Source organism: Grus americana, chromosome 1 (assembly GCF_028858705.1).
Source record: "Grus americana isolate bGruAme1 chromosome 1, bGruAme1.mat, whole genome shotgun sequence".
NCBI classification, from domain to species: domain Eukaryota; kingdom Metazoa; phylum Chordata; class Aves; order Gruiformes; family Gruidae; genus Grus; species Grus americana.
The window spans coordinates 103,019,460-103,160,519 of NC_072852.1; the positions used below are offsets into that span (position 1 = coordinate 103,019,460).

At 46.9% G+C, this 141,060-nt stretch overlaps 4 protein-coding genes across 27 annotated transcripts in view; 2 read left to right on the forward strand and 2 right to left on the reverse strand.

Annotated features, from left to right (window-relative positions):
* Positions 1-1,346: 1,346 nt before the first annotated feature.
* On the forward strand, positions 1,347-61,824 carry BCL9 (BCL9 transcription coactivator). Of its 13 annotated transcripts, XM_054844237.1 has the most exons (10): positions 1,347-1,588; positions 47,208-47,290; positions 50,289-50,595; positions 51,180-51,362; positions 52,176-52,489; positions 53,394-53,583; positions 54,131-54,230; positions 54,669-56,892; positions 58,046-58,306; positions 59,657-61,824. In XM_054844237.1, exons 5-10 carry the CDS (start codon positions 52,198-52,200, stop codon positions 60,772-60,774), a joined length of 4,185 nt encoding a protein of 1,394 aa, XP_054700212.1. In that variant the 5' UTR covers positions 1,347-1,588; positions 47,208-47,290; positions 50,289-50,595; positions 51,180-51,362; positions 52,176-52,197; the 3' UTR covers positions 60,775-61,824. The 13 variants fall into 13 exon arrangements, with proteins under 13 accessions (XP_054700212.1, XP_054700154.1, XP_054700204.1 ...); XM_054844179.1 differs by lacking the exon at positions 51,180-51,362 and having other exon boundaries at positions 52,173-52,489; XM_054844229.1 differs by lacking the exon at positions 51,180-51,362.
* Positions 61,825-67,373: 5,549 nt separating this feature from the next.
* Positions 67,374-75,397, reverse strand: ACP6 (acid phosphatase 6, lysophosphatidic). Of its 4 annotated transcripts, none has more exons than XM_054807981.1 (10): positions 75,158-75,397; positions 74,195-74,323; positions 73,972-74,102; positions 73,241-73,320; positions 72,361-72,448; positions 70,642-70,774; positions 69,807-69,907; positions 68,362-68,457; positions 67,883-68,048; positions 67,374-67,552 (listed from the first exon to the last, which is right to left on the reverse strand). In XM_054807981.1, the coding sequence occupies exons 1-10, from the start codon at positions 75,350-75,352 to the stop codon at positions 67,412-67,414; spliced, it is 1,260 nt and encodes a 419-aa protein (XP_054663956.1). In that variant the 5' UTR covers positions 75,353-75,397; the 3' UTR covers positions 67,374-67,411. The 4 variants fall into 4 exon arrangements, with proteins under 4 accessions (XP_054663956.1, XP_054663947.1, XP_054663964.1 ...); XM_054807972.1 differs by having other exon boundaries at positions 74,195-74,326; XM_054807989.1 differs by lacking the exons at positions 72,361-72,448; positions 73,241-73,320 and having other exon boundaries at positions 74,195-74,326.
* Positions 75,398-91,928: 16,531 nt separating this feature from the next.
* GJA5 (gap junction protein alpha 5) lies at positions 91,929-111,169 on the reverse strand. 3 transcript variants are annotated; one of them, XR_008579269.1, is made up of 3 exons: positions 110,870-111,169; positions 93,216-94,841; positions 91,929-93,058 (listed from the first exon to the last, which is right to left on the reverse strand). XR_008579269.1 is itself a non-coding variant. In XM_054841666.1 (2 exons), the coding sequence occupies exon 2, from the start codon at positions 94,786-94,788 to the stop codon at positions 93,679-93,681; it is 1,110 nt and encodes a 369-aa protein (XP_054697641.1). In that variant the 5' UTR covers positions 94,789-94,841; positions 110,870-111,169; the 3' UTR covers positions 91,929-93,678. The 3 variants fall into 3 exon arrangements, 2 of the variants coding, with proteins under 2 accessions (XP_054697641.1, XP_054697652.1); XM_054841666.1 differs by having other exon boundaries at positions 91,929-94,841; XM_054841677.1 differs by lacking the exon at positions 110,870-111,169 and adding an exon at positions 105,592-105,812 and having other exon boundaries at positions 91,929-94,841.
* Positions 102,985-141,060, forward strand: part of GJA8 (gap junction protein alpha 8) — a 47,582-nt gene continuing 9,506 nt past the window's right edge. For 2 of the 7 annotated variants that reach the window (XM_054841643.1, XM_054841651.1), the window contains exon 1: positions 140,641-141,060. This exon is cut by the window's right edge. The gene's annotated coding sequence lies outside the window, so the exon portion shown is untranslated. The other 5 variants (XM_054841607.1, XM_054841615.1, XM_054841625.1 and 2 more) reach the window with 5 other exon arrangements.

Below are 141,060 nucleotides of genomic sequence, written 5' to 3' on the forward strand. Positions count from 1 at the left end.
AGGTTCAGAAGATGACCTTGGGTAGGTCACTTCATCTGCCTGAATCTGTTTTCCCACTTGTTAAAGATAAAAATACTTGTCCAGGTTAGTAAAAGGTCTTTGAAATCATCGGACAAAAAAAAGCTATCCAAGTGGTGATTATTATGATTATTATAATTATTTTTATTAAATGAAACGAGCTGATGCTTGTGCAACACTCTTCTGGGCTCCGTAGATCTATTCTGCTGAGACTTACAGAAAAAAACGTTTGTTGTCCCTGGACAGGGATGTGTTTTTTGAGATTGAGTTTTGTGGTTTTGTTATGAAACGTATGACAGTCGGTCATGTGGTTTGCTTTCTGGGCCGGGTGAACCCTGCTGAACCCGCACGTAAGGCAGCACAGAGTTTAATGATTCACGCCGGCTATGTTTTGGTTTAGCTTTTTCTGGATGGAGGGTGTACAAACCTGAATGTCCAGGGAACCCTCTCAGCTGAAGTCACCAAAAGAACTATGACCAAATCTCTGCGAGCCCGGACCCAACATGGCCCTGCTGTTGGGCAAGACCCTTTTTGGGTGTCTTGGGTCATGAGAGCCAGCTGTGCCTGGAGACATCCAGACTTTCCCACTGGACAACTAGGCTTCCTTGCCTTAGAGTGCCAGGGGTTGCAAAAATTTTTGGAAGCCCACGAGGGCTCGTTTTTTGCGATTCCTCTCCTCGCCCTTCTCTCCCGCCTCCTGCCACCGCGTTGCCGTGCAGAGGCCTGGCGGCTGCGGGATGAAGTTGACCCAGAGGCCTCTGGGGCTGGGTCTCCACCATTTGGTGCGTGATGTTATTCGTGTGACCTTGGGGGGAATCTGACAAATTCTCCTTCGGCTCCTCTGCTGATAATGACCTCTGGGGAGCCGGAGCCCTGGAAGACATCGTTAGCGGCGGTGCTTGGGAAGGAGGGATGCGGTGGACCTGTATTATGTACTTCGCAGGTTTCCTGTTCATTTTTCTGCCGGAGCCCGGCATGCCGGCTGAGGGAGGTGGGAGGCTGGAACCCCCCCCACCCTCCCGGCGAGGCCCGGGGCCGGCGCGGCGCGGGGCAAAGCGGGGCAAGCGCCTGCCGTTTTCCCGGGGAGGCGGCGGGCGGCCTTCTCCCTGCCCCTGCGCCTCGGCGGGTGCGGGTGCGAGGAGAGGCGGCGGCGAGGCCCGGCCCGCCCGCCTGTCACCGGAGTTGGGAGTTCGCATGGAGGAGGCCGGAGGAGGAGGAGGAGGAGGAGGGAGGAGGCAGAAGCAGGAGGAGGAGGAGGAGGAGGAGGAGGAGGAGGAGGGAGGGGGACGTCTTGTTTGTGGCTTGTCAGCAGCCGCTGGAGACAAGCCTCCATGTGTGAAAGCCGCTTGGCATGAATGCCTGGGCCGTACCAAGCGCCGCGGCGCCCGCGGGGGGAGGCCGCCCCGCCGCCCCGCCGCCCCGCGCAGACAATAGGCCCCGCAAGGGTTCCCCCTAAGTTGCCTTGATGCTGCCCTAGCGCCCGGTGAGCGCAGGCCGCGCCGCCGGCAGGGTCCCGCTCCCCGCCGCCGCCCCCCGACATGCCGCTCCGCGCCTTCGCCGCCTGAGGAAGGTAAGCGCCGGCCCCGCCGCCCGCCCCGGCTCGGCTCAGCCCCGCCGCCCCCGGGCAGCCTGCGCGCCGCGCTGCCGGCGGGGGGCCGATGGCTGGCGCCGCCGCCCCCGGGGCCGCCTCCCCGCCGCCGGCTCCCCCGGTTGGGCTCGGCGCGGCCCGGCTGCCAGCAGTGGGGGGCGGCGTGTGCGCGCCGGCGTGTGTGCATGCGGGCAGGAGGCTGTGGTGCCGCAGTCAGCCCCTGCACGCTGCCCGGCCCGGCGGGGGGCCTGAAAGTTTTGCAGCGGTCGGTCGGGCGGCGGCGGCCGTCCCCGCGGCGCCGTGCCTCAGTTTCCCCCCGTCGGCGGCGGTGCGCAGGGAGGGATCGCGGTGGCCGGAGGGATCCCGGTACCGGCAAGGCGGGGGGAGAGAGCCGGGACCGAGCGCGGAAGGGACAAAAAGCTCCTTCCACCTGTTGGCTTCTGTCCCGGCGGCTTTTGGGGGGGTGGCGGGCCGAGGATGGGGCGGGGGGGGAGCCGGGGACGGCCGCCCTCCCCGCTGCCCTGCGCCCGGGTGAAGCCTCGCGGGGGCGGCGGGCGGCCCGGGGGAGGGTGGAAAGCCGGGGTCTTTTGTCACTCCTCCATCCCTCTGCCTCCGGAGCCGGGCAGACCCGGAAAGTCTGCCGCGGGGATGGGAGATGTTTTTTTTCCCCTCCTGGATGTTGGGAGATTAAATGAGATGTATTTACAGTTGCCGTTTATCAGCAAGTAAATATCTAGCTCGGCGAGAGAGCAGCAGTGTGAAGCCTGCTTGCTTGCTTGCTTGCTGGAGGTTTTGTGGCCGTTAACCTACTGTTGGTGAGGTGATAATGTGCAAGAGAAAAAAAAAAAGCAGAGGGGAGAGAAACCCCGATCCTCATGCTCGGCCTCGTTAGAGCATCGGCACTGGGTTTGGTTAAAATTTGGAGGGTTATTTTTTCCTTTTGGCATGAGATGCAGAAAGCCTCCCAGTACACTTTGTGCATCCTCGCGAGGTCTTTTAAGTTTGTCATCTGCCATCATTCAGGTTTCATTGATTCTAGTTATTTTGTTAAAAAATAACCTACAAGAATCTGAGCTGCACAAATGTTCGTCATCCTAATGTCCTGACACAACCTAAGCGAGGCAGGAGCTGAAAGAGGGGGAGAGAGTGAGGATATGTGCTTTCCCAGTCAAGGCTGGGAGGAGAGCATCGTGTTGAAGAATATGAGCAGGAATGGGAGATGGGGGAGGGAGTCTAAATTGTCCTGAGACCCTATTCAATCCAGCAAGGAAGATGGAGGATCTTGCTGCTGCAAAAAAAATGTACGGCAGAAATCTCAGCCAGCTTCTCTCTGACTTGTTACCTCCCTTCAAAAAATAAATAAATAAGCAGGAAAAGAATCAAAGCAAAAGCCCATGATTTGCTGTAACGTTTTCCATGATACCTTTATCCCGCATGCTTTACAGTCAGAGAGTCCAGTGATGGAGGTATGTGAGAAGCAAGGAGAAAGACTGAGGTTTATCGTCACAGGAGGGGGAGAAGTATCAGATCATGTTTGAAAGGAGACTTGTCAGGCAGTGAGGTACAGATCATGTTTGAAAGGAGACTTGTCAGGCAGTGAGGTAGGGAGAAAAAATGCCTGTTCCAGGCAGCTGGACTTGGGGAGGAGGAGGAGGTGGCTCTGGCACCTACAGTTCTGATGCTGAGTGGAAAACCTGCAGAGAGAGGATGTAGACAGATGGGGGAGCAGGGAGGAAGGATGTCCAAGGAAGACCTTGGACCTGCTCCTTGGAGGGCTTTAAAAACGGGAGATTTTGAACTGAATTAGGACACAAGCAAGGATGGAGCATAGCTAAGCTCAACGTGATGTAGCAGGACTTTTTGGCATTGAAGAAAGCCGAGATTGAGTTTTCTGACTCGGCAGAGTTTGGGGCAGTTGGTAGGTGGAAGAGATCTTTGTAGCCAATTCAAGGGGTGATAGTGACTTGGGCAAGGGTTGCAGCTGAGGGGATGGGAGGAGAGCGTGTGGCTTGTCTTTTTGATAGGTAGTTTCTCTGGTAGGGGGACCTTCTGTTAAAATGTCTTTGTAAATTTCTGTTAATTACGTTGAAGTCTGGCAACAGGAAGGACAAAATATCCATCCCTTGTGAAAATATGTGTGGGGATGCAGTAACGCTTTATCGTGAATGCACCCGCGCACCCAGCCCCTCCTTATGCATGGAAACAGCAAGTTTGTGCAAACACACCTGCTTGTGTAGCACATTCTTCCTCCTGAGGGGCAACATGCACACATTGTAAGCGTGGTTCCTGTGCAGACACGGCCCAATTCTCATGTTTTCCTCAGTTTACATAATAGCTTATTCTATCAGCCTGGTAGCAGTGGTATTTGACAGCCAACTTTGCAATAGCACGAATTACATTGTGAGGCGCAGGGCAGCTGAGACTGAAAACCAGTATGTGCCATGTTTTAGCTTTTCTGTTCACGGCAGCGTTCCTGTGACGAAGCAGGCACATGCCGCAGACATTGTGTGCACAGGCAATGCCATAAAAATGTTATGCACATACACATGCAGAGGACTGGTCTCGGGTCAAACGTACTCAAAGTTGCTCTCTTTGGGAAGAAGCTGAAGCAGCGCCTGCTCATCCCACGCTGCTCCTGCACACGCAGATCACACGCATGCATGCTCCACCTTTCCTCTCTGAGATCACCTGTTTGAATTCCAGCTGGGCTGGTGGCACGGGGAAGTTTTGCACGCCCCTGGATGGGGATTTGATGCCCTTTCTGTTCCAGCTTGGTGCTGGATGGGCTTGAGCCACAAAAGCTTAACAACAGGGAACACTAATGAGCCCCCGCTTGGCATGCTGAGAAGAAAGGCCAAGGGCTGAGCGGGCATAAAAACAGTGGCGTAGAGCCCCCTGGCCAGAGCCTGAGCCTTGGCACAAAGGCTGGGGAGGGAGCCGAGTCTCCGGAGTCAGGAACAAGACGGCAGCACTGCAGCAAAGGCGTGAGAGGAGACCATGTTGGGGGGAGGAGAGCAGGCTGCTGTTTCCACATCATCTGAAAACTCAACCTGCTGTCAGGACAGAAGGAAGGCTTGTGCATATTTTATGTCACTTTTCTCCTTCTAGGACAAGCTGCTGATCTGATCAGCTATGCACTTTAAAATCCTCGACGCGCCGATCAGCAAGGATGACTGGAGGCCAATAACCAGCCTTGGCCTCCTGGCTCTGCTCCTTTGTGGACAGTCGGTTGCATCCCATGTCGCCCTTTTCCTGGAGAGCACATGCACAATTAAACCCTGCACGCTGCTCCTCAACTACGGCATGGGATGTGACTAGCTGCATGGAGACAGGGACAGAAAATGGCAACGTGTCAGGACTGGCGGGGGGGAGGGAGGCAGGGAGGGGAGTTGGCCATTTCTTACGCTGTTTGCTGATGTCTAGAAGGAGACTAAACGGGTAAATCGGTTTCCCTTTGAACTGGTTGTGCGTTGCTCCAGTCAGCTGCTCTTGCCTCTGAGATCTTTGGTCGCTCAGGAGTTGGTGGGGCTGGCAGTAAACAAAACATATTTCACTCCTTCAGCCTGGATTTTGTGTGTTGGGGGCTGTCAGACGAGGATTTCTCCTCAGCAGTTTTTTGGTGCTGCTTCTGCATGGCAGAGCCACTTGAGCCACCAACATTGCTCCTACCCACTGGAGATGCGAGCACCACTTGCTGATGCTCCCTGCCCTACACCTAAGGGTGCAGGCATCTCGGGCGTCGTAATTTTGATAACAGTCTCACACACACAAACACATTATTCCTGTGTTCTGTAAGCAAACTCATTGCCCTAAACACCATTTTGGGACACATGGGAAAGCAAATATTTCTGCTATGTGATGTGGACTTATGTACATAACTGAGTTAACGTCATTCCTGCTTTATCCTTCACTTGTCCTGTTTGAGAAACGGTGGTCTTGGACATGGAGGTCCTGCAGAACTTGCGATCCTGATGCTGATTTGACGGGCAGCCTTAGGCAAATTGTTTTAAAGCTCGGATCGATCTTCCTGCTGAAATCTGTAAAATGGGGGTAATGCTTGCCCACCTCCCAGAGAAGGAGCAGCACACCGAATTGCCTGCGTATGGTTGTGAAGTGCTGCATGGTCCTGTGCAGACACTACGGTGGGCTCTCACACCATCGCACGAACAAAGTGTGCGGTTTTGCACCGAGCGTGACTCACGCTACGATAAATTTTGCTACAAGTATGTGCACACTTGGCGCTCTGTTGGACAGTGAATTCTGTTTTGTCCTTCCAGCAGAAAACAGCGCAACTTGCCAGTGACACGGACTGTACATGTATTCCCATAACAACAATATTATAAACATATGGTAAACCTGGTATAACAACTGCTGTCCGTGTCTCCACGCAAAACAAGGAGCTGATTAACAAAAACTTGAGGCTGTCTGAGGCTGTATCTCCCCAGACTGTGATCTCATCAGCTCTCCCAAGCTAACCGCAACCTGGTCACTGCTCGGATTGTAAACTTGGGGTGTGTGGGGGAGAGCAGTTTGCAGGAATGGCTATTTGTGATTCAGTCCGCTTCCTTCTGACTCAGTACTGAACCATCCCTTGGTAGGGTATTTGGGGATAGTACGCTTAGGACGTCGCACATCAGTTTAGTTCTTGGAAGAAATTCTGCAGTACCCGGGCTTGCTTACGACTGAGAGTTTTGTCTCGGCATCTTTTGTGAAAACAAAACTCTAAAAACTACTTCTGACTATTAAAGACGCCATGGTAATTTTTGCCAAAAGAAAGGAGGGGGGGGCGGGGGTGGTCTTAGCCCTGGGCACTTTGCCAGACTCAAGCTCAGGAAATTGCAGTCTATCTAGGTAAAACTCCCCTATAGTTTAAATGAAAAAAAGTATTCATCTCTTACTGTCTTAAAGGGTTAGCGCCGTGTTTCTCTGGAGCCTTAAACAGACAGTACATTCTAGCTGGAGAGGTGGTTACAGTTGCTTTCTGGGAGAGGAATTTTTTATGCAAAAACTGGGGCTTTTTTGCATTTTTGGGACGCTTCTAATTGCAAAATGCTGTGTGTATTTTAGGTTCTTGCAAGGCTTGAATGAATATGCGGATCAACATACAAGTATAAGCGCAAGGAAATACACTGGCGTGGTGTTTGCGCAGGGGGCAGGCGGCTAGCAAATACATGTTTTTTCTGTAGCAGAAAAATAAGGACCAGTCTTTCAGTCTTGTGCGTGTGCATCTGGGGGCTGGATTTTGTATGTTTAGCAGCAATTGCTTTTGTAAGCTGCTGCTAAGGCACGTAACTGGCTGTGTGCAATTGCAGTAATGGAATGTGAAAATGCAACTACACACAGACCTGTAATCTTGCATGCAAAATACTGCTGGTCTAGTTCTCCAGGTACAAAAAATGGTCTGAGATTCTACTTGCCTTTCCATTTAACTGCATTCACCTGCATTTTTCAGGTGGCAGCTGTGTGCATGGAGTGCTGAATGATTATCCTTGCTATTTTTTCTCCAAGAAGAAGGAGGAAATTAAATCTTTACTAGTGAACGGGGTGGCACACGTGTCGTGGCAAGCGCAAGATGAAGTTGGGCGGGGGATTACAATGATAATTTCATAACTCTTTGAAATCCTGGGGAAATGCATGGGTGAAGGAAAGCGAAGAGGTGGGCTTCCATTCCTGCCACAGACGAGGAGTATTGAACCATTGAGCTGGTCAGTGGTGTCAGGATCTGGCCTCGCCTTCTGCTAAATCCGGTACTTCCAGGGCCCCCCAAAACAGATCACACATTTGCACACAGATGGATGCAGGGCTGAGTATTGACAGCGGCAAGGGCCCAGCTACTTCATCTCCAGCCCAGGGCAGCACAGACCGAAGTGTGGAACAGGTTTCCTCCTCCTCCTCCTCACTCAGCGGGTGCGTCTCAGCCCTGCTCTGGCAAGGCAGGGGTGGCTGGGGGGGGGGCGGGGGGCAGGCAGGGGAAGGGGAATAGCTCACTTTCTCCACCACTTCACTCTCTGGCTTCTCTGGTGACAGCGATAACAAAGGGTCACTCGGCATTAGGTGATACGGATCTCTCTCAGCCCACTAAACCTGAGTCCCGCAGGCTTCTCACCTGCCCTCGGGGCTTGGGTGTCACCGTCCGCTCACTGCCCGCAGTGGCCTGGGACAGCCCCCCTGGAGATAGAAGGCTGCACCTTTTCCACGAGGTCCAGAAGCACGGATTTCTTCCTACCGAAACCCGTGATTATATTTTGGGATTATTTCTTGCCATCCTGGGTCCTTCACTGCAGTCACTCCCATTTTGCATGCTGCTCTTTGTAATTGAATCTATCGATGTATATTTAATCCACTTGGCACCACAGTTCGTAACTAGGCACTGCTTCCCAGCCTTCTGTCACTTGTTTTCACAATTACCATCTTTAAGTTAGGGTGGATACCTACCGTTCAGCTTTTCACCCGATTGCTATACTGTCTTGGAGGACCTGTGCTTGACAGTCAGGTCCACGGTCCCACGGTCGGCACAGCTCCCGTCCTTTGATCTGAACATCAGCCAGGTGTGTAGGACTCGCGTAATGGAAGCTAGGCCTGTAGAATTTAATTCTCCTCTCTGCCACTGATTTGCTGCGTGTGATCACGGGCAAGTCCTTTAACCTCAGATGGCCTCGGCTGACTTATCTACTCCAGAAAGGTGTTGTAAAGCTTAATTATTGCCAGCTCTTCAGAAACCCCCAGGGGAAAAAAAATGCATTTTATTCAGAAATGTCTCTGACCTCTCTGGCCTTTCTAAGCCATCTTGGTGGTGCTAGGAGATATTCTCTTTCCTGCCTTAATAATGTTTCTTCAATTTTTCATCTGTACATTCACCCACTCTCTCAGCTGCATGTAAAAATGCCAAGCTGTCTGAAGTCATGGAAATATTTTTATAAACTTGACAGCCACGACAAACATTCCTCCTCGGCAATAAACAAACAAGGTACACAACCTGCCATTAACATCAGTTTATAGCAGAGAGACCTTCGTCACTCATTGACAAGGGAATCCTAGACAATTCCTGTGCTAGCAAGCCATAAAGTGGTGGTGTCTGAGGGGAGGAAAATACTGGATCCTTTGGGTTCCTGTGTGCTGTGAGTAACTGGGAAGCTCTGTTTGCCCATGTGTGTACAGGAGTGCAAACAGGCACTGGGTATTTGGTTTATTCAGGGCTTTTACAAACTATATTTGGCTCAGGCGTACGTGGCGGTAGGGGCTTGGTGTTTGTTTGTATGCACAACCCCCCCATTTTCTATAGTAGCAGTTGAAACATCAAGGTGGTACAAATTAAACTGGATAGATATTAGACACCTAAGGAAAAAAGGTGCAAATGAAAGGTGTTAGTGAGCGTTGGAGGAGCAGAGCCCTGTTGTGCAGCCTCCTGCGCACCCGTCTTTGGTTTTGCTTGCAGCTGGCTGTAAGCTGGTAGGGTTGGCAAGAACCTGAACCCACGCTGCAGCTTCTTCTCCCCATGGGTAATTCTCCATGTAAGCACTCAGACCTGGCTTGTTTTGGTATGTTCTAGTTTAATTTACTCTGAATGTGTCTAAATCCAGATGTCCAGAGAGTTTGGTGTTGGTGAAAAAGAGCAGGTGCTGCTCTTTCTCCTGTGCTACTGTGGTTTATCTCTCATTCTTCTAGCAGGCTCTCTTCCTACCATCTTTGGATAGTGGGCTGTCTCTTGTGGGCTCAGGAGAAGAAAGTCAAGATTGTTCTTCACCTGCATCTTTGACGGAAGACTTTAAGTAGGGAGCTAAGCTCCTTTCTACCATCTCACTCTTTCACTGCCTCTCAGTCTCTGTGCCTTAGTTCCTCCCTTCTTAAAATGAGGATGACAACTCTTTGGTCTGCTTTTGCAAAACCTTTGAAAGCTAAGGAGAAAAAAGTGCAGGGTTTTCTTCTTCCTTCTTGGGGAGACCATAAATCCCTCTCCTCTCCTCTCCTCTCCTCTCCTCTCCTCTATTCCGTCCCTCTAGGTCTCCTCTACTTCCACCGCTCTTGCAATCTGTCTCTCTCTGCTGTTTCCACATCCCCTTCTATTTGCAGCTCCCTTCCTTCTGTTCATGTCATTTTCTTCTCTCACCCTGTATCTTCTACCCTCCCCCACTATTCATGCACTCTTCCTATTGCCTCTCTCAAGTTTATTCCCCAAATTCCTCCCTTGTGTGTCTCTCCGCTGTGGACTCTTTTTTGTTGTCCCTGGCTGTGTGTCCCTGCAGCCTGGCCACATGGGACCTGCCGACAAGGCTGGCTGGCCAGGGCTCGAATGAGAAGGACGGTGTGTGGGATCGGCCGGACAGCCCCCAGGTGTGGCCGTGGCTCAGCTGCCGGCCAGGTGAGGTGGAGCTTGCCCTCTGACGGGGCAAGGTGAGGCTTCCTCCGCTCCTGTGCCACCAGCTTCGGACAGGGCTGCCTCGGGTCTCATTCTGAGCCACAGAACGGTTGTCACTTCGATGTGTGCATGCTTTATTTCTCCCTGGGAGCCTGATGGAGCCTGTAGTCTCCAATTTTGTCTCCTGACGTCACCTTACCTCCTTGGACACGGCCTCATGACTTGTTCTGGTCCTGGCCTGTTGTCCTACTCCCATTCCCCCAACTTCTCCCTGGCTCTAGACACTCTGCCCTGAAAACGTGGATTGCATTCTGCCTGGCTGCTTGGAAACATCTGTGATTGTCAAGAGGAGGGTGGCCATCCCCCTGCATCGCTCCCAGCTGAGTTCAGGGTCCCATGCTCTGCTAGGGGAAGCTGTGATGGAAGGGAGAGAGGACTAGCACCAAACTGGGGAGGCCTCTGTGTCTTGTTGGAAGAGTTGCATTGAGCCAGCAAGCCAGCGCCCAGCAGGTCAGGACAGCTGCACTCTGTTCTGGGACCCCTGTGCTTAACAGAGAATGAGAGTTGCTGTTTGCATGGGACAGGGGCAGCAGGGTCACTGTGTTAGGGAGAAGCCCTCTCTCATCTGCAGGAGAGCCACCTGATCCCACACAGTGGCTATCCCACTATCTGATGTGGGATAGAGTTTCCTCCAAGTCAGCCAGAGTGGATGCAGCCTATTTAACTACCTCCCTGCAGGGACAGGATTTTGGCTGCAAGGATCCTGGCCAGCAGTGACAGTTGAAAGGTGGTGGTTTTTTGAATACCCCTTCATGGACTCTGTTTTGCCTCCCACAACAGGGACATGTGGTGTGGAGAAGTCCTTTCCCCAGGGCAGGGAGAGGTGGCTGCAGCTAGGCTGATGGGAGAGCTGGCCAAATCAGGGCTCATCAGGTGTTCCTGACAGCAAGGCATGAAGAGGTCTCACAGATGGCCACGTGCTGAAGTTCATCCAGTGTCCTACAGGACAGGGCATGGTGACTTTCTGGCCTCCAGTGGAGTTTAGCTTCGTTTCTGGGTAGCACCACATTTGCCTCTGCCAGGCATGACTCAGTTCCAGGCTCACAGAAGTCACGAACCTCAGGTCTCCTAACTGGACAGTTCCTGATTTCTCCCTTCTGTCTCTCCAAGAGACCGACCCTTCCTTAGCGCGCTGAGGTGGTATCCCTCATGCTCCCTGCAAGGTGCCATACACCTTTTCCCATTTTTCCCACAGCCGTTTCTCTCCCTCTCCATACCTGCTTCACCTGTTTTACCTGCTCTTTCCCTCCTGCTCTGCCTCTGGGCTAGGTCTCTCCCCAGACTTTCCAAAATTGTGTTCCTCTGCCTCGTTTGCCTTCCCATCTGGCTTCCTTGTCTCTCTGGTCATGCCATGAACTGTCAGCAGCTAGGGGAGAAGGACCATTTTAAGAGCAGGGCAGAGATGGGAGGATCTCTGGGAGAGCCGAGGGGGGAAGGCAGAGTATTACTCGATGAGGGTCCATCATTTGCTGGTGTTTTTGGCCTCTCCCAGGTCTGTGCTGTTAGCAGCACAGCAGCAAGTCCCCTTCCCCCAGAAGAGTGATTTTCCCATTGCTTCTATTCACTATTGGCAAGCTCCTGAAAGGTTAATGAAGTCATTCACTGCAAAAGGAAAAAGCACATCTTCCCATGTTTTGCATAAATTAATCTTGGAGATTATGGAGCAGCCTGTGTACAGGGCACAGGACATGCAGCTATGTCCTTGAGTCTTGTCACCCAAAATACAGCTCTGGGAGTACCATGCAGGTGGTACTGTCCACTCCAGTCCTTGAGATCAGCTTAGGTTAAAACTTAGGTAAAAAGCTATGGCCTCGCCACCCATATTTATCTGTGTTTCACTGCGTTTAATTGGGGCTGGGGAGGAGGTACCCAGGAATGCCCACAAGCTTCCCCTTCCTCCCATTGCGGTGGATCCTCATTTCCCACAGATCCTCTTTAGAAAATGCCCTGTATCAGGTTTCATTCCCACTGGATTTTTTCTGTCTGAGAAGTATGGAAAAAATCATTCAATTGGTTTTGAATCACATGAGTGGGAGCAGGAGCCAACCCCAGAAGATAAGTGTTCTGACCTTTACTGCACTCAGATAACTGAAAATAATAACAAATAAATACATCTTGTTCCTAAACCTCAGACTTAGGGATGCGTCCCTGCCTTGTGCAACAAGAGCCTGAGCCAGGGCTCTTGGGAGGGTTGAAGATACGAACCTGGCAGCTGCCTGCAGTAAGCAGCAACCCCTTTGCTTTCCTTCTGGAAATGCAGCCGGTACCAACCCAGATATTCAGGATGGCAGGGGACAGGGCCAGTGTCCCAGCTCTCCTCCCATCTTGTTGCTGGGACCCTGGATGTTTTCCTGTGGCTAGCACTCTAGGAGGACAAGAGTTCGATTATTTCTGGCTTGCGTCACTTTTCTTGCACTTTCTGCCTCATCTTTTCACAGATAGGCTTGGCCATATAGGGCCATACAGGGCTGGCCACCAAGTGGACCTCTGCATGTAGGCAGACCCTGAATGGGAGTATGGGATTTGCTCTGAAAAAGTGTATTAACCCCCCCCAATTGGAGGCATTTGAAAATAACGGAGGAAACTTGGCTGGAAAGGGGACATACTGAACTGTGAGTCACAGCGAGCTCCCCAGGACTGGGTCTCAGGTCACTGACTCAGACCTCCATCATACCCTGCAGATGCCCCTGGGGAGGTCCTTCTGAGAAGGCCTCTCTGCAGGCTGCTGGTGACAGTAAATATTTGTAGAGTGCATACTGAAGTGCTGATATGGGACTAGGGTCCTGTTATGCAGTGTGCTGTCCAGACACCGGAAAGAGACAGTCCCTGTCCTGAAGGACTTACTGCAGTCCCAAATTAGAGCATTCATGGTGCTTTCTGTAGTGGTTGTGACTTGATGTTCCTCCACCAGGATGTTGCTTCCCTTCCCTCCTCTGTTACGTAGGGAGCTTGTTTGCTTGGTTTCTGCCATCCAAACCACTGTAGACTGAAGAGACGCTTGTGTGCAGAGCTTGGGGAGGATGTTAGGAGGTTTCTGGCACTCTATCAGTGTAAAGCGTCTTATTTATTAGAGTCTAATGCCCAGCTGGGATGCACTTCTGATCTAAAGCTCCTGAATTCTTCTCTTTTAATGCTAAAGATGCCATTCAGAGAGGCCCCCTGGGCCCTATGTGTGCTTCTGCTGAATGCTGCCCTGATCATCTATCTACCACTGTCTTGCTCAGACTTTGGGTTCAGTGATTTTGTTTCCATTAGAAGATCTCCTCCAACTCACCTCTTCCTGCAGGAGTTCCAGCAGATACCCAAATAAATATGATTCAGCGGGCCATGGGCTACTGTCTTGCAGCGTATGGAAGCATGTGCATTTTCAACACGCAACTCGATATGTGTATGGATGCTTGCATTCGTGTCTGCTAGTGTATTTGGGCCAGAGGAGGTAGCAGCGAAGGCCTTGGCAGCTGGGAAGAAAGGAATGACAGGCTTGCCAGGGGAGGGAGGAGAGAGTTTGGTAGCTGAGATGAGGATTGGGTAACAACTGGAGGGGGAGATCAGATTTAGGATCCATGTTGCTCACTTAAGAAAACAGGAGTAGTAGTAGTACATTGTTTATTGGGGACTGTGTTATTCCCGTGCATTATTTATTAATATTCTGCTAATGGTGCTGCATAAAGAAGTGGCACTTCTACAGAAATCTCACAGACAGCTGGAGGATCAGTTCCAGGAGGTATTGTAACGAGGTCAGGTTGGTGTAGGGATTCCTCGGTTTTGACAGGCTTTGGAAGAGAGAAGATTGTTCAGGAGGCATTTGGAGGGGAGAAGGAGGGGTGTCTGTGACTCACCGGGGAACAATGATCGCTCTGAGGATAAAGGGGCAGACTGGAAGAAGACCTGGAGACAATGGTGAATTTGTGGGTTCAGCTGCTTCAGAATTCCAGCCTGAAGTACGAGAAAGCATAAGAAAATGAAGTGTTTAGGAGGAAGCTTTAGGAGTAATAAAGGCAGCTGGTGAGAAAAAGCCAAAAGTAAAGAGAAGGCAGGTTTTACTACATGCTGCACCTTGAAGCAGATCCTGGAAGGCTTGAATTTGAGGCAGGAGTTGGAAGAAGGGATGTACAGAAAGAGATGGCCTGTGCAGTGAATGTGACTGAACCATTCTTGACTTACCCATACTGTACGGCAGCACAGACCCGCCGGTTTTCAGCCTCAGCAGATGTGGCAGGCTCCACAGAGGTGTCGAGGTACTCTGACTACCCAAGGACAGGAGGCTGTGTAGGTGTGTGAAGTTTGTAGCACAGATGGATGGGTGCCAGGATGGGTGCTCCCAGCCAGTTCTTGGATACTAGTCCTTCCTTGCATTTGAAAGATGTCCGGTCACTCCAAGAGGTGGGGCAGGTATTTTGGTAGGTTGCATTCTTCTTTCACTTAGCCATGAAACTGAAATCGGCAAATACTGCAGGAGGAAATCACGCTACTGGTGCAAATCATCTTTGTGTGAGAAGCAACTGTTGAAATATTGGTCAACTCATAGTCCCCAAAATGCAGTGCTCAAAGGTTTTGTTTTTAAGCTTTGTTTTACTACCAGTTCAGCCATGTCAGCATTAGGTGGGGAACACCTTACCTACTGCCAGTATCTGTTTCCAGAAGCCAAGGGCAGGTCTATATGGTCATAGAATCATAGAGTCATACAGTCACAGAATCACAGAATGGTTTGGGTTGGAAGGGACCTTAAAGACCATCTAGTTCCAACCCCCTTGCTGCGGGCAGGGACACCCTCCACTAGACCACGTTGCCCAAAGCCTCATCCAGCCTGGCCTTGAACACTTCCAGGGATGGGGGCATCCACAGACCCTCTCTGGGCAACCTGTTCCAGTACCTCACCACCCTCACAGTAAAGAATTTCTTTCTAACATCTAATCTAAATCGACCCTCCTTCAGCTGAAACCCATTACCCCTTGTCCTGTCACTGCACTCCCTGATAAACAGTCCCTCTCCAGCTTTCCTGTAGGCCCCTTCAGGTACCGGAAGGCTGCTATAAGGTCTCCCTGGAGCCTTCTTTTCTCCAGGCTGAACAACCCCAACTCTCTCAGCCTGCCCTCATAGGAGAGGTGCTCCAGCCCTCTGATCAGCTTCGTGGCCCTCCTCTGGACTCCCTCCAACAGCTCCATGTCTCTCCTGTACTGGGGCCCCCAGAGCTGGACGCAGTGCTCCAGGTGGGGTCTCACAAGAGCGGAGTAGAGGGGCAGGATCACCTCCCTCGACCTGCTGGTCACACCTCTTTTGATGCAGCCCAGGACATGGTTGGCTTTCTGGTTGGTCGTTGCCTTGGTGACTTTTCTACCTGAGAATCTCAGTGCTGAGCTGATACAGGAATTTTGGGGTTGGAGGGAAGGAGGAGAAGCTGCAACTTAAACACAGCTTCATGGGCTGTCCTTTATTTTTCTGACTGCAGTGTAAAGCCAACTTTGTTAGATACAGTCTGACTGCGAACATGGGGAGTCTTGTAATGCAGACAGGCTTTGCAAGAGGCTCCATTAGCTAGTCAGCCTCTTCCTTCAGCCATCACGTATAGCACACCTGAGCCACCATTACTAAACAGTGTTGGGATGTAATTTCTAATAATATGCAGCATTGATGCAAATCATGCAACAAGTACATATGGCTATCGTCATGTTTAAGAATTTTTTTTTTAAGTTATTGTAAGTCCTAACAGTGCACAGCACCCTACAGCAAGCCTCCTTACTCTGTGCAGCTGTCTTGGCAGTACAGGTAGTGCTAAGTGCACAGAGAAGTTGTAACCATAACTCTGCGAGAGTGGCCTGTAGGTTTTGAATGAACTGGGCTGTGATGGGACACAGCTCTGTTAATCCACCATGTCTGTTAGAGCAGAAAGTGACTTGGGCCAACCAACCGAAACTCCTTCAGAGAGCATTTCTCTGCCTTGGAAGAATCTGAGATCATCTGAGATCTGGGACTTGAGTTTTAACAGGGCTTATCCATTGGGGAGGGACAGTCCATTTCAAAAGCAAAGTGCTGATGAGTCCAGGAATGATAAAATCACCCTTGGATTTTTTTTGTGTGTGCAAACTCCTAGAAGTCATCTATGTTGGTATAAATGAGATCATTTGGCCTAATTAGTTCCGAGCTTAATTAGCAGTAATTATCCCAACATGGGAGTAATACCCGAGTAGGAAGTACTGAGTCCTCGATTAGATAGATCTCTAATTGGTGTTACAATATTGTAATTAAAGCATGCTTATATGCCTCTGCCTCTGCAAGTGATTTGTTTTATGTCTGATTAAACAGGGAGTCCGGCAGCCTCAAGGAGGCCAGGACATCACCACTGATTGAAACAGTGTATTATTCTTTGTTATAGGAAAGAAATGATGAATCACATATACTAGGAAACACTGTGGGCCAAATTAATCCTTTGAGTAATTGCTACTGGAGTTAGGGAAATTACAACAGGGGTGAATTTGGCCTCAAGTGCATAAGCTCTATCTGTATATCACACAGTTAAACAAATACTCATTTGAATGTGCAGTCTGGCAATTACACCGTCAGACAAATGCAAGTAACTTAATCTGCATTTGCGATCACTGGATTGCACGAGTGAGTTTGTTTGGCTGCCGGGTGATCGTTATTTGATTGCGCATTCTGCTCAAATTTTGGAGGAGGTGGTGCCATGTGTCCCGGGATGTGTTGCACTCCAAAGCAGTTGGCAAGAGTTTCAGGTGGCCACTGCTGGCCACAGCGTCCTCTCCTCCTTGGGGTGAGACCCGAAAGGTACCGCTAGGGTCACCAGGAGCATCTTGCAAATGGAGGAGATGGACAGATAAAGTGTCCTCTTTTCTTCCAGCATGGTTACCTTTAATCTAGCCGGTCTGGCCTTCCCTAGCAGAAGACACTTCAGAAGAGCACGTAAACAGACTCTTTTTGAAGAAGTTTAAGAAAAAAGAGAGTGAAACGGGAACTTTCTGAAATTAGTCAGCTTCAAAACACGAAAGCTTCCTATGTCTTTTTAAGAAACCACCTCCTTAGGAGTTGGCAAGTGCACTGCATTATTACTTATCTCTTCGCTACATGAGTGGGCGACTGTACTTCCTGATTTGGTTCTTCAGTATAGAGAGATCATCAGCATAGGTCTGTAGAGGACAGTAACTCCTCGCCTACAGAAAGTAACAAATAGGGATAAGGATGCATGTATCTTCTGGCTGTCACAAACGATTTCAAAGCACATTTGAGTCATATCCGAAGTAAAACGTCAGCTTCTTTCCCTTTTACAGCTGAGAAACTGAGGCACAGATCAGTTACTTCTGTTGCTGTAGCTCGTGGAGCTGGTGTGTATGGCAGCACCAGGAATGCGGTGCAGATCTCATCACCTTCTGCTTCACCCACAAAAACACCTTTCTTTCCCAAGCGAGAGAGTCCAGAAGGAGGGAGAAGAATTGAGCAAGGAAACAAAATACACAAGATTCTGTTAAAGCAATATTAGGGATAAGAATTTAAACACCCCATATACGGGAACTCAAAGCAAGGGTTTCCATAGCAGCATTGCTTAGCCATATTGTATGTACACTATTTTGCATTGCTCTCATGATGTCAAAGGCATATTCTAATATCTGTGTGTGCAATATGTCTGAATCAGAGTTGCTATGAAACTTAAGGCTGAATTACACCACGGAGGCATATTCTTGTGTGGTGCTGGGAGGAAGTAATAGAACTAGGTTTTGTTAGGATTTTTCTGCAGTGATACGTTTTTCTTAGAAAACTGCTGATTTGCCAAAACTGTTGCTATTTTTGGGAAAAGTTGATTCCAGTTTCGTGTCCCATCTTGAAAAAAGAATGGTGTAAAGTTTTGAAGCTGTCAAAATGAAGTGCTTCAAGAAGGTAAAATGAAATCTTGTGTTTAATTCATTTCGTCATAGTTCCTAGGTATAAGCTTTGAAAACTACTTTTTTCCCCGATCAGATATAGAACAGTGATTTGAAATCTCTGAAAATCTTGAAGGAATAAAAAGCATTCCCTTTCACCTTACATAGTCCTGAACTGTCCTGGGAGTTAGGGGTGACAAGGGAGCGACTGTATCACTCGACACCATGTGTGGTTGCCTGGTGCATTGCAGTGGGAGAGGTTACCTCCCAAGTACCTCTCTGCCTAACTGGTACAGAAAAAAATGCCCTTGCAGTACTGCTCAAATCTTTCACGAGGCCAAACTCTCTCTAAAAACCCCAGTATCACCTGGGTATCATAAGGTTAAGCCTTTGGACAAGGAGGGTTTTGGGTGGGAGCCACTGTGTCTCACATCATTCGACCTCCCTTCAGCAGATGATAGGATGTCAGGGAGGGGGGAGCCGCCACCTCTCCCTAATGGACATCCCACACTAGGCATGATGGGACCTGTCCTTCTCACCTCTGTATGCACGGGCAGAGGGCCTCCTCCATGGCAGCACAGCTCTTCCCTGCACTCGTCCTCCTTCACTCCCTTCTTTCAGAACCTCATCCATGCTCTGAAGGTCTTTGGGGGAAAAGGAGGGATGTTGCACCCAGGGCTGGAAAGGAGTGCTCACACTCATGGAGGACCTCTGTGACTTGGTTTGGCGTCACTCTTCTTGCTGGCAGCAATGTTTCCTTGCTGCCAGCGTTCCCAAATGCTGGTGTAGCTTGTATGCCAACGTTTCCTTTCTCCCTGCTCCCTCATGTTGCAATTGCTAATTTCTGTGCCTGTGCCTAAAGAGCTGTAGTTTAGACTTGCTTTGCTGTGCATTGAAGCCATTCTTGTTTAGGAAAGAAACTGCAAAAGGGGTGTGGGAGAGAGGAAAAAAGGAGAGCTTATTTTTCCTATGTGGCAGCGATGGATGCTGGGTATAAGAGAGAGACAAGCTGAAAAACATCTGAATGAGTGGAAGAGACTCCTAACCCAAAGGGAGGAGTTGTGGTTTAGGTTAAAGCCACAAAGGAAGTGAAGGAGGTTACCACTTTCCTGTCTGTGGGCAGGAGGTTCTCCTTGTGCTCATTTGAAGGCTTAGCTCTAGCTCATTCTTCCCTAGGAACATACTCATCTGTGTACTTCTTGAAAAGCATTCGATCTGGCATCTGATCTCGGGAGTGACAAACATCCCCTTTATTCACAGAAATCAGAAGGAGCTGGGAGCTAAAGAACTGGGAATCACAGTCTAATTTATGGAGTCAGATATTCTTAAGTGTCTAGTTAAGCTACGTGTCTTGTGTGGTGCTAGAGCATGTAGTGTATTTCTCCTTGCCTCTTCCTCTTGCCGATTCCACTTGGACTTTTTGTTGTAAATATCTGTACCTCTGGGGCCTGCTGGCTCCCCGCAGATCTCACTTCTCTCTTGTTCCTGAGTGATTGGCAAATTGTGTAGCCATCCTGCCTGGATCTAGCAGTCTTGTGTGCTGATACAGGGCAGATTCTGAATGCCATTGGGCTCCTACCAGCATGGCCTGTGATCAGTATTTTCCTTGATTTTCACTGTGTGCTTTTCTTTTAATGGCTCAGAGGCTCTAGCTGTGTGCGGTCGAAAAGTTTGTTGTCTCGGCTCTATAGCTTCACTCTTAGCCTGCGAGGAGAGAGTGAGTGGTTAACCCTGGTGTGCTGCAGAAGGCATGCCAGGAGGGAGATGAAAGAATGCAGGATTGCTCTTAGAAGAGAACGAGCCTTATCCTGTGTCTGAGGAGCACTGGCATGCAAGCTGGCTATCTTAACCCAAGCTATCAATTGGCAACTGTACAGTTAGAACCACTGTCGGTGACAGTGACTTTAGTATGTGCCACCAGTGCCTTCTGAGCACTGTGCGCTATTGTACATGAAAAGAGCATCTGAAAGGTGGTCCCTGAAGAGCCGTTCTGTGGTCTCTAACCTTCCATTAACAGCTCACCTTATCCCCTAACCCTGGCCTCAGGATGCAGCAGAGTCATTTCATTTACCAGGTGTGAAAATCATATTTTGCCATGTGAGGACAATTGCTTTATCAGGTGTATTACAGTATCTGTTTTGTGGTTTTGTTTTTTTTTTAAAAAGGCTTCGTTAGAACTACAAGATATCATTAAAGATTTATATGTGGCAAATGCGTCCTTTTTTGCAGAGTGTTTCCTTTTAGAGACCTTCATGGTATTGATTTCAAGTAGATTTTCCTCCTCTGTTTTAAAACATTTCCTTTGCCTATGGATTTTCAACATTACTCACTGGATCTGTGTGCAGTACGTTCCCCAGACTATATTATCAAGCCGAAGTCCCTTACTGCTGGCCTTCGGGGACCACTTCTGAAGCTGGAAAGCCCATTCACTTACTGTGTTCGCTCAGTCCTGAGCAACTATCTGGCATTACATCCTTCTTAATCCAGGATGTATGCTGTCGTCTGAGCCACAGGTCTGCTTTCAGCATATGCCCGTGGATCCCAAACCTAGGCTCAAGGCAGCAGCCTTGAGCTCTCCCTTGCTTGGAGTGAGCGGTGTTTGGACGTTTTCGATGTAAAGGGAAAACAAGCTGTATGATGGGGAATTGAAGAAACCAGAGTGGTAAGCAGCTGAAATTGTAAGGTCATTTGGTTTTGGTATCAGCATTTTGTTGCTCAAAATTGTCCTTGTGGCCATTAGAGTGGGGTGCGGGGTTTCCTTTTGGAGAGGGCAGAGGACTCAGCAGGGAGGCTGGGAGTGCCAACGCAGCACAGAGCCTAGAGGAGCAAGGTACCGCTGCCCTTTCAGGGGGAAGTGCCCGTGAGGGGCAGGCTGAGGTCCACCAGCCATCACTCTGCCTCAGGATGAGGCCCTGGGATCCATGTTTGCCAGTTGGTGAAGGAGCTCTGTGACAGCCAGCTGAAGTTGTGGGTTCAGCCATCTTTTGGTGAACCATTTGTGTAAGACATTGAAAACTTGAATTCAGACCTTAAAGCATCTGGCTTACGGTATTTGGCTTTGTTTACTGTAGTGTTATAGCCTTAGGGCCACAGAAAGTGCAGCTTTATTGAAATCATTGGAGTTGTGCTTGCTTATGGCAGCAGGGAGCTGGGGACATGTTTTTTTGGAACGTGTTGCCAGGAACATAAACCCTTTTCTTTGGGAGATGCTTTGTAAGGATGGCTCAGTTAAGTGCCTGGAAAACACTGGCCTAATGGAAACAAGACGTGGAAATGATCTGGTCTCAGAACAACTCTTATTTCTTCCTCACATCTGTGACTTAAGAGTCCACCATCCTAAGGCTTTGTCCTTCTCTCCTTTCTCATTACCCTCAAATCTTAGTTTTGAACATCATATACACCACCAAAAGCTAGTACACCATGGGTGACACTGCAGTCTCTGCACACGAGGAACACAGGGACCTGGAAGAAGAAGCCAGCTGACTTGCATGGGACCCAGGCAGGCTGAAGTTGCGTTAACAGGACAAAGCAGCAGCAGTTGTCTGGTTCTTAAGGGGAGGGTACCTGTGCTTCAGCATTTAAATGTTTATATGCTTGTCATGGTTTAACCCCAGCCGGCAGCTAAGCACCGCAGAGCTGCTTGCTCTCTCCCCCGGACACCCAGTGGGATGGGGAGGAGAATGGGAAAAAACCCTTGTGGGTTGAGATAAAGACAGTTTAATAGGATTACAAAGGAAGATGATGATGATAATAATAATAATTAATGATGCTGTGATGCATAAATGCAATTGCTCACCATCAGCAGAGAAAAAAAAAAAAACCCAAAACCCAATGCCCACTTTGTTTCCCAGCAGCAATCCCACCTCCTGGCTAGCTTCCCCAGTTATAGGCTGAGCATGACGCCATATGGTATGGACTATCCCTTTGGTCAGCTGGGGTCAGCTGTCCCGGCTGTGTCCCCTCCCAACCCCTTGTGCACCCCCAGCCCACTGGCTGGTGGGGTGGTGTGAGGAGCAGCAAAGGCCTTGGCTCTGTGTGAGCGCTGCTCAGCAGGAACCAAACCATCCCTGTGTTAGCAGCACTGGTGTCAGCACAAATCCAAACCATAGCCCCATGCTAGCTACTGTGAAGAAAATTAATTTTATCCCAGCCCAAACCAGCACAATGCTACACTCTTTGATGCTGGATACCCATATAAAAGCAATTACCGAAAATGCAAGTGGTTCTTAAAGACACTGTAGCCAGAGTATTGCCTGCATTCCTTGCATGCTGGCTGGGCTGCTGGCATTCATTTTGCCTTGGTTTGACAGGAAGGACGGGCAAAAGGTACGGGTTGTGTGTAGGAACAGCCCATCTTGTAAGCAAGCCAAGGCACAGGGAGTGTGTCCCATCAGAGTTACATTACCAAGGCGGGGCCCCTATGCAGCACCATCTCACATGTTGAATGGATGCTCTAAAATACAAGGATTTAGACAGAAAAGAAACATGCTGTCCTAGGTGTCTCTCAGGACCTGCATGGCAGGTATTGTAAGCAGATATGTTCATGTTAGGGAATAAACAGATATGATTTAAAACAAGCTGGCAGATTTTGTGCTCAGATGGACTAGGAACTTTTACGCAGTCTGTTATTGCAGTTCAGCTGTGAGAGGCCAACACCTTCAGCAGAGAGGGACTAGCAACATGTTTGGGCAGAACTACGTCCAGTCATGACATCTGTTGCTAAAGTGGTCCAGAGTTTGCACCATAAAAGTGCACAAGTAAAAACACAAAAGAATGAGAGCAAAGCATTTACGTAGCCAAAACTCTCGAGTGCCCTCTAATAATGAAGAATCCTGGTTTTGTTGGTATTGTCTTCTATCATCCAGGATCTTGCAGATCTGAAAGCCGCCGATGATTACTGCAGAAGAAAGTCAGCACCGCACTGATGATAAGCCAGTGTCTGAAGAGCAAGGGGGAAATCTGCTTGTTTTCTTTGGAGGGATCTCGCTGTTTTATGTAATCTTTGTACAGCACCTGTAAATCAGTGGCTGGTACTTTTGAAATGTATTTCCTTCATCAAAAGCTATTTGAAACAACAGGTAGCACCTATCCATTCAGTCTAAGCTCCCTTGACATTTTTAAATGACAGATAATGAAAACTGTCTTCATTATAACTCAAGCAATTTCATCAGACTGTCACCAGCAAACAATGGCAAATTAAAGACTGAACAACTCTCAACTCTACTCTCCTAGGTACCTGTGTGAGAATACCAGAATACCCGATGTCTTTTCTGCAGCTTCTAGGAAATATAAGAGCCAATTTCTCAGGTGGGAAGGGTTCAGGTATGCAAGGCGCTAGAGGTCAACAGGAATGTGTTAAAATCTGTCTGGAAACCACTGGTCAGATGGCACAAAAATGGAGCACAAATGTGAGAATGATCGTGGGCGAGAGACACGGCTTATCTAACAGAGTGCTGAATTCTGCACTGCCTTCAGTTTATGAATGGATTTAAAGCATGGTGCCAAACAGACCATATTGCAGTTGTCTAATCCTTAGGTGACAGAGGCAGGCATGATAGTAGACAGAGCCGCATCCAAGAGGATTCATCAGAACAGCCCAGTCAGCCTGGCATTATTGCTACCTGATCTGCGGGAATGGTCCAGGCTCCAGAATCCGAGCTGCCGAAGGGAAACCTAGTCAAAGGAGCAGCTGTTGAGGTATGGTGCTGGCTTATTTTATCCTGCTTGTCTCTCCCCAGCCAACATTGCTTCAGACTCACCTGGGCTGAGCATCAGTCATCCGGGTTCTTCCCCCCTCGCCCCCCTCACCCCCAAATTTGTAGACTTAAGCAAGCTAACCCCCCCACTGTTAGATTAAAGGGAGACAGAGAGCAGAAGGGGCATTTCCCAATAAAACATCATTTATATGAGATGGCCGTGGTATGGAAGAGGCTAGCCCCAGGGAGTGAATTATAGGGGTCCAGAGAAGAAAGAGGCTGTGGTGGAGAGAGGGTTGTTATTGAGGCACACAGGGAGCAAAATGACTGAGATGAAGGGTGTAGATAAATAGTTAGAAATAGCCACAATGGTGTGATTTGGAAGGAAAATCAGTCACTACTTCAGTCACCAGTGGTGTTCAGTTTAGGGAGCTGAGTGGTAAATTACAGGCAGGTTAGGACTCCAAGAACATCTGTGACCCTGTGAAATGCTGGAGAGAGAAAAGTTGCAGTAACAGTGAGTAAGATTCAGATCTCATCTATCTGAGCATGAGTATCTCAAGGTGAAATAACAGAAGGAGAGGAGGCGGGAATATTGATTTCTGCCTCACAAAACAGACAACAACGCCTACTTTTTCATAGCAAGAATTTAACCATTCGCTTTAATGGGCCAGTCTGTTGTACAGTCGGGGCTTGGTTTCTTCTTTGTGTGCAAGCTAGAGAGGAAACCATGCTGAAGTTATTTTTATTTTATTGTAGCCTTGCAGGAGAGAGAGGAGCAAAATTTTCCCCTCAAACACCTGTGCACTGACTGTAGGGGCAGCTATAGCTGTAACCCATCTGTGCTGCTGCCCTGTTGTACAGCAGGTGGGTACCCTGAGCAGCTGGATGCTGGAGGAGCAGCACTGGAAGGCACAAAAAGCCTGTTATGCCAAGAGAGCTGTTGTATGTGTTGGTGACAGATGACTTCTTCTGTCTGTCTGAGGGCAGCCTTAGCCTCCTTCTATTTATCCCATGAGAAGGACACTCCTAATGAAAGGTGCTTTCTTCAGCTGGTCATGGCTTTCTCAGAAACACTCCTTTGGGAATAAGATTTCATTTGGTTGGCTTTACACCATGAAAGCGCATGTGTGTGCCCTGGCGCTGTGGGGCAGGCGTTGCAGAGTACGTAGCTGCGTGGCTGTGCAAGAGGGCTTGCCATCTTGGACTAGGCTCAGCAGGTGGCTGAAGTCTGGCAATTTTCTGGACTGCTACCATGTCTTTTCTCATTGAAATCAAAGGTAGTCATACACATACAAAGGGAGTGTAAAGGCATGGCTGAGGGTCTTAAAAGGCTCAAGGGTCAGGCAATTCCACAGCCAAATTCTCCTGGCAGCACCACAGCACTGGCTGTGTGTTAGCAGTTCCCCGTCAGTGTAATGGGAGCAGTGTTCCTGGGCAAACATTGATTTTGGAGTCTCCCGTTTGCCAAAATTTCCCACCTTTGTTTAGTATGGATTCATATCTTTCATGTGTTGCGTGAGCATATGTTTCCACAGATTCTGTTTACCTGATTTCCCTTCTGATTCAGTATCTCTTCTCTCCTCCTTCTTTTTCTCCCTTTTTTTTTTATCACAGGAGATAAAGCTGAGCATTTATCTCTATGGCTGCGTGGTATTTGCCTGATACCTGCTTATTGCCTTGAGAAATGACTTTCTAAATACGGCAAGAGCTTCCTGCAATTGGAATGTTATCATACGTGGGATTTGTTCATCGCGTCAGAGTTTTGATGTGGGATAATGTCTTGAAGGGGGACAGATCAACTAGAAGGCTCTCTGGAGATCCAGAAGAGTATTTTAACCATAGGCCCAGCTCCATGCTCCAGCCCAAACTTGATTAAGACTCAGTTTGGATGTTCATGTGCGAATAAGAGAAAACAAGATCAACCGTTTCTCTCTTTTCAATGTAGATAGGAAAAGTGAGAGCCTTTCTTGCCCAGGTGAATTTGCCATCACCTGTACATTGTTGCCATAGGGTGATGTTGTGCAGCCAGTGCTGGTCAGATCCATCAGCCAGTCTCCTTCCTAACAGAGCTCTGTGTGCCGTGCAGCCAGTGAGGCAGTAGTAATCAGTATAGGTGAGCTACACGTGGTCTTACGCCAGCAGCAGGGACAGGTAGGGGTGTGTGTATGTGTGTTTTGTGGGGGAGATATATGTGTGTGTGTGTATATATGGGTACTGACATTGATCCATATATATATATATATATATATGTATTTCCTTCCTCTGCAAGTCTGTGAAGTCCTGCACAAGTCAGGGTGCAGAGGGACTGTTCACCCAAACTGAGTCATGGAAGTTCTCTGGTGTTTGCAGGACTGAGGTTTGGCAAAACTGGGGAGACTCAGGGTAATGTCTAATACCAAAAGACACTGAACTAGAAAGCAAGCCACAACAATCTCTCCCCCTCCCCCAGGGCTGATTTCCTAATCTTTTAGGAATGATTTACAATAAATAAAAGATTTTCTGAAAGAAGGTTTTTTTCCAACTTAACAGTGGATGTTAAACTACCCTTCCCTGTGGTCCTTTCCCACCTCTTTCACACTGTCCAGCTTTAGACTTCATCCTGCAGCAAGATTCATGAAAGCAGCTCCCCTGTGCCCATGCAGAGAGATCACGGCGGTATGCGAACCGTAATCACCTGGATTCCTTACAGAAATGGGTTGTTTCCTTTTGAGAAGGCTCATTAGAGCGCACAGCCATGTAAAACTCAAAGCTGGTAAGAAACATTTCATAGAGCCTGATCTCACTCTCATCCTGCAGCTCCTCTGATCATTTACACCAGAGCAAAAAGAGGGCAATCCCCCCCCAAACCTAAGCAAACAAAGCAAAACATCCTCCTAATGATGTGTGTTCTTCACTTCCAACAGTGATAGCGTTTTACACCCACTTTGCGCAGGTGTACATGAATGCAGAAGTTGGGAGGCAGTATAAGAGACCAAAGCTCTTAAGGAGTTAGTGGAGCTTCCCTGCTGGAAGGTTATAATCACACTGAAAGAGGGAAATCTTGCCTCAGCAGACAGGAAATATGTGATGCAATTTCAGCACAGAGTTGCTAGAGATAAAATAGCCCATAAACGGAAAAAAAATTGTAGGGAACACTTTTCATGGCCCAAATGTGCCATGTCAAAGCTAATAGCAAGGGATCCTTCGACTGCAGAAGTGGTGTACTGGCTACAGACGCGCATGGTGACTACATCCTTTAAGTGCAAGGAGGAGCGCATATCCCTGATCCTGGGTATAGTAACTGTTGGCAGGTTCTGCTTAATGGTGACAGATTTTTTTGAGGGAAGGGTTTTAAGCACTCATGACTGAAAAGGCTCAATCTGCTGTTGCATTTGAGGTGAAACTTGTTTCGTGTGGAATGACTGCGTGGTTGGGGAAGAAGCTCTGCTTCAGAGAGTGGATGGTCAGGAGCAGGGTGTAACTTCAGAAGAGAGTAATGCCTCCAGCCTTCACACGCTAAGGCTCCTTGTCGCCGTTTCGCCTGCCCTCAATCCCATCTTCAAAAGTTCCTGTTCCTCAGATGTTTCCACCTCCTCCAGTTGTGCCAGTTCAGCTGCTTGTGGGGATGAAATCTACATTGGAGCTGGTCTGGCATTAAGGATTTGTTCTTGGTAGTAGGGCTTTTAAAACAAAAGTTGGATCATTTAAACAGCTGACCTATGAGTGTGGCTACATAAATAGTTTAACTGGCACAAATAAGCAGCAGTAAGTGTGAGAGAGCATGGCAGGATCCTCTGAAACCGTGTCTGCTGCAGATGGAATAGTGAAACGGAGCCACAGCCCTACACGCTCTTAACGTTATTTGCATGAGTAGCTCCATTGTGTTTCAGTGGGACTCTACTTAGATATGTAAAATTAAGTGTTTGCAGGGCCAGGCCCTTAAAGAGAATAAAAGCCGCGATTGGGGTGTGCCATGCTCTGAACCATATATAGAAAGTGTAATGCAAATGTATTTTGCTGGCTGGCCTATCTCGTCTGATCTGTCTGCTCGGCAGAACTGGAGCTCCTGTAGCAACTTTCCTTCGGCTTGGTTCGCTCTGATGTAAGAGGACCCTGCTTTTGAATAGAAAGGCTGATCTTCTGTCCCTGCCGCAGCCAGGGAATTGTGAGGAGAGTGTATGCAGCGTGGTGAGAGCTGTAATGTTTCCAAGATGTTCTTGGATTTGCCGGAGTGCTCTAAAGAGCTGGGACAGCTGGCTTCTCTGGGGCAGCTTTTACGAGCTTGGCCGAGGGAAGGCAAAGCCCCAATACAGGGGGATGCTCTCGAGGTTGGCAGTGGCAGTCCTGTGGTCTGGGGCTCTACCACCTGAAATCCTGCCTTTCAACCTGTCATCGCAGTTAAGATCATTTGGGAGCCTGTTGTTGTCAGTTCCCATGGTAAAACCCTTCAAGGACAGCAGGAGGGATTTCTCAGCTGAGAATCCCTGCCTTGGGAATTCACTGCTCGTGGCAGTTTACTGTGGCAGATTCCCAGAGGTGGTGGGTGAAGTAGCAACTTAACTCTTGAGAGGATGCAAAACACCTTGATGGTTGCTACTGGGAGCCCCAAAGAGAGGAAGGAAGAGACATAAAGCCGTTGGAGGGGAGAGGCTTGGTGTGGTTATTTGAGACCGCTGCCTGCAGAGTTGCACAGTCATTTATAACTGTTTGAAATGTGGGGGGATGGGGTCGGGGGGATGGGAGGGGAGTTGAAGGAACCACAGCATCTGCAAACTAGAAACATTTTATGCTCCTTTTCCCCCCCGTCTAACTCCACGAGGGACAAGACAGCGAAGTACCGGGTCAGAGGAGGGAGAAGAACAAAAAAGGCAGTCCGCTAACACCTTGTATTTTATCTCTGCTGTTGCACATGTCAGGATTGAAGCACAGGGTACGATTTTCAAAGGTACCTTCAGGAAGCGGAAGTTGGGTGCCTGGCTTCCTTAGGCTCCTTAGAAAAATCCCAGTCTTTGCTGCCCAGGGGAAACAAACATCCTTTTAAGCAAAACCACGATGGGTCCCTCCCTGATGTCAGTGAGAGTGGGACTGGGTCCTCTGTCTAAAGCACCTCGAGGCGTATCTGTTCCTTACACAGATCTGGCCGGTCTACTCTGTACAGCTGCTGCTGTTGCAGCCTTTCCTGGGCTCAGTCCACCGAGCCCTCTGTGGTGTGGGATGCGTAAAGGAGAGGGGGAGTTGTAGGTGTTGTATAAAGACAGACCCATATCAATGTAAAAACAGAGAAGGTTTATACGTCAGGTAAAGGAGTGGGCTGCACTGATGGTGACAAAGGTGGTGGTTCAAGTGGAGCTGATCAGTCAGGTTTCACCAACACTTCAGCTTTAGCAACTGGTGCCGTGATGAGTGGAAAGGTATGGGTAGGGCTAGCGTCGGGGGATGAGTTGGAAGCCAGACACCAATGGTTTCCACCTCCAGGTCCTGGGAACTTGTTGCCCAAGAAACTTGTCTGGAAAAAGTACCAGAGAGAAGCAAGCGAGAGGCATCAGTGGGCTGAAAGTCTGTCCAGCGGGAGATGTTTAGGGGCTCTGGCCTGCAAGTCAGACGGGATCCAAAACCACTGTTAAGAAGTATCCCCCTCAAGAAAGAGTATCTCTTGGTTTCAGTTAGCCACTGTTGCAGTGCTCAGGAAGCTGTAAAGATTTCTTTAAAGATGTTACCAAGTGGGCATGGACAAGGCAAGGAGAAGAGAGGGACAAAAAGAGGAAAAAGCCCCTTAGCGGTTGAGGGCCGAGCAGAGAGGAGGTGGTTTTATCTGTCAGCGTGAATGTTCAGTGCTGAAAGGGTCTTCTTCCAAAGTGCTGGGTTATTTCAAAGTGGGACAGGGTAAAGAGTAGGTCGTCTGAGGATAAAGGGAGAGGGAGAACACACTCTGCATTTCTATTCACTTCTGTTGTATTGGCAAAACAGGTTATTCAGGCATCGCGGATATGCAAAAACGATCGGCCTGCTTTCTCTTTGGCTGCAGCAGTTTTGTGCATCTGTGTGTCACCGGTGGTTTGGAAAGCTCTTCCTTATAACCCACAAGATCGCCCATTTTAAGAACATTTTGTGGAGGTGAAGGAGGAGGATTAGTGGATGTCGAAAGCGGTCTTTTCACAGAGTAAGTCGCAGACTGAAAAGGGCGGGGGATTGCTACAAATCTTCAAAACTCTTAACTGCCAGCCGGTTTCAAACTCCATTTGATGTTTAATCCCCCAAACATGGAGCATTTGTTCAGGATAGGGCCCTTGAGCATATTTAGGAGTTGATAGGTTGTGTCTGTTTGTCATTACTGTCTGGTTCCTCCCTGTTTAGTTTGCAAGCTGCTGCTTAACCCGGTGCTTTCTCTCATCAGAAAAGGCCCTCAGATCTCTCAGAGCAGCTCCATCAACCCGCTGGCAGCTGGTGGGGCAGAGTCAAGTTGCTCAGCCACCAGGTAGGAGGAACGTGCTTCTCCTCCAGAAGTTCCCTCCCGCTTTCTTCCTGCCTTGCCGATGGCCAGCCGTCCCCTTCCTTCTTCAGCAGATTGTGGAAGGGAAATTCCATGCTTGGTGTCAGTGGGCCGAGTGAACATGCCCCTCCAGAAAGGTGCTGCCTACTCGCCAGCCAGTGCCTCTGGGCAGTGCCCCTTTCGGGATGACGACTCTGCCGGTGGCTGGCTGCAACGCCCAGTGTCCGCCTCGGTTTCTCAGCGTATAGAAGCCCCTCCGCAGGCAGCTGGCGCCTGCCGTGAGGCTGAGGCCGCGCCCGGCGAAGGTGCTATGGCGCAAGCTTCCCCTGGGCAGGACGGTGCTGAGGTGGGCTGGCCGGGCACCCGCTCTGGGTCTGGCAACCACCTTCCCGCAGCCCCCGGGGCCCCGCCGTGCGCCTCCCTCGGGGGCCGTGCAAGGCCTCAGGGCTTGGCGGCGGGCGGGCGTCCGCCCCCTCTCCCCGCGGGGCCCGCGCCGTTTCCGTTAGGGGTGCCGTTAGGGGGCGGGCCCCGCGCGCCTCCTCAAGGGAGCGAGAGGTGCTCGCGCGCCTTCGGGCGGAGCGAGGCGAGGCGAGGCAGGGCGGGGGGCACCGAGTCCCGCGCCCCGCGCTGACAGGGGCCCGCGCCGGCCCCTCCCCGCCTCACCGGGCGCCTCCCCTGCGGCTGCGGGCACCGGGGCACGCGGATCCCCCGCCCCCGCCGCCCCGCCCGGGGAGCGGGGCGCGGGGAGGGGTACTCTGTACTCTCGGCGCTCGACTCCGCGGAGGGGAGGTGGGGGGGGAGGAGTGCGCGGGAGGGGCGGTCCCGTTAAGAAGCGCCCTGGGCGCGCGGTCTCTTTAAAAGGGGAGGAGGGGTGGGGCCGCCCCGAGGCGGGGGACAGGCTATGTTAATGGCGGGGGCGGTGCCGCGGTGAGCGGGGAGGGGTGGGTGGTGCTTCCCGCGGGGCGCTCGCCGCGGCGGGCCTGTCCCTTTAAGATCCCGGCTGCTACCACTGTGTAGGCGAAGGCGGGAGGAGAGTGTGTGCGAGGGGGAAGGGATACAGTCTCCGCCTTCTCGCTGGGGAGGGGCGGGGCGGGGGGGCCGGGCGAGACCACTGCCCGGAACGGGGAGTAAGAGGCGGTCCCGCCGGCGGAGTGAGTAGGGGACAGTACCATTCCCGGGGCGGGGCGCGCGCGACGGGCGGTACCATTCCTCTCTCCGGGTTGCGGGACGCGGCGGGAGGGGGGAGGCGGGGGGGGGGGGGGAAACGGTGTGGGGAAAAGGGGGGGGAGCGGGCGGGGGGAGCGGGCGAGAGGGGCTGCGGTGGGCGGTACCATGTGTGCGGGAAGGAGGGGGGGAGGCGCTGGCGGACAATGGAGCCTGTGTGTGTTTGCGGGAGGGGGAAGGACCCGCCGTCGCCGGGGGGAGACGCTGCGCCGCCCCCTCCCGCCCGGGGCTGAGAGGAGCCTCGGCCCCCACCCCTCCCCCACGGCCTGGCGGTGAGTGAGGGGGAGGCGGCGCGGCGGGTACCGGGCGACCACCGGCACCGGCCGCCGCCGCCCGCCCAAAGTTTGAGAGTTGGGGGAGGCCCCGGGGCGGTGGGGGACCGGGGGGTTGCCGCGGGGAGGGGTCGGCGCCGGCGCGGGGAGCGCTTCCCCCGGGACGGCGGCACCCCGGCGGCTCTGGTGGCGGCCCCCGGGTGCCCGGGGCTCTGCTCGGCTCCGCGGCGTGCCCCGGGGGCTCCGCTGTGCTGCGTGGAGGGGTGTGGGGTGCCCTGGGGGTGTGCTGCGTGGCGAGGGGTGGAGGATGCTCTGAGGTGCGTGGGGTGCCTCGGGGCTGTGCTCTGTGGAGGGCCATGTGGGATGCCCTGGCGTGCAGGAGTGGGCTGAGGGGTGCCTCGAATGAAGGGGTGGGGGGTGCTCCGTGGTGCGGGGGATGCCCCGGGGGCTGTGCTCTATGGCGGGATGTGTGGGGTGCAGGGGATGCTCTAGGGGCTGTGCTCTGTGGAGGGATGTGTGGGGTGCAGGGGATGCTCTAGGGGTTGCGCTCTGTGGAGGGCCATGTGGTGTGCTTTGGGGTGCACGGAAAGCCCTGGAAGTTGTGATGTATAGAGGGGTATATGGAGTGCTTTGCATTGCATTGCATTGTGGTGCATGGGATTCCCTAAGAGCTGTGCTACATGGAGAGGTGTGCGGGATACTCTTCGGTGCAGGGGATGCCCTAGGGCTTCTGCTGTGCGGAGGGATGTGTGGGGTGCCCTAGGTTGTGCTGGTGGCACTGGGTGCCCACATGGCTGTGCTGTGTGGAGGGATGTGGGGTGCTGGGAGGCTGTGCTGTAAGTGTGTGGAGTCCTCTGTGCTGCGCTGAGGTGCACTGATGTGCTTGGGATGTTCTAGGGGCTGTGCTGTATGGAGAGAATGGTGTTGGGTGGATTAGAGGGGTAGTTCTGAGTTTTTAATCCTAGTGAGAGATTGGGACATAAGATAAGAGGGGCTGCAACTCAGGGCTAGGCTGTTGGGATTGGGGGTGTGGGCTGTCCTAGGAGAAAGAAGCTGATGCAAGTGGGGTGAGAGCTGGGTGTGCGAACTCTGCGGTGGAACTGAAGTGAGGGGCTGGGGCACAAAGGTCTATGGTAGGGATGTAGTGAGTGGGGTACAAGGTGATGCATGCAGTGAGGGGGTGGGAGGTGGTACGTGGGACATTGGATCATCTGGGATGTGCTCTGAGGAAGGGATGGGGGGCTTTGTTGCAGGAAAAACTGAAATACATGTGTCTGCAGGAAAGGGTGCAGAGAGGTGGATGAAGAAATGCAGAGTATGAGGTATACTGGGGGGAAATAAGTTGATATATGAGGGGATGGATATATTGATGGGAGAATGTGAGGAGCTGGGGCTTGAGTGATTGGAAGGAAGGGATGTGGGAGTGGGATTGTGGTATGGGGAAACATTGGGAGCCAGAATATGGGGTAGGAAGTGCTTTCAGCACGAGGGAGGTGGTGCACGTGGCTGTGGAGGGAATTGTAGGGGTCCAGAGCTGGGAAGCGGTGTAGATAGTTCAGGGGAGCAGGAATCCAGGGAAGCTAAGCATGTAGCATCACTGGTATATGGGATCGTTGTTCAAGAGGAGTTTGTGGGATATTTCGAGTGTGGGAGGGGATCTTGTATGTAGGGATCGTGGGGAACAGCAGTATCTGATAATGCAGGGGAAATGTGTTTATTTGGAAGTGTTTCTGCTAGGTAGAGAAGAGCCACTGTGCGTGTGTGTATGAGAAGAGTCTGTGCCCTGGCCTCCTGCAAAGAGGTGTATGGGAGGCTGTCAGTGGGATGAGAGGCTAAATCTGTAAAGATACTGCAGGTTCACGAGGTTAAGGGTTGGGTGCCGGAGGGGAATAACACAACACTGGAGACCCCATTTGAGAAATGATGGGACACGTGGATGCATGCAAGCAGCAAGGATCCACTTCTAGGATGAGAGAGGTAACACTGGATTTCTGTGTTGTCCAACTTTCTGTCCCTGAGGCCACTGTGTAGGTGACTGGATGATGGGACTAAAAAGACCTCTGACAATTGAAGGTTTGGGATGTGGAAGGTGGATGTTACTCTCGGAGAGCAGACAAAGCATGAAGACACAGATGGGAAGAATCCGATGTGACAGTCAATTGTGGGTTGTTATCTGGGTATAAAATATTAAGGTGGGACGATTACATGGTTAGTGGTTTAATAGTAAACAAAATGAGAAATCATGAAATTGTCATGCAGCAAAGAAAGTATGAAATAAGAAGTGGCAGTAGGGAGCCGATTGTGGAACAGTTCAAAGCCCACCAACGTGAAAGGGAAGATGCTTTTGTTCTCCAGATGCCAAACCTAACTTGGACTCTGAAACTGGTCGGGAAATAACCATGAACCTCACTGTCTGGGAGAGGAGCATCAAGTCTTGTAGCTCTTACCTTGTAAAGTAACATCTTCTCCTTAGTTTTGGCATTAGCCTCACTGACTTTGAGGCAGAAAAGAAAAGGTTGTGCCAAGTCAAGTTTGTTGCATTAAGCCTCCCTGTTGGTGACTAGTTGCCCTACTGTCAAAATACAGTTGGAGGAAGCGGGGAAGATGGTTCTTCCAGTTTTGAGAGGTTCCAGTAATATTTTTATTTTCCTCCAAAGTATTTTGTCCTCGAATTCTTTGTGAAAAGCCCACACAGAATCATAGGATGCTCTGAAGCATCCTTTAAACGTATCAAGCTTTAAAAGCAGGAGGAAAAAAAGTGATGTAAGTTTTCTTCTGTTTTGTTGGAAGATAGTATTTGGTTGGCGATTGTTCAAAATATTACAAAAACAAGTGTTGGCATTACATGAAATCAAATTTAAAAAAAAATCACAGGGTATGGAATGAAAGAATTAACGTACCTAAACAGCTTTATTCCTGTCATCTTTTTGTTTACCTCTCTCCTGCTTTATATCAAGGCTGTAATGCCGGATTGCTGTCTACAGTGGGGTCTTACAGGTGTTGAACTGGTGAAGTTAAGTAGAGGCTAACATAACACGCAGTTGTTTTGTGTTCATCCTACGCTTGCAGCAGAGCTGTGCTAGCGGAAGTGCACATGCCCATATCCCATAGCAGACTGACCTGCTTTCTCGTGGGAATCACAGAGGTTGCTTTGGTGAGATTTTTATAGCCATTTTGGACAAGTTGGCATGATGGCTCTCTTGTGTGGTGGTGTGGGTTTTTTCTTTTTTTTTTTTTTTTTAACAGTGATCTCCAAAGAGATTATTTTTAATGAATGTGTCCTTTTTTCTTACTCAGAGCATAAAAATGACTAAAGGGCTCATATTCTTTCCCTGTCTCCCTTGCTGGCCCCTCCTCAAACAACAAAAGAAAGGCAGCTTTCTTTTTTTAACTTGGAGTTAGCAACGATGTCAGTTTCGGGATTTTGGAATTCTCCCAGTGGAGTGGGTGCATTTTTTTAAATATGTTTTTTGGGTTGTGGGTTCGTTTTTGGTTTTTTTTTGTGGAGAGGGGTCTGAGGATCTTGGGTCTCACTGCACTGTTGTGAACTCTTAACACCTTAATTGAAGGGGTGGAGATGCTGAATCACTAACAAAGACCTCTTTTATCCAAAATGTTAATCAATCATTGACGTTAAATAAGTGTGAACAAAACCAAACAAAAAAAACCCCACCCTAAACAAGTTTTTGTTTAAGTCCCCCTCCCATTCAGCTGCTCATCTTTGGTCAGGTTAACATTAGAAATTTGGGGGTGTATTTTGTATGTACTTGTTTTTGGCAATGTTTGGTGAAAGTTCTGTTGCTGACTTCCCAGTATAGTTTTCCCAATACAGATTATTTAGCTCATAGATGCAATAAAGATGTTTTTGGGAGAAACTGCGATCTGCTCTGGTGTGAGGGAAGTAGCTAGACTATGACAGTACTGTTGTAACCATCTTTTTGTGGGCTAGGGGGATGTGCATAGGTGTCTCTTTTGTGGGGGGAGGGAGAGGTATTTTGCTTTCCTCTCTTGTTATCAGTTAATCTGTTTATTGGTCAACACAGTCATAAGCTAGGCAGGACCTGAATTTAAATGTGAAAGAAAATAAATAGGTTTCTGTTCATACAACCAGAAACTTTGTAGATCTCTTCTGTATATTATGAATACAAAGGGTGTGGACTCTTTCTTCCCTGTGCTTCTCCCCCTCCCTCCCCCCATCTTGTATTTCATCTTTACAGTTCATGTACTTGCATTGTTTTCAGTTAGGGTTAGTCCAGGGCCAGAGAAACTACATTTGTCACTAAATATCCAAATATAGAAACTAAAGCAACTATAAGCCACCAGGCTAAAATATTCATATACAACAGCTTTTCTGAACAGTTTATATGTTTGAGATGGATAAGAATGGAGTACCTTTGATCCATATTTCCTAGCTATTCAAAAGGCTTGCTACTCTGTAATATGTTGACTTTCCATACCTATTTCTACATGTTTCTTTCTAGATTTTTTTCCTCTTGAGTTCCTGTCGTGCTGTGTCAATTCTGTTGCCTTACAAACTGTGTCTATGGCTTAGGAATTTTGTTGGTCTCTTACAAATTCAATGGGGGGGAACCCCCCCCCCCCAAAAAAAAAAACAAAACCCACAACAACTTTATCCTGTGGAGCAATTTACACTCAAGTGAGTATTCAAACTAATTCCCATCTTAAATGTCAGCTGCGTTACCTAGCAGGGTTTGATCTCTTCCACTTTCTAGAAGTTTACCAGAATTTCTTTTGAGTGATGCAGGCAGCCTTCATAAAATCCTTCTATCTAGTTTGCGTGGCCTTGGACTTCACAGAAATCTCTGTGCCTCAGTAAGGTCTGTGGTCTGTTTACATAGATACGAAGTCCTTTAACCCAGCAAGATTTGCTATGGGCTTGGATTTCCGGCTTACAAGCTCTGCTGGCGTCCCTATAGTCTTCCTGCTGGCAAAATGAAGGTGTTAACTCAGGTTTTCAGAGCAATTTGTGAAAGGAAGGAGATTTTATTGCTGGTGTTTTTCTGAGCACTACTCTGCCTATCATTTAAAATAGCTTTCCACCTGTACCTTTACTTATCTGTTAGAATTTTTTTCTGTTTTAAAAGTTTAATCATTTTGAAGCTGGATCTCCTGCTATAAAGTGTAGAAGAACAGGAACCTTATTCATAATTAGGAATTCCAGATAATCTTGAACTAGAGCAAAAAACCCCAACCCATCTGTTGAGAAATTTGTGAAGTTACCTTTAAGACCATGTGGTCTTAACAATGCTAGTTAACTCAATGGCAATAGCAAAAAATGTAAGGTGATATTTTAATGTGTGCTGAATCCAAACGAGCTGTTCCAATGTTGACTTTAATTTACAGTTTTGAAGAAGCGGGGTTGTACTTTGTGACTAAACCCTTACCTATAGGCCTAGCTGCTCAGTGTTAGTATGCCTGTGAGCATTTCTTTGGGTGCTAAAGTTGGCTTTTGAGGAGTCCTTGGTGTTTGCCCGTTTTGACTCTGCACCGTCCTTCTGGTACCAGTGCGCTGGTACTGCCGCTGGAGCAGCTATATGCTGAAACAGATCAAGGAACTGACCTGGATTATAAGCAGCCTGGCAAAAAAAAATGTACTTAGCCTGCATCAGTTTGCCAAACTGGTTCACTGTTTGGCCACGCAAACGGTTGTACGGGCACATCCAACAGTGTGGTGCAGGGGTGGAAGTAAATATTGGTAGCTGCAGTTTTTTAAGTTGGTGTTGTTGCCAAAAGGAATGCTTATCTAACTGTACCCCTAAGAGTCTGCTAAACTTGCTAAATGTTATTTACACCTATTTGTTACAGCTTCCCTTGCCTGAGAACTGTTCCTTCAGCTTACCTTGTTCTTTTTGCCAAAAATATTTCTCATCTCTGAACATGTATGCAATGTATAAAAAGAGAAATCCTCTTTGAGAAGCTTTAAACAGGGCAAAAAGAAGAGTGTGGTGGTTTAGCTGTGGAAGAATTTCTGCTGCTTCAAGACTGACTGATGATACAGAACATGTAGTGTAAATTGATGATAGACTTAGTATGGTTGCAATTAAGCAGTGAAACTCATGCTGTGAGAATCATCAGGAGCAAGAATTCAACAAGAGTTAAAAAGGATCAGATGTCTGTAGGAATATGAAGAATATTCAATTATCATAATCAGTGACAGTAGAAATTTTGGAAGAGGTATTAAGCCTGTGGTCTAAACCTTGATTTTTATTCTGTTCTAACAGATGTGCTTCTATATTGGGAAAGCGAGGGAGGGAATAGCTTGTTGTGCCTGGGTTTGCTGCGGGGTTCTCGCACACTTCTCTGGAAACTTGATTGAGATCAGTGTGTGAGATGTGCCATTAAACTGCATAGGTTTCTGGTGAATCCTGGAGACCCATCCTGAAATCTGATCTGAGCTACCAAACTGGCTGTTGTGAAAAGTGAACTGCTGCTACTGGACTTTTTACATTTCTTTTACTTTACTTCTGTGTGTCGTTTTTACCTGCTCTTTGGCAGAGTCTGATCTCAGCACTCTGTTTCTGATCTACTTTGACAACACTCATTGAATTTATTTTAAAGACTGTTAAGAAATTGCAGTTTACTATAGCTGAAGAATGAATGTTACCTCTTCAGAGTAGACAGAAATGCTCCAAGATCTCTTTTTTTCAGGCAGACTTAAAAGCAGAGGTGAGCTTTTCCTTGTTTGGCCTCTGAGAAGGAGCTTGTGGAATAGGGAAGGGAGATGAAAAGTGGAACTGTAAGGTGGTTGGCTTGTTTGTTTTTAAAGCCTAGGCAGAATCAATGAAATCCTTTTGAAGGAAGGAAAATGGAAAGTATGCTTTACCAGTGACATAATTTCTTTCAACAAAGCAGGGCTGAGAGGTGGTGGAGCAATGTCCTCTGAGAGTTCACTGAAAATTGGGTGCTATAGTCTTGGAAATAATACTGATTTTAAGTGCTCCTTAGTGGTACAATCTATGGCAAAAGAGCATGTGATATAAGTGATAATTTGACTGCATATAGAATTAAGGGAGAGCTTGCTGCTCTCTGTATTGAGTTCAGAGCAGTTGTGACTCAGGCGTGGAGAGCCATACAGCTGCCTGCTCCGCTCTTAGCATTTGCAATTACTCTGGGCTGGTTGTCCTGTTTTCATGGCTGTTTGGTCTCTTAAGAAAGCAGTGCCACTGTATTCTTGCTACTTAGCTTTCTGGTGGGGCTGTCTGCATAGCAGCAGAGCAAAGGTTTAAATCGCTGACCCATCTTGTCACCGGATGGTCTCTATGTGCCTGTTGTTGTCCTCTCTGCCTTCTGAACAAAGGGTGCAGATATCTGTTTTACCTTATCAGTAGAGCGGCTGGGGCCCATGGGCTCTTGTAAAACCAGGTTAGGTTGGATTTGGTGGCAAACTTGAGAACAGAACCTGGCTCTTAATATACCTGCAATTTATCTACTTGACCATGTTACTTACAGATTTAAAGCAATTTGTAGAATGTAAGTCTGCTTGTGTATGTTGCATGAAGCCATCTTTGCCACCTTTGCAGTAGAATTATGCAAAACCTGAAGGAAAACTCTGGTTTAGTGGTTCACTGACAAAAGTATTGGGTAAGATCAAGCAGTAGACCCTCTTTCAGGTTGCTTGGAGCTATGGTCTCCACATTTTGAGCAACTGACTTCTTCAGGTGTCTTGATACTGCTGTTCCACTGCCTGTGAAATAGCAGTATTTTATCTACGTACCAATCTGGGTTTGTTTGAGGATTGATTAGAAATGTATTTGCAGTGTAATATAAAACAAAGCTGTAGCCTGTCGAGGTGAGCAGCCACAGCTTCTACAGTGAGAGTTGTTACGATGGAGAATTTAGGCAGTCTTATGTATGGAGAAGTTCTTCTTGGAACTTTTGCTAGCGGAGTTGAAGTTTTCCACTGTATTTTATATGCATGTATGAGAAGGGAGTAAAGAACTTCAGGCCGAAATGACTTGACAGCTTGTTAGCAAGCATATGCTTTCTTCTGTCTCTTTAAAAAAAATTATAGGGGTGTATATATATATATATAACAAAAAATTTAACCTTCTTGTGGTTGAGGATAGAGAGTTGAAACTGTCAGGCAAATAGCCACCATCCAGCAGAAATGCTTCTGAATGTTCTTGTGAAAGCTAGCTTTGATTTGACAGTTATGAGTCTTTGAAAATAGCACTCTGTTTATACAGTACAGTAAATACTTTGAAGTACATTAGGCTTTGCTGTACATGCATGGCTAACTAGAAGAATATGAAACATGTACATCTTGTGTTGAGTGAGAGAGGATCCCGCAGCAATTGGAATTGCATGCTCTTCATATTTTTAAAAGATCAAGTCAAAGCAGGAGATTTGATAATAAACCTGATTATACAATTGCTTAATTTCTTGTCAAAATAACATTTTTACATGTAGTGTTTTGAGATCCTTTAGGTGACCTCATGTTATTTATCAAATGTCAGTTTTTCATCCCAGCAGCTTTGATATAATCATGTAGCGTCGTGGAGTACTGTGTACATGCAGTCTTTGCTTGCTGGAGTTCTTTGAAGTGCCTTACTCCTTAGGAGAGTCATTGCTCTGTAGAAGATCTTACATTTAACGACTAGGAAACCAGTATACGGAAGCACTGCGCTGTGTTGCTAAAGGTCGTGCTACATCTAACGTGCCTAATGTGGCTCTAAAAGCAAATAAATGAGAGGTTCAATGCACCAGGAACACGTACCCCTAACATGCATCTTACCCAGCAGTAAGTTGCATGGGATATAGTAATTCTTTGGCTCTGCCCCCGTGGGAATGCCTGCTTTGCAGTGCTGAGCTCCCCAGGTGCCAACACCTGGTGTAATAAAACAGGAGGAGGGCTCGTGTAAGGGAGAAGAGCAGAGGGATAGCTGGTGGTGGCAGTCCTGAAGGGAAACTAGTCTCACGGGCAGTGCTGGAAGGTAGCAATGCTTAGGGGAGCCTTGAAAAACTCCTCACTTGGGAGGAGAGAGAGAGACTAGACACATGTTAAGGTGGAGGTTAACGTGAAGGAAGGTGCATGGGTTGCCCCCAGCAATTCTGACAGATGTCGCCTGTGATGTCCCCTTGCAGCATTCTGGGGAATTATTGCTTGCTGTAGCACTGGGTTTTCCTCATAGGAGGTCTGTCCTGTACTGACCCGTCCCAGCCCCACTTAGCTTATGAAAACTGACAAGATTGCAGCCGGAGGAGTTATGCCTGAGGACTGGTTCTTATCTTTCATTCTGGAAGCCTAGTGAGGGGATGCTGAAATGAAAAGAAAAAACACTTGTTTTTTTCCGTGCTGAACTGATAGGTGGCTTATTTCTCCCAAGCCTTCTGCTTAAACAGTGTGGCCTTATTACATGTTGAAGAACAAACTGGTGTCTCCTTGGTCCCGTCTTCCCATCCGTTATTTCTGCATCTATTTCTTTTTTTCCCTCTCCCCTCTCTCCACAGATTAGTTTCTGAAGAGTGGGCTGGTGGCAAGCTCGATACAGGTGTCTTGTACCTATGGCTGTTCATGCTGATGTCCTTATTTAAATTTTAGAAAAAATAAACCCAGAGAAGTAAGGGAAAAGAGGTCGCTTCTGGCTCCGAACACATTACCTACTTTCCAAAAAGTAGATGAAGTTTCGACAGAAGGCAAAGTTATGAAAGCAGCCTGCGGAAAGCTCTAGCGTTATCCACCGTACTCCCGATTGTAATGCTGACTGATGCTGGGGCTGTTAACTGCTAACATGATGTAGTAAGCTGCAGAAGCCTGTCATATATTAGGGAAATACTGTTAAAACATTTCTTGAAAAATCCCTTATTGCTAGAGCTTTTGATCTTTATCAGTGTTAACAATAGTAGGAACTCTAGAGCAGACAGGCTGCTGCTAAGGTAAGTGATGCTCCACAGAAAGTGCTTAAAACTTCAGTCAAAATGTACATAGACTGCTCCCAGCATTGCTAACATAGGTGGAGCTGAACTGATGTTGGCAACTGCGCTGGAGGACGCTGAGGCTGAGGTCAGTGTGACGTTGTGGTGTGCTACAGGTTACGTGACAGTGTGCCTAATGCACTGGCAGCAGTCTGGCCGACCTGCACCTGCAAAAGCCACTAATACTGGTGAAGCTGAAATGGTGTGAGCAGCAAGGGAAAGCGTTCATAGCATTCCTGTATAGAAGCGGATAGCTGTAGCTTACACTTTGAGGTTTTTTTAGGGTTTTTCTTTTGGCTTTTTTCCCCAAACTGATTTCCGGAACTGTGTCAGAATTTGCCAAGAGGTTGTTCAAGTCCCAGGTGGACCAAGTAGTTCAAGGTTTGGTTTTGTTTTTCAGAAACTGTCTAGGACAGCTGTTCATCCCCATTGTATTAAAAACACACTGAAATGTTGTTAGATGCACTAAAAATAAAGTTTAACAGATATGTAGTTGTCTTTTTGACAAAAAGCGTTACTCTCAGCTCTTAAAAGTGATGGTTATGAGTGTAGTGAACAACGTGCCTGTTGCAAAAGATTGTTTTAGAATGATTTCTGTAAATACCTAAACAGAATAATTACTTAAACAGCCTTTACATCATGGCTACTGTTGGTTATCCACGTGCTTGTCAGAAGGAGGAAGGAATAGTCGATGGAGATACCATTGTCTGAGAGCAGGGGATGGTTACATGAGAAATGTCATCAAGCGCTTCATTCTCTGAGCCTTCAGGTTTGTATTGTGCTTTGTCAGTGATTGTCTTGACTACACTTTTTAAGGATGGAGAGCAAAAAGTTGGACTTTCTGTGGCTGTCCCTGTTTTGAATGGACTTCAGGAGAGTGTTTTTTTGGGAAATGTCCATCTGTGGTGATAGGAGCTGGTGGGGAGAAGCATGGGAGAAAGAATATCTGCACTGCCTTACTCAAGATATGTGGATGGGCAGCACAGGTAGGCTCAGTGGAGCTACACTTATATGACCATGCATACTGAATTTGCACAGGGGTGATTAAGTATGTCCTTACCGTTTCTGGGAGGTTTATCCTGTGGTATTAAATTAATCCAAGGAAGGAACTTTTCTTCCTTGTAATGGCATAGAGTCTTGCCCACTCTTTCCCTGTCAATGTGCTTGTAAGTCATGAAGGTGTTAATTTTAAGTGAGCCTATCTTTGCTTAGCCCCTTTCTCGGTGCTTCAAGGCATGGAGGTAGTTGCAGGCAATATCCTACCTGTGTTTTAGAGGTTAACAGAGAGGTGCATATGCACCATGTGTGCAAGAGGAGGTATTTTCCTTGCGGAGGTTGTAACGAGCCTGGTGAAGCTTGTGTAGTCCCTACATTCATGTAGCAAAATGAGTTTAGGTGACAAATTCTCAATTCTTTTGATTGAGAATCACTTCTGGTACAAGACCATGAGCAAAGAAGTAATGCTGTGCAGACTTGGGATTAGCAGTGTTTTCTCTGATCTGCGTAAGGAGGAATTTTTGGCTTTGGGAAACTGTGAGGAGGACTGTGCGTATGCCATCATTTTTTACTGCCAAGACATAAATGTAGAAAAGTCCATTCTGTTTCAGGGTAAGTTAGGACCATCTAGAAATTTGTGGCTGGCTGCGAGTTGCTATCTAATCAGCTTAGTATTAACAAGTTAGGTCTTGATGTTGAGAAAATGATTTATAAGTAAACGGGATTTGTGGCTTACTACAGAATGACAGAACATGATATTTTCCCCAAATCAGCAGCTGTTTTGGCTAGAGTGTGGTCCATATACCATATGAAGTGCCCCTGGTGCAAGTGGCCACTGCATTTCTGACAGATGGAGCACATGAGCAAATCAGCTGAAAGTCTGCTGTGTGATAACTGTGTAGTTTGATTAAAGGATGAGGTCTGCAAACCCTGCAATGGAAAGAGCCGGGACAGTAGGTAGTTAGGCCATTTACTGACGACTTGCATGGACTAGCAGTTCTGTGTCCAGATGACACAAGTATTGATACTATGTCTTTAGCCCCAGCAGTTCTTTAGCTACCCGATGCATTTCCTGCCCTTGCTTAAGAAAAAGAGCAGAGGGACCTGGTGAGAGAACGATGCAAGTTGTTTGAACAACCAGCTTAAGCCTATCCATGTCTGTGCCATCAGTCTCTGCTGCCTCCTTTGTGCCAGTGAGCATGTGGCCACCTGGTTGGCTACAACAGGAAGCTTGTCTCTTGAAAATTAATCATATCTTCTCTAGAGTTAGTTTTTGGCTGGGTTGTAAGTGCTGGTGATGGCTGGAAGGGATAGAGTTGGATAGACTTGGGCTGGTTAAGTTGCTTTCCTTGGTCCAGCACACACTTTGCATACAGAAAGTAATGCGGCTTTTTTGACAAACCTATTTGAATGCGGGTGAGTCCAGTACTAGTTGTATTACAAGCACATGCTTTATGCATTCATGGGAAAGGATGAGGAGGACAGCTTTTGCTAAGAGGTAGGGGCAGATTTAAAGATGTAGTTAAAAGCCCTTAGTAGGGGCCATAACTAGAAAATGGGACTGGTTCAAGGGACTGAAGAGTGTCCTGTGTCCCCGTATCCTCAAGTGTCATGGGGAGATGTGTGGGGTGTAGAATACTTGCATCAATTTATCTATTTGCTTTTACTCTTATATGATCTTAAGGGAGTCTGACAGTTCAGTAAAAGCATTGAATAACACTTCCTGCGTCCTCCTTGTTTCCCAGTAGTACTCTTTATCAATGAGGTGTGTAATCATGTACTTTATTAAACAGCAGCTTATTAAAAAGTAACGTGCGGTTCAGCTGCAAGTGTGCAAAATAAGCAAATGCTTAACAAAACTGGTAAGTACAGCACATGGTGAAAACCAGTGGTAGCTCTTGGGGTGTCTTGGGTGTCATGGTGCCACCTTTTGCCAGTGCAGCTGTTTTCCCTCTTATGTGGTTGAATGAGGGTCTGAGAAATAGGCTGTGCCCTTCCCAGTAAAATTGTGCTGAAGGAGCGCGTCAGTTGATTAATTGCCTTACCCCACCTCTCTGGTCGCTCAGGGAATCCACTGGTGGATGCACATGCAGAGTTTGCTTCCTGGTGGCTGTCGGGATGAGCAGTTGCTCAAACAGCTCCTACTGCTGGTGCTGCTGTGCTTGGTCCTTCCTGAAGCTGCTGCTCTTCCCGGAGCAGTCTCTTACTCCACTCTCTCTCTCCTTTCTCTCCCACTCCACTACCACAGGTACAATTCAGGGTGCTGGCTCAGTTTGTGTTTAAAGTCATCATTTGTTTTCTGTAGCAGCAGGTCTCTAGCCTTTTTTCTTTTTCCATGCTGATTTTCGGCTCTCGCCACCCTCAGTCCAGCACAGGCTGACAGTCTCAGAAAGGCTGTGGGAAAAAAAGAAGTGTGCTCTTTCTTGTACACAGAGAAAGAGGTTTCTTGCCTTTAATGCTTCGTGTCACAGTAAGGCCACAAGTTTGATACTTTCATCTACTTGGTATGCCTTTATTTCATCTCTCCACATTCTCCTTCTCAAAGAGGGAGAAAAGACTGAAGTGAATCAGTGATAACTGCAGCTGTTCCTCCTGAAGCAGCCATAACGCTGTACACCTCCAAGTACCTGACCGCTTGTCACTATCAAGCTTCTGCAATTTAAGGGCATAAAGGAGAAATAAGCTAGTTTGGATGGTTTTTTCCTTCTGTTTCCAGTACAATAATATGGTGGCTAGTTCATAGAAGTACAGGGATTGTTCATGAATAAGTTACCAAAAGGTAAGCTAAGATGTGCATTTGTGTTTTGTTAGTTACTCTGTTGTAGCTGATTGTGTACACCCTCTCACCCTTTTGATCTTAAATTCACTGTGAAGCAAGCTGTCTTGTGCCAACTGTGGGCTAAGACCATGCAGGTGAGCAGCAGAGATGGTAAATTAGGGGATGGAATTGCCTTGCAATAACTGTCTGGGTAGCCTTGAAGATGGCTTGTATCTGATCATTTGTGTCCCTCTTGCAGTCCTGAGCTGTGGTCTGTAAGGCTGCCCTGTTCCGGTGCTTTGCCAAGTGGGACTTGAATGTTTCAAGCAACAGAGCCCTGACTGTTTGCTCTGATAGATTCTCTCCATCCTGATGTATGCTGGTGTTCACATGTTTTCCCTTTCAAGGGAAAAGGTGATTTCTGTCGCTGCTTTGATAGAGGTGTGTCAGTATTGGCACTGGCATGGCTTAGCCTGTATTGTTTTGTTGGGTGGGGTGGGGGAAAGGGGAGAGGAGATATAACTGGGTAATTGGATTCAGGGATGATTGTGCTGCTGTGGTAGGTTTTACTGGATGAAGCAGCTTGTTGCGATAGGTGTTTGTTTCAGCTTCTGTCTGCAGGTGTGACTTGGCTAGATAAGGATGGTCTATCACCTTGATGATTTCATTGTTTGATTTGGCTGGACTGGGTGGAGAATGTAGCTGCATTGTTTGGGACTAGCTTTGTAGTTTGGTTTTGTTGAAGTGGATTACATGGCAGTGCATTGCTACATTATTAAGGTGAAGCTGCAGTAGATAATAGTTGGAGAATGTTGGAGGGAAGAGAATATGCACAGGGTTTCACAATGCATAACTAATTGAGCCTCGCAATAGCTCCTGTGTTCCTGTTGGGAGATCTGGTCAGCAGAATGTATTGGCATTACACAGAGAACCTCTGGTAGCGATTTCAGTTTGCAGTCGTACTTTAGCTGCAAGGCTGTCCATGCTGTGTAAATAGCTGAGAGTGCTCTGAGAGACTACACTAGCCCCGACAGTGCGAATGATGTCTGGATTCACACTGTTCTTGCAGCCTCTCCAGTTTTCACAGTGGGTGAGGGAGAAGCTGGCAGGTAGCGGCTCCGTCTTTCTTTACTGACCTCAAATTTACCACTAAGCCATTCCTCAGAGTCTACTTTTCCTTGCGTCGCTGAACTGTCAGGCCCTTAAACTTGCTTTAACATGTGAGTGAACATTAATTGATGCAGGGTTGTCTCCATTACTGAAAGTGTGGCTGATGGGTTCTTGGGGCATGAACTCTTTTGGCCTTATAGGAAATAACCGTAATGCAAGGTGGGGCTAACCCCTCTATCTTGAGCAAACTTGCAGTATGTCTTACTTGGGAAGGTTTGCAGCTGGATTCCCTTCTCCCTGTAGTGTAGCACAATGATGTGAAGTAGGAGCTGCCAGAACAATAGATAGTCCTCCTTCCTTCTAAAACCTGCCTGGTTTTCCCCTAGATGTGATTGCCTGGCTTTACCTGATGCTTCATGTTTTTATTTATATGTTGTCTGATTGTGGAGGAGGTTGTATATATGAAGCACAGGGGTTTGGCAGAAGTTGCTGGGCACATAGTGAGGGGAAGGTGGGCCTTTGAAGAGAGATGGGTGCAGAGAAGGGGAGGTTACATGTCCGAGATTTGTGCCAGCTTTGCTAAGCACAGATGAGCTCATGGGAATCCAGCTAGCTCAAATGTGGGAGTGCTAAAGCAGGTCTGACCTATTTCCCCTCCATGTGCAGCACGCATCTTCAGTCTCTTCCAGTCTGATTGTGGCTTTTTCAGTGCTGACAAATCTCGCCAGTCTGAGCAGAGACTTCCCCTTGTCAGTGGTTCAGAGCAAGTTGTGATTCCTCTGCCTTCTGTGGCTGGATGCATGGGAGGGACGCATTCTTGTTGGTGAAACTCTTCCTCTTCTTTTTCCAGGTGATATTTTCTTGTGAGACGAGCAGTTTGCAACTCATGGCCTCCACAATGAGTACTGCCGTGTCGTGACGCCAGGGGTCTTGGTAAGCTACTTGTTGGAAAAGCGAGGACCTATCATATCTCCACAAATGTAGGTCCATCTCTTTTGTCTCTGTGATTGAGGTTTGAAGTAATTTTAAGCCATCCAAATTGTAAGCTGCAACCAAGTGGGGTGAGGCTACTTTTCACCTGTTCTCACCTCCTCCTTCCAGCTTGCAGTGGCACTGATGTGGTTACATGATCAACCAGATCAGGGGACTGATCCAGCTGAATAGAGATTTCTGCTGTTTCCCTTGGGTTAGTTCCCATTCATATCTTTCCCTGATCTGGTCAGGAGAGAAGTGATGAGAATGACTAGACAGTTGAACCATCCCACTTCCCTGCAGCCATTGCCTGGCATACCTTAAAGCAATCCTGAGAACACAGCCTTGGATGTAGCTTGCCAAAACATCTTGAAATGTGGCTTGACCATTCACTGTCAGTGACCCTGCCTCTAATTTTAGAGTAGTGATAAAGGCTTTGCTATGGCAGGCAGATTCCAGCTACAAAAATGCATTTCTCTAGAGCTTTTCCATTATTGAACCCTAGATTCCCAGACATACATATGCTAGAAGTGCATTTAGAAAAATCATGAGGCATTCCCTTTCCCATTATAAAAGATGGTACATTCCCGGTGTACAGAAATGAGAAGCGGAGGAAGTTGAGTTGCTGTTGTTCCACCAATGAATATATTGATGTATCCTTTATTGCTCTCTCTGGTAAGAAGAAATTTAAACTGAGATTGGAAAATACAGTTCTTGCAGAGTGTATCAATTCTAATAGATGGAAGATACATGTATATAGGATAATAAAAAAGTAGGGTTAAAAAATTGGAGGGTTTTTTTCCCCCTGTAAAGCACTTGAAAGTTTGGTGATGTCAGAAATATTGTGCAGCCAGTGTGATCTTGATTCTGTTCTTCATGTTTTCACATTGCACTGTGCAAGACTCGGAGTCTGAGAAAATTTTCATCTTACAATAAAAGGTAACATGATAATGCATAAATATCAAAAGTGGAAAAGCAGAGGATGAAACAACTAGAATACTTAAGTTCATCACACAGGCATCTGCATCCTGCTTTTAGCATTGAGCTCTGCTCACTTTAATGCTATTATTCCTTTTTTCTTTTTTTTTTAATCTGAAATCACAGTGTTTTCAATCACACATTCACCTTAAGTGAGGACCCTGAAGTATCACTGAGTTCCACCGACTTTTACTGATGCATAAATCTCTCTTCAAAAGTGGAATTGGGTGCTGCTGATAATGTTACGGTTTTGTTGTGAAAACAGACAGAAGAGCCAAATTTGCATGCAAAGATGGTACAATTTAGATACTTGTGAAGATGTTCTCTCTTGTCTTTAATGCGTCTGTGTAGCACCAGCTCCAATTACACCATGATAATAGTAACAATAGTAATAGATTAACTCCAACATTGTTATCAAAATCAGTGGGATAACCAGCTGGTAGGCCCTGAGAAGCGTAAGGATCCAGTGGAGTGTGTGGCTCAGACTGGAGTTCATCTGATTGTGTCTAATAGGAGGCATTAAAAATGACAACTTCGTTGCAGAAACATTCCCCCACATTAACGGGTTCGTGCAGCGCAGTGGAAGAGAGAATAGGGAGCAGGATAATTTCTCTGGGTCACGAAGGAGGCATGTGGTAGAGAGGAGAATTTTTGGAGATGTTCCATGAAGCTCTGCATCAACTGCAGTGTAGAGCACTGTTATGTTAAGGTACAGCAGTGCAAAGTCACTGAAAAGTATAATGGCACAACCTCACAACAAGATGAATTTGGGGAACTGGAAAACCATGGTGTTCAATACTACAAGTTACCGATAACTCTCCTTGGCCAGAGGTGGTCATATAGAGCCTGTGTTTCTTAGTCCTCTGGTGTCAGCATGTAAGCAAACCAATTTTTGTTTTCTAAATGCAATGTGAACGGTAGTTTTCTTCATAAAATTCAAGACACTCCCAGTCTGGTGAGATTTAGTTTGTTTCATTTGATATACACAGGAAGAAACTGCTTCTTTGGTGCTGAGAAGGAATACTGGGAATATTTACATTTGAATAATATTTAACTAGCAATGCTTAATACATTAACAATAAATCTTGGTTAGATTCTAAATTAAGTGGATTTGCATCTGAGTAGGTGAGATGAATAGGAGAGATTTTGTTGAAACATAAACAAGACAGAAACTTGTTCCAAAATAATTTAGCCCAAAGGACGTAAACAGTAATGTTCAATAGTTTCCTCCTCCAGAAACAGTTTTATGTGCCTTATTGCCTGTGTCATGCATATTGTTTCTTAGAAGTTGAAAAAATGCCTTTTTTTTAAGTCTCAATAGTCTCTATAGTGTTGCTGAGCAAATTTAGAGGGGTAGTTCTCTAGTGATCTTTTGGCCTTTCTAATAGATACAATCAGTGACTAACCTCTGGTAGTTTCAGGGTAATCACAGCATAGCTGGTTGCTTACAGGTGGTCAGGAAGGCATTTTATTTTATTTTCCTCCCTTTGTGCAACCCTTAGCACACATCATTGAACATATGTCTAGTTATATTGGACCAAGGAGACAGAAAAGATTTGAGCAGAGTTTATGTTCTTAAGAAATATCAGATTACAGCCATTCACAGGGGAATTCTGTATAGCTAAGTCATGTTGGAGATTTGTAATTTTGGCTTCCTACTGACTTGCTGTGAGGTGTTTTCAAGCTGAGCACAGATGCAGAATCAAAGTGTCCAGATACGAGGCGCTTCCCTGTTTTGTTGACTCCAGAGTGATTTGCTTTGGATGAAAGGAAGATGGCCTCACTGCCTGTAAACTGAATGGCCAGCCAAGGCTGCCTCCAGTTTGAAATACACAGCTGTACTGAACCATCTGAAAGCTCTTCTCCTGTGTCTTCTCAGTAATGGGGGAAGAATTGCCATTTACTGCCTCACACCAGGCACATCTGCTTGGAAAGTTCCTCACTGGTTTTCTGTTCTCTTCTTGTGGGGTGGTTTTAACAGTGTGCCCTGGAGATGCGAAACTTCCCCTGGGCAGCAGGAGGCACGTGTCTAGAGAATGCTGGAGCTGCAGGAGGGAAGCACCCAGTGCAAAACCAGAGAGGAGCAAAGAGAAAAAAGGCAAGCAGACAGCCAGCATTGAGAGAAGCGGGTGTCAGAAAGTGCTTCGACGCTGCCTCTGGCGGCACACTCCCCAGAGGAACTTGACAAGAGCCCATCTGCGTGCGTGTGAGACTGTGAGCTCAGGATTTCTGTCAATGCATTCCAGTAACCCCAAAGTGAGGAACTCCCCGTCAGGCAACACGCAGAGGTAAGGAAAAGAGCCTGCAGTCAGCTGCTCTGGATTGGTGCATGACGCTGTCCCTGCTCTGCTGCAGGATTAGCATCTGGTGCGTGTGACTTACTGGTCCTCCTTTGTGCTCCCGTTGGACCCGCCAAGTACCTGAGCACTGATGAGCCTCCATGTTTGCTAGGCTGAGGATGAGCTGAAAGCTGTAAACCTGTGAGGTGCGGCTTCTGCATTCCTCCTCCCTCCCATCAGGTGTCTGAATAGGCTGTAGGAGAGTAAACATGCTGTTTCTATCTGTTTTGTTGTGGTTTTTTTTCCTTCCCCCTCTTCTAATTATCTGTTTCCCCAAGGGGTAGTTGGGCAGCAGAAGGTCTCTCTGTCTGTACTTTCACACAAAACACTTCCTCCGTATTATTGGCCTGAACAGTCTGGAGAACTGATCAACTGTGCACTGAGATCTTCTGCATCATTCACCTGCCAGTGCAGCAGGTCAGCATCTCTCCTCTGCTAATTTGGAAGGGGAAAAAATATGGAAGCGAAACACTGTCCAGGGACTTAGAATGGTCTGATTGACAGCATTCTTGAGTTTGATTATTTACTCCTAGAGGTCATCTGGAGCGTAAGAGTAATTCAGAGGGAATGCCTCCAAGTCAGATGTCTGTCCAAAGGAGGAAACGACTTATGCGAGTCCCACAGTGAGAATGCTAGCAAGTGCTGCCTGTTGGAAGTGGCAGTGATGATGGGAAAACACAGTGCAGAAGATCTGCTAGCAGTGGAATAACTGGAGGGTGAGGAGGAAGGGGTGGTTACCTATATGTGTGTGAAACTCAGAGGAACAAAATATTTTTAGGATGTGATTTGCTGAATGGAAGAGGAAAGGAAAGACTCAGAATTCCCTTTGGCAAATTAAAGAAGCTTCATTTGCCCCATTTTGCAGGAGTGTGCAGGGAGATGGTATCCTTCTCTTTCCTTATTCAGAGGCAGGTTGTAGCTGGTTTAATTGTTTTCACGGTCAGAGGTTTGTGTTTTCCTGGCAGCTCGCCCCAATGTATGATGAATGCTGCAGTAATGCTGGGTTTTCCTTGTGCTCCCTGTAGAACTGGATGGGGAGGTGCAAAGGAGGGAGCAAGGGGGGGGGGGTCTACTCTGATCAGAGCTGCAGCATGTAGTTGGGGTCCAGGAGAGTGGTGAGGTGAACTTTATTGTGCCTTGTTTGTTTACTCTGAGCCAGTCTTGGTGTGAGGCGCTTCTCTGTGCACATAGAAACCGTTGTCTTTATTGACAGAAGCCCCAGAGGTAGGTCCTCATGTGACAGCAGTTCCTGGGATCTGGCAGGTCTGTAGCTTGCCCTAGTGCCTTCTTGAGCAATGAGATCCAATCTTGGATAATAACCCTTTCAGGGCATGTTCAAAAAAGCACCTGCATGACTCTAAGCTTGCAGGCATTTTTTATTTGTCAGCAATTGTCTTAGCTTGCAAAGGTGGCAGTGGTTGTTTCTGCTTCTCTCTAGTCTGTTCCTACAGGGTTGAATGAATCCATGGTGTGATTTGTCACTTTTTTCTTTTTTCTTTTTTTTTTTTTTTTTGCTTTGTCCCCAGTAGCCCCAAATCAAAGCAGGAGGTGATGGTCCGTCCCCCTACAGTGATGTCCCCGTCTGGCAACCCCCAGCTGGATTCCAAATTTTCCAACCAGGGCAAACAAGGGGGCTCCACCAGCCAATCCCAGCCCTCTCCCTGCGACCCCAAAAGTGGAGGTCACCCCACCAAAGTGCTCCCTGGCCCAGGTGGGAGCATGGGGCTGAAGAATGGGGCTGGAAATGGTGCCAAGGGGAAGGGGAAGAGAGAGAGGAGCATTTCAGCAGACTCCTTTGAACAGAGGGAAGCTGGGACTCCTAATGATGACCCTGAAATCAAAGGTATGTTTGCTAGGATTCGTGCACAAGTGCAGACAATTAGTCCTCTATGAGATGGAAAATCACTATGCAAGTGTTAGCGAAACATTTATTTGTCTGGGGTTCTGTAAGTTCCAGCCAACGAAGTCTAAAGGTCTTGAGAGCAGGTGAAGAGGAGAGGTTGTCATAGCAGGCATCGGTAAATGTCCTGTTCACGCTCAGTTAAAGTGCAGACCTGACTGCGGTGGGAAAGTTCCTTTGTAACTCTGAAACTCCCCCAGAGGATTTGAAAGTACAAATGTAACCTGTTGGTTTTCTTCTGGCCTTTGGCCTTTCAGGAACTGCTCTGTTGTAACTGGGTTTTGAACAATATGCAAGCCTGTTTTGTCAACACAGATACATAACCCGTACCACCCTGACTAGTAATACAAACCAGAGAGTTGGGATTTCTGTGTTCTGTTCCTGGCTCCGTCATTGCCTCTGTGAGGCAGTGCAAAAACAGACTAGACGTGCAGTTGTCCATCTTTCCTTTTTCCATTTTCTAGGTCACCTGGCTAAGGTGGGTGGAAAAAAAAAAAAGTGTTGCACAGAGTATTCACCTTGGGTGCAGACGTACTTATATTTGTTCATTTTAGTGTGAGGTTTTCCTGCTATTCTGTGTGGCCTTTAGAGAATTCAAAGGGATCCAAAGGGATCAGTTCTGGGAACTGCCGCTTGCCTTGGAAAGGGCCAAGATGAGCTTTCTCCACCTGAAGGGCAGCATGGCTAGAGGGAAGATGCATGGCGTAATAGAAGAATTACCTTTAGTGGCGCTTGAGGGAGAAGCAGGAAGTTTCAGGGGAGGAAAAGTTGTGATCAGTTTCCAGAAATGGTTTCCACAGAGCTCCCAAGGTAGTGATTCCCTCTTTTCCTCTTTCTCCCCTTCCAGACTGCAATTCTGCTGATCATGTGAAGTCCCAGGATTCTCAGCACACACCACACTCCATGACTCCTTCAAATGCTTCAGCCCCAAGGTCTTCCACACCTTCCCATGGCCTGACTGCCACTTTGGAGCCAGCAAGTGGGCAGAAGACTCCATCCAAAGTGGTTTATGTCTTTTCTACTGAAATGGCCAACAAGTAAGTAGGTAGATGCTTGAATGTCTTCAGGGAGCGGGGCTTATATTTGTGCTCCCTTTTTAAGAGATTCTCAAATGTGCTTTCTCCATCAAGTGCATTCTTGTAGCAAGAAGTCATTACTTGTTTTGGGGATGCTGAAGGGGCTGGAGTGGAGGATGCCACTACCTCTTGCCCTCCACAAAATGATTACTTATTCCTTTGAGGTGTGGGGTTTTTGGTTGTGGTTTTTCTTTGGGGTTGTGGTTGGGTTTTTTTTTTCTTCTAGGGGGTGTTTTTTTGTTTTTTTTTTTTTTTTTGGCAAATGCTGGTAGGTACTGTTTTGCAATCCATGCAGTGAGTAGCAGCCAGGATGGCTTAAACTGAGATATGAACCCTGAATGCTGATGACTTTGTAGATGTAAGCATTTTTCTTTTGCTGCTCATCTAGAGTGAAATATGCATGGTTAAGTCTTTCTGCCTTCTGCCAGCTGAAGGATAGAAGGGAGGCTGGTTAAGAAAAATTGATTCTTAGCTTCAACTGGATATGTGCATCTGTCTGTCTTTGCAGGGCTGCAGAAGCTGTGCTGAAGGGACAGGTGGAAACCATCGTGTCCTTTCATATCCAGAACATCTCTAACAGCAAGGCGGAACGGAACACTGTACCCTTGGTAGGGAATACCTGCGTGTGGGTGGGAAGGGAAATGGTAAATGTGCTTGTGTGTGTGTGATTCAGAGAGATGGATGATTATTTACCCTCTGAAATAAGTTTCAGGGTGGAAAAGAGAGACAGTTGTTGTTCTAGCCTTCTGCAAATAAATGTCTTGGATCATCCAAAGAAGAGTTTGAGTCTTGCAATATTTGGTAGTATATTTCTGACCCCATTGCTCATGCAGACCTAGCATAGAAGCAAGGGGTACCTGCTGTAATGATTGAGCAAAATAGGTTTTTGCGTGGCCAAGATTCTGCTCTGTAATTGCAAGGAAGGATAGCCTTCGTGCAGCTAAGCATGGGCTGGCGGGGTTGAGACGGGACGTTTTGTTTGCACCGCTGCTTATGTGGCACGGCTGTAAGAAGAGCGAGTGACAGCGTGTGGCTTTCTCTTGCAGAACCCTCAGATCACTGCACTTCGGACTGAACCCAAGCCCCTGCCGCAGCCCCAGCCCCCTGCTGCCCAGGACCAGAACCCTCCCCAGAACGCCAAAATGCAGCCGACTCCACCCGTGTCAGCGCCGGTATCCAAATCCACTGGCCCCCCGTGTCCCATAGATCAGGACAGTCCCAGCGTGGAAAGCAAAGTGATGTCTGTGGGCAGCCCTGCCAACTCTACCCCGTTGCAGACAGAAGGCTTTGGGCAGAGTTCGACCCCCAATAATCGAGCGGTTAGCCCAGTTTCCCAAGGTAGCAACAGCTCTGCTGCAGACCCCAAAGGCCCTCCCCAGCAGGTGTCTGGTGGGGACCCATCCAGTTTGGGGGAGAATCCAGATGGACTGTCACAGGAGCAGCTGGAGCATCGAGAGCGCTCGTTGCAGACCCTGAGAGACATACAGCGCATGCTCTTCCCTGACGAGAAGGAGTTTGCGGGAGGGCAAAGTGGGGGACCACCCCCAAATGCTGGGGTGCTGGATGGTTCCCAAAAGAAACCTGAAGGGCCGATACAGGCCATGATGGCTCAATCCCAAAGTTTAGGCAAAGGGTCAGGGTCTCGGACAGATGGAGGGGCTCCATTTGGCCCTCAAGGACACAGGGACATGCCTTTTTCCCCAGAAGAAATGGGGCCACCACCAATGAACTCCCAGTCAGGACCCATAGGCCCAGACCACCTGGACCACATGACTCCTGAGCAGGTGGCCTGGCTCAAGCTGCAGCAGGAGTTTTATGAGGAGAAGAGAAGAAAGCAAGAGCAGGTGGTTGTGCAGCAGTGTTCCCTGCAGGACATGATGGTCCATCAGCACGGGCCTCGTGGGGTGGTCCGAGGCCCTCCCCCTCCCTACCAGATGACCTCTGGGGAGGGCTGGGGACCCGGGGGTCCAGAGCCCTTCCCTGAAGGCATAAACATGTCGCACCCTCTGCCCCCCAGGGGCATGGCCCCTCATCCCAACATGCCTGGGAGCCAGATGCGCCTGCCTGGTTTTGCGGGAATGATGAACCCTGACATGGAGGGCCCTAGTGTCCCGAATCCCACTTCCCGGCCTGGGCTTTCGGGAGTTAGCTGGCCAGATGATGTGCCAAAAATCCCAGACGGTCGAAACTTCCCTCCTGGCCAGGGTGTCTTCAGTGGCCCTGGCCGAGGGGAACGGTTCCCCAATCCACAGGGCCTGCCTGAAGAGCTCTATCAGCAGCAGCTGGCTGAGAAACAGATGGGCCTCCCTCCTGGCCTGAACATGGAAGGCATCAGGCCCGGCATGGAGATAAACAGAATGATGCCCTCCCAGAGACACATGGAGCCTGGGAACAACCCCATCTTCCCTCGCATGCCGGTGGAAGGGCCGATGAGCCCCTCCAGGGGGGACTTCCCAAAAGGAATACCCCCACAAATGGGCTCCAGCAGGGAGCTGGAGTTTGGGATGGGCCCTGGCAGCATGAAGGGGGACATGGGCATGAATGTCAGCATGGGCTCCAACCCACCCCTGGTCCCTCAGAAGCTGAGGGAGGCAGGAGTTGGGCCAGAAGAGATGATGAAACTGCGCCCCGGCGTCTCGGAGATGCTCTCCTCTCAGCAGAAAATGGTGCCGCTGCCATTTGGGGAGCACCAGGAGTATGGCATGGGTCCCAGGCCTTTCCTTCCCATGTCTCAGGGCCCAGGAGTTGGTCTCCGAAATCTCAGAGAACAGATCGGGCCTGACCAAAGGACTAACAACCGGCTCAGCCACATGCCGCCACTACCTCTCAATCCCACCAGTAACCCTAATAGCCTCAACACTGCTCCCCCTGCGCAGCGCAGCCTCGGCCGCAAGCCCTTGGATATCTCTGCAGCCAGTCAGGTGCATTCGCCAGGAATCAACCCTCTGAAGTCCCCCACAATGCGCCAGGTCCAGTCTCCCATGATGGGGTCTCCCTCGGGGAACCTCAAGTCCCCTCAGACGCCCTCCCAGCTGGCAGGAATGCTTGCGGGTCCCACTGCTGCAGCTGCCGCTGCCTCCATTAAGTCCCCTCCCGTTTTGGGGTCTGCTGCTGCTTCTCCTGTCCACCTCAAGTCTCCGTCTCTTCCCGCACCTTCTCCCGGATGGACTTCGTCTCCAAAGCCTCCTTTGCAGAGCCCTGGAATTCCCCCAAACCACAAGGCGTCTCTCACCATGTCCTCTCCAGCCATGCTGGGGAATGTGGAGTCAGGTGAGCGCTGCCTCTGCAAGCCAGACTTGGCTCTTCGGTTCATGTTGGCTTTACCCCAAGGTGTGCAGCAAGGCAGGGGAAGGAGATTTCTTGCAGGGTGGCAGAAGCTGGATGGTGCTTTGTCGATTTGAGGGAGGCTGTGCCGAGCGGTGGGTGGCTGGGCGAGCGGAGCGCAAGTGCTTTTCTTCCTCCTGTTGTAGTTACGGCTTTGCACCGTGCCTGCTGTGTGTGGAGGTGAGGGCTGGTCGCTTGGAGGACATGAAAGTGAAAGGGTGAGGCCAAGAGGTGTGAAAAGATGGGAGTATTGGTGGGAGAAATCTCTCCTCAGAGGGGTTTTTGGCCATTCTGCCATAGCTCCTGGTGATCGTAGGTTTGTGGAGAAGATCCTGCTGATGTTGTGAAAACCGCTTTGAGATAAAAGGCCACTACACAGACATGCTGAGCATGGTTAGCCAGTCTTGTATCTAGGTATGGTTCAGGTATGGTTACTGCTTGCTAGGTTTGCCACCACAGATGGAGAAGTGTGCTAACATTTGTTCAGGCTTCGACCATTTTGGAGAGAGCTAAACACCGTATGTAGCATTCGGCAGCGTGCTGGGGCCGTGACGTGCCTGTGACCTCGGGGGCACACCTCTGCCTTCTCCTTCCTGCTCCCAAACCCTCTGGGAGCTCACCCCGAAGCACGCTCACCCTTCCGTCCAGGCTCCCTGGGCGCCCTTCCTGCCCGGGAAGGTCCCCTGCCCGGCAGCGGAGCGGTTTGCCCACGTTGCCCTCTAGCGCCGCTGCGGGTAACGGCACAGCGGCGGCGGGGAGCGTAACCCCTCGCACCAGCTGGCGGGGTTGCTGGCCCGGCCTCTGCGCTGGGGAAGGGAGCCTGGCTGCTGAGGCCGTGCCCGGCGTGAGCCCAAGCGCCTGCAAGTCAGAACTGAATGGCTTAGTCGATGCCTAACGTTGTGCTTAACGAATGCTTTTATATGCATGACTGCATTAGTCAGACGGGATCTTGCGATAAAAGGGATTTCTAGGTTTTGAGATTTCTAGGAGAAAAGGGTGTGATTTAAGGAAAAATGGTAAGAAGGAAAAAAAATTAATCTTCTTTCTCTCTCTTTTTTTTGTTGTTTTTTTTTGTTTGGTGGTTTTTTTTTTCCTGAAGGTGGTCCACCTCCCTCTACAGTCAGCCAGTCTGCTCCTGTAACTCTCCCTGGAAATCTTCCCTCTAGCAGTCCTTACACAATGCCTCCAGAGCCGACCCTCTCCCAGAATCCCCTCTCCATTATGATGTCCAGGATGTCCAAATTTGCCATGCCCAGCTCTACACCGCTCTATCATGATGCCATCAAAACTGTGGCCAGCTCGGATGATGACTCCCCTCCAGCACGCTCCCCAAACTTGCCACCTATGAACAGCGTACCAGGTAAGAAACTCAAAGAAACATAAGCCCAAACTATCAGGCAATACAGTGAGGGTGATTTTTATGGAAGCTTCATCAAATGAAGATGGTGAGAGGGGAAAAACCTTGAAGAATATGTAGCCATGGATTGTTGTTGAGGAAGGCAGTTGCAGTTCCCTGAAATGGGAGATGGAAATTGTCCTTGCAACCACTTTTTTCTGTCCAGAGAGCGTCCATTCTTCAGAAAGTGTTTAATCTGGAAAACTCTTATGTATGGGAGAGATTTCTACGCAGGCAGACTGGAATTACTTGTGTGAGTGAAGGCTGCTCATGGGAATTAGGGTCAGCCTGACAATGTGTTATCTGAACAAAACAATTCTTCCCCTGTCTTAAAGCAGTGTCATCGAAGCTTCACAGTGGGTTTTTTTGTTTGTTTTTTTGACATTGAATCATCTGGTCTGTTCCTGGGATTTGTGGATTGCCTTTGTTACAGAAGGGATTGTTAGAGTGCTTTCTCAAAACATACATCTTTTCATATAGGGAATGTGTAATGGCAGGTGACCTCAGCCAAGACTAAGGGAAACTGTCCTGGTCCCTACCTGAGAGAGTTAAAAGAAAAGTAAAATAAACCATTGTCCTTTTGGGCTGTCTTGTGGGTGAGCATGTTTATACGAGAAGTCCAATCTTTGCCAATAGCTTAATGTTCATGGGTACGTATTTAATACAAAAGTAGGCTGTAGCCCCTCCACCCAGCTGAATTACCATAGTTGAAAGAGAGGATGAGCAGATGTTTCATGAGGGTGTCAATTGGTAATGAATTCTTGATGAGTTTACCTGTAGCTTTGCTGTCTGTTTCATGCAGAAATGATCAGAGTGGCTGAATATATCTGGGGAAGCTGGCTAATTGAATAAGTTCATGATGATAGCTCATTAACTTCATTGATTGCTGCCTCACAGTCTTATGAGGGTTACCTGATTTATCACTTCTTGAGTTTTGAAAGGAGATTCAGTCACCTCCCAGTGGACAAGTGTCCGCAGGCTGATAATCTGTCACAGACATGTTTGTTACTGCCTGTGTCACCCAAACTACCAGGGAAGTAGTGAAAGTATGAGTTGGATTGAGATCCTACTTACAGAGCAGGCTTTAGTCGCTTTTAAATAGGGCAGTGACAGGCTTAGGGAGGCAGCTGTGCAGGTGGCATCAGTTTTCTGGTTAAATTAACATTTTCCAGAGCCACTACTGATGATTTTTTACTAGTGCTGATTTTTGTGTGTGTCTGTGTGCAGACTTGGTAACCTTGCAGAAAGCTCTCTGATAGCTTTATTGATTATTATTGGCTGTTATCTAAATGTGACTCCTTATTTCTTCCCTAGGAATGGGCATTAATTCTCAGAATCCTCGAATTTCAGGTCCAAACCCAGTGGGTCCAATGCCAACCCTTAGCCCAATGGGAATGACCCAGCCTCTTTCCCATAACAACCAGATGCCCTCTCCAAATGCTATGGGACCCAATATACCTCCTCATGGGGTCCCCGTGGGACCTGGTCTGATGTCACACAACCCGATGATGGGGCACGGTTCCCAGGAGTCTCCAATGGTACCTCAAGGACGCCTGGGCTTCCCACAGGGGTTCCCTCCTGTGCAGTCCCCTCCACAGCAGGTGCCATTTCCACACAACGGGCCCAGTGGTGGACAAGGCAACTTCCCAGCAGGAATGGGCTTCCATGGAGAAGGACCTCTGGGGCGTCCCACCAACCTGCCCCAAAGTTCAACAGATCCAGCACTTTGCAAGACTGGAGGCCCTGGCGGTCCAGACTCCTTCACTGTTCTTGGAAACAATATGCCTTCGGTTTTCACTGATCCAGAGCTGCAGGAGGTGATCCGTCCTGGAGCCACGGGAATACCCGAGTTTGACCTGTCCAGGATTATCCCATCGGAGAAGCCTAGCCAGACACTACAGTATTTCCCTCGTGGGGAGGTGCCAGGCCGCAAGCAGCCACAGGGTCCTGGGCCTGGGTTCTCCCACATGCAGGGGATGATAGGAGAGCAGACCCCAAGGATGGGACTAACGTTGCCTGGCATGGGGGGCCCTGGGCCGGTGGGAACTCCGGATATCCCTCTCGGGACGGCTCCGTCCATGCCAGGTCATAACCCGATGAGACCGCCTGCCTTCTTGCAGCAAGGCATGATGGGGCCACATCACCGCATGATGTCACCAGCACAAACGGCGATGCCTGGCCAGCCCGCGCTAATGAGTAACCCCGTGGCCGCCGTGGGCATGATCCCAGGCAAGGACCGAGCTGCTGCAGGGCTGTACAGCCACCCGGGCCCTGTAGGATCACCTGGTATGATGATGTCAATGCAGGGCATGATGGGACCCCAACAAAACATCATGATTCCCCCCCAGATGAGGCCCCGAGGTATGGCTGCTGACGTTGGCATGGGAGGATTTAGCCAAGGCCCTGGAAACCCAGGGAACATGATGTTTTAAGCTGCTACCATAAGACTGGATGTTCTGATCCTTGTCAAGATGAGATTCCAAGTCCTGAGGGCTTTTTTGGGAGCTTCAGGAGTACAGTTTGGCCATGCAATAGGTGAAAAGAGACCAGAGGACGCTTTGGGAAATCTCGAATGTATGGAATTACCTGAAAAAAAAATTATTCATTTTAACAGGTTGTTTTTTTTTAAGATTTATTTTTTAAAAATTATTTTTGTGGACTTGGGTATCCCGTGACGGCACCTGCTTTGAGAATCTGTAGCTGTATTTTGAGAATTGCCATTTGTCACAAGTTGCACCATTCTCTGTATGTTTACGTCCTTCGGACTGGCTTCTCCCAGGACTCTCGGTTATTTTTGGGGTTTTTTGTGTACTGTACTATATTGTAAAAGGGATTTTAGCAGAGACTTTAGTCTTTGGGGTGAGAGGAGAATGGGATTCTAGGCTGTTTACTTTAGGTGGAGAATCCATCTTCAGAACTTCGGACTATTTTCCTTCAACTCCAATGTATAGAAAAACCAAACTACGACCTCAGAGCAGAGTATTAATGAAAAGCACAAAAAGGAACTTAAGTTCAGTGAGGGGAATCTTTTAAAAGAAATAAATAATAAGTTAAGGACATATTTTTCAAATTATGGTGTGCTGTCCAGCACCTTCTGTCTCTCCCTCCCACTCTTTATTAAATAGGCTTCTCTCTCTCTCTGTCCCCCTTCTGTCTCCTCCTATGGCAGCTGCAATACATTGTGTTATTTTGGGGAGTAAATATAGGAGAGCCTCTCCTCACGTGGGGACTCTTCCCACTTTTAGGAAGGGGCTGGACTTGGACACTGTTACATCCTACAGTAGTCTCTCTCACTGTTTCCTATTCTCCTTTTCTTAGAAACCCCAAGTGATTTTATTAATGTGGGAGTGGAACAGACACTAAAAGTTATCCAGGATTTTTTTTGTGGTTTTTTTTTTTTCCTCCCCAGCGTAAAACGTTCTGTGTAACCTCCATTAAATTTGGTACAAAACCACTCGCCAGGGCTGTGGTGTCAGAAAAATAAAATATATTGTTTCTTACAAAAATGAACTGTCTTCTTTATCCAGTCCAGTTGTTTCTGTGTACATCAGATGGCTGGCCAGATGACTCTTTGCTCTTCCTTGTGATCTCAGCCAGCACAGAGGCCAGGTGGGGTAAGCTTTGGCAGCTCCTAAAAGTCTGGCCTGTAGGCAGCTGCGTGCTCCTTCCAAGGCATTTCTGTTTGCTTAATCCTGAACTGAATTTGTTTTTTCTCGGAATGAGGTCTTATTTCGGAATGCCCCAGGGACAATAGTTACAGTCTTTCTTCCTCAGTTTGTTGAGGGACAAGGAATGGATGAAACTTGTCATCTCCGTTGCTTCCTCCTGGTGAGTGTTTGCAGCACTACAAGGTATGTGGTTTTGAGCTTTCCCTAAGCAGCGGTGTCTGCCTGCCGAGCGCCGGAGTCCAAGGCTCTGTGGGGCGCTGGGATTGTGTGTCCCCCTGGGGGCATTGGGTTGGGTAGGGTCTCTGACAGATAGCGGGAACAGGTGAACTTAAATAACAAAGGTGAGAGAGAAATCCTCAGCGAGCAGATTTTTATCAAGCCAACCCTGCTGGGTAAATTGTTGCTTTGCCGGAGTTCTCATCGATCGCTTCCTAATCCCCTGTCTTTTTTCTAACTTGCCTTTTGAGAGAATTTCAGCAAGAAGATTTTTATGGTTGTGTTTATGAGGAGTGAAAGACCGGATGCCAAAACATGGATCGGGAGTTGAGCCCCTCTCCTGGAGAAGACCAGGATGGACAAGGTGTGGGCTCTGTGGCTGGCTGCTCTCTGGTCCCCCGGCATTATATATATGGAGTGTGTAATCGTTGTTTTTCCTTCCACTTAACTGTTTTTTGAAATTATTTCAATGAGTAGTTTCCTCAGGGGCTGGCTACTAGTGTGAAACTTCATGTGGAGAATGAATATCTTTAATATGCTTGCGTGTGAGAGGGGTTTTTTTTTCAGAGTTGACTGACCCTTTACAGGTGCAAAAAGAATTGCTGTCTGTGGCTGGCTTACCAAAGTTTAGTTGCTAGTGTTAGAAAATGAGTGAAGCCATCCACCTTTGGAAGCATGCAAGCCTCAGAGCCTTCTGTTGCCTACTTCTAAATTCACCTTTGTGCTGTCATGCAAATTTACGATGATTTTGGGTGAGAATTACTCTTTTGACAAAGTGTAGGATGTATGTTGTGGTGCTTCCCTCTAACAAGACAAGCAGCGTGCCTGAAGCACGGCTTGTCAAGATTTTAGAAGGAGCTGACAATGACACAGTAAATGTTATTTCTGTACAGTGGAGTTACCTCTTCTCTAAATGGTTGCACAGCTCCCTTTTTAGGACCTTGCACAGGAATTGTCACAGTGCAACCTTTTTAACGTGACTCCTGACTGTTTTTACCATGTTGAACAAAGCAAACTTGTTGATGGACATAGAAATAACCTGGAGGGTTTGGGGTTTTTTTAAACAGTCTTTCTCAGTGCTTCCTATGCCTGTTGAGATATTTTGAATAGCAAAGGATTTGAGATGACTGCGACTTTTCCTAGAAAAAATAGCATAGGGGCCTCACTTTCAAAGCTACTTGGTAGTGAAAGGATACGTTTTAAAGATGCTGGATAATTAAAGTTCCTTCTGTCTCCATCTAACTTAAGATGCTGGCATTTGGTATCTTAATGAGATTTTTTCCTACCGAAAATGCAGATGATGTGGATTCTCCTGCATCCATGTAGGTGCACTTAGCCTCAGTGGTGTTGCCTGGTGTGCACCAGCTGATGGACAAGAGATGCTAATGCCTTAGCTGGCTCCAGACAGAAAAACAACTCTGTAGATGTAGCCTGAACTACTTTGTTTTGCTCTGATGCTACTTCTCCCCTTCTTGCTTCACAAATGAAAAAGCTTTCTAGCTGCCAGCCTTGCAAATTCACCTTGGGATCTGTAAGCAGGGCTCTGTTCTCTCCTGCTTATTTATAATCAATAGTAACTGTGACTCAGCTCTGGTAGTCATGGTGCAGTTGAAGACAGAAAGTGGGGTTGCTGTTTTTAGTTTTCTTCCCCTCCCCCTCCTCTTTTTTTTTTTTAAACTTTCGAATCATCCTCCTCCACCTTTGTTTGAAAGAATGAAATAGACTTTATTCATACATGCTTGGCTGCTCTTCCTCTCTAGTAACATGGGAGGAAACAGTCTGCTCTTCAAATTATCTCATCCCAGATGGCTGCGCAGCCGGAGTGCGGAGAGACTTAAAAGGTAAACCCAGCAGATGGTGAACTTCTGAAAGGCAAAGTAATGTGCCTGCTAAATCAAAAGTTTAAAATATTTGAAATCTGTTTGTTTTAAAGTAGTAGACTGTTGCAAACAGGTCATCTGTGAAGTACACTGGCGGTTTTAAGCACTGTCCAAATAAACTCGAGCTTTGTACCTGTATCATGGGCTAGCTAATCTACCACAGAAAATGACAAGCAAGTAGCCGGCCTTACGAGTTTAGTCCTGACCTCCTAGTGGTATCTAATGGGTAACATTTCAGAAGACAGACCAGGGTGCAGAGATCAAATCTGCATCAGTCTTGGTTGGGATCTGAGTGCTGGTGGTGCTTCTGATACAACACACGTATCCTGACTTGGCGTAGATGTGGGTGCCTGACTCTTCCTGAGGGCAAGCGTGAATCCTAAACACACTTCAACTGTTGGAATGCAACATTTGTTGTGCCAGAGTGTTGGGGCTAATACAAATATGGTATACACGGGGCTTAATTTTGCAGTGCTTGGTATGCTGGCCATCTACTACACTGGTTTTCATTCTGGTGGCAGAAGAGGCTATGTTTCAGTGGTGGTGTTCTGCACTCGGGAAGGTGAATGCTTTCCTCATGCAGCCTTGGCAGGCTGTTGGCTGAAACCTGGTCCCCGTTTTGATACTTCTTGAGAAATTATCCATGTTTGATATAGGCCTGAATTTAGTAGAGTGCACTTCACTGTATTGATTGGTAGTAAATCTTAACCTAAAAAAGGTAAGTTGTCTTGCATGTGTGCTGTGTCATCTTTCTGGCAAGGTGACCTCTAACTAAAAGATTTTTCAGTTTTTAGCCAGTGATGCTGTTTTGTCTGGGATACTGGAAACTTTGAAAGAGGATGTTTTATATGATGAGAAAACAAACCCCTAAATATGACATCTTTCCTGCCAATTACCTACTATACCAACACTGCCTTATATGAGGATAGGTTTGCAATCCAAAAATGAAAAAAATTACTTTTATGTTTAAGTTGACTAACCTGTGTTAACTGCATTGGACTAGCATAGCAAGGGAGGCAGACTGACTTGGGTTAGCAGCTCCAGCCCAAGTCTGAGGGAACCTGAGGTTGAACATGCGTGTTAGCTGCTCATGTTAGCAGTTCTCATATTAACAGCCCAGAGTAAGAAAGTTTTGGATTTCTTTGTCTGTCCCCTGGGATTTGTGTCTTCCCCAGTTCTTGCAAAGAGTCGGCCTATTCATGTAAATGCACTGGTTCCCTGGGAAATTGTTGATTTCTGGAAATTTTTATCCCATGTTCTCAGAAATGCCTCAGCTCTTCCATGCTGTGTTTGCAGTTCAGCACTTCCCCCTTAGCTGTGCCCTTTAGTCTTAAAACTCTTCCACTGTCCCACCAATTCTTTTCTGAAATCATCATTTACTCTCGTCGTAGTCAGAAATAACTCCTCCTTCATACTGTGGGCCACAACTACCATGGAGCTGCTCAGTGGGATGAGACTGACGCGTGGCCCAACCACTTCCACGCTGAGGGGAAGGGTGAGGCTGGAGCGGGGCACAGAGGGCACTGCAGAAACCCCATGAGAGACAAGGATGAAATAACCTCTTCCTAGTGGAGGTTTCCTCCTGGCCACTGCCAAGAAGCTGGCCTGTTTTCTGAGGTCTTCTGCTGTTACTGAAATGTACGTTACCCTGCCTAGAGTGACTTGATTATTTTAATGGTGTGAATGCAGTGCCCTTTAACAACCTTGCGTGTACTAGGACTGTGTGCACTGCGAGTTCTGTGGGTCTTGACCATGTTGCCATTTTAAACCTGGTTGCTGGTCAGTTTTGCTGGGAGATGCTCCTAGTCCTTGTTTAGGAGAAGGTACATGGATTCCCGCTTTGTCTACTGGTATGGCCAAAGCTTCTGATGCTGTTCCCCAACACCCCTTTTCCAAGCAGTCCATGCCTCACAAATAACTTGCAATTGTATGCCTAATGTTTCCATTGCCGTTCTCCAAATACTTTATAGCGTGCATAAGCAGGAGCTTGATTAGAGCAGAACGCGCTGTTCTTAAGCAAGGGTAGGTCATTGATTTTTATATAATGGCACTATGTTTTTAGGCTGTATAAAAACTTGGTGGAAAATAACAATGTTTTGTCTGCTTTTTTGACAGCTTCTAACAGCAGTTCAGTGAGACCTCCAGCAATGTATTTAGTATTCAAATTATTCCATTCACCGTGCGTGGTGTCAACATGTAATTGTGGTGGGGGCAGGCTAATGAAAGAGTAGAGGTAAATCCAGCCCACGCTTCTCAGGGAGCAGGTACTGTAGTGCCTCCAGTCACATATCTGTCAGTGACTTGCATTAAGATCACTGCAGTCTGTTTTTGCTAGGTGAGAAGGGGTAACGCAGAAGGAAAACTGCAGGGCCGTTTTACTAAGTGGTCCCCCTAGTTTAGCCTTTACACATCCCAAAGAAAGTAGGTCAGGATCCAAGTTTTACTTACTGATTGAAAACTGGGGATTTTGGCAACATAGTGACCCTTATCGCTGTCTTACAGGAAGAAGCATCATCATCTGAGCTAGAAGTACTTGTGTTGGCTATGCTGGTGTATTCCTGTTTCCGCAAGTGCAAAATAGGTGCAACGCTGCCCAAAACTGAAGTCAAGAGCAGCTCCCCGGACTTACTTGTTTAAAGCACATTAAGCAGAGTTCACCGAGAGTGCATGTTCTTGTACTTGGCCCACTGTGGTTATTTTGCATGTTCGCAACAGAATTTCCATAATTATAGGAGTGCAGGGAAGAGGTTTGAAAGCTTTCTGTCCCTTTGGAGAGGTTTTGCGTGCACAAAAATGCCCTCAAGAAGATGGGGTAGATAAATGCTATGCAATCTGGGAGGTTCATCTGTCTGCGGAACAACCCTCCGACACAACACAAGAAAGGGAAAGGCACAGTGGCTTCTGCAGTTCGCCACACATAAAAGCAATCATTATGTCAAAGCTCTCAAGGCTGGTAGTACAGAGCAAGCTGGGCTTCATCCCACAGACCCAGCGTCTGAGGAACAGGTATGTTTTCTCTCCTTATTCCTGAAGCAGCAGGGCAATTTAAACCGGTCTGTTCTCTCCCTTGCTGTTTTCAGCCTCTCTCTGCTTTTGTGTGGCTACCTCAGAAGTGAACTCGAGTCATTCTGTTATGCATCTTCTTTCATCTTGCTGCTAACAGAAAGTGACACTGTGCCACCCTGTGTCTGGTAGGAAAAAGTCACCTCATCTAAAATACCTTTTGAATAGGGAAGGCTGGCAGGAATATAAAAAAAAGTCAAAAGATTGTGACAATAAACTAATTTTAATTTAAGACAAGTATTTTATGAGTGAGTTTGCTGATTCCCCTCCATTTGGGAACACAGGTTATTGTACTCCTCCGGACTGACTGAGTACTGTGAAAGAACTTCTAGAAATTCTTTGAGTGGGCAGAGACTTGCTCTACATCCTTTCACCACTTGCTCCTGCAAAGGCAAAGAGACAAAATGACAGATTTTGTGCATTGCCAAAGCCCTTTTTTTTGCTGATACTGATGCATTCTGGGGCAGGGAGACAGGCTAGTCAAGGCAGAGACACAGAGAGGCAGAGGTTCAAAGTCTTTGCCTAAACTCGCACTAGATCAATGGCCCGCTCAACAGAAAAGATATCTTGGCTACCATGGATGTGCTCTAGGTGTTTTACTTTATCTGGCTTGATGGCATGCTCGGAACAAGTCTCGTTTCACAGCTTTACAGGCACGCATAGCAAAACCAAAAGCCCAAGGCTGATAAGATGGACTTCCCCTGCGATCTTACCTCTCCATGGTAAGACATGCGAACAAACCACTCTTTGGACTGCTGGTGCTGATACAGTTCCAGGGTCACGTCTGCAGCATAAGGTGGCCACTTGCGATCAAAGGTGCCCAGTGCCACCAGGAGAGGAATAAGGGTAATGTCATGAGAAGCATAGAGAATGAGCTTTCTGGTAAAAAGAAGGAGAGAAAAAAACCCCACAAAACAACCAAACCTAAAATGTTAGCTGTGTTCCTCCATGGAAAGCAAGACACTCATGCTACAATAAGGCACTCAAGGCTCAGGGCTAGTGTTTTGATTGCACAAACAGTATGCTGCACATACAGCCTGCCTCAGCAGAAGCAAACATGGCACTCATGCTTTTCCTAGCAGATAAGTGCTCATCCTCTTTACACACACATTCAACATCTTTCTGAACCCGCTTTTCACACTGACAGCAAGTCAGAATTTATAAGGATTAGAGGGAGAGATCTGCCCTGTACCTGGCCTTTTCAGCTGGAGATGAGGGATCTACTGCTTCTGTAATGTTCTTCTGTAAGGTATAGAAAAGGAGACCAACACTCATCTGAAGAATTTCTCTAGAAAAGAAGCAGAAATAAATCTACTAGTTTTAAAACTTTCAAATGAAATAATTTTAAATGAACACCTGGGAACATGCATTTCTCTTACAAATTTATAACATGTATTGAGTGTAGCTAAGAACTATTAAATGCAATTCCTATGGTTAACTTTTTATTTCAGCAGTTGCATAGTCACCACAGCGATTCTAATATGATTGCAGATTAGGAGGGGAAAAGTGTTAACAAGCTGTCTCATGAGGTGTGGCCCACATCAAGGGAAACATAGAAGCTCCTTGATGTTCTTTATGCTATTTTGTTTCCCTAGTTGTGATTTTTGGATGCATGGTTTTCAGCTAAGGAAGATGACTGTAGTTGATTGCAAAACAGCAAAAGTGCTTGGGGTCTTTGGTGGGAAGGTGGTTGACTATATTTAAAAATTAGTTTTTATCCTTGTATTGAACAAGGATTGAACAAAGAGGAGATCTTCAGAGAACTTCTGGTGTGAAGAAATTCCCTCTACCTAATTAATACATCAGTGGAAATGGAGGATGAGTGTGACTGTGGCTCTCCGGGTGTTGTGGGAGTGGGGGAAATCAGTCTTTCATTACCCGAGATCTCCAATGCAAGTTAAAGAAAAGGCTGAGGGCAACTGCCCTAACGGAAAAGGCAGTCCTATACCACCACCTGCGAAGAGCTGGTGAATAGGGCAGCTGTGAATGAATCTGAAAGGAAAACAGCTGCTAGGCTAGCAACTCAGCCACCTTTACAGACAGCTGTGGAGGAGGTAATTAACTGCATGTAGCAGCAGATTCTTTTGCAAGTAGTTACATGCGTGCACACCCTGGCATCACCTTTTCTACCAGCATCAACACTTCTCAGCCCAGCTGTGCAGGTGCCATCCCTGGGATAAACTTCCCAGGCTGGAATTCAGATTGTAGCTGTGCATCTGCAAGGGCAGCCTCGGTGCTCAGGCTGGCAGTGTCTCCTGTTCCCTTCTGGTTTTGCCTCTGACACTGGTTCACATAAACAACTGTGGCAACTGAGGCATTCACTGCCTACCTCAGTGCCTCACTACTGTTCCTTGGAGACTACTCTCTCCACAACTGTCACCAAAACAAGACATGAGCCCACATCCTGGCCTCCTCAGTGTGGACTCTTTTTTCCTAGCTCATGTTCCTGACTCAAGGCACTGGACTTTACACTGAGATGGCCGAGGCACAAACTTCATGAGGGGTGGTAGCCTCTGGTGGGGGAATGGAACAGATCAGAAAGGACTTCTGTCTGCTGCAGTAAGCTGGCGTAGCTCATCCACCCTGGGTAAGCCTAAGACAACCCCTAAGGCTGGAGGCACGGATACAGGCAATCACCTCGAACCATCTTCCAGAAGGAAAAGAATTGAGTCAACAGATCGACGCTCAACTGTCTGCTGAAAGTTCTTCAGCACAGGGCAGCTTGGCAAATTGTGCACCTGGAAGGAGAAGATGTAGCATAACAACAGGGTTTGCCCCTTTCTGAACCCAGCCTGAAAACACATGGATGTCTGCCCGCAGAGAACAGCTGTTCATGTCACAGCATTTGCACTACACTATTGTACTATGGCATTCACGTGAGGAGTTCTAGGATGGTTTTAAACATACGGACTTGCTCCATGCACCAAAAGGATGGATGTTTGTTCTTGAGGATACATTTCTGTGTGAAGGGTGTGTAACGCCTTGAGCTACTCAACTGACAGCCAGACCAATTACCAGTAGCTCCAGCAAAATAGAGGTACTAAGGAGTAGTATATGTGCCCGGCTCCCTTCCAGTAGCAGAAGCCATCTGGCTCATGGGTGGTATGCTGGAACCAGAATTACAATGACTCTGGTAGGTGCTGACTGCCAGAAAAGGGAAAGCACTTCATAATGGGGTAAGGACGGCCCAACTGCTCTCTTAGCTCTACTTCGTTACACTTGAAAGAGATACTGGATTTCAAGGCAGGAACGTAAATACTGGAGCTGAGCCTTCATCCATCCTAGAGCAAGGCTGACTCCACATCTTGCTTTTTAAAAAGGCCATGATATTTCTATAAACTTTCTGGATTGCATAGAAAGGTACTGGGGTACCCAGTGGTATCTGTATGTGTTGGCACCCTGTGGTTTCCTCCAAATGCATGGTAAAGGGAAGTTTCTTTCTGTGACAGTGCAACAGAACTGCTTGGCTCACCTGCTCAGCAAGAATGTTATCAAGGAGGAGAAAAAAATCCACAGACTTCTCACCATCAATACCCATCTTCTCCTTAATTGTTTTCAAGTCATCAGAGATACCTGGCTGTTGCAGAGCACTCTTCAATTTATGCCTGGCAGGGAATTAAGAAAACAAAACCTTTTCACTCACAAACCCCAGCCTAGTGGAGTTGTCTCATGTCAGTGAAGGGTAGAAGAGAAGCACCACAGGATACTGAGGGATTCCTGATGTTGGGAGTCTTAAGTTGCAGAGCAGACAGACGCTGCATCTAGATGTCAAGGATCAGAGCTGGCTATCCGCTCTCATAGAGGCGGGGGAAAAAATTAAGATGAGAAGTGAACACCTCGGAAGTGGTTCCCATACACAAGTGCTGTGTATCAGTTAACAGATCTGGTCATGCTGGAACAGTACAAGTCTGTCTTCAGGGAGTAGCCTTCAACTGCTTTATGAAAGAAGAAAGGGTAGGAGCTTTGAACTGATTGCTGTATGGTGTGGGAAAAAGGAAACACCTAGATACTCACTCATAGCTTAAATCCATCTCTTGCTTTGTTAGAAGCCATTTGCCTGTTCACACTGTTTTAAATTTTATTTTAAAAAGCTTAGCTGAGAATATCCATGCTGGCCATGTACATCAAGCAAAATATGTTGCATAGGTTTTGTTTTCTCTGACCCTCATCTGTTGGGGAGAAGGTGGGAAAAGTTGAAGTTTGTGGGCTTGGGGTTTTTGTTTGTTTGTTTGGGTTTTTTTTTAAGGAACAGCTCTAGTTTCTGTTTGACATCAAATATGCTTGAAGTTCTGGCATAGGTAGCCTGTAAGCTGAGGCAGTGCTTCTTACTGTGGTTTAAAAAATCCACCTTGTGGTGGCCACAAATCGTGCTCAGTTGGTGGGCTGCGGGGAGGGAGCAGGAGAGCTTGCAGATTTTACTCCCTTTTTGGACAGTTGATATTACTAGAGGAGGCTGAATGTACTGCTGCTATGGGTTGTCACTCTACCACTGCCAAGAACAACCCTTTGCCTGCAGAGTCAAGCATTATATAATCAGCTTTTGCAAGTGAATTCTGACAACTCCGGAATTTTGGACAAATATCTGCTCATGTACAACCCAACCAAACTGTAACACATTTGCCTCTCTTGTTCACTTTCCACTCCGTGTCCAACCTGGTACAGGCATTTAGAGTATTTGACTCCGCAAACATGAGCGTTCTTTCTAGGTAAGATGTTCCTTATTTTACTTCATTAGTCTTTGTTAAATTTGTCAAGTCTGAGTATATTTCAGTATCTTCAAGGTATAAATGTGACAGGAATGTTATAATAACCCTCAAACCAGAAGCTGAATATAAAAAGGAGGCCCAATATGTCCACACTTGAAAGGCTTGTTAAGGGATGTAGATGACACTAATTCTGCCCTGCAGCAATGCCACAGAATAGCTGTACATTAGATAGTAATGAGTATTTGCTAGACATGGACTAAATTAAACTGGTCTTTCAAAAAAAGTCTTCTTTTTTTTTCTGGTGCCACTGCTTGGAAAATGACTCTGCTCACTGAGTATTTTTTGTAACTAGCTAACCATTCCCAAAGAACAGTAAGTGGCAGGGGAAGAAATTGGGAAATGGGAAGAAAACGTGCTGTTTTAAATTACTACTGCTGAAATGAAACAGCAGTGAAATCATATAGGGAGGTATGGCTGGTAATTACCTGCTCAAGCATTTCAGGCGCTGGCAGTTGTGGTAATTGGGGTAGAGGATTTCAGAGCTTGCTTCATCAGTGACAATGACAACAGATCCTGCGGAACGAGAAGGAAGCTTCTGTGATCACTAGTGCATCTGAGTGTCTTTAGACTGCTTTAATCACTCCCACAGTCTTTGTGCTCAAGTCCGTGTTTGCCAACTAGCAATTCCCCCTGAGCCATCACCTGCAACACAAGCTGCTGTGCTTGTTTCTGTGCACACAGCATTTAATTCCACAGGGATATCTGCTGTGCACCTTGTAAAGCTTTCAGTTGTGGGTTCATTTTTTTTAGTGTTTGTATGTGATGAAAATTAGTTTCTGTGTCATGAGGTGTAAGGAGCTCTGGCAAGTCACTTTTGCTATTTGTTCCTGGAACTGAATACAGAGGGAGCAGAAGTGAGAGCTTCAAAACCCAGAGCATATTTCTAGGGCATACAAGTAGTTGTCAACCGTAGGATACGGCTGAAAGTTACTTCAGATACTTGTTAAGGATCTTGGTGGTCCTATGGCCAAGATACTTGGGTTTCTCTGAGAAACTTTTTTCCGATGTGCATCTTGTGATCCGGAACTTTTTGCCCTCTTGATTCTGAAGCAGGTTAATGCTAACCTCGTCAGTAGGTCTGAAATTGCAGCATTCATGGCAACAGATCCAAGCTGAGCATCAGCAGAAAGCTACACAAAGAGAGGGAGCAAGTGACAAGTTGATAAAGAACATACAGAACCAGGAGAGTATGGCGAAGAGGGAGAAGAAGTAACAACCAGGAGCCAGAGAGAGTTGGGATGTGCGAGGTACGTGCACCTAGGGAAGACTGAGAAAGGAAAGGTGCTGGTCAGAAGTCTCCCCAACCTTCTTTCTGCTGTTGGTACAGCCCAGCTAGCAGGCACCGTGTGGACTCCAGATTCCGGAAAATATTAGTGGAACGGATACTGTAAGAGAGAAAGGAGTTCATGAGGTAGCACTTTCTCCTTCACACGCACACGGCTGCAGCTGGGGAGGACTTGCTGGAACTGAGGGTTCTGCTCTCACTGTAGCTTTGGAAACCTGTGGTGGGATTCATCTTGCCATACTATAGCTATCTTAAAAAATACACACTGCCCTATCTGAACTGCCCTTTCACTTTCCTTTAGAGACAGTGGAGATAACCAATTGGTACTTCTCTGGTGTGATTTTTATCTCATCCTAAACCAGCCACTCCCAGCATTACTGATGTGAGCAGCAGGGGTGTGCTTTGTCTCACTGAACTTTAGCTATGTAATCTACAGTGAGTTGCTCCAGAAACACCTATTTCTCTTCACTCACCATAAAGACACATAATACCACTGTCAATGGCTAAACGTAGGGTGAGATGAATCTGACCCTGGCGTTCTCCCTCAGGACTGCCAGGAAATTGAATGCTTTGTGGCATGAGTGAGTTTTAGCATCAGGCTCTCCAGGCTAAGCAAAGCCGAAGGCTTGGGGGCAGCCAGTCTGTTATATGGTGGAGAAGTGTGTGCTGGTCAGAAAGTTTCCCTAGCACAGGGCTACTTGTTAGGAGAGAGGAAGCAAGGGAAGGTCCAGAAGGGAAACGAGAGACTCACAAGACCTCAGCAGGCTTAAATGTTGGTGAGAGAAAGTTGGCTTCTTCCACATAGCTTCTCCTCAGCCTTTCCCCCAGAGCAAACATCTGCTGCATCCCTACTGCTGTCAGCTGTCCTGCAATTGCACCACCCTAAGTGCAAAGAAAAGGAAGGGTCACCAGTGGAATATAGAAATAAAAAAGTCTACAGGGGGAACATGAACCCTCATGAAAGACAGCCTCACCTTGAACGTGGTCTTTTGGTACTGCTTCTCATAGGGCGAGGGAGGTCGAGGCCCTCCATTCAGGTCAGTCACCATGTAATCAAACTTAGTCTGAGCTGGCACATCTAAAAGGGTGGGATGCCATTCCACCTGCTTAAAAACAAACAAACAATCAGTGCTTCAGTGGAAAACGAGGACTTTCAAGAGCATTAAACCAATGCTGGGCTGTTATTGTGTGCTGCCTTACCAATAACAGCACAGACCCAGACAGAACCAATCTCTTTGTACAGCACAGACAGAAATAACAGCAGTGCTGCATCTTAGATTTGCTGATCTGCTGTACATCATGCAGAGGTGATGCGTGTCAAATGCAGTACTTGCTTTCCTCCCCTTACAGGAAAAGAATCTGTAGACAATTGCTATTGCTGCTATTTGTTACACACTGAAAAGTTTCTTTAGCAAACTACCAGAACTAATACCTGCCAGCTCAAGAGGCTGCCTCGTTGGAGGCCGTGGGGAGACGGATCGGTTGCAACACTGAGGCAAGCGAGTACCTGTTGTAATGCGTAGTGCTGCGGGGAACGGCTCAGCGCTAGGTGTAGAAGAGCCAAGTCCCCGGGAGCAGCAATCACTTGTGTTAGCGCCGCTGCCAGCGCCTGCCGCCCCGCGATGCCCATCCCTGCGCCCTTCCTCTGAGGGCTCCCTGCGGCCACAGCGGGGATCGCTCCCTCCGCCATCGCCCGACCCACTAACAGGCCGTCGCCGTTCCACTTTAGCTCCCAAATTCCCACATTTGCCACAAATTTACTCTCGGTAGTGCCTTGGGAAGGGGAAAAAAAAAAAACCCCAAACGTTTACAGACTGATGGAAGCACGGCAGCAGCTCAGCAGCGGACACCCCCCCCCGGCCCGGGGTGAGGGGGCCAACCGCAGCCCCGCGGGCAGCCGCCACCGCTCCGCAGCCCCGCGCCCGTCCCGTCCTCACCGGCTCTGCCCCCGGCAGGGGCCGTAGCGGGGTGCGCGCCCCGTGCCGGAAGACCACCTGCACCAGCTTCAGCTCCAGGTCCCGCCGCTCCCTGTCGCCGCCGCCGTCGTCCTGGGCGGCGACCGCCGCTGCCCGCCGTCGCTGCGCCCACAGGGCCAGGCCGCCCAGGAGGCCCAGACGGGTGCCCCAGCCCATGGCAGCGGCGCTGTCACTGCCGGCACCCGGCGGCACAGCCGCGCCTGTCGGCTGGGGGCGCGGTGGCCGACGGGAAGCGGAGTCGCCTCGCTGGCTCCTATTAGCGACGGGGCCCCGGCGATGGACTACAGCTCCCAGCGGGCACCGCGCCGCGGGGGGCGGGCTTGCCGGGGAAGCCGCCGTGCGCAGGCGCGCAGGGCTGGGCGCGGCCCGGTGGGCGGCTTCGCCCCGGGCGGGATAGGTGGGGCTTCCTCCCTGTCTTCTTCTCAAGGGGTGGGGGGGCAGCGCTGTCGCCCTGCTGTCTTTCTGCTAGCTGCTGCCTTGTCTTTCCCTCTTTTTTTATTTCGTTTTTCCTCGGGCAGCGGCCAGAGGGGCGCTTCCTGCGGGCGAGCTCACTGGGTGCAAGTTTGCGGCTTCCCGGGAGGGAGAAGTCCTTCTGCGGTTTTATTTTCTTCCACCTTTTCGCCTTAGAAGGCACTTTTGGCCGCGGGAGTGGTGTGCTTAGGTGGAAGAGCCTGCGCTGGTGCCTGTCGGTGCGCTGAATTTAGTACAGAGGGAAGAGGCTGCGAGGGGGGAGAGGGCGCCCCGAGCTCCTCCCGTCTGGCTGCCTGTGCCCTCCCGCCAGCAGCCCCTGGGCGGGGAGGAAGCGTTGGTCTTTTCATCGGCCTGCGTGGGCATTGCATGAGCAGCAGGGGAAATTTCCTTCCTATTCGTATCTTAATGGCAGCGTTTTTTCTGGGAGAGAACAGCTTCTTACCCCTGTGGCTTGTTTCCCTCCCCGCCTGCATTCAGTCACCCATTAACCTCACCCACAAAGGTTTGCAGTTGGCACTAAGCGTGGTGCTGACATTTTCCTTCTTGGTGTTTAAATGAAGGCTTTTTTTTCCACTGCGAGTTTGCTAAACAAGGTCTTTTTTCAGTTTGGCTGCCCAGGTCAGGCACCGCCGGGAAGGGAGCGGTGGGCCTCCTCCCAGTCTTGCCTGGCCTCTCGTTCCCAACGCGGCTTCGGGAGCCGAGACAGCAGCGAGGCGGGTGAAGGCACGGCCCTGCTGCGTGGGTAACCAACCCTGTGCCGCCTGGAGGGGTTCGGGGTTGTTTGTAACGTCGGGGCTGCCTCTTGGCATCCCCCGGCAGCGCTGGGCGAAGCTGCCCCAGGGTAAGCGTGAACCCGGTGCCTGGAGGTGCGCGTTCCGCTCCTCGTTTCTTCAAATCGTCGCTTCTCCTTTCCTGGCAGTGATGTGGAGGACCAGTGAATCTTCACAAATTAACTCTTAGATGCTATTTAGCGTCTTTTTGTATAGTGGCTAGTAACTTTGATATCTGTGAAAGCTAGAGGGCTGTGCATTTGTAAAGCCTTTCTTGGATGTTATAAAGCAATTCACAGGTTCCTGCATCCTTGGTTCCTATGAACCTCCTGGTTCAAGACTTTGTGGTGACATCACTCTTGTATAAGTAGTATTTTTATCAGGGAATGAGCAGTTTGCTTGTTCCTTAGACCACACCTGCTTGACTTACATTTATTAGGGATTCCTGTGTTCCCCCTTGCCTGCCATTCTGCCTCCTCATGTATGTTATAGGGCCCATTATTCCTTTTCTTGTAGGCTTGGGTCTCTACTTTACCCAGGACCTCTTTTATCCTTTCCTTTTCTTCCCACTTATTCTGATGGTTCTTGGTGCCCTGCTTTCCCTGGTTACCGTCTCCTCTCTGTCTCACCTCCATTTCTCTTTACTCTTTCAGGGTGCTAATGTTTTAAAACTCTCCAGGGAGATCAGAGAAAGCTTTACAGAAACTTGGCATGTTGATGGAAGCAATCAAACACATTTTATTATCTGTAAAGATCGGTTCTTTAATTTGCCTATAGACAATTGCAGACCTGACTGCCCCGCACCCACTATCTTCCTCTTTCCGATTTTCCTGTTTGGAAGCAGGCGCTGTCTGTTGGGAGCTGGAGCACTCCCTGAAACACTGGCACTGGTGGAAAGTGGTCTTTGAAAGGCAGTGCACCAGAAAAATGGAGACTGGGCCAAAGAGGGTGTCTACAGTAAATGAGGCCTTCAGGAAAGCCACTGAGTGGAGATTGCCGCAGTGAGGCGTTGGTGTCCCTGGGGCCTCCTTAAGTGCCTGTGGCTCATTACAGGGGTAAAGGAGTCCCTTCTGTGCTTTGGTGCTGCCCTAATCTGGAGCATTCCTTCCTCTGGGGAGGGCCTTGCCTCTGTTTCCAAGACTTTGATATTCTGCTTGGTCTGAAATGTGCAGGTCTGTTGCCTGCTTGGACTCTGAGCTTTCTGGTATCTCTATGCTTCCTGCTGCTTTTTCTTTGGTGTGTCGCCAATGGCACACCCTGGGTGACAGAGGGTGAACGTCAGAAAGCCACACCTGATGCTTAACACTAGGGCTGACATGATGGTTGCTGGCCTGGCATCAGCAGCCCTCTATGCCAGCAGAGACCCTTTCCTTGGCCCCATTGCATTGAAAAGTTCAGCACCTATGGTGGGTGCTGGCAGCCTGTGTTGCCTGGGGCCAGCTGGGATGGTGAGGATGAGAAGACACAGTGTCCCCATCCCTGGTGTACCCTCCTTATCCCATCTACCTCTCCCTGGCTCCCGGGTATCCCGCTTTCCATTTTTACCACTGCAGGCAATTAAAGAAATCCTGGAAAGAGAGACAAGATTGTTTTCCCATGAGGTTGCACTGAAAGGAAGAGGAGCCCTGCGTGGATACATGTGGCACGGGTGCCAAGCTGATATCAGGCTGGGAAAGAAGCTCAACGCAGGCTGAATGAGTGTGTCTATAAAGGTCCACTTGTCAGACCCAGGATCTCCTGCTCCCAGGGGGACCTGCTGGAAACTCATCTATGACCCCTGTCCCCAGAGTGGTTCAGTGCTTGCCAGACTTTTAAAGGCAAGTATCCTCAAACCATTCTGGAGTACAAATACCATGTAACAGATAGAAATCTGTGGCAAAGACAACTGAATAATTTACCTTGTGTTGGAAGAAACCCCTGGGCATGGAAACCAGGTCCCTTGAGTGTCAATTCTGAGGATGTCTTTATCTGTCTCTTAGGAGCAGTACCCAGCACGGATTCAAGCAGAGCTCACAGGACCTCTGGTTGGAAGGGGTGGTGGCAGGAGGCACCAGAGGGGTCACAGGCAGCTGGTGAGTATGAGGAGCAGTGCAACGGTGAAGGAGCAAGAAGAGAGGGAGGATGGTGACCTGCACAAAGGCTGGAGCTGCTGCAGGTGGTGAGGGGTTGGCACAGCCACCAGGACCATTTGGTGGTCTCCTTCTGTCTCTCAAAGCAGCGCTGTTCTGAAAGCGTTACCTCAGTTTTTTGAGGTTAGAGCGTGTGAAACACAGAGGCACAACCAGAGCAGAGAGAGAAAGAAAAAAATGTTTTGGAAGCCAAGGAAATAACAAAAAGCTTGAATCTTGTGTTGTGGGAGGGCAAGGGGGGCAAGAATACTGGGGGGAGAGGGAACAGGAAAATATCATTAAGGAGAGGGAGGGTAGGAGGGAGAGAGCAAGAGGTGATGTGATATATACGAGCAGAGGTGGAACAAGGAAAGAGGCTCACAGTGAATTTATTTGAATTTCCATTTGAATGTTACCCTGGAAGAAAACCCCAGTTCCCATGAAGCTGCGAAGACTGGGACTGCAGGTCCCTCCTGGGGAAACTTGGCTGCTGCCAAGCAGCATTACTGTTGAGATGTATTTTGGAATATACCATGCCACAGCAGGTGCCTGCAATTAGAGGAGAGCTCTCCAAAATAGCACGCGGCTGTCAATTTTTTAGCAAATGGTGTTGCCCTTTTTTTTTTCTTTGTCCAGCTGTGTAGAAATTTATTCTAAGATGCATCATCTTTACAGAAACATTTTCAAAGGACCTGTTATTTTTACCCTTCTGTTGCTTTTTGTGACCAGACGAGGAGCAGAAGGCTATTCCAGTGGCCACTGTGGGTGAGCTTTGTTTCGCTGGGGGAAGTTAATGGACTCTAACGCACAAGCAAGTTTCAGGAAACCTTCCTTTCTGAAAGAGCGCAAATTTCCTCCTGGCTGGAATTTAACCAAATTACAATGATTACTACCTTTGCTATCATTTGTGTTTTTATAGTGTTTCACGAATGTATCACCCCTCAGAACTCTCCTATATGAAAAGTTTGCATTTATATCCTTATTTTCTTGAAGAGGAAACTGAGTCATAGTGAGTTTCATAGTTCAACCAAGCAACACAGTTGTGTGGCTGATACATTGATAAAGTATGCGACCAACTATCATGATTAGATTTTTGTTCCACGACATGGATTGAAATTAAGTAGTGTTTAAAAAATACCAACCAAAGAAACAATTTAGCTTGATGACTTCCAGTGTTTTATTGTTTCTTGGATTAGGCAAACGTCTTCTCCCTGAACAAAGGGCTATGGCTGTTGTGGTGTAAATCAGAGATTTACCATAGAATGTCTGCACAGTAGAGAGACAAAGAGAATTCAGACACCCCTTAGGTAGGTGCATTTTTCTTTCCCCTGAATGGTAGGGGTCAGAAAATAGACTTAATTGCCTTGGCTTCTTTGGTTCCTTCCCAAGTGCTTTTTGCTCCGCAAGGGGAGCAGGCTGGAAACGTTCTCCCACGGCTCTACATGACACAGGCTGCAGCTGTGCTGGGAACCTGGCAGTGATGCTGGCTGCTGGAGGAGGGAGGCATAACTGGGCTAGCGTGACTGCCCAAAGTGAGCCACGAGCAGCTCGTGCCAACCATGACGTCTCCCTGTCCCAGTCTTGTGGGGCACTTGCCTGTTGTGGGGCAGCTCCATGAACTACGTGGAGTATGTCTTAATGGCCAGGTATTTTGCTTACCAGAGCCATTTCTGGGTGGAGTATCTGCTGTTCTGCTCTAGCACCAAGTATTTTCCTACCCTTCCAAATACCCCTTTGACCCCAAAATGTTCCTGTGACTGGCTTTCTAATTGTGTGCAAAGGTGCTACTTTTGGCCCTGGTCTCTTGAAGTGCCTATGGCTACTGAAATCTCAGGTGCCGTAACTGGCAGGCCTCCGCTCTTGCAACAAGGGCAAGAATGCATGCAGTATTCATGGTCAGAATCGCAGGCTGCTTCACCCTGCGGCCAAAAGAGGTTTTGCCATTCCCAACTGTAGTGTTAATGATGACGTCTCTGTGTCCTGCAAGGATCGGTGACCACGGTGGCTATTATAAACTAGTCAGTCTGGGCACGTAAGCTGTGTTGCGTTCACAAAGAGCAGAAATTTATTTATAAATTGTTCAAGTGTGCTGCATTGCTTCCTGTGGAGCTGTATCACTCTTGTCTACTCCAGTCTGTCGTTGTGAACCTTGTAGCCAGCTGCTTTGTGAGCAAGGCGCCTGGGTAAATGGAAGGAATGTTTCCACTCTTAATTTCTGTTATCCTTTGGGGTGGAATCAGCAAAAATAAACTCCTAAATGCCATCACAGACCATGTCCTCCTTGCAAGGCACCATTCATGGTATAGTGTACAGATCTATGCATCTCGTCTCTTCTTCCGCATGCTTTCACATCAGCAGTTTACCTTCCTCGCTTTATTCAGCAGTGAAATGGTGTGTGTCGATACTTGCAGGTCATTGTGTTATTTCTGAATTCTTGCAGGTTATGTGGGACAGTCCTGAAAGTCAGAGTCATGGCATTTAGGGTTGGTATCATGAGGACATTTTTTGAGATTTTCTTCTGTGGATTTTAGAAATGGGGTATCAGACAGTCAGTTGTTTTGTGTCCGTTTTGCCTGGGACCACATAATTTTTCCCTTTCTTTTCCTTTTAAATTGCAGGCTTGGGCATTTTGTCGTTGTCAGTGTGGCAGCAGGAGAGCTGGAAGCCGGCTGCGTGCTGGGCGACGTACCGATTGTGTGAAGGTTCATTCCCTGCCCTGTAACCTAGCACAGAGGATGTGCTCCCTGCCTTCTGTTTTTCTTTTGTTCGGACTTTGTCATCCTAAACTGGATGATGCCTACAGCCATCTGCTGCATTTGGTAGTCTGCGGCATCATGCCGACTCAATTATGCGCCTCTCTGGGATAACAGCAGGCCAGTTTTCTCTTCAACTTTGAAAGAGTGTTTTTTCCTCTGCAAATGAAGGCTAAGTAGGAACCTCCAGAAGCAAGCTGGATAAGCTGCTCCCAGCCATGTCAGGTGGACTCTCCGTGTTCACGTGGTTGAGCTGTGCGAGTGTGGTGGGAGAGCTGCCAGTCTTTCACCGCAGCTGAGATGCTGCATCCTGGGGCTCGGAGCTCTGACATGGTGGCAGATGTGCTCCCCTGTGGCAGCATTTAACCATTTGGCACTTTCAATCTTTACCACCTCCTTTGCTTTTTGTGAATATATATTACGCCAAGTGGTTTGGGATGATATAAAATTAAAGGAGATGGTGCAAGTGTGAATTACAATTGCTTTTTTCTAAGTGCCCAGGGGAGAAGGGCTACAAAGAGATCACGTAGAGCCTTTCACTGGGTTCCTAGCAAAGTTGTTTTGTTATGCTTTCATACTCATGCAGAAGTGACCAAGCAGTAGGATTTATGTGTGCGATACAATCTGTGACCTCAGCCTTCTTCCTGTGGTGGGTGGGGGAGACATAACCGGAGTCCAGAGTAAAATGTTATCCTTTTATTTTGCTGCAGGCTTAGGATAAATTTTGAGACTCCAAGACAGCTTGCTGTTTTCTTTTTTGCTTTCCCTGCAGGTGGTGGACCTGATGGGTTTCAACATGCAGTCATCCAGGCTTGCTGTTTGTGTCCTCCTGAGCTGTCCATAGTGCCCTGATCCTTCTTCCCCTTCAGTATAATGCTCCTCTTCGTTATATGAAGATAGGGGTCAGATCAAGTGGTGGGGAGCCAGAAGAGAGGACTCGTCTCAGGGGCCTGTGCTATTTACATTCAAGACATTTCTGGCCTCACCAGCTGTTCCATATGTGTTATTTTCAGAAGGGCAATAATCCGCGGGAGGTCAGGAGGGTGGAATTGTGTGAATACGTTGGGTGAAGGAGATCAAGAAGCTTGGAAGTCCTCAGGCCTTGTCATGACAGAGAGGCAGGATTCCGGATGATTATGGGTTGGAGACTGGGAGGACTCAAGGAGAGCTCTGAATGTGCTGCTTGTATGGCCAGGAAAGGCTGCTTAGCTGGACGTTTGTTAGCTGTTTTCAAGAGTCATCTGTGTTTACACTGCTGGCAGGACCACCTGTTCTTTTTTCAACAATAATATATATATATGTGTGTGTGTGTGTATTGCTGCATTTCTGCATTTATTTTTAGCCCTTTCTAAAAACCCCCAACAGGTTTGAAAGATGCTGTGGATTGTGAGTGGTGCCTGGCGGCATTGCTCACATTGACGGTTGTCAGAATTTCCATGATAAATCTCTGCTTTGAAAGGCTTATAACTCATCCTTCTATTCTTGGTCCTGCAGCTCTCATATCCTGGGAAAAAAACCTTTTTTTAAAAACTGCATTTTCCCCACAGGTTTGTGAAAATCAGTTTTGTTGGCCTAAACCAGAGCTTTTACAAAGCAGATGTTGAATCTTGTCGTTTTATTTTTCAGTGCCTAATTGCAAATGTCTGGCAGGTCTCTTTAATATGTTTCATATGGTGAAATGGAAAAAACTGTTTTGCATATCAGACTGACACAGACACTGGATGGTGTAAATCGGTGGGGAGCCAACAGCAGTTAGCTCCCCACCACCAGCTATGAGGGAGCACAAAACCAGCTGAATGATGGCAGAGGCTGGGCAGTCTCCAGATCTGGTGGGATACCGGTTGCAGAATTATAGGGTAAATGCTCCTCCTATCAAGAACTAGCAGAGAGATGAGACATACCATGTTTTCTTTACATTCATAAACAAGGGACATGCATGTTGCTATTACATGCAATCAGCAAGAGAAATCCAGTACAAATTAGCAGCTGATAATTTTAATGAAGAAATACATAGTTATCCCTTATTAACTTTATGGTTCACATGTCCATAGTGTCTTCCGTCCATGCAGTGCAAACCAGCTCAAGAGTCATTAATCTGTACCATTCCCCAGTGAAGTCATACATGCATCATTGTGATTTCTAGTGCATGCCCAGGAGAAACGGTGTTGTGAGGAGATGTAATGATGTGCCCTGGTGATGCCGTGAATCCCTGGCAAAACAGAGAACAGAACACAGGAACCCAAGTCGTGCAACAGTGCCGGAAGGACCGAGCTGCATCTCTTCTGAGAATTTTCACAGTTTTTGAAAGCTGTTGAAATGTTAGCTGCAAATAGTATGTTTGTATGCAGATGGTAGGTGCTAATTCAAAACATGAAGGTAATGAACTTGAAGCTGGGTCCTGACACACAATGAGAATTGTGGAGGGAGCATTGGGAACTCGAGCTGAATCCGTCAGTGTAATTTCACATGCAGCGTTCAGTAGACCATTCAAACTCAGATTATCTTTTGGCAGATGGTAATAACACTTACTGCCTGCCTCACCAGGAAGTCTGTGATGTAGCAAAATACATGCAGGAGGCTTTGTATATGCAAGAGCTCAGCTGTTTTTCAAACTATATTAGTAGCTGTTTGAATGACAGATATGACCTTTCCTTCAGGTCTTGCCTTACAGCTCTGGACCCTCATGGTTACAAAAACACTGCTATAACAAAATAGAAATAAATAGTCCTGTGTTGCTTTTGTGCATGTTGCATGGGCGCACACATGGTGCCATATCTGTGTTACTGTAGGTCCAGACGCAGAGTTTAAACTTTTTTGTCCTGATTTGTCTTCCTTTGCAACTGATTTTCCTTTGGATGCGAAGGTTTTTTTGTTCTGGTTCCCCTGTCCATCTCTTGCCTATCTCAGGGCATTGTGTTCCTGGAGGATCTCAGCACCTCCTTAGCAGGAGACAAGGGCCACTATATTCATTTTCCAGATGGGAATTTCAGGCAAAGAAAGGCTCGGGTGACTTGCGTGTTGTCAGATACAAAATGTGCTGGAGTCGGAACCTGAGGGCACTCTCCAAAGTTTCAAGCTGGTGCCTGAGCTGCTTGTCCAGACTCCGTGTTGTCTTTTGTTGCTGTTCTGATCCCATCTGGCTGTCAGCTGTACCAGCCAGTGCTCCGTGGGTATTTACGCTGCTGCCAGTTCTCATGTCTCAATTGGGAGTCATTTAATGCGGGTGACTGAGATTCCTTGAGAGGAAGAATTTGAAGTATCCCAGACAATGGTATGGTTAACATCGATTTTGTCGTAAGACTGTTTTTTAGTATTTATTTTAAGGATTGTTGACACACATGAGTTTTTCTAGGGCTTTAGTATCTGTGGTTTCAGCCATGAAAAAGAGTCAGAGACAAAACAGTCTTGGCATGGGAGTTTAATATCCTTCCCTTGTGAGATAATAGAATAAATAGGAAGAGAAACATGATTTAAAATCTTCAGTGATAGCAAGATCATAAGAAAGGGACAGCACAATGGTTTTTGTGACGCATTTAGCATTTGTGAAGAAAGATTCCTGGTAAAACATGACTGCAAGTCAACAAATGAATCAGAGAATGGAATGGGGCATGTCTCCCTTAGTAAAAAAACCTTTATTGCGTGTTCTCTTACTCTCAATTACCTTAATTTGGAGCTAATGAATATTGCTAAATGGATTGAAACAAACAGCAGCACTGTGGACAAAAAATAATCATTATGAACTGCAGTGTATCGACCGCAGTGAATTTTTCACAGATTTGTGGGTTTTAGTGCTGGGGTGACTGGTCTGACTGTCTGCTTAGTGTAGGGGAGAGGACCAATAATTTCTGATGGGATCAGTAACTTCTATTAGTACCAGTGCATACCTTTTTAAACCCCATTGCAATAATTAGATATTACCTCATCCCTAGACCTGCTAATTAAAATAATACTTCTCATTGTAAGAGTGCTTCTGTTAGAAGAGCAATCGGTTGTCAGAAATCTTGTCCCCGTTGCAAGTACTTGCGTATTAGGATTAAAATGCTTTTTAATTTAGTCTCGGTAAGTGAGACAGAGCAAGCTGTAGCCTCCCACTGCAGGCCAGTCCAAGGTGCAGAGATGCTGGGGGGGAAGATTGGAGCTGGCATCGTGTGCAAGTGCGGTGCAGCCAGGCCCAGCCAAATTTGTATTTCTGGGTCTGAGACGGAATGGACGTGCGGTGCCGTGGTGTGGTGCATGTCTATGTGTGCACCGCAGCCTTGCTGCTTGCTTAGAAATACACGTAGCGGTGTTGGCAGCCCTGACTTGACTTGTGGGGAGGAGCGCTTTGAAGAGCTATAGGCTACTCACACCATAGGAAGCGGGGTGTTCACCTTACCCCAGGTACGCGCTGGGAGAGGAAAAGGGCTAAGGTGTCTCAGCGCATGTGCCTCTGAGGATGGCCTCAAGCTCTGGAGTACCTCACTGTGCTGGGAGCTGTGATGTGCTTGTGCGGTCAGAGATATCCATCAGGAACCAGTGAAGATTGTTCTGAGTTCTCTTTCATTTAATGAGTGTCTTTATTGTTGATTTAGAGCTGAGCACTTTAATGAACTTTTCAGAGAGTCCTCAAATTTGGCATTTCTCCAGAAATGCCAGAGACTAAAGGAATCTGGAGAAACTAGAAATATGGAGAGGAAAGTATAATTGTATCTTAAGAAAATACAAGACCACAGAGGGAGAAAAAATAATCCAAAGCCTAATTTCAGAGGAAAAAAAAAAGTGAGAAAAGAGTTCTCGTGATCTGTAAGGGGAAAAATGAATTGGAAAAAAAGCCCATTTTTTCAGTGGAATACCAGTTACAACCTCATGTGCTTTTGGGTTGACAGTTCATGTTATGCAGCGACGATGATGGCAATTTCTGCTGTACGTGTGTACCAAAGTGCATTCTTGAATCTGGGCTGAAGTGGAAGAAAAGCAAGGAGGAAACTGAACACGGCTTCATTGGACTACGTGATTTAGCAATGGCTAATTTTAGGCACTTGTTTCTGAAACATCTTGCTTGTAGCCTGGCACCCATCAAACTGGTTCTGTCAGGAGCACTTTTCAACCTCAAACTTTGTTCCCAGGCTGAAGAGCTGGCATGGCATTTACTTCAAAAACAAACCCAAACAAATAGCAGCAAGTTTCTGACCTCAGGCTTGCCTCTCCCTGCTAATCTGATTCCTTTTAAGGGTAGGAGCTGGTGGCTAACGCGATTTCTAGTGAAACCCTGTGTGTAGCTGAATACAAGCGTGTCGGGTTTTGCTGGGGTTGCCGTTAAAAATGTCATGTCCTAGCAGCCTGTATCCAGTTTCTAGAAAAATTGCTTGATGCGTCTTTTGCTTTCTTTATATTGTCATATAGCCGAGCATCGCCGACGTGCCTTTTTAAGGTTAGGTTCATGTCCAGCGCGAACAAGAAAATTTAACGCTCTCATGGGTCCCTAACAGTTAATTTTGATCTCTAGCTTGGCCGCATCCGTCCTGACCCTTCCTGTGTAAATTAACCTTATGATAAAGAGGAGCTCCTGCATGTGAATAGTGAGTCACAAAACCCAGCTCAGAGTAACCCCTGAACTATTTCCCGCTGTGATCCAGCCCCGAGAGATGGAGATGTCCTCTCAAAAAATAACAGTGGTCTGCAGGGGTCTTGGTCTTGCTCCCGCAAATGCTGCAGGTGGGCTGTTGCCTCGCAGGAGCTTGTCACAGCCCATCTGAACAGGGTTTGTAATATAGAAAAGAAAAAAGTGCCTAATCCACTAATAAGATGTAGCCATCTCAAGGCAGAAAGGAGGCTTAATGCAGAAGTCCTACAGGCCTTGGTCCAGAAATAATTTTAAAGGAATATGCAAATATTGCAGCTTTTCTGAGGTTTGCTTCCTGGGTTGCTCTGGGGGAATACCTTTTGCTAGCAAATGTGGTACAATTGCTTTTATTCATCCAGAGACCAGTGTTTTTGTGTTAGTAGGTAGGCTACGAAGCCCTGTGTGGCAAACTGCATTAGAGGATGGGGAAACATGTTTTATGCAGGCACCGTGGTGCTTTCATGGTGCTTTTGCTACTGTTGTGCTTGGGAAGTGTAGGCGCTTGCGAGGGGGTGATGAAACCCTCTGTGCGGGAGCACAAAGTGGTGAAAAGCTTTCATGTGGAGAAGCTGCTGAAGGACTCGAACCTTCCCATGGGAATGTTGTCAGCAGCCAGGAAAGCGGGGTCTTCTGCACCCCTTATCCACATACATCCTGCTGTGGGGTTCCTGCACGGGCGTCAAGGATTCCCAGCCACGTCTCAGGCAGTGCCGAGGGGCTAATGGAAGGGGTCAAAAAATGCGTTTGAATTAACCACCATTTCCACTAGCAGAATGCCAGTATATCACGGTTCTCTCAGATGTTTTGTTACTGATCTAACACATAACTGTCTTTAAAACATATTTTGGTGTGTATTTATTGCACATACTCTCCAGTGGAGGTGCGCTGTTCTGTTTGTGATTGGCAGGATTGGTTACGCAATGTTGTTTGTGCTTCCTGATGGCTGGAGGAACACACAGCTGCCTCTGGGGTGGATGTTGGCCCATATGAATTAAAAATTTAGTTTCCATGACTGACATTCACTTTCTGAGAACTCTGTTGCCCGTCAAACTCAATTGCTCAAATGTCTGTGGGAAACCAGGGGTGGTATGTGAATGTGGTCTCAGCAAATTCATTTTAAAAAATGTAAACCAATGTTCACTGGAGGCAAAATGAAGCATTTCTGCATTATTTGGCTAGAGTGAGTGTTATAAACTCATTTGATCCTCTTTCTTTTTCTGCCATTAAATTTTAATGACAATGTTATTTTTATATACATACAAAAATATATATATTATTACAATTCCTGTGATCCCCAGAAAGATCTTTAATCATCTAGACCATGTAAGCAATAAACACTTAAGGCAAAAGCAAAGCTATTAGTTTTGCATTTCAGTCACAGTTTTTCCCCCTAAAAAGTTTATCTTGAGAAGCTGCCACTCTCCATCCTCATTCTCATCTGTCCGCACTTCTGCTGCAGCTGGTAACCTAATCACTGAAATGTTGTGCTTTATTCACAAATGGGTGCAAAAACTGGCAGCAGCCCTGTACCAGATCCCTCCTGTAAGCCCTGCTGGGAGGAGGTGCCAAAATTCTTTGGGGCAGTTAGAGGTTTTATTGGGGAAAGAGAGAAGAGGCTGAGTTCTCACCTGACTGCTAAAGGCAGAAGTTGACCGGTCTCTTTCCTGGTGTTTCTTACTGCAAACTAGTCTTAATCGCAGCTGGAAGCTCCTCATAGCCCCACCAGCTCTTTCAGCTCAGAGAGCTGAATGTGATGGGAACTCAGTATGGAGCTCCACACACTATGTTGCCCAGGTATTGGTTCCCCTCTTTTTTTTTTTTTTCTTTTTTTGTTTTCCCTCCTTCTCTTTAACAACTTCCAGGTTGATATTATAGCCCTGAACAGGGCTGCCTGATTTTGTTCGTTGGTTGGGTTACTTATTTATTTTAATGCCAATTGTAAAGACACTGCTGCCCTTTTCTGTCATCATTTTTGCTACTGGGAAATATCTGATAGTTCACCAAGTTGGAAGAAAAGCATCAGGCTTCCCTGGGAACCTTACTGAGCAGAGAAAACCGGTAGTGGGAAATGATGGAAACAGTGACACTATATCTCTTCAGCTGTCTCTCAGCTTCGTGCCAGTTCTTAAAGTCATTCTTCCTTGCTTGGATGGGTAAAAAATTGGGTGCCAGCTACTCTTGGGCCCAGAAAGAGAGAGGTTGTGTGCTGTCTGTGCCTCGATTCTCCTGCTCAACCCAGGTTTCTAAAGACCCTGGGCATCCTTTTGGCCAGACCGCATTGTTGCTGAGAGCCTCCTGAGGGAGCAGCAGTGGCAGAGGGGGCTCCCCTGGGGCCAGCAGTTCCCCTTGTGCCTGCCTTCGGCTTCCCAGGAGGCAGCGGCGGCGGCAGGAGAGCTGCTGCTCCATGGCTCCTGCTGGTGCTGGTGGTCCGGAGTGCTTCCCATTGCTGCGGGTCGGGCTCTCTGCTATGCTACACTGACTTTTTGAATTGTGAACTGCTGCATTCTTCACACTTTGGCCATCTGCAGTTCAATCAAGCATGCACTCATTCCTATGAACACACAATGTTTTTATTATTTGGTTTTTGGATCTTTTTAATTCCTTGGCCTCACTGATACTTTGTGGAAAAGTGATCGAGGGGAGGTTGTGTAGTCTGGCATCTTTTTACCTGTTACCTTTTAAGTCTTAAATCTTACCAGCTTTGAGTTTGCTTGAGTGTTGCTTTGCTCACATATTCTGAAAGAGGAAACAACTTGCTTGACCCACGTGCTCTAGATCAGCCATTACTTTTAAGTATTTATCTCAGTTTCTCCCTCATTTGTCTCTTGGCCCGCTCAGCAGTCCCACTGTGCTGTTTGGAGAGAGGAGAAGGGGCTACAGGCATGACCTTGTCTGGTTTCATTACTTTGTTAGTTTTGGCATTCTATGCATTTTTAAATATAGCTTTTCCTTTTATAGGATTAAGTATTTCTGTTTTAAGAGCTTGGTGAAACACACATTTCCCTGTTCTCCTATCTTAGGCTCGGCAGCTGATGAGCACAAGGCTGTAGATCAGAACTGGCTCCTGGTTTCTTCAGACATCACTTAGAAGAGGCGATGCTGAAATGGTTTGCGGCGTGCTGACCAAGGAGACAGCTGGGGATGGTATTTCTGTTAAATGTTGATTCCAGCTCTTGCTGGAGAATTCAGTTTTGAGAGGCTGAGCGGACCCCAGCAGGTATGACCCTGGAGAAAAGAGGGACAAGAACGGAATGAAAAGTTCTCACATGTTTTCTTTTTTCCCCCTCAGAGCATTGTCTTGGTAATGCTGCCATTTAAAGATTGAGTGCCTATCCAAGGGCTGAATTTCATAAATAATGTTGATTTAGGTCACAGCTATAAGATTGCCCATCCATCCATCTGGTACAAAGCAATAAATACAAAATCTGTCTGAAATGACAGGCCAGCCTCTCTGCTCTCTGGCTGAAGTAAATGTGCTCCTATTGTGGTGTGATAGCCTGGCCGGCCTTGACAGTGGATTCCAAGAATTGCAAGTTTATGGTCTGTCAGCCAGTGCAAACATCTGTCCATCAAGTATTCCCCATTTTTTTGTACCTAGAAGACAGAACCAGGGAGGCATTAAGAAATGAGTGGCAGAGAGAGATTATCTGCTTTGATGCATGTATTCCCTGGGCTGGGAGACAGAGAGCTGGGGTGGTTGTACTCCTGTGGTCTCAAAGACCAACAAAACACTGCCTGTGAACCTGTGTGCGTTGTAGAGGTCTGAAATGGCACAGAGGAGATCTTATCCTCATTTTTTGGCTCTTCTGCAGAGACGCAACCCTCCTGAGTGCCTGTAGCACAGAGGTTTTAAAGTTTTGGCTATTGATTATTACAAACCAAGAATAGTTTATTGAACAAGGCCTGGGTTAGTGCTTGAGTGGCCCTATGAAACAGCGATATCACTCAATAGCCAAGTTTTCCAAGCGGAGTGCGTTAACAAGCTCCTGACTTACTCATTGCGTATCTCTCCCAGCAAGGTGCCACCCTAAGGGACAGGCATGATCAGGGCTGTGCACACGCCAGGTCTGCAGGACTAATCCTGCCTCCCTGCTGCGTTGTGTGGATCTGGGTGCTCAGGTGGCATCTTCTGTTCTGGGCTGAAACCCCCCAGACCAAGGATCCTTTGATCTTAAATGGTCCCTGCAATTTCTAACACAGTTAAAGGTGCTTGTCCTGGTATCCTCATCAAATTCCAGTTTCATTCTTTATGCCCCCTCTCAGGCTCCTTGCTGGGACCCAGTACTTTACCAGTCTTCAGCTTCCCAGCCTGCAGAGGCCCGTAGGATGGGAGGTTGTGTGGAGGAAGGAAGGAAGGAGGGGCACTTCCTTTGGGTGTACAGGGGGATCCAAGGTCAGAAGGAGGGAGCCTGTGAAAGTCAGAAAGTGGGAACAAGGGATGAAGTTCAGAGGAGAGGCATCAGCTGAAAGAGGAAAGGGTAATCTTTGGGCTGGAAAACTACATCTTGAGAGAGCTGAGTACTCACAGGGACTCTTTGCAGAGATGGTTTGCAGTGGATTCTCAATGTCTCTCAAGACCTTGTCTTTTAAAAAGCCTTTGAAGGCCCTGTCACTGCATTGACAAGCAATCAGATGCTCATACAACAGGTTTTGCTACCCTTTTCCTGCTGGATTGGCCTCACGTTGCAGGTGGCCTCTCTGGGTGCAGAGGTGTGCTAGGGGATGCAAGTACGGAGCGTTTCCATCGCAAGACGATGGAAGTTCTGCTCTCTGGCCAGCTCTTCCCAGTCTTCCTTGGTGTAATGCAGAGACAGGCTGGGGAGCTGGAGGGGGTTTCTGTTAGCCAGTCAATCAATCATTTCCCCATGTTTATTATTTATCCCCCTGGCCGAGCCCTCCCCTCATCCCTGCCACTCTGGGCAATGGGAATTTTTGTGATCTCTGAGCAGTAGAGGCTGGCGGGCAGCCTGATCAATGCTAGCAGCTCATTCTCAGCCACGTGAGAGGAGAAACATCAACAAGGAGAGATGGAGTTAGAACTTTATTAGGAGAAACCTAGGCACGATTGACTAAAATCTCATATTAAGGAGAGCACACAGGTATTTTCAGGATTAAAAAACACACATATGTAAAAAAACCCTTACAAACAAACAAAAAATATGTTTTCCCCCCCTCTGTGTGTGAGTACGTATGTATATGTACAGGGAACTGTACCAAAGCTAGCTATGTATTGGGAGCAAGGATTCACAGTCCCTTTCAGCGGTGCCTAAGAGAGGGAATGGCTCAGTCCCCTCTAAGTTGGTCCCAGGCCATTCACTCACGCAGTCCAACGCTGGGAAGCTGTGGCCCGTGTCCGAAAGGGCAGTGCAGGGTAAACAACAGGGAGCAGCTTGGCTCTGTTTAGCAATTCTCTTTGAAAGAAGGATGTCATCTCTGCAGTGAGAAAACATATCTGGAGTGGGAGCTGCCTACAGACCTCACCCACCAGACTCAGTGCGCAGTGTTGGGCCCCGACGGCTGCTCTGAGAGGCTACAGTGGTGGAAAGAGCTGGTCCGTGCATGGTTTCTTACGCCATATGCGCTAGGGATGGAGTGGAGATGAAGATGACCTGATGGCAGAACAGGGACTTGCTGTGAGGACAAGAATCTTGGCTTGCACTAGCTGGCAGGCTTGAGAGAGCAGCCAAGAGCTGAAGGATGTGCAGGACCTGGAGAAGACTCTTGTTCCCTGCAAAAGATGCTGAAGTGTTTCGGTAGGTTAGTGGGAGAAGACACAGGCCGTACCTCTTCTGCAGATAAACAGAGGATTTTTTTTTTTCCTCTCAAGTTGGCAGCTGGCAGCACCCTTTCAGCAGCATTCATGTTGCTTGAAAGATGAGTTTAAAAAGGGGAAAAATCACTTTGATTCCACACGGTAATTCCTCCTTATTTACTAGTAGCATATTTTTTCTCACAGGAGAGTCTCTATTTCTGTTAATGGATGTCTTAGAATTGATGACACAAGTATCTTGGGAAAATTCCCTAGTCTTCATCAACTGGTTATCTAAGTGATATCCCCGGGAACCAGGGCCAGTCTGCTGTGCTGACTTAGGAATGAGGAAGGGATTCCAACGTCGGACATGAGGCAGCTGTGTGTGTGGGACCACAGACATCCTTATCTATGGGGAAGAGTTATATACACAGCGTCAAAAAATTCAAGTAGGATTTATTGTACAGGTAAACTGATATAAAATATCTGGGCTCAGGTAGAGAAGGGGAGGATTAGAAAGAGCGAGAACAAAGCAGAAGAGAAAGTCTTTCTTTCAGAAAGCCTACCAGTGTGTTTCTGCTCCCTGCAGGTGAGAGAAGTTTCAGCTCAGTATAATTGCCAAGCTGACATAGCAAATGTTGAACAGGCACCAAAGAAGATGCAAGGGGGTTGAGGTCCAGTCAGTCTGTTGAATGCAGTGTTGCAGTGGACGCCCGCTGGGCAGCCTCAGGAGTCTGCTGGCCCGTGCTCTACCAGGCGAAGGATGGTGAGTCTTCAGTCCCTGTGGGTCCCATGATGAAAATATGGCTGAGCACCTCACATCTCGCGATTGGTGCGTGTCTCCCAGTGGCTGCCCCTGCCTTAAGCTGTGAGAGGTGCTGCCTGCAATATAACAATGATGCTTACTGAAAAGGAGCCAAAAGGGTGGTAAAACAGAGAGAGGTTAGTGGCAAGAGTCTGGAGTCCGCTTTGCAGAAGTTTTACTAAGCGCTGAGACTGGTCCTTCTTCTCATCCCTCCTGGAGACAGGTCACACGGACAAATCATCCGACCTTGCCTTGCTGCTGGCACGGCTGGTCTTGCTGAACCGGCGTTTCTCATTGAAGTAGTTCTCGGGGAAGGCAGGTGCTGCACATTCATTGGCCACCTCTGGACTCTCCGTGTAGCTGGACTTAATGAAGGGCCCTTCACCAGCAGCATCCTCCTGGCCATGGACCCTCTCGGTGGCGAAGTTGGCAGTGTTCTGCTGGGAGGCCATCTTGTTGCTGAAGGGGCTGATGAACTTCCTGTTGGGACTTGACAAGCACTGGTTAAAATCTGGTGGAGGAGTGTACATCTGGGCCCTTTCTGCTTGCGGGGCAGACTCCAGTCTGCTGGGGGCTGTGCTGGGGCTGGGTTTGTAAGACCGGGAGCACTTCTCTTTGGCTTTCTTCCAGCCCAAATGGTACAACTCGGCCAGACTGAGGAATAGGGAGAGCACTGCCACAGCCAGCATGAAGACGATGAACACATTCTTCTCTGTGGGACGGGAAACGTAGCAGTTGACGGGGTGGGGGCAAGGTGCCCGCTGGCAGATATACAGGGTCTCCAGGAAGATCCCGTACAAGACATACTGTCCCACAATGAAGGCCACTTCCATGGCAGTGCGAATCAAAATGCTGTAGACGTAGGTGTTCAGAAGACTGCCCCTCAGTATGATTTTGCCTCCTGATTCATCCCAGCAAGACAGCTCAGCCTTCTCTGCCACGGGGCACTTCTGCTGGTAGTATGTGTCACCATTGTTTTTCATCTCCTGGGCCTCCATTTCTGCCTCCTTCATCTTCCTCTTCTCCTCCATGCGCACTGTGTGCATCGCATGGCCCATATACACCAGAGATGGAGTGGAGACAAAGATGATCTGGAGGACCCAAAACCGGACATGGGAGATGGGGAAAGCCTTGTCGTAGCAGACGTTCTCACAGCCAGGCTGCTGGGTGTCACACATGAAGTCAGATTGCTCATCCCCCCAGGAGGACTCAGCTGCTGTGCCCAGCACTAGCATCCGGAAGATGAAGAGCACGGTCAACCAGACTTTCCCCACCACTGTGGAGTGTTTGTGGACCTCTTCGAGGAACTCTCCCAGGAAACTCCAGTCTCCCATTTCTGCTCACCAGGAGGGGTGAGAAGTCTTGAAGGGAGTCCTGGATGCAGCCTCTGTGGGAGAAAATAGAAGAAAGTGATTCTAAGGAGGGTTAGGAAATGCCTAACTGGGAATGCATGGAGTGAAATGATTTGTTTTGTGTCAAAGGAAATGTTTTAATTTGACCTGAAATGAATGAGGTATGGTTTGCTGAAAACTTTGTTTCACATCCACTGAACACAATGTATTGTTTGTTTTTTTTATTTAGTTACTGAAACAAAAAGTGATCTCTTTTGCATAATCCAACTACAACCTGTTAAACAGGCTCCAAAAACTTTGAGGGTGAGCCAGATTTTTTCTTGGTTCAGAAAGTCCTTTCACTGTGGTCTGCATATTGCATCCTCTGAGGACTGTGTAGTTAAAGCAGTATTCATGTGTCTTCGAACTGTGCTCTAGGGAATCCTTGATGGGCTGATCCCCTGGGAGATAAGCCTGGAGCCTGCAGCTTGGTCTGAGCAGTGCCTTGGCACTTTCATATGTCACCTTTGTGTAATACCTGCACCAGCACCTGGAACATGAGGCACTCACAGCTCTGAGCCTCATTTCCAAGCTCGATGCCACCAGTGAAAGAAATGCAGAGAAAACCTTCCTGCTGCCCACCTGCCCCTTGCCCCTAGGTTTTGCTTTGGTTTTGCAGTGTAGCCAGTCGCAAGTGTTTCATTTAGAAGCTGTATATGTTTCGGGGAGTGTAAAGACTTTGGCGAGTCGTGCCAGTCCTGTAAACCTAATATACTGCCACTCTGTCTTGCCTCTCTGAGAGGGAACTGCTCTGAAATCTAAATGGGGGATCTTACTCCCTCCTCTTTTCTTAAGCTCTGAGACAAAATTCACAGTTCAAATGACACCAGCAAAGAAAAAAGCCTCCTTTGAAACACCTCCCAATGACCAGCAGCTCCTGGGAACTGCTCTTTGTTAGGTGGTCTGATGAGAGGAAAGGTTTGGCGGGCTGGTAGTGAGATTGCAACGTGAGGATGTCAGAGAGCCTGCTTCAGTTCTGTTTCTGACTCTGACAGACTGTTTCTGGCCAAGTCACTTAACCCCCTGGATGAAAAGAGGACCATGGGTTTAATCCATCTTTTGTGGGGCTCTGTGGGAGTGCTTGAGCAAACATTTGATCCAGTTATACTTGCCATGCTTATCTTCCCAGGGCACTGTAAAGCTCTCCCTTGTGCGTGAGTTAAGGGCTAGGTGCTATAAAGTGTGCAGTATTACCTTGGATATAGTGTTCTCCCACAGTTACTCTTTTTAAAATATCCTTTTAATAAATAAATGAAAAACTTAATAATCATCATAATGAAATATTAAAAGCACTAGACAAGGTAAATCCCAAAGCCGTGGGGACCAAAAGTATTAACTCTCCTTCTTTATTGTCCCTTGTCTTGTCTTTAAGAGACAATTATTTTTACTGTACAAAGAATGTCTATGGAGAGTAGACACGGTTAAACGCTGAGAATTTACTGCAGCAATATTGTGTAGATTTCCTGTGAGCAAAAGCTGGAGAACAGAGAGAGACACTTGTTGAGGGAACAATATCCCCTTGTGTGGTTATGTGCCTGATATAATTTAATATAGCAGCGCACGTGATGATTTATGCCATCGCTTGTTTATATGCAATGTGCATCTGCAGGATGGATGGGACAAAGATCAAAAGTCAGAATCCTTAAACAACTCCTCACACTGCTGAGGGCTGCCCTGAGGAAAGGTGAGGATTGCCTAGGTAAGGAGGTGGGGAGGTGACCACTTGCTGCCCCACCGCCAGTCAGATGTGGTGTGAGGAGGGAGAAGGGGCAGACCAAGAAGCAAAGGATGGGCTTTGGCTCTTTCTGCTTTGGCAGGCATGCTGCAGTCATGCTGACGTAGATCCTGGTGGCTGCTCAGAGTATGCCGAAGCTTTCATCTGCTGCCAGCCCAGAACTGGAGGAGCAGTAACACAGAAAATCAGCTAGTCTTTCTGACTCATTTTTGCACTGGTACAAACTGGTGAATCTGTGCCTCTGTCTTCTGAAATGGCTTTGGTGCACTTACTGCATTCTGGAGAAACTAGCATATGGCTTCATTCTGTGGGCTCCAGGGGATTGCATACAGGCAGATAAATCAGTAATGGGAAATATTTACAAACAGTTGCATTGAAATCAGGATTTTAATTTTTTTTTTCCCCAGAGTGCAGACAAGGCAAGCAGCTACCTACAGTTCCCTGTACAGGTGCATCCAAGACAATATGGTATAGCACAACTGTACGTGTGAAATATTCCTTCCAAGACAGCATGAACAATGGTATGTGTCCTCATTTTTCCAGGTGAGTTTGTGTTGTTTGCAGGTGCCATTCTTGCTTCTGCTGTTACTAGTTGCCTTTTCTTGATTCACCTTGCTTGTTGGGGTAAAAATAAACACAGTTCTCCCTGGCTGTGCCAAGAATGAGTTTTCCTTCCTGCCATGTGCATGTGTGATTGCAGGCTGTGCACCTCTTCCCATCAGTTCTACCATGTGCAGATAGTTTGGGGTTTTACAATGGCTTGTTTTCCCCAAGGAAGGTACACCTAGACACTTGCAAATTGTAAAAATCAATGTGTACATAACATGAAGTTGGAAAACGTAAGTACAAAAGGAGTCCAGAAATAAAAAAATGTTAATGGATGCAAGAATAACAATAATTTACCCATCTCACACATGCACAATGTTTTCCAAAAGGAGGTAAATCAGAAGGATCCAAGGCTGGCAGCCATGAGGTGTAGGCTAGATATTAGAGCTGTTCCCTCTGCCCTTTCTGCTGGCTGCTCCCCTGCACAGGCTGTGTAAAGGAGGGGCCACCCCAAGAGCCAAATGCCTCCTGATCATCCTGCCGCAGCCTCACAGAGAGCCAGGTGGCTGCTGCAAGGGGGTAGGCAGCCTCAGGAAAATGGGTGTTGGATACCAAGAGAAGGGGTTTCCTTCCTTGCACAGTGTTTTTTGACTTAGATGTTTTTTAGTTATAAGGGAGCTATTCTTGCAATGGCAGTTCAAGGGCCTCCTAGAACAGAAGAGAGCATCTAGCTCTCTGCTGCCAGCAAGCAAAGAAGGATTGTTGTCACCTCCTGACAGCTTTTCCTGGCTATGTAGGACTGCCCCTGACCTAGCCTTTCTCCTCCGGGCTTTACTGTTCTTGGGAATTTTCCATATAGTTCCCTTTCCTCATTCCCAGACTACTGCTGTCCCCGCATGCTTTGACCTCTCAGCGTGTGAGCATCTGCGACCTTTTATGTTCCTAGTTTGGACTCAATCAGACAAATCTTGTCCCACTCTGGTGTGACTCGGCAAAAATCACCTCTTGGTATCTTCACGGGGTCTCAGCACCTGATAGTCTTGACAGCAACGTCATGCATATTCATGCAGAGTCGTGGGCTGTGCTGCTGCCCGGCCGCGCTTCTGGCCGTTGGCTTTCTGCTGGATCAAGAAGGGAGCTGAACGCAGTCATGGGACCTCGGCACCGGGAAACGCGTATGTGACAAAGACCAGTGCAGCCTGGCACAAACCCAATGATGTGGTTGTCCTGGCTTAATCATCACCTGGAACGCTATTAAAGCTGGGGAAAACCGACTATCACACCGCAGGCCAGGCGTGGAGTCCGTCCAGCTCCGGGCTGCCTCGTGACTGCCAAATTCCACGATAAAAATACCCCAGTGGGGATGGCACCTGCCAGCACGCTGGGCTGACTCACCAGCCACGGGCTGCTCTCTGCCATCCTTTTTGTTTTGCACTGTCTTTTTTTGGGGGGGGAAGCATCCGTCGCTCTTGGAGAAGTTGTGCCTATCCTCTTCGTGATGCTGTGCGCTCTGAATGACAGGCGAGCATTTTGCATTGCTGCCACTTGCTCTGGCCAGCGTGCTTGTTCTGGACGGACCAGCCGGGGCTTTGGGGAACAGCTAGGAAATTCACACCAAAGGGGCAGGAGGGCTGTTCCTGCACAATCCTCTTCTTTATATGAGGTTTTTCCCTCTGGAGTTTTTAGAAAGAAAGTTCTCCCATCTTTAGAAGACAGGCGAGACTATCAGCAGCGATATAAATAGCTGAGCTTGACACTTCACGCTAACTTTTCCCACAAGGAAGGTGACAGGAGGTCTCCATCTCTGCAGGATGTTTCTAAAATAAAGTGGAGAGCCTGATTATGACACTGTTTCTGCTCTCCCTCGCTGGGCTCACCTCTTCCCCTTGGCAGGTCCTGGGCACATGGAGAGGCTCTTCAAGCAAGGCTCCTTTGTGTGGGGGAAGCATGGTTCCCAGGGAGGGGGACAGTAACAAAGTCAATGCCATTTTTTTTTTTTCCTAATCTGCATGTGTGATTTGCTCAGTTGGATACCAACGTGTGCATCTGACAGTTCATGAGATGTCCCAACGAACTAGAAGGCCGAGGTCCATGTGAAGAGTCTCACACACCAGGCATGGGGCTGTGTGTGGAGGCCATGCAGCAAGTCCATCCCTTCTCAGCTCCCAAATGGGGAGGCAGCCGTCTCCTTTAGGTACTGGGAGCAAGAGAAGTGACAGCCCCATGCAGTGGGGCATCCAGGCCAGCTGTGCCTAGGAATTGCTTGTGGCCTTCCTTCCTCAAGCTGTGTCACCTCATAGCAGGTCCAGGCGAGCATGTGGCACAAGAGATAGCTACTGTGGGGGTAGGAGGGCAGAGATCTTTTCCCCTATGTTGACATCTGTGAGGCTGCAGCCAGACCTGAGTGGTCCCTGCGCTGCAAAACTGGACGCTCATACCTGTAGACACTTAGGAAGGACACTTCCAGCTCTGCACTGGAGGTTAGTTAATGCTGTTTTGCTATACAGCTGTATTTTTTACTTAAGGATCTCCAGGCCCTTGTTAGTAGTAGTCATCCAGCCTCACAGCACCCGACACAGTGCAGATGCTGTCATCTTTACCTTGCAGATGGTGATCACTGGGGTACAGAAAGGGCAAACTGCTTGTTCGAGGTCACTGTGTTAGCAGCAGTCTGAGGACAGAGTTCAGGGGCTGGGACTTGCAAACTTTTGTCCTTTTCTCTATGCAGCACTGTCTCATAGACTTTGTGGTAGCGACACAACGCTGCTTCTACAGCACAACGACATCTGTTTCTATAGACCACAGCCCTTCTCTGATGTGTCCCGGGACGATACTGTCTTGGTCACTTGAAAGAAATCCCTCTCGTGCTACCCCTCTATGGCAGGTGCACCTGGCAGAACCAGTTTTTTGTTATGGGGGTTTTTTTGGTGCTTTTCTAAGAGATGAACATCTTGTTACTGCTGGCAGAGCCCGCAGCTGTGGTCAGTACCCCAAAAGCAGCAGCAGCCTTTTCAGTGTATATATACAGTGCTCCTTTGTTGCCAGGACCTGATCAGGAAGCATTCTGGGGGCACGTGGCTTACAATGTCAAAAGATGAATAAAGTTAGAAATGCACTGTTTGGCATAGGTGTGATGCTTTGAATTCCAGGGGCTCTCCAGAGCTTTGTGACACAGATCAATGCTAAAGCCCACCTCAGCATGTATCTTTTTGTTCACTGTTTACTGAATTGGCTCCTTCCTGTGCGTGTACAGTAGACAAGCAGTGACTGATTAGGCATTGTTGTCCAAGCACCATCCCTTTGGCTTCATATGTGCATGCATGTGCTTATGAGAAGTTTCTGCCTGAAATGGGCCAGTTCTTTAGCCAAATTTGTAACTCTGATCTGTACATGGATCTGGACTGTATAGGTTTGTACTTCTTTATGAGTTATATACATAAAAAAAAGTCTGTCATGTTTGCATAGCTTCCTTTCTAGTTCCTTGGGTTCAAAGTCCTGTGCTGAATCAGTAGCAGGGAGTGTGACTTTGACTCCAGCATTCAAATCTCATGGGAAAGGCAGAGCTCCATGTTAACAGCTCCTGTCCTAGAAGACAGACATCCAATGTTTTTCATCTCTCTGCTCCTCCTGAGTTCACTGTGATTTCTGGAAGGGTCACGCTGGTATCCAGACCACTGGCCCTGCTTGCAGTTGCAGACAGCTTGTTATTCTGTCATGAGGTATGCTTTCCCCCTCCTCTCCAAATGTGGAAAATCTCAGAGTTCACAAAAAAGAGAGTGTGTGAGAAGATAAGGGAGTTGAATGACCTGTCACCTCCTGAACACACACCCGCCCTGACGCACACAGACAGAGGGAAATCACTCAACACCTCCAAGTGTGTACATCAGGAATGTGTTACACACACAGAGATGACAGTATTATATAGAATATTTTCATCTGAAGTGATGGTGGAAGCTGCAGACTCCCGGTTTGCTGAATTTTTATTATTTGTCTCTCCAGGCCACCTAATGCTATTTTTCCCCTCCTTGGCCAGGGTCAAATTGTGCTTTCATATATCCAGACATTAGGGCCAAGCTCTGCCTGATGTAGATGCAGGAGACCAAGAACAGAAAAGACCTTGAACTCAGATGAGTCAAGCTGAGCAATAAATTTCTCCCACTGCGTTTGAAAAGCCTGCATCAAATAGTTACGTGGTAGCAGTATCCAGGCTTACATTTTGCATGCAGGAAGCACCCTCTAATTCTCTTGGTATATATAATCTCTGTGCCCTAGAGAAACGTGGGTCCTTAGCCCAACAAATACAACAAAACTGGACTTGGGATAAGCTAAATGAAGGCTCATGTGTGCTTTTTGCTAGAAAAAACAACCACCAGTGCTGTCTCTGATGTAGATGCTGCAAAGCTTACTCCTTAACTAATAGGCTGAAGAGCATCTGGTTCAGGGTTACAAAGCTTGGTGCTCTTTACAGTTTCTTTATCTTTCCAGGGAGAAGCTAACCTATGTGAATTTGCAGCTGATGCTAAATTGGGTAGTGCTGTATACAGGAGAGAGGACAGCCAAGCAGGGCAGAGGGACCTCTGGAAAACAGAAACATGCTGAGAAATTTGGGGACTACTGTAGTAGAGCAGCTCCCGAGCTCTGCTGAGAGAAACTGATCTTAAGCACTGCTTAGGCAGTGGAGGAGGCTGGTATAAGGAGACGTGGAGGTGATAGCAGGCATCGCATTGGATCCAATATAACAGCAAAAAACCCGTCCATGTGATTTTAGGCTGGTTCATAGACTGCATGAGAAGCAACTTGTTATAGTGTTGAAATAAAACAGACTGGAGAGGTAGTGGGAGAAGGAGAGGGCTCTCATTCAGACTTTTCCTGTCCTTTCTTCCCTCCTCTCTCCCCAGCATCTCCCTGCCTATCACTTCCCCGTGGCTATCCTACAGTCAAGCCCCCACCCCTGAGCCTTGCCTCAGCTTTTTGGCAGTTTTGACCACTTAACTCTCTACAGCACCTGGATTGGTAATGCTTTCAGCCTTAGAAAGGGGAAATTTTCAGTAACTATCTACTTCCCATCTTAGTACTACCTTGTCAAATCTCATTTCTTCCTTCTTTCCAAAAATCTGTAGGATTCTCTTCATGCTCCAGCTTCATTGTTGCATCCTTGCCTCAAATATTTAATTTCTCATTCAGGGCGAAGTCTGGCTATAGCTTGTGAGTTGATTATTTTATATACTTGGTGTATGTACATATATATGCACATCTCCCCCTCCCCCTTAAAACCAACCAATATTGAATTTGCAAAAGCCAGCAGTAGGGAGTTAGGAAATGCTAGAGCTACTGTTCTCAGTAATCTTAATTCAATCTCTTTGTGCCTGTGCCTCATAGCTATGAGGCTTTAACCACATCCTCACATTGTCACCTCATTCTTTGCACAGGATGCCTGCCTTGTTCTGTGCCAGCCTGCCTGGAGCTTTCTTGAACAGCAGCTATTCAATGTTTTGTTTTCTCCTCATTGTTCAGTGGGTGGCCTGTGCCTCATTTACTGTACATTATTCAAGTCCAGTTCTAAAGACAGAATTATTAGTTTCCTCATGGGTTTTCCTATGGCTTTCATCACAACAATATCTGATTGTTTCACAATCGTTAATTTACTTATTTTCATTACCACCTGGAGGTGAGGAGATGGTATTAGATCAACTTTACAGCTGAGAAACTAAGGCAGTGAGAGATTAAGATAAAAAATGTTCATTAATTTTGGAAGCTGTTTGGTGATGTTGCTAATCTGGGGGTTTTTTTCAGTGCACTTGGCACTATATAACATATGTTCAAAGCAGAGCTCTGTCTGGTTAATGCTGGAGCGAGAGAGTTTATCACTTGCACCAGTTGGACCACATCTAGAAGTCAGACATCCAGAAGACGAGAGACACTACTGAGGGGGCATTTGTGAAGAAACGTGGCTTAAGTGATTTGCCCTATCATGACAGAGGAAATTGGAGTAAGAAACAAGAATTAACCCCATTCCTCTTGGATAGATTTATCTGATTTTAAACTGGAGACAGTTTTTCTCCCATGTCACTGTTCCCTCCCTTCACCAGACATCCGAATGCAGCCGAAGACCCCAGAGCTCTGCAGCAGTTGCCCTCGCTGGACTGCTTCACTTCCTCAGCAACCCTGTGCCCTGACCCAGGCATCTGTCAGCTTTTCTGCTTCTAAGAGAGAGGAGTTTTGTATGGAAATTCTCAACCATTCTCAAGGCATGTTCGTAATGACAAAGATAATGAAGAAAGACGGAAATGTAAGTGCAAACTCCTTAGTTCTTACATTAAAAACCACTGACCCCTCTTTAAAGATACACTAGAGAGACTTAGAAGCATGCATATCTATGCTCGTTGCTTACTGTGTGGCATGAATATTTCCTTGTTTCAGGAAAGAGCTGGCATGCTACAGTATTGTTCATAGAGATCTGTCTGTTGCTTATCAATAGCCATAAAATTGATTTTTTCCCCCTCTCTTTATGAATTCTTAGCCCAAAGATTGAAGTTTCTCTGATGCCTCCTGGGAACTATTTCTTATTTTAAGCCTCTGTCCTCGTGCCTCATACAACAGCACCCGAGGTGTGGAGCAGTCTCTGAAATGTGCTCCCTAATGACATGGTATAGTGCTGAATTACTCATTCCTTCTCGTCTATTTTCAATGCTGCGAGATAAGTCAGAAAACAAGGGCAAACGTGCAGAATGTGTGAAATCTGTCTGAAGGTCAAAAAGAGAAGAGAGCCTAGGGTATGAAGTTCTATATTTTCTGGCAAGGTTTAAATTTTTCATGTGAAAGCCTGTAATACTAAAATATTGTGATAATACATACTGTTGAGCAGGAAAAAACCCGACCAAAACTAACAACCCCAAATAGTTATAGTAGCAGGAATACTTAACATAGTTCCCAAGTGACCGGAGCCTGATTAGTATTTTAAACCCTGAAGCCTCAGAAATTCTCCTAAACTACTGTTCTGCTCCCAAAGAAAGGGGGAAGAAAGTTAGAAATCTGTGCTCTTCTTGGAGTAGATTTTGAAAAGACCAGCAAATGCAGAATTTTTTGGCTTCTGGTGCAAATACTGAATACTGTGAAGCTTCTGAATAACAGTTTAACTCGCTCCTAGCTGCACAAGCATATGCACGCACATATTACATGCATTAAGTTCTTTAGCCCTAAAGAGAGGATTGTATAGGCAGCAGTAGGGAAAACCTCTCACACATGCTGCTTCACCAAGGTATTTTGACATGTTCGTTAGCATGGAGGAAGAGTTCAACGATTAAGGCTCATTCAGCCTATGACTTTTTTTTTAGCTGAGATTTGTCCAGAAATGCTACTTACATGATCCTCTGATGGATTTTATGGTACTTCAGGGACAGAGGCATTGCCTGAGTTTACCTGAGCTGTTAAAATCAGAGTGCCACAAAGCTCATTAGACGGGACAAATGTCCAGTAAAATGACCCTTTAGGAAATCAAAGGAGTCACCACAGATCAGAGGTGGCAATTAGCGGGCAACCTTTACACTCATCGACGTTGCTTCTTTCCAGGTCTATGTATAGGGGTACTATTTTTTCATGCTCGGCTATTCTTTGAAACATGCAGTGGCAGTGCTAGAAGTATTAAATTATGGAAATGTAATTGAATAATTATTCCAAGTACAAAAAAGGGAAAAAAGTTAGGAAGGAAAATAAGAAGAAGCAGCAGCTGCTAGTGGGAGAGAGCGTTTGTCCCTCTAGGTCTGCATGCCTCTTTGCTGAGGCTGCCCTGGGCAGTGTCGGGATGGAGAAGAAAGGCATTCCCTCCTGGCGCATGCAGTATGGGTGACTGGCAGATACGAGCAAGGCGCTTCTCTACATTTGAGTTACATTCCCAGGCTCCATGTCACAGACCAGCTAGGACGCAATACTCTCAAGGAAAAGAAAGTGCAATATTTTGAAACCATCCTGTGTGCTTTGGAATATAGGCGGTTCACGCAGACACTTGATAAAGTGTTTATACCCTGAGAGCCTCTCATAGGTAAGAGTTCCCTTCACCACCCTCCCCTGAGCAGCCTGACAGCATGCTGAAATGGGATCTGACAGAAACTGCAATTTGCACGTTATACTCTCTGAGGATATTTGGGGCTCTTATCCTGCTTTTCTGTACTTTGAAATCTATCGGTATCTCTGTTCATTGCAGGGAGGCTTCCTTGTCATTTCTGTAGCTGCCTGTACCAAAAAGAGTTTAATTTTTAAAATGTCCCAAGCCCACCTTGTTACTAGTGGGAATATTTTGGAGAGAAATTGAAAGAAAAAGTAAATTTCTTAAGTAATTTTTGGCCATCCTTTTTTCCTGCCTCACCAAGTCCTTCTCTCCCCTCATGCTGTTTTCCCCTTGAGTGTAACAGCTTAATCTCCCATCAATGCTTCTGCAGTTCTGGTATTTCCCCCTCATGGTTACTTACCTGATTTCCAGTATCTTGTCCTGTCTCTTTTCCTTGCTTTAGCACTTTTTCTTTCTGTAATTGAGTTGGACTCCTTGTTCTTTTCAGTTGCTTGGTTTTATTCCTTTAATGTGGTTCTCTCTCTCTTCCTCTGTCTTTCTCCACCCCCTTTCTGTGTCACTTTCTGTCTTCCCCACTGCCTCTCTGCCTTTCCCCCTCTTCTTTCTTCACCTACTTTTCTTGTCTCTCCCACCCCCTCCAGCTTAATCTTTCTATTTTCAAACCTAGTTTCCTGTGGTTTTTCCTTTAAAGACCATGGATCTCATTCCTCCCTTTCCATTCTCAGCCTCTCCCCGTGCCACCCTCCCCATGCCGACAGGATGCGCTTGCTGCCGGCTTTACACTGTCCCTTCCAGTTGCTGCTACCGCTGTTCCTTGCACCTCCTCCCCCAGATAACACGCCATGGTCTAAGCCTTCCTTGAGCGAAGAGAGACAGGGTTGCCCCACAGTTACACCAGCCAGACCCTGGGAAGCTTCTTCCACGCAGGACATCAGTGAAGGATGTTTTTTTGACTCGCTCAAGCTTAATCGGGCAAAGCAGAGTTCGTGTGGAGCAGGGTCCTCCACCTCTCCAAACAACGTAGGGCTTGCTCTGCTGGCTTGGACCAGAGGCTCAGCACAGCTGGAGCCTTGTTCCAAAGAGCACCTGATGCTTCCCAGGAGGGTTTCACAGGCCCCCTTACTGATAAATAGAGAATAACCTGCCTGTCAGGAGAGGTGGTTTTTTGGTACACCCCTCCACCTCCCCGTGCTCCCACACAGTCTGATGCATGAGTGTTTGGGCCTTTCTAAAAAATGCTTTTGGCACGTCAAGTGTCAGAAGGTCTTGTATTTCATGTTTGTGTCAAGTCAAGGCTCTGATTCCTGCACATCAGGCCCCAGACAGGAGGGTGAATCGGAGATGCCTTCTGGCTTTGGTAAAGGCTGCTCTCAGGGAACCAGTATCAGGGGAGTGAGATTTGCACAGAAGACTCTGCTGCCCTGAGAAATGGCTTGCTGCACACAAGCTTTGGTGGGTGTCCTTCCAGCAATCCTAGATATCTCCCATCCAGAACATAATTGCCCTATGCAGCAGCTAGTGTAGATCATGAAGCAAAAGCAGTCCAGAGACTAAAACATGGGGCTGGCAAACTCTTCTAATCTAATCATTGTTCTCCCATTAATTTAGGGTCCCCTTTAGTCATGAGATTGAAAGCCAGCCCACACAGGGACAGTGCTGTGCGGAGGCTACCTCTGGAGGCATGTCCTATGTCGGCACTCACTCTGAAGTTAAGAACGCAACTCCTTTTCAAGAGGGCTGAATCCTCGCTGATGATTAGTGCAGGACATGCAGTGCACGGTAAATTCCCATAGCATCTCAGTAAACTCCTGGTATGGAGAAGCCCATGGTCATTTGCCACTTCATTTCTGACTTTATTGAAAGGCCTTTTATGATTTCCAAGAAAATGGGGATGTTTCTGGAGTTGTTTTTCCCTCTTCCACCTGGCAATTGTACACCTGTGATGAAATTTCATGGGAAGGAGAATATCACTGTGTTCTTTCGTCTTTTTGGAGTGATTCCCATAAAGCATTATTACGTAAAGTCCTGTTCATTTTATGCCAGTGAAATTGTCAAGGACTTAATCGTAGAAGTGTCCAAAGAAAGGTGTTAATAATACAGATCTAGGTCACAGATGGCTTTGGGATAGGCTGGCTAAGGCTTGTCAAGTGTTTCTCACGTGCTATGGAGAGGCAGTTCCTGTGAGTGAGCGGTCTGAAATGTAATCCCCTCCCTGTGTGGCTGACACTCGGCTGTACGCTCAGGGGAATGAGGTCTGATTCTCCCTGCTCGCTCCTTTGTGTTTCCTGTCCCACTACTGTTCCTGAGTGGCATCCCTGTTCTGTAGAGTTAATCTCTGAATCCAGCAGATACAGTTTAGTTCTGTTGAATGAATGGGGGCAGAAGGTTTCTGTCCAATACATGCATCATGCACATGAGGTAACTGTTATGAGCTTTTTTTTTTTTTTTTTTTTTGTGGTGTTGGTGGTGAGTACTTGAATTTTGATGCACAGAGGGGAAATGGTGAAGGCAGACTGGGAGGCAAGAGACGGGAGAGTAGAGATGTTGTATGGATGCCTCAGCCAGCCCCTCAATGTGTTGTCCCTCTTCCCTACTGCACCTTCTTCAAGTGAAAACAGAGGTGTCATGGCAGCTTCTCCAGCTCCACAGCTAGAGAAATAGCTGTTTTGCCTACTGGTAAGTTCGGAAGAAGGATTTTTCCTCCCCTCCCCAGGAGACTGCTATGCAAAACTTGTATGGCTTGAATGAGGAGAACAAGTGGAAGAGAATGCTGCCCCAGAGAGAGGGAATGAGGAGAACAGCTGACAGCTTGCCATGTACAGTTGCAGATCTCAGCAGTTTATGATGCTGTGGAATGGATTTTGAAGGAAAGGGGAAATAAAGACAGGAGGTAAGGGGAAAAATAGGACAACACGCATCATCTTTTGATCAAAAGTAAATGTCTGTCTTGGGGTAAGATTCCTTACCTTTTAGGTAAAAGAAACATAGCAGACCTTATCTATCTGGACTTCAGTAAGGCGTAGGAAATGGTGTCCCAGAAGCAGGAAATTAGTGGAGAAGACTCAGCTGAAGAAGACAGGGATTATTAGGGAAATCCTCAAGCAGGTAAGAGACTGACAGAATTGAGACACCGGTTTCCTAATAGGTTGAGGGGAAGTTATCTGTGAGGCTGCTCAAAGATTGCTCTTAGGACTGATCTTTTTAAATATTTGTGTTAATTACCTTGGCACTGAAAGTAGAAATGCTAATGAAATCTGATGGAACAAAGCTGGGAGGTATTGTCAGGGCAGAGGTGGATTCCAGTGCTAGGAGAGCTGAAGGCTCTTTGCGACTGGAGTGATCGAGGTGAGGTTAAATGGGAGAGTGCAAAGTCACACTCTAGGAACTTGTTGCTCAGGGAGTAACAGGAATCTCTCTTAGCAATTGTGAGTTCCTAGCTGGCAGAATCAAGAAGGGGAAAGTCCTGGGTGAAGGTCACCAAAGGAGGAGGAACCAGTGATGCGATGTGGGGGTGAAAAATGCAGGTGAACTTTCAGGATGTAGCAGTATTTAGCAGTATTTCCAGTTGCAGCAAGTGAGATTAATGTCATCCAAGAGGATGTGAGACCCCACCAGACTAGTGTGTGCAGTGCTGCTCACCCGCATTCAGGAAAGATATTCAGCCTGGAACAGGTGCGAAGAAAGGCAATGGGGTGATCAGAGGGACGGAGGGTATCTTTTGGCCAAGAGTATATTTACTTATCAGTCACAGAAGTGACTGCAGAGAGACATTTGAGCTGATTTGAAAATAGATGAGGTACCAGTTTGAGCTTTTCTACGTTAATTATTTTGCACTGAACTTTATGCTACTGCAGCTACCCAAAGTAATTAAAATACGGTGCGATGTGCCTGCAGGGTGAATACTATAAGGGAGCTTAGTTACTTAGTCTGGCAGATCAAAGGTTAAGAGAGGAGAGATTTGCTGCCTATAAATACTTTTAGGAATTGGGGGTTGGGAGAGTAAGTGCTAGGGAGAGAGGAGAGCTACCGAAGCTAAAGGACAATGTGGCATAAGAATAAATAGATATAAATTGTCCGTGAATGAATTCAGGTTGGAAATCAGAAGGTTTCTAAGCAACAGAGCCAGGAAGGAGGTGCTGGAACAGCATTCTGGTAGCACAAGTGAGGGCAGAAACCTAATGAGATTTAGGACAGAGCTTAGTAAGTTTAGAAAAGGCCATTTGTTTTGTACTTGCCTGTTATTCAAAGGGATTGAGCCTGATAAGTCAAGAGGTCCCTTTTTCATTCTATTTCCTGTACGTGCCTTATTTGCCTTATCAGAGCTGCTCCCTTTCACACAGAAGCCAGGTAAATCCTGAACAGAGTTTCAGTATGATGAGTTTTTCTGCATTGATCCCATGGATATTTAATGGAGGATTCATTTTGTGTCAGGGATTTAAACAAACAGAGCAAGCCAACACAATGCATAGAGAAGGTCTGCAAATATGCAGTAGTGTAGATGAAAACTCACATAAGAAAGAGATTCTTCACATAAAACAGATGTTCTTGGAGCATCTGGCTTTGCTGGAAGGCTGTTTCAAATGCGGGTAAATGCTCTCCTGAGATTTGAGAACTTCAAGACACTGTCTGAAGGGAAAATGTCTTGTACTTTCCTGCCATTACTGAGGACTTTGTGCTTGGGGAGGATATCGGATTTACCGCACTGGGAATTTTCAGAAAAAAACACCACCCAACAGCAGTTGAGACAGGAACTTCTCATATGTATTTCACCTCTGATGCCTGGCTACAGCACTGCACTTATTCTGAGTCTTCATATTGTCCCATGCTGGAGAGGCACCTCTAGTTCCTTCTCTAAAGCACCAATGGATGCTACCTTCCTGGTGAAACATTTTATGTAAAATTCCCATGCATGGATAGGATTGAAAGAGAAGGAAGGAGAGGGAAGTTCTCCATTATACATTAGACCTCTGGAGACAGCTTGAAGGCATCCTCCAGCAGGAGGCAAATTCCTAAGGACAGGCTGGGCCCCAGGGAACAGGACTAGCATGTGATGATGGGCCCCTGAATGAGAGGGAACAGTTTTATAGTCATGGTTCCTTATTTAGTGAAAAATCCCAAATTATTGCATTATAGGTGGACATTTTCCCCCTCCCAGCCCAGAGTACCAAACCAGCACGGAGTGAGAAAATAGGAAACAAGAAACAGCAAGGCGTGAAATGTCACCACATGTCAGTCTCATTTGCCAGTAAAGTTTTCAGCAAGAAAAACTGGAAGAGGATTTCATCTCACAGGAGAAATGACCATCTATCCCAAAGTAAATGCTTAGTCATCAGCTTTATGTTACTGGAAATAAAGCACGGCACTCACAGCTACTACTTCCAGCTCTCAACTCTGCAGCATCTCTGAGTAGTTGAGAAGTGCTTTGCAAATGATAATGTAATTACACCTCCTATAAACGCTCTCCTTGCTTTACAGGTGGAGGAACCAAACCATGGAGACCATAAAGGATTTGTCCAAAGGATCAGCAAGTCATTTTCAAGCAAGGAGTCCTCATCTACCTAGCCACCAGTAGTTCACCTTGTCCTGTAAACTTCTAGCTGGATGAACTGCTGCTTCACAAAAATATATGTATATATACGCTTTCCAAAGTGAAAAGAAAAGAAAGAATAGACCTTTACCTCTTTTTGCTGAGGCTGCACAGATAGAGGGAGGAGCAGGTGCAGTTGACTGAAGGGTAAGCTTTAGCACAGCCCCTTGGTCTTGCTGGAGCCCACCTCTCTGTCAGTGTTCGGCTCCCAGAAGAGATTCGTGTCTGAGGGAGGACACTCTGGGCAGGGTAAGCAAACCCCGATCAGCTCACAGGAGCTCAGCCTCCTGCTGTGGTCTGACACTGGCTCGCTGGCTGGAGATTCCCTCAAGCCTGGAGGACCGATGCTGGGGGAGACTAGCTCCCGAGCTGTTCCTGACATGCACTGGCAGCTGTCTGCCTGCTATTCTTTTAAAGAGTCTTCGTGGATCAGGATAAAAATGTGATCTTACGCAGGCGGCATTGTAAGCGCAACTTGGCTCAAGTTCAGCTCTTCCTCTGGCTCCCAGCTACTCTATTTTTATTGAAGGAATTTGAGGCTATCAGAAAGGAAGTCAAATTGTTTTAGGAAAACAATAGAAAAGCAACTTGAAGTTTATTAGCTTCCTGTCCAGGGCCTGGGACCAACTTGTCAAACTTATTAGAGTGATGGCAGAGCTATTTATTTAAAACGGCTAGCGACAAGACTCACAATTTCATTCCTGTTTAGGCCTCAGTGGAAACAAAGGAAAGCCATAAAATAATATCTGAAAGGAGCAGATGGCTAACTGGTAAATGGTGCAAGTAAGGTCGGCCTGCGAGCCATTCGTGGTGTTCGCCAGCGCAATGGCTTTCGTGGGATTTTGTTATTGAATGAATGCCTGGGCCTGCATTCACAGTCCAGCCCCATCATTCCAAATTCCTTATTGTGGCCCAAATTTTCAGATGGAAGCCTTGCACCTCAGATTACAAATTTGGCCGGAAAAGCTTCTTAGAGCTACTGAAAGGAGCAAAACAATACGGCAGGTCTGCAGAAGAGCCAGGAATAGAGCCCAGGTGTCCCTGATCCTGTAGGACTGCTGGAGCCCCCTGACTGTAAAAATATTTATATCCTTCAGAAGCAGCTGCAGTCTGCTTTCCCATGCAGCTACCCCAAAGTAGCAGTGCCATTAAGTCACTGAAAACACGCTGGCATGCGGCTAGTGAGAAGAATGGACAGCCAAACTATTAGGCTTGCAAGCAGAAAGTGTCCGTCTCCTTTCTAAGGAGTTTCATTGTTTGCAAGGAAGCAAGAAGAGAATAAAACAAGCAGCAGAGAAGCATTCACAAACTGTGCTTAATGCAAAGCCATATCGCTTTTTCAGAGGGCTCTCTGCTAACTGAGTATTTAACCTGCTTCCAGGGAGCATATAGGAAGGACTCACGTCTCCTTTCAATGGTGTGGTTGTAGTCTGTAGAAAGTCAGGCACTGAGAGGTACTGAGCCCACAGACCTATGCACGCAAGCTTTGAACAACTCAGTAACCGCTTTTCAGATGAAAGGAAGAAGAGCCCACCTCAAAAATTCTCTTCCTTCTTCTCCTCATTAGCTTAATTAAAAGCGGGAATGCAAAGCTACAGTTTTCTCTGAGGCCTAAGGCAATAATGCATCTTGCATTGGCAAGTGGTAGAAGATCTCGGTTTGTACTTTCCTTTTAATTTATCCAGGTTAGATGCTTATAAGAGGGTCAAAGTGAGTGCATGATCTCTGGAAGGGCCTAAGAAACTGAGTCTTAAACTTGGTAATTTTAATGTAAATGCAACAATCTTCCATTTATTTAAGGTATTCTTACAGATTTTAGAAGGTTTCTCTAATTTCTGTCCCTCTGAGATAATTTCCTTGGTAAACGAATCAGCCAAAGAAGCACACAGAGCAGTGCAGCATCCTAATTCATTACAGCCTGTAGACGTTTGCTTAATTTTAAGTACATTCTTGAGTTGCATTGATTTCAACGAGATTTAATAGCCCGGAAGTTAAGCACCTTACATTGCCAGCCAGGCCAGCTTTGCTGGGGGAATTCCGAGGCAGAGAGCAGCTAGTCGATATACTTCTCAATCGCCTCTGCTGTAAGGGATACCATGCGCAAATCACATGATGGTGTCCTGGCAATGGCAAATATTTTATTTGCACTTATTTGGAATCTGTGTCGTCTGGACTGGTATCACTGAATTTGCACTTTGTTCTAGTAAGTAGCATTTCAACCCCAAATGTATGCTGTGAGAGTCTTTTTGTCAGTCGCTCAGGACTCTCAGTAGTCCCTGAGACTGGGATCCCGCAGACTTGGCCATGTGAGTTACTTGATATAATTATGAGTTGGGGCCATTCGTGTGGTTAAAGGTCCCTCTGCGTACAAATGTCATAGACTGGAAAGCGTTGTAGATTGTTGAATCTCCTGGGTTTTTTCTACCAGGAGCCAATATGGTTGCTCAGAAACTTCTGGGGTGACAGAGGTGACCAGCCAGCCAGATGCATGGATGCTGGGGGACCACTCGCCCCAGAAGGCTGTGACGTGCTGCCGTGTGGTGCCGATGCCAGCACCCAGTTCCTGGGACGTGCTCTCCCATGGTGGGGTTAGATAGCTGTGCTGCTGCGAGATCTCCCAGCTCTAAAGCTTGAGGCTTTAGAAAAAGGCTGCTTAAGCAATACTGCCAGCATGGAAAGAATCACAGGCACACGTCTCATCATAAAGCAAGCTAGCTTTGCTGTGGGGTAGAAGGACCTCAGCCTGCTCTATACGTTCTCTGCAGGTGGAAGAGAAATCAGGACTCGAATCTGCTCTGAAGGCCAAGATGTCTAGAGCTTTCCCTGGAAGTCAGCTTCAAAGGAAGAAACAGTAAAAGGATTTGAGGAAAAAGAGACGTGCTTAGACGACGGTGAGTGAAACTGAAAAGTAAACAGCCTGAGTTATGGGAGGATTCTCAGATGGTGCTTATTGCTCCCAGCCAGCTTGTCCTCTTTTGTGATGGTCTGAAAGCATTTCAAGACATGACCTCCTGGGTAAAATTAAGAACTTAATTAATTGCACAAATTCATGAGCAATGGTTCTTCCCACCAATTTTGTGATGTGTGTTGGCTGGATTCTGAAGCCGCCTGTGAACAATGCAAATTATAGCAAATGGAGGGGGCAGGAGGACACGGCTGGCCCAAGCAGAATAGAAGGCTACATTTTATATTAGAAGACCGTATATCCATGCGTGATGCACACACGCATGCACATACATAGAATAAAATTATATTTCTTTTGTTGGCGAGAGCTCACAAGCTAGACTAACTCCCAGCAATGTTGTGGTGCCCAGTGTGCAGGGAAGGTGCCTTACAAGGGGCTTCCCTTTCCAAAGGGGGTGCCATGAGGTCAACTCAAGCAGTGTGAGGGAAGCAGGCAGCCCTGCTCCTTCATGCTGCACCTTCTGTGTGGCTGCAAAAAGGCACATAGGCTCACAGGGGAGCATTAGGTGCCTATGCTTGTCAGCCCAATGTCCTGAGTGTTTATTAGAGGAAAGCTTGGAAAAGGTTTGTATCCAGTTTTGCTTTCTGGAAGGGTGAATGATTTGGTCAATTCAAATCTCCTTAATTGTTTTTCTGGACACCTGGGTTTCCTGGTAAAACACTGTCTGCTTGACTTGCTGTAACAGCCCCCCTGCCCAGAAGAGATGACAGCCTGCAGAGGAAGCAGGTGTGTGTGTTAGTCACCTACAGCCACAAAGGCAAGGAAGTGAGTGCCGAGGCCATGCAGAGAGCCACGCTGGCTCTCCAGGTGGCCACGAGCAATGCTCATGTTTAAAGCTGTGAGGAATGGGCAGGGGGCTAGGAAGTTCCCTGAGCACTGAAGTCCTGCTGATGGAATAACATAAGGCTTTCCCCACTTAGCTTCCCATTTAATTCAATTTAAATTCTCTCCCCTTGCTCCTCATACATAGCGCTCTGCGCTCTGCTCTGATCCTATCTGCTGACTGCTCCGTATAAATCCAGGCATTGCATTCTCACTGGGTCCTTTGCAACCTGTAGCTCCTTGGTTTTAATGCTAGTGGAGGCAAAGGCAAAGTGTGATCGTGGGACATCTAGCATGAAACTATGCAAAATTGCTAGCCTGTACCAAGATGTTTCATCTGTGGGTTACTGTTTTATCATGTCTCTGATTTGGTGATTGACAGATGATATCCAAGTGGGCTTGCACTGTGTTAAGAGCCCCGTATGAGCTCATGCAGAAACCTGGTGATAAAATCTGACCAGTAAGTGGTGTCAGACAGGATTTGGTTTGTTTGCTGATGTTTATTATTTTCCTTAAAATGGTCGAAGAGATATTTAAAGTTGATTGAAACAAGTTGAGGTAGCTATAAATTCACTGGTTTCAAGCAGAATCTTGCAGTTCTGTGCTCAAATACAGAGTTTGGCTTCTTGGTGAGAAAAAAAGAAATTTATTTTCCTTAAAAACACCCCCCCCCCTCCAGTTGAGAGATGATAAAAATAACTATTAAAATAATAAATAATTTTTTTCCTGGTGGGGGATGATAGGTTTTGGATTTCTATGTGTGTGAGAAACGGAGATGCCTAAGCAATGTACGTTAGTAGGATAGATGTTTTTTGCATGTGATACCCACATGGTATGATGTGCGGGCTTCCTTTAATTATCCGATGTCTGTTGAAGGAGAAAAGTAAATTGGTTCTTTCAGAGGAAGAGGAACCCAAGACTGATTCTTTGACAATGCACCCAGTATTTAGGAGCATTGTCACCAAACCAGGGACACCACAGGATGTGCTTACTGAAAGAGCACTTCAGAATATTAATGGCAATGGTTAAAAGCCATGTAAGATTGCTCAGAAGAAGCAGAGAAAGAGGAAAATGGGAAGCCTTGATGTTGTCTGCTGTTCCCACACTCTTTCCCCACTCTCCTCTCAGGCCAGCTTTGTGAAGAACCATGTTTCTCTCTCAGGGAAAATATCAATTTAACACAGCAGGGAAGAAAGATGTTTTGCAATGTGCTGCATGAAATGATGCAGTATCACTCAACTAACATCTGGTAAAATGTTCTTAAATAGCCTCATCTTCCTGTGTCAGCCTTTCTAACATCAATAATTTTATTGGTAATAATCACTGAGGTCTGAGAGTTGTTGGAGGAGGATGGATGGCTTCATTTGGGGACAAAATCTAAAGGGCTTTGAAGTATGCTGATAGAAAAATGCTGAGGCAACATCACAATTACTGAGCTGGGAACTCTGCACTTAATTTGCAATTCCCAAATTGTTTGGAAAACATGAGGAATGCCGTCTTGAGAGTAGTTGCTGGTGCTTTAATGCTATCGGATTCCTAAGAGCTGGAGAACTCCCCAAGTGCCACAATCCGGAATAGATCTAAACCTGATCTAAATGTTTCTTCTGGAGTGCCTGTGGCTACCCATGGTTGTCACATGAGGTGCTTTCTTTTGCACTCCCTATACCCTCATCCAGAAATCTTTGAGAGAAGTTCTTCTCCCATTCCTATCTGATAAGTTTGGGCAAATCCAAGACAGTCTTCCAGTCAAATTCTTTCCAATCCAGGTCACACAACTTTCCTTCCACCTAAGCAAGACTTTCCATTTTTCCTCCTCTGCTCAGAACTGTGTGATCATCCTCGCATTAAAAAAGATACCTTGAGAAATTGCTTTATATAATTAAGAAGAATTATTTTTCACTTTGGAAAGTGGACCCACGTGGAAACTCCAGCACGGGAATGACACAAGATTATCTTTAAGCTACCAAAGTGATGTGAAATAGTGGCCTGCAGCTGTGTAAGCAAATAGACCAGTGTTACAGGAATCCACGCAGAGGTCAATGGTGATCTATGGAGTGGTATCTGGCCTGCTTTGTGCAGGCAATCTGCTTGGTGCTGAAGTGGATGGGAACTCAGATTTTGTTTCCAAGCGCAACAAAGCTGTGAGATGGTTCAGCTATGAAAAAAAGTAGATGATGGAGCTGAAGAAACTTAATGTGATGCCAACATTAATATTATGTGGCCTTGGTAATAGCCAGAGATCTCCAAAGATGGAGATTTCTGGGCCTCCTACTTCCTTTAGTCTTCCACTGTTACCTCCTGTCCAAGTTGCTGGTGACGGTCAGAAATGCCCTACAACATTTCCAGTTGTTGGGACAGGTGGCGACATAGTAAGTGTAGTTAACATGGAGAAATTAATTCTGGCCTGGGTCGTAAGCTGCAGTGAAGGTGAATGGGGACATGGCAGAGAAAACGCACCACTTGCATACCTTAAACCATCTTAAAGCCCCCTGAGCTCTGGGACTGTCTGAGCCTTCTTGTGTTACCTAGAGCGGCCTCCAAATTGCTCTACCTGATAATAGGCTGCCCTCTGAGCTATACCACTCCTCAACTCTGCCATGATCCAGGCTAGACTCCTTGTCTGTTTAGTACTGGTAGTAAAGATGAACTGCTGGGGAAACTGGTGTCAAAAAGGAAGGCTGGTCTGAGCTGAAGAAGTTAGAGAACAAGAGCTTCAAACCTCCTGAGGTCCCTTCCCACCTGAATTATGCTATGATTATAAGTTGCTGGGAGCAGATGGTCTGTAGTAGGTCGAGGTCAGTGCAGCAGCTTCTATACAGGTAAATCATACCAGTCTACAGGATTTCTTCAGCGTTTCAAGAAAAGTAGTAAAAGGAGAAATTATTTATCTTATTTTTCAAAAATTCCTCAGGTGAAGCTATTTAGGAGGCCAAGTGGCCTTGGTTTGAGGAGGAAGCTTTGTTATAGATCATGAACAAGTAAGAAGAACGAAATTACTGAATTAGTTTGCCAGTCTAACACAGAAAAAAATTAATAAAGGGACATGTTCCAAAGCATATTGTAGCAGAGATGCTGTTTAAAATATATAGTAGTGACCTGGATAGGGACAAGAACATGACCAAATTCACAACTAGCACAAATGTATCTACCTATGTATGTATCTGGTGAGTAATATTATACACAGGCACATATGCCCCATGGCATCAATAACATTCCTAATTTGGGGGGTCAGATTGCTCACTGAGGAAGAGTCTTCTATGTTTAAAAATACATGTTATTTGCTTTTCTAGGTGCAGCTCTGTCAGAGTAGCTTTTTTATTTCAATTGCTTGAGTTTTCCTTGTTAGAAAAGTGTATCAACGCTTATGTTCATGGAAGGCTCTTCTCAGTAAGAAAGACTCCTAAAAAATGGGTACCTGCATTCTGGATTTGTTTGCTTCCTTCTGGAAGACTGTGCCATGACTGGGATTCCCTTGGCGGAGGATATTTTGTCCTCAGGTTTCACATAGACTATCCTTGTCTCTGAGTTCCCGTTCCAGTTAGGGAACAATTGTTGAAATGGTTCATAGACTGACATCTTTCTTTTCATGTGCCAGGGGATTTTTGAGGCATTTCTGAAGAGCCATCTTTCCTGCTCTGTGAAACACCATGCCCCAAGTTCTGTAGGGATTGTAGCCTGGACTCATGTTATCGAGTAATCCAAAATGTCCAGGAGAAAAAGCAGTGTGGTAGCAGGTGAAATTCATGGGAGGAGTACGAGCCGCTGCATTGGCAGAGGAAGCACATCCATCTTTAAATACTTCAGGCTCCTGAGTAAACATAACCCCTCACAGAAAAAGTTGTAGGAAGCATTCTTGTGACCAGCTCCCTGACAAGAGAGGCATGATTGCCCAAACATGGGGCTTATTGCTGCAGGCAGAGGTTCTGGGGTTTGATCAGCATGAGGAGAAAAGACAATGTCTGAATATTGATTAGAGACGGCTCTGCTGGTCCTAGGAGCAAATGACATGGCGTAGTGTATGTCTGTTTGGCTCTCCTCACCCTCCCTCAGACCCCAAACTGGGTCCTTTTGTCCATGCTGCCTTGTGGGAGTCATTATTAGCCAGGCCAGCACCCGAACCATCCTGGGAGAGCATCATTGGCCTGGGGAGAAATTGCCAGGGAGCATGCTGACAGTTCGACAGTACTGATGACAGCGGGATCACATTGGAACCTGAGCCTTGGTCCTCTTAGTTTGTGAGTTACAGATGCACCTTCACTGTCTGAGAGCAAGCTAGATTTGGAAAAGGAAGAAGGTCAGAAAGTAAGCAGTGAACACGGGACCATGCCACTCTGCTCAAGGAGAGAGGAGCTGTCCCTTAAATTGCAACGTGCTGCATTTATTGGATTGCTTTTCGGACTGTGGAGTAATGGGTAAGATGATGGATCCCTTGACTCCTGACTGCCCAAATACATGGATAAGGACATAATCAACATCTGTGCTAAGCTCGTGAGGTGATGCAGTAGCTACTTTGCTTATCTCTGGACTGATGTGCAGGTTAGTGCTAGAGCAGGGTTTGTTCTCATAGAGCCAAGTGGCTCCAGCCTGGTCATGTCTATGGTGCCTGTATGGGCAGAGTGAGCTGGCTCCGGGCCTCAGCTTCCCAGCCTGGTACGGGGCTTGCTCTGTGCTGGGCACTGAGTACAAGCTGGGGTGGAGGCAGTATAAATAACCAGTCCTGAGATAACATCGGAGGATGTCCATCATCTTTGAAAAACAGCATTTGTGTGCTAACGCGGTTCTTGTAGAAGGGGGGCTATCGCCTATTAAAAGAAGTCTAAGTTTAGCTTGGTTGCCCATTTGTCACAAATTGGAGTCCTGGCTGAGTCCTGACTCGTTTTAAACTGTGGGAAGGTGAAAAATGCATGGAAAGAATGAACTGAAGCATGAAAGCCTGCAGAAAAAGTTGGTGCAGTCACACTATTACCAGACTCTGTATTCTTATGCAGACATGGGGAGCAATGTTGCAGAGTGTTTCTAGATGCTGGAATAAATATTTAGTGTCTACAGAGAGCATACCCTGTGTCTGGAGATCTGCTCTCTAGTGCACTGTGTGCTTTCATTTGGGGTGTCTTTGAAGTGAATTCGTATGTTGATGTTTGTCCAGTCAGTGCCTGAAGGAGTTTAATTTTTTTTATTTTATCTTAAGGGTAGATGAAAACAAAGACCCCCATATGTATATATAAGGTGTTTACACGTGAGATTCTGTTGCAAATAAAGAGCAAACCTACAGAGAATATAAAATCAGGAGCCAGCTGTACAGCCTGAGGGGAGTCAGAAATATTTTGGCTGGCTGAAAACCTGGTTGGTGGTCACTGTTTGCCCCCTATTCAGTCAAATCAGATGTGTTCAAGTACTGAAGCGTGTTGCTCTTTAATGCATCGAGAATTACCAGGAGACCAAAGATTTTGCTTTATTCCTGCCTGGAGCTACCAGGAAACTGTATAACTGTCCGTCAGTTCATTTGGTAGGGACTTGTGTTGGCTTGTTGGTAGGCTGCAGGCACCTGGATAGTTTAAGTGGCAACGATGCATGCCACCCTACAGCTGTTTGGTTGTCCTGAATAAAGAGGAGATGCCATCACCTATAGACATTATTGTGGTAGCTATTGCAGGCTGGAGCCCAACCTAGCTAGCAAAACCTGCTCAAGGGGAGGGATAAGGACATGGGTGGCAAGCCTATTCTCTGTGCTATGCCACACTGTTTACACAACCCAGTCTGGCTTGTTCAAAACCAGGACAGCCATCACAGCAGCTACTGGGGCTCAAGGAAAAAAAAATCAAGAATTTTTAGCAGGCAGAGTTGTTTTGTTTCTGCACCTCTCTGAACTCACCGGAGCCTGAACACAACTCAGAAGAAATACTGGACTGGGGATGTGCTGCATTGCCTTGGTGTGCTTCAGAGTTGTTAGCCTTAGAGATCTCAGAATAAGGCTCTTGGTTTGAGTGCCTTTCCTTGACTATCAGACACACCATCTCTGGTTCCCAGAGACCCCTCTACTCAGCTCAGTGATAAAAGCATTTTTTAACACCAAAGCTGCTGTGTTCCCACGCCTGTTGCTGTCATGAGGGAGGCCAGTCTTAAACAATAGCAGAGGAATAAAGAATAGCCTCGGTAATCAATATCCTGCCTAGACGCTGAGTCAGGTGGCAGCTTGGGCCTCTTTAAAATTCCTGCATTGTTCCTGATTTTTCATTTGACTGTGGTAAATTTTTATCTTTAAGGAAAGAAAACACATGGGACCAACTGTCTCCGCCTGCTCTACTATTCCCTTCCCACACACCCCCACTCAGTTTTGGTGTCTTTGTCCTGTGGTAGTCTCTGCCACTAAGGGATATAGGTATGATCTGCTAGTCTGAACTTTGAGCTGAGTGTGATGTGCTGTGATTGGGACAAGGTGATGGTGGTCTGAGCAGGGCTCCCCAAGTCACATACATCTGCAAGCCTTTGGAGAACGTGATCTTTGACACCTACATTTCCATGTGGGTTCATATTTATGTGATTGGTCTTAAAATGCTCAGAAGGCAAGGCAAGGATGCAGGCATAGATTCTCAGAAAATTTCTCCATAAATGAATGTTTGGAGCCCTGGCAGGATGCTAGGACATTCTGTGTGTGAACAGACGTTTGGAAAACTGACAAAAACAGTATTTGCTTAAACAAACTGCAAGATCCTGTAGCTCAAGCTCTCGAATCCACTTCAGCTGCACTAAAAACATTTACCAGAAGGAGAAGGGGGCCAGGGTGGCTTTCTGTAATCTCCGAATCTCACAGGCCCTGCAGGGTCCTGTGTGTGGGTTTCATTCAGCTCCTGTCATCCCTGAGCATCCCCCCAGGGCTGCGCTCACCAGCCTGGACAGGGGGCTGAGGCTCTGCTCTTTGCCCTAGCCATGAGTCCTGCATCAAAGGCAGCAGAGGAGGGAAGGCATAGATGCCTCCAGGATTTTTCTCAAGGCTGGGGGTGGTCTCTAGGGAAATCTTTGTGGCTCTTTGGCATCGCTCATCTCCTGCTAAAAGGCCCCAGCAAAGGGGGAAAGCGTGGTCCTCGCTGTGCCACGGGGCAGGAACTCCGGGGGCTGGAAAGGGAACTGGTTACGGGTTACATCTGCGCGTGTAGATATGAGATAAGAGCTGACCTACCCTTCACCCCAAACTGAACTCCCTGAAGCTCAAACAAGGTAAGGCGACGCTTGTGAAAATGCTGGGGGGAAGCCAGCCAGACTGGAAAACCTGCTGCACTTGCCTGGGGCTGGGAGCAGACATTGAACGACCATCCATGAGTTGCTTCCCCTCCAGGCAAAACCTGCAAGGCACTGTGTTCTCAGGAGCTTGCTACGTCCCTGACTAAAATGCTTGAGGACTGGTGACACAGAGGAATCGGGAGCCCAGGGTGCCCGCTGGGAGACAGGGTGAGGATGGCCATGCCCCGGGGCAGCAGGTGCTGAGGGCTGCCAGACCTGGCTGCCTGGGGCGACACACACCATGCAACTGCTGCTGAGGCCCAAAAACTTGGCAGGGGGACACGCAGCCCAGCCGCAGGGCCCACTGTGCCAGAGGAAGACGTTGGGCAAAGGAAACTGTTCTCAATAATTTTTTTATTTCCATCAGATTTTTTTTTTCTTTTACTTTCCAAAACTGCTGAAATTCTGGAAGAATTCTGCATCTCTAGCATCAAAGGCTCATTTCGCGAGCCACGGAGCACCGTCAGGTGATGGGGGAAGCCTGGCTGGCAGCAGGGTCGCATGGGGAGGGATGCTCTGCTTGCTCCTGCAGGCCTGCTTGCTTTTGGAGACAGGGAGGATGGAGGGCCCAGTGTTTGTGTCCACCATGGAGAGGGCACCGGGGAACCTGGCAGCTGCCATCGCTGTGATATCTGTCCCTCCCCATGTATAACAGTGTACCTGCCCACCTCCATGGGTCCCCCCTGCCCATCGCTCTCCAGCACCTTTTGGTTCAGGGATTGCATTTTTTCCCCTGGTGAAGGACAGGAGTGTGTTTAAAAATAACGTGAAAGAGAAGAATCCAAAGCAGGCCAAACCTGCTCGAGGTTCCCAGCATGGTACTTGGCAGAGGCACAGTCCTATCTTTGGACAAAACCTTTGTCCTGAGGGGTGGGGGACAAATAGAAATTGCAGACGATGGAGAAATCATTTCAGATTAAGCTAAAATAGCACCTACTAGGTATCTGAATGGGGCCTTTATTGCACATAGTGACCGTTGCTGTCAGATACCCCTACAGTGATGCACATTACAGATACTGTCACAGCCTCTCCCCCCGTGCAAATATAAACAGGGCAATATCCACAGCTGAGTGGCCTTAGATGGAGTTTGTATACTGGAAATCTGTTTCCTCTGGGAAAGAAACATCCCCTTTTTACTGTACTCCTGGGTCTCTTAAGTCTCCTGGGAGTCTCAGATCTGTTTTGCACAGCACGAGGAAACGGTGCCTGCCAATGCAAGCATGGCACGGTGTGGTGAGGGCTGGCCCTGAAACCGTGCTCTCAGCACCAACCCCTACATGCCTGCTCTCCTGGGAGCGAGCAGGGGGCTTTGCCTGTCCTGTCCACTGCTTGCGTGGTGGGATGTGTGTTTGTATTGAACCTCAAGGAGTAGGGAGAGACTCTTCTTGCCCCTAGTGTCTTTATAAAGACTAGGAAATGGAAAGCATGGATATCTTAGAAGGTGTTTTCCAACCAACACACACCAAGAAGAGGAAGCTCTCTCTCTTCTCTCTCTATGAATGTAAATTCAGGGTGCCGGAGGACTGGCAAGATTCAGTTTGCCTAGTTAACTGCTCAGCACATCTCAACCTCACAAAGACAGAGCGCCGCTGGAGGTGAACTGAGAATGTCTTTCAGGCCTGGACTTCTGTGCTGAGGCTGCTGGCAAGGACTTCATTGGCACCAGCTGGGAAGGGGGTGGTTGTGACAACCACACCTGCATTATGGGAATACAATGAAGGCCTTTAGCTCATTGCAATGGTTGTGGGGGTTTGCTGTGTGCTAGACCTGTTGGTGGTCTAGTGGGCTTCTGTGAGTTGGTTGCTCTCCAGAGCAGTGTTGCTTGAGCCACTGGACCTCAAGCAGTGGGACCATCCTTGGTATGTGTGTGGATCCTTGTTACGTAGGTTGTGGAAAAGATTCCTGAGTTTCAGGTGGTTTTGAAGCACTTTGATCAGTTTGTGGGCACTCAGGCTATCTCCGTTATTGCTGTGCAGAGTTAATGGTCACTGTGGCAAGGATGGAGCCCGGATGTTTTGGCTCTAACAGCATTTATTGCCCTGTGGTGTGGTTAAGCCACCAGCTTGCCAGCTGCTTGTGTGCTTCCAGCTTGGGGATTGTGCCAACAGCTGCACAAGAGATGAGTTTCTTATGAGCTGCTTCACCTGCCCCTGAACATCTGGTGGAACAAGTCCTAGGTCCTAATCAAGCTGTTACTCACATGAGGTTTCCCAAACCTTGGGGCTTGCCTGTGCAGAGAGCTAATCTCCATAGGGTGTATGCCAGGCATGCTGCTGGGGGCTCTGCTCCGCTCCAGGCAACGCGTGCGAACGCTTGCCTGGGAAAGCAGTCACTTCAGGGAGCAGATCTTTCCTCTCTGGGAGGGAATGGTGGGGAGGGACTGAAGCAATCAGGATACCCCTCCATCAGCGTGTTTGAGCAACGAAAAATGTCTTTAATGCTCACCAGGGAACCCGCAGGGATTTCATAAGAAAAGATTTGTTCCCTACAGGCCTGATGCTGTGACAGCTTCCGCTGGAGATGAGCTGGCTGGCTAGACAGGAGGCTGCGTGCCGAAAAGAGAGGGTGAAAGGTGCTGCCTGCCAAAGCAGCAGCTGGTGAGAAGATGACTGGACTGCACAGCGTCAGCACACACATGATTGGTGGGGAAACGCGAGCCCAGCTTCAATCCTTGTCAACGGCACCTCGTTGACTTTTAACGCTTCCTTATCGTGTCTGCGCTCACCTCGTAGCCGCGCTGATAAAATGCCATCGCCGGTGTAATCTCCTGAGCAGCTCTGCAGAAACATTGCAGAGCATGGGAGGCTGAATCGCCTGCAGCCAGCAACCAGCGTGGGACTCCGGTCCAGAGCAAGGTAACAAAGCAGCGGCCCTAACCTGAGACAAGGCGAGCGAGGAATAACCTCCTAGGTTTATGGAGCACCAGGTGCACCAATAGGATTGGCATGGCAGCATGTGAATTTTGTGTTAGAGTAGAGGTTTACAGAAGTTGAGGTAGCTGTTACTTTTCAGTACCTAGTAGAGTTGGAACTGTAAGCCATGTGAAGTGATTGCAGTATGTTAGTACCCAGAGCTATAAACAACAGAGTTGTGATAACGGGAAGGAATGCACAGGGGGTTTTGTTGTCTTTCTTTTTTTCTAGAAATAACTTATTTCTCACTCTTGGGGTATTAAGCACCTAAGTAGTTATTGTGCAAATCTTAATTATCACTAAAAGAGGGTATTATTTTTCAACATGTAACTGCTACCTGTAGGCCCATGGCAATTTTTTAAACTTTTTTAATTATTTTTTTTTACAGGCAAGCAACTTGCAGTGATACGTTCGGGAATGTCCTCTTTATGGGTTTGAACTAAGGACCCCTGAATATAAAACAATAAGCAACTACTGAGCAGGTATGTAATTTCTGGAACCTGTAACTGGTGACAAACTGGTGTACAGTATCTTGCCACTAGAGGAGAACAACAAAACCTGCCAAGGAACTGGCTGGAGAGAATAATTTTTCTTCTGAATGAGAAATTTGGATGTTTAAGAATGACTTTTTTTTTTTAATCTTTCCTTTTTTTTTAATCTTTTCTTTTTTTTTTTTACTTTTTTTTTTCTTTTCTTTAAAGGATCCTAGACTTAGTGTCCTTCTTCCTGAATTGGAGAGAAAAGTCATGATGCTAAAATTCCTTACTGGAGGAAAAACTTCTGAAGATTTTTATCAAAGAACTCAGGGCCAAGTCCCTTCACTTTTTTCATGGCTGAAGATTTGATTTCTGCTTCATTGGTCCAACTATCATTTTAAATGATGAAAGATGAAACAAAGGACTTCTTTAGAGGAAGGAATTATCATTAACAACAGAAAGTTCCAGTGAAATCAATGAAAAGTTTCAATTTGACTTGCTGTTTTACTTTTCCATCTTATTCAGAAAATAGGCTTATGCAGCTCTCAGCATATTTTTTTCTTCTTGGGCTGCAGCTCTGCTCTGTACTATGGTATTCATTGAATGTTATTATCCTGTATCTTTTATATAGCACTAGTCTTGTAATCATCCCTGTAATCACTTCCACATGCTGCAAACTTGCAGCATGGAACAAACTCCTTCCGCATTCCCTGTATTCACGTTATCGTTGCCAAGTTCTTCCTCCCCAATACTTGGATACCTTGAAGTTTATTTTCAATAACATAATCCCAGAGTTGTTCTCACAGGAATATCTACTGTTGCCCCAGCCACCTTTAGGAGTCTCTTATTTTTTTTCTCACCAGCTTTGATCTTTCCTGTACTTTTGAACTGTTCTCCCCCTCTGCTCTTTCTCTAGTTTCTCTCCAACATCCTGTACTACCACCTCTTTGTTCCAGCATCTCCCCATTTCTCCAGTCTTCCATCATCCGCTACCAACATCTGGAACTTGATGTGTGGGAAACCCGGGCCTTTTCCCAAGACCACCTCTCCTCATCACCCCCAGCACTTCCTCTGCTCTCCCTGACAGTGACATCCAGATTCCTGCACTTTGTACTGTATCCAAGCTCTGTCTTGCATATGGACCTGACAAATCTCACCAGTTTTTCCTCTAAAACCTGACTTTTTGCCTACACTGAGTGAAAAGCTCAGTTGTCCTCAATCACTGCAGTGCTGCTTGCAGTCCCCAGCCTCCTGCCTCCCAGGCCCTGCTGCCTACCCCCGTCATTCCCCAGCTTCCTATTCCTTCTGTCCCTTCTCCATCAGGTTTCAGCCTCTCCACGTGGGCTCCGTATGGCCCCATTTCATGGCTGCTGTCTCCATTTCATGGCTGCTGTCCCTTCATACTTGCCATCTTCAAGAGTGATGTTTAACCACTTACTGACTCTTTCTGCATCTGCTTGCTCACCTTAATGCCTTTTCCCAAGTCTTCAAAATTTCTTTTCTTACACTTCAGTACTTTTTCCTTGACCCTGTTCATACTAGGCAGGAGCACACCATCTTGGAGACAATAAACACCTCATTACCCTTGAAATGAATACTGATTAACTGCCCACCTGGGAGTTAGGCAGCTGAATATTGTGAAGGTATTTGTGTGTACTAGTGCACTATTTTGTACTCGTTGTTAGCTCTTGAGACCAGTACTTTGATTCCCTAAACTGTTGATGCCAGCTCACCATGGAAGTCTGTGGTATCTGTCAGTAATGTCCCCAAAGTCTGCATTTGGTAACAGCCTGAGGAACTAGATATCCAGTTCTCACTTCAGTCCACTGGGATCCATAAGCGAGCTGTCCCTCTGCCCATCTTTCTGTCAGGGGCTGATCTCGTACAGATTTTCAGAGAAGGCATACCAGATCAACTGGTGCACAGTGCAGGGCTGGTGGACAAGGTGAGTGTTGTGGCTGGCGTCTAAGACCAGGAGGTAAATGACCAGAGCATATGAAATGAAATGTATGTAATGTTAGGCTAAGCTGTCATGGTGGTAAAAAGTGAGACTGTGCTTTCTTTATGTCCCTCTGGTAGTCTACCCATATAAGACCAAGACTTTATCTAGCTGTCTGGTCATTGTTCTTTGAAATTTTAGGGAGTTTCCTTATCAGATTTGGATTAATTTCATCCTGAAGGGCAGAGCTGTTTTCCTAAGACACTTGAGGTCAAATGGAGAAAGTGTTGAACTTCTATCTTTGTTTTCCACATTGTAGTAAAATGTCCTAATTAGTGGCCTACTGGGCCATGTCACCACCAGCCTGGCTTACAATCTTTTTTTTCCGGAGTGCTCTTTGACAAAAATCCCTCATACATTATGTACTTAGACCAGGAAAGACAGCAAAGTGGTGAGTCCTGTTTTGAGATGGATACCCCTGCTACAGATAGGTGTGAGATATCTATGTCCTCCCGAAGTCATGCTCTTGGTCAGTGTTTTCCCATGGACACCCTATGTGGCATCCCTTAAGGGTGCTGGTATTTGCTGCACCCTTTGTCCAGTGCACAGCAGTGAGGGGATGTGAACTCCCAGCTGAGCTGCTCCTGCACTCAGCACTAACCAGCTCGGTTTGCTGCTGACCTAGTGTAACAGTTCACCATGCCAGCAAAAAAAGAAAGGAGGAGAAGGAGGGAATAGAGAAAATAAAAAGCAGGACATGGAGATGATGGAAATGGGGGAGTACTTCTGGTATTATAACTCTACCAGACTTAGATTTCTTTAGCTCCTGCTGTGCTTTGCTACAAATGAGGCTAGTTAGCAGCAGATGTGAATGTAACAACCAACAGGGGAATGAGATAAGCTATGAGAAATCCATGTATTAAGCAGATTGTCCTACTTTTTTTTGGGGGGGGGAAGGGGGCTTAGAAGTAGGAGTTTTCAAACTGTGGCCTACTGGTTGCTCATGTCAAGTGATTGGGATGCTGGGGAAGGTGAGAGAAGGGTGCAGCAAGCAAGGTGCATTATATGTCTTCAATCAGGAAAAGGATAGCACCTGGGGAATGGGTTACTGGAACTGCTGAGGAATGATGGTGTAGCTGGAAACAAAGATGTAGCTTAGGAGTAGATGCTAATGTTGCAGAAATGGGGATGGGGATTCACGTAGCTAAGAATAAATCAGTTGATGGAAGGGATACTAGTGGTTATTTGGTAACCAGAAGCTTAAATGATCAAAGAGTTTAGTAAGCCCTTCTGACTTTGCCTTGCCCTTCCAAAAATATATCATGGCTGTGTGGAAGGTTACCTCCTATCTGTTCTTAGACGTTAATCACCCCCTTCAGTATAGGTAGCCTATCAGATTGCATAGGCTGGGTAAACAGTGGGATATGTGATAGTACATTTGCTGAGCCACAGGATCTAAAGGTAAGGTCGATATCTGGAAGGCCAAGATATTTGTGATTCCTGGTCTCTTCAGCTGCTTGCCCTCAAAATGGAAGGAGAAAGCATTTCAAATTCCAGAAGTCTTTGCAGGCTCCAGGCTATAAACAGGCTCTTCCTGTATGAAGCAATAAGGATCTGAGTAATCAGGAGATGTCTGCTTTTCCATACAGGCCTAATACTACTGGGATATGCTTTTGTGAGGGGGATGAAGCCCATCAGTCAGGTGGGACAGGAGTGCCCAGTGCTACTGGTGTGGATCATCCAAGAAGATGGCATCAAAGATAGAGTTATGGGGTAAAGAAGAAAGGAAAGCCCAGTCAAGCTGAAGCAGAAGGAGACAGAAAGGGGAAGCAGTCAAAAACAAAAAGAAAGATGGAAAGAGGAAGAAAATAATTAGGGAAAGGTGGGAGAAGTATTGGCAGTATTTTGTACAATTGAGAAGTGTTGGCAGTGTTTTGTACAATTGAATACGCTCCATAAATACTGTATTTTTTCAGCTAGCTAGGCTAAGGGCTTCTGTGGGGGCAAGTACACAAATGATGGGTCTCCAAGTCCTGCTGCTCTCTCCAAATTCAATGAGAGCAGAACTCATCCTCTAGATAACTATCTCGAATATATCAGGGGGTGGGTGGTGGTGGGGGTGGTGGCTTTAGCATGGTCTGGATCCTCTGTATCAGATCTCTGAGTAAGTCTTTATTCCGAAAAATAATGTGAAGGAACATATGACCAAAGGAACATGTTTGCTATTTTACTTTGTGGATCACGGGGCAAGTGCCACATGCAGTAGCCATGTGTTTATCCCCATCCCTCTTGCTAGCTTGCATGCAATGGTACTGCAACTGGGGTCTCTGAAGCCGTTAAAAATCTTTTGCATTAAAAATCTTCGTGGGTCTGTTACCATAGGCCACGGCTATACCTTGGGGTGCGGAGTATGCAGGTCTTGATGCTTGTAAGATGCTGCTCTGTATTTCCTGGTCCTAGTCAGGAGACTAAAGTGAAGGTTACTCAAAGTTTAATATCCAGCAGCACGTTGCAAAGGTTGGTGTTTCCTGACACCAATGACTCCTGTTTCACCCTATAATCACATCTCTCCTCCCAGTCAGAAACACCAAACCTGAGCAACCTGGAGTGTGCTAGGTTCCTCTCTGGTGTGTGGTCTGACATGGATGGGCAAACCACTTGGATGATGCAGGAAACCAAAGTGTTCCTTACAGTTAAAGTGAAATCTTCTAGGAGGTAGGTTGTTCTTTATTAGTCAGCTGTGACACTGGGGGAGAAAGTGCCTCTCCAGGAAGGATCTGTGTCGCTTGGACCCTTTGTTTACACTGAGGAAAGCCATTGGATTTCATACCTTCTTGTACAGTGATCCTACAATAAAGTGGGAAATCTCACCAGCCAAGGGTGTTGCCTCACCTCATTCATTAGCCAGCCAGTGTGGGTATAATTAGGGGTTAAGTAGTTAATCCTCAAAATCCTCAAAAATCCCTTGGAAGTAAGGGAATCCATATATTTGCTTATTTGCAATTTGTGTACTGCCCCTGAGGCAACCAGGCATGGGAATGCAATCCCATATTTGTGTATTTAACAACTGAAAAGATGTGAGGTTTGTATTTACAACAGTATATAGAAAAGCTTTGACTGTTTAGCCTCCTGCTAGCATTGAGACTAGCTCCTCTGACACAGGATGAAGCAAGCACGTGCGTAAGCTTTGCCAGATCAGAGACTTGCACTGCAGATACTTTGAGAACAACTTACTCATGTTCCTGTGTTTTCATGAGAAATCTGACATCTCTGAAAGATGAGATCCTAGCAGCAGTTTGAGAATTGTAAGTCACGTCACTTGCTTATGTCCCTGCCAGAGAGGAAGACTATTGTTTCTTAATTGAGGGACCACTTGTAGTAGGCCCTACAGAAACAAAGTTACAGGATCAAAGGGTAACTTATACCTTAAAGCATTTACAATAAAATTACACAAGGTCAACTGAGCCAGGAATAGATAGTGCTGGTTTGGTGCTTTTGGAGATTTTTGTTGTGGCTGTTTCTTGCCACCTTAGAACTTTACAGGAAATGTGTTGGTCCTCCAAATGGATGGAGATGTGTAACTGTAAGGGGGAATAAGCATTGTAAAGTTGGTGATTTGTGGCTGTATACTATTGAACTCTACTATGAATGATCTGAAAGGCAGCAAAATAGTCGCTGATCAGTAGGAATGACTCAAAAATCAGTAAGCTAGCAAAAAACCCCCAACATTACTGCAATAGTCCATATCACTCGGAAAGATGGGGCCAAGCATAACATTAACTGCTGTAAGTCATGTGTCAAAAAATAAGGAACACAGGCTATGCTTATCAGCTGGCAAGTTTTGTCTTGGGAAGCAGTGACAGGGAAGAAGTGGGGGCTGGAGCGGCTCACTGGCTGACGGCAAAATTCCAGGATGATGCTGTAGCTGGGGAAACTCATGCAGCTTTTGGTAAATAACTTCAAGATGAATAGCTGTAGGAGAGGCTGAGTGCATGTGTCATTTAGCACTAACACGCTCACTTCCCATGTACTCTATTTAGTGCTTTTGTTGGTGGTTCCTGGATGGGAGAGGTTTCAGGGACAATGCCCCAAGGGTATTAAAGCATTGGAAGCGTGCCTTCCAGTGAAAGAGGTCGAAGAGTTGAAGGGAAAAGGGAAAGCTGAAGGCTAACTTTTTTCAGTGTCTATATATACTTACATGGGGAACAAGCTTTCTATGGTCTAGCAGACTGAAGGGTAATACGATCCAAACACTGGGAGGAAAAAAAAAAGTCATATGAAAACCAGCACTATTCTTTAACGTTGTCTGTAATTAACCACTAGAAAAATTCACTGAGGGTTGTGGAAGATCCTCCACAGGAGGCTTTTAAATTGTGGCTGCATTCTGGTCAGAAAGTGACATCTCTTGAAATCTTGCAGAAATGGGAAGGATTTCTGCTGAATCTTCTAACCCAAGTTTTTGAAGGTATGGGTTTAGATGATCACAGCAATTCTTTCTGGCTTTACAGTTGGAGGTGGGCTCATTTTTGGCAGCTATGGGGTTGAGAATTTGGACCTCACAGCAAGAGCAGAAGGCATCCCCTCCCAACCCAAGGCATTAATCCTTTTCACTCTGCCCTGTGTGAACAGTCTGCAAACAACCAAGCTACATCACTCTTCAAGTTTCAAATGCTATTGCTCCAGTAAGCAGCATTGCTCCCCCTTCATTCCTGTTTCCCATGAAACCATCTACCTTGTTTCCACTCCGTGACGTTGGGAAGCACCTTCACCACTGAAAGACCACTCAGGATGGTGGAGGTGAGCACCAACATTTCAAAGAGGAGCTGCCACCACCCCTACCCTGCCACCAGCCCCTCATCCCGGAGCACTGTTCCACTGGCCATGGTGGCACCCATGGGTCTGGCTGTCTGGTTGTACAGCATGGGAGAAGTCAGAGTCTCCAGTGGGAGCAACCAAGCACCATCTTTGCTGGGAGAAGAAGGCATGGGCTAGATGCAGGCCTCTCACCTGAACTCAGAGTGTTCGGTTCACCTTTTTATTGGATTATGCTGCAGTATTATCCCAAAGTAAATGAGGCTTCATTAGTGTCCACTAATGAAGTGATAAGAGGTATTAATCATAATTTATCAGTGTTGCTTTAATTCTCTGGCCAATCCAAGGCATTTCTTTGCATACCATCATCTATGGCTTTGTCATATACTTTAAATCTTGAACAGTATTCTCCTATATTTCTGAACCAAACAAGAATGAGTTCTTTCCCTCCCCCCTCAATGGACTTTTTTTTTTTTTTTTTTGTGGAAAAACTATATTCCCAAGGTGCCAGGCTTTGGCTACGTTTCTTGCTTTATTTCTCACAGGCTTAGACTTTGGCAGAGGCCAAAAGCATGCATGTGGAAGAGTCAGTGGTACAAGGTACCATTAGAAACTTCTGAGAACAGTGCTGGAAAGATGAGCGCTGACGCAGACGGAGGTTGGGGCAATATTAGTATGTGACAGCAGAGGCTCTGAGCCTTCACGCACAGCCGGTATGAGCAGGTACTTATTGTAACAGCACTTCCTAGGAAGCACAATGGCTACTTGTGAGCCAGCCCTACCCCAACACAGTAGAAGAAAGCCAGGCAGGGCAGCGTGTCCCCTGCGGCACAGGAGGGCTGGCTGGGTGGAGCGTGGCGAGGGGCGGTAAGCGGGCGAGGAGCCGTGGATGTGACCGACGAGGCTGTGCGGGGTGGGAAGCTTTTCCTCTTGTGATTTCACCTGGACTGAGTGCCAACCTCAGCACACAATGTTATCACTGCAAGCCAGAACATGGTTGGGATGGCTGTGCTCGCACAGTTGGGCCCCGGGAGACTTTCTCTAATCCGTATAGCTTTTGGCTTTGGTGGCTCTTGCCGGAAACATGCTATGACCCTGTTCCCTGGGTTTGTTTCCAGTGGTACTGGGACTGCCTCTGCTCATGGATAACCTGTGCCACTGAGGCAGATATCTAGTCCTGGGGAGTACAAGTGAAGGGTTTTTTCAGGAACTGAAGCAGAGACCTCTGCTCTACCCCACCCCTCTGGCAATCTGCGCTGCTCTTGGCTGTTTCCTTATTTAGGGTTTATTGCTGTGCAAAACAGCTGAGTTAATGACTCAAAAGGAACACTCGCGCTCTGCTTCATGAAGACTTTGCTGTTCGGATAGAAACCCTTCCCAAGAAGCCTGTTTGCCTTTCTCTAACACACACAGAGCTGTTGAAACCATGAGTGCTCTTGAATAAACGCAGTCCTTTGGGGCTTAGACCCAGTCTAGCAATGTTTTCCATGGGTCAGGGATGTGTGGTCTGAATACAACTGTCTTTACTTTTGTCACTGTTAAATGTCTTGCCTAAAAGGGAGAGTTGAGCCTGGATCATCAGAAGTACTTGGCATTTTCACAGATCTCCTTCCATGGCAGTCTATGGAAGTTTTATCTTCTCTGTAAGGGACACAAGCTAGATTAAATGCCTGCCCTCTTCCCTGCACTAGCAGAAAGCCTAAATTATTTATTTTGTTCTGTTGTTCCATGAATAAGACTTCTATTGCCCCTTGCTTGCCTTTTGCCCAGGCAAGCCCAGGAATCCTTTCTTGAAAAGAAGGTCAGAAATGAATACCCTTTCCTTAATTCCTTGGCAGCCTTTGCTTTTCCCAGGACAGATGTTTTCTAGGACAGTTCCAGGTTTTCCATGCTTTGGCAGGATAGGCAATGCATTCAAACAGTGTAGCAGCACTGGACTAGTTTGCAGGAAATGAAGTGGTTCTAACCTTTGACACCTGAGATTCATCAGTGACTAAAGTTTTTGGCATCAGGGAGACCTGTTAATGGAAGTGCCATTTTCCAGCTAAATTAAAATCTACTTGTAGGACAGTCAGATGGCTTCGAAAGGCCAGCGAATAGCATCCGAGAGAATTTGCAGGAGTCTCTGTATTTTTGGGAGTCTGTTCTGGGTGTGTGGTTGGTGGCTGGTTGTTTATAAGTCTTTGTAGGTTCACTGACAGCTTGCCATGATTGGTGTTTGTACTCCAGTAAATAGAGTTGAAACAGTACAGTAACACACAGGAGGTTGCTGGCACCCTCATGCTGGACAGATACGAGTCTGCTACGTGCTGATGTGTGATACCCTTTCATACAAATGCACTTTGGTGCTTTGCGGCATCATCTGTATTAAGCTTGAAGGAGGGAGGCAGGATCTACGTTCGAGTTGCCTGTGAGCGGTCCTTTGGCACACGTAGGTTGTGCTCTGGCAATGTCTTTATTGCTTTGTTTTCTGCTGAGTGTTCTTTGCTAATCTCTGCTTTCTGCTTTGCAGTAATTCTAGTCTTCTCGCTTCAAATTTGCTTCTCTCGTGGTCTTGCCTGTGTCCTTCAAACTGCTTCCCTTATATGGGTGGCAAAGATAGGCGCTATCTTTCCAGGACTGAGAGATGAGACATTGCTCATAGATGGGACCAGCTTTTGAAATGCATGAGCAAGATTCCTCAGGATGATGCTGTACATCACCACTCATGACAATAATTTCTGGGCTACCTCACAGATCATCATAAATTATTTTTGGGAGCTGGACTAGAGATGAGCAGATTTAAGCCCTTAAAATTACATACTGGCAGCCCATGTTTGCACCTAAGATCTCATATGATCAGCACAAGGTGAGAAGACAGTCCTGAGGGGTACCTTCTTCATTCAAACTGGCAGGTAGTGATTAAAGCAAGCTGACTTCTGAAGCAGAAAATAAGCACTCTTCTAATCTGCTGAATTAGGGGTCATGGAGAATACATGATGGGGAGATTTTGACAGCGGAGCACTGTCATGAAAATTGGAGAATAAACTGGGCAGGACTGACGTGATATACGTACATACCTTGCCTCTACATGTACGTACAAGGATCGTGTTAGCTCTATCAAGCACAATGTTGCACTGCGAGCTCATATGCAGCTCCTCAGCTACCCTGAGCTCAGAGTCCTCTATGAAGTCACTGCTTCCCCAGACGAAGTTCCCTGCAGCAGAGCTACAGCTGAGCTCCTTGCGGATGTACAAGACGTGACCGTCCTTGTGCTGAAGCAAACCCTCTCTGTGTTTGCCCAACTCGCTGTGCCATCCGGGCTGCTCTAGAGCAGCAGTCCCCTTTTTCATGATTCATCCCTCTCCTGGACTTAGTGACATTTGCAAAACGTTTGATGTTTTCTTCCAGGTTATTGACTAAAAATATCGTGACGCCAAACACCCTCCAGGGACTTGGTACAAACATGCTATAAACAAAACAATCACTTCTAGTTCTCAGTTGTATTTTGGGACCAGTCTGATAGGTCATTTATAGTCTGTTTAATAACTGCTATCTTATTTTTATGTCAAGAAAGTTCTTTAATCAAATTGCCATGTGATAGAAGGAAACTGCCTTCCAGGATCTTAAGTACATTCTACCAGCTTTGTTATATTTAACAACGGTATGTGCAATTTCCTTAAAGTATTGACACAGTTCAATGGGGTGAATTTTCTATAAACCCATGTTGATTACCCCTACTTATATTTCCCTCCTTTTATTCCCTGTATTCTGTGTTAGCTACTTCATTATTTAGTTCAGGCCTGAGATCCTATCACAAGTCTGTAGATACCGGTGAGTAACTACAGTTATCACATCATTATAAAATAATTATGCCCTTCTGCATAGTCTTTACAAAATGCCAGAATATGGGGTTTCTTCTTCTCCTCCAGGACTTACCCATTGCACCAAGAAGTACAGAAAATCAACATAAACAGTGCAGAGATATCCTGTGGAGCTTATTTAAAAAAAAAAAAAAAGTTTCAGTGCAAGTTATAGAGTCCTGCTGATTTAAAATGCCTGATTTTAGTAGGTGGTATTAATTCCTCTGAGATACTACAAGAATAGACATGTCATCAACAATGTCTTCATCATCTACTTTCTTTTTTCCCAGCAGTAGGATAGAAGTAGTTATTGATTTCATTTTTCTTGTCTGCATTATTATTGAATAATCTAACATTTCCATCTGATAACAGATCAATAGGATGATTAGGACTCATTTTGTTCTTAATTTACTTTTTAAAAAAATAGCTTTGTCAGTCTTTTTTTCCCCTTTCGCTTCCATCATCATTTTTTTATAATTCCTATCTTCTAATTTATGTTCAGATTCTCCTCTCTTACTGTTTGTTATATGTGGTTTATTTACTTAAAGCCACTCTTATTTCCATTTTAAATCTGGTTGTGTTTTTTCAATTACACTTCTCTTTCTTTACGGGGCAGTTGTGTATTTTTGGTGCCTAGTAAAAATTTTTAAGCAGTTCTCAATGAGTATTTATATATATATATATATATATTTTTTTTTTTTTTGGTGCAGAATTCTACTCAGGGCTGGGAAACAGGACTTTTTAAAGCATCATGTCTTTCAAAGCATTGTATTACCGCTTTGGACCTTCTTCTGCTTTCGTATAACTGGGTTATATGTTAACTGGGGATCAGTAAACCTGCTACCAGCCTCTCATTTCTACCATCACTTTACCCAACTAGATGAGGTGAAATACAGGTTTTGTTCATTTTGGATGTAAGGTTTGCAAAAGGAGGAAGCTGTTTAGAACACTTAAAAATCCCCAAGGCTGTTTTTGAGTCAGCAACATCAGCAAGTGTTAAACTAAGCAATAACTTATGTTTATTTTTTCTTTGGTTAGTGCTCAAACAACCAGTGCTCCCACGTTCCAGTGTCACTCGGTTATCTGTCACGGACCCAATCATCAATCCACTTACTAGAACATGACTCACAAATATTAAATATTATTAGCTAGGAAATTACTATTCAAAATCACAAACAAGCGAGCAGGTAATACTTTTTCTTTTTACCCCACTTCTGCCCACTCAGTCTTTCTTAGGGCTGTAGCCATCGATTTTAACATTCAGTTGTACAAACCATCCCAGCATCTTTTCCAGTGTGTTATAGCCATAGTCCCCTGGGCAGGCAAAGCCTTGATGAATGTAAAATGGAAAGGGATGCCACAGTTGTATACAGCTGAAGAGGATGTATTAGAATGGACTTGACTTCTATATTGTGCTTCTGTAAAGGCGGGCACGCTTTTGAAAGGAAGAGCCAGGGCTGCAGCTGAATACACCCAGCACTGGTCAGTGGAGCTGACAGGCAGCAGAAGGATTAGAAACCCAGAAAACCTGCTGCACCCTGGGCCAAAGCAGGGTGGCCAACAGAAATATTAGAGTTCGTGTCCCAGCTTCAGAGTCTCAGGGACTGGAAAGACACAGGCCATTAAAATACATGCCTGTGTTTTGCTGAGGAACTATCTGTAGTAATAGCTGTGTTCATTATGATGGTGTTTGTCAGTCAGGCAAGAATGGGGTCTCGTAGTGCAGGACATGTGGAAGAGTAATCAATAGTTGCTGTGCCAAGGTGGGACTTGCCATAGAAGTAGCTGCTGAAAGTTTTGCCAGGTCTGACACAGGACAGGGGACCCCCAAAGAATCTTAATGCTTCTCTTACAAAGATAACGCTTTAAACCATATTGCTGTTAAGAGTATCATTCACTGAGCGGTAACAGGCCTTCAAGGGACTGAAGTTTGCTGGAAATAGTGAGGAAAAAAACCCGCAAACAGGTCTCTCCGAAATGAAAGCCCTTCAGCCCTACCAGCTATGTTTTCTGGCAGGTCTGTACATAGATAATCCCTGCCTCCCGCCACCCAACTGTTTATTAGTTTGAAGCCAAGTTGTCTCAGGGAATGCTGAAGACCGCTGGATGGATGATTTATCTATGGATGGGTTATCTTCTTGATCAGGAAAAGAGAATGACTGGCTCAACAGCTTCCAAGTTCAATAACCTCCTTTTCTTCTTAATAAATTGCTGAGGCATGAGAGGCTTCCGTTCCTTGCTGGCATCTTTTACACTGTGCCCAAAGAAACAATCATATCAGGCTCAGGAAGGCAAATGACTGAAAGGGCAGGGAAACAGGAACCGTCCCCACGGATGTCCTCCCCAGAGAGGCTGGGAACATGCTCTGCTGTGGGAAATGGGAAGCTGAGGTCAGCCAAAGTGCACGGCAGGTACGCACATCTCTTGGGACTGGAAGAACAGATAATGGCCTGTTTTGCCATCCCCATCACTCCCCTGCCCTGCTTATGAGCTCTCCCAGGCCACCTCTACACCTCATATGCACAGCGCACCTCCACCGCGTCATTCTGTGGTGTGGAAATGAAGGCAGGGAGATAAAGGTGGAGAGTGGGTGGTGACAACGCTCCTGAGAGCCCTGAGCCTACCACTCAGCAAGGCAAGCCTTGGTGGTGTTAGAAGAGCCCTGAAGAAGGGAGAAGGGAGTAGGGAATGAGCCCCCATGAGAAACTGGAAGGCAACAAACCTCATGGACAGTGAGGTAACGCAGGATGTTTCCAGACATACCCACTTGTTCAGATCTTTCAGAAGCTTTGTCCTTTCCAGCTCCTTATGCCTGAGGATGTTAAGAGATTGTACAAAAAGTCTTGATAAAACAAACATACGGAGATCCCCTCAAGAGGCTGGGAGATATTATTAGCCCCTCATTTACTGGCAGGCCTGGAGCGATTAATTATCACCACGAGTATTATCAGGTGCTTATCACTGCTTTCCCTGGATCCTCTTTACATAGTCCAGATTGGCTGTAAGCAACATGTTCCCTAACTGGTCTGGTACCTCACAACTCCCAATAGCAATTAATCCATTTCCCTGAGGAGGACCTCAATAGTGGTGGAAGGGCCATAATCTAGAATATATGCAGAGGAAATTTGAGTCCATAGACCACCCAAGTATGCAGCATGCCTATATTCTCAGATCTTCTCAGTCATGTCCTCCAGCTGATGCACTCCACCTCCATGTCTGACCAGGCAGTAGGTTCTAGGCAGGGGGCAGAGAAAGGAACAGGTAAGAGGGGAGTAGATGAGGACCTTGGAAAGGCATTTTGTATATGATAGCTCCATAATGCATGTGCTACACCTTACCTACAAGCTCTGCACCCTTTCCCAGTTTACCTCTTCAAAAATAAGATCTGCGCTGGCATGAGAACTTAGAATTTCTAACCAGGACACTGTTGTAAAGGTCTGCATTTCTAGAAATAGCCTGGTCAAGTTTTAAGTGAAATCATGCCGATCCATGAAATCACGTGTCTAAAAGAGTATTCTTCTCTTCGTAGCGCTGTTTGTGCTGCTGCTGCAGTACCATAGCACCTACCCTTGACACATGAGAGTTCATCTCCTTTGCCTTACACCTTCTTTGTAAGCTCAGTGCAGTTTTCGTTATTAACTGTGCTGTTATTAAAGGGAGAATCATGGAGGTCAGCTGGTATACATGAGAAATATTTCCTGGAAAAGGGATGCAGATTCAAGTGAAAATACAGATTATACTAGCAAAAAGAGTGCTTTGTCAACAAAGTTTACACTGATTCTATAGGTAAAATCAGTGACATAAAAGTGATCTCCACATCAGTTTAAGTCCATCTACTTAATCATTGTAAAAGTACTATAAAAATTGTATCCACGATAGATAGATACTACTGCATCACCGCAACTTTCCTGTGTTTGCTTTGCCTTAGTCTTGTCTCTTGCAGAAAAAGTTCGAGAAGTGAGGGATGAGCGAAGAGAAAGGTAGGGTGCAGATGCAGCGTAACAGGCACACCGTGCCTTCGCTTTTCTCATCCGTGGCATCCCTCGGTCTCCCCTGGTGCTGTACAGTGCATGAATGAGAAAATGCCGCCCGCTAGTGGTTTAGGCTGCAGGAGCCCGAGAGAGCGCTTGGCAGAGCCTGCTCCCTGTTTCTGCTTTGCTGATGGTACTCCAGCAATAGTATGGGACAAGGTGGGTGGCTTGGGCTTGTTCCTCCTGCCCCCAGATAAAATCAGCAGCTCTGGAAAAGGTCAACGCTGATCTGCGTGAGAAGAGAGGTTCTCGCTGGAAGTGCCATGGGTCGCTCGCAGCCTGTTTTTCATGTTTAGTGTCAATGTCCAGATGAAACACTCTGAATAAGCCATGGCATTTCATCTTACACTTACTATCGTAAGAGAACAAATTGTTTGAAATGCGGTTAGGGTGAGCAAACACCTCTAAATCTGCAGCACGATCAGAGTCATCACTGAAGTCAAAGAACAAAGCAGTGAGCCTCCCGAAGCGTCCCCCAGGACAGCAGGGTGGTGTGGAGATACCTCTGGTAGCCTGGGGTGAGCTAGCACTAGCATGGGAAGCAGCATAGAACCACTGTGCTTCACGCTGCCCCCAGCTAATTAGCCCCACTCTAGAGGAGATAATTAACTCCAGTGGAATGCTTTGCTGACACAGCCAACCTGCTCCCAGACCTGAGCTGGTATCTCCCCAGCTCAGTATTGCACTTGGCAGTGTAGACTACCTGGGATGTTCAGGATAAGTTTTCAGGGTTGGTGGCAATATACTTTTTTTTTTTTTTTAAATGAAAATATTTCTCTGAGATTTCTCTAGATCTTTGGCCCTACATAAAGACCTCAGAAAGCCTCTCTCCCCCCCCGATTGTTTTCCTGCTTATGAGGTAAGATCATCCTTAACAGATGTTTGTTTACCTCTTCATAAAATCCTCCTGTGATTCTACAGCCTCCCCAAGCACTGCGCTGCAGTGCTTTGCTATTCTTACCATTGCAAAGTGTTTTTCTAATGTTTAGCTATATCATTTTTATTGCAAATTAAGCTGATTATTTCTTCTTCTGATGAACGTAGAGGACAACTGCTTAGTCTCTCCACCCATTATAACAAATCTTTATGTGCTGGAAGACTGTTATCATGCCTCCCCTCCTGTTGTTCTTTTCCTAGAGAAAACTAACTCAGTTATTTTATCCATTCTTTATAAGTCATGTTTTTTTCACATCTCTTATCATTTT

Bases quoted from the DNA above. Each gene is read 5' to 3' on its own strand.
- BCL9 (XM_054844179.1), top strand. From the start codon at position 50,543: ATGCATTCCAGTAACCCCAAAGTGAGGAACTCCCCGTCAGGCAACACG. The intron at 50,596-52,172 runs GTAAGGAAAAGA...CTTTGTCCCCAG, and splicing joins CCGTCAGGCAACACGCAGAG to TAGCCCCAAATCAAAGCAGG. The intron at 58,307-59,656 runs GTAAGAAACTCA...TTTCTTCCCTAG, and splicing joins ACCTATGAACAGCGTACCAG to GAATGGGCATTAATTCTCAG.
- ACP6 (XM_054807972.1), bottom strand. From the start codon at position 75,352: ATGGGCTGGGGCACCCGTCTGGGCCTCCTGGGCGGCCTGGCCCTGTGG. The intron at 74,103-74,194 runs GTGAGGCTGTCT...CTTTGCACTTAG, and splicing joins ACCAAAAGACCACGTTCAAG to GGTGGTGCAATTGCAGGACA. The intron at 67,553-67,882 runs GTAAGATCGCAG...TTGCCTTTGCAG, and splicing joins GCATGTCTTACCATGGAGAG to GAGCAAGTGGTGAAAGGATG.
- GJA5 (XM_054841666.1), bottom strand. From the start codon at position 94,788: ATGGGAGACTGGAGTTTCCTGGGAGAGTTCCTCGAAGAGGTCCACAAA.